The sequence below is a fragment of the Panulirus ornatus genome, chromosome 21 (assembly GCF_036320965.1).
Source record: "Panulirus ornatus isolate Po-2019 chromosome 21, ASM3632096v1, whole genome shotgun sequence".
Lineage (NCBI taxonomy): Eukaryota > Metazoa > Arthropoda > Malacostraca > Decapoda > Palinuridae > Panulirus > Panulirus ornatus.
The window spans coordinates 30,629,256-30,765,070 of record NC_092244.1 but is presented as its reverse complement, the minus strand read 5'-3'; the positions used below and the strand labels follow the sequence as shown (position 1 = coordinate 30,765,070).

At 40.2% G+C, this 135,815-nt stretch overlaps 2 protein-coding genes across 11 annotated transcripts in view; one reads left to right on the top strand and one right to left on the bottom strand.

Annotated features, from left to right (window-relative positions):
* The first annotated feature begins 19,778 nt into the window (after window positions 1–19,778).
* On the top strand, window positions 19,779–78,043 carry LOC139756439 (uncharacterized). 4 transcript variants are annotated; one of them, XR_011714340.1, is made up of 16 exons: window positions 19,779–19,842; window positions 23,763–23,916; window positions 24,110–24,182; window positions 25,058–25,179; window positions 25,434–25,566; window positions 26,316–26,447; window positions 27,720–27,784; window positions 32,547–32,616; window positions 36,239–36,414; window positions 43,088–45,285; window positions 52,071–53,051; window positions 64,289–64,422; window positions 67,074–67,200; window positions 67,320–67,484; window positions 70,797–71,008; window positions 76,704–76,840. XR_011714340.1 is itself a non-coding variant. In XM_071675881.1 (15 exons), exons 1-15 carry the CDS (start codon window positions 19,833–19,835, stop codon window positions 76,877–76,879), a joined length of 4,716 nt encoding a protein of 1,571 aa, XP_071531982.1. In that variant the 5' UTR covers window positions 19,779–19,832; the 3' UTR covers window positions 76,880–78,043. The 4 variants fall into 4 exon arrangements, 1 of the variants encoding a protein (XP_071531982.1); XR_011714342.1 differs by lacking the exon at window positions 67,074–67,200; XM_071675881.1 differs by lacking the exon at window positions 70,797–71,008 and having other exon boundaries at window positions 76,704–78,043.
* A 37,355-nt stretch (window positions 78,044–115,398) lies between these two features.
* The window catches only part of LOC139756440 (neuron navigator 2-like), a 368,656-nt gene continuing 348,239 nt past the window's right edge, over window positions 115,399–135,815 (bottom strand). For all 7 annotated transcript variants that reach the window (XM_071675884.1, XM_071675886.1, XM_071675885.1 and 4 more), the window contains 3 exons: window positions 135,205–135,627; window positions 127,192–127,291; window positions 115,399–121,057 (listed from right to left, as the gene is read on the bottom strand). In XM_071675884.1, coding sequence (XP_071531985.1) covers window positions 120,206–121,057; window positions 127,192–127,291; window positions 135,205–135,627 — 1,375 coding nt within the window. In that variant the 3' untranslated portion in view covers window positions 115,399–120,205. The remainder of the gene's footprint in view (window positions 121,058–127,191; window positions 127,292–135,204; window positions 135,628–135,815) is intronic.

The window sequence follows — 135,815 nt, the reverse complement described above, 5'->3', positions numbered from 1 at the left end:
GGGTGTTGCCAGGGGGGAGAGACGGATCCATCTGTCCTCACTACCCCAGCAGGAGACCCTCACCACAGACGGGAGTCGAGGGTCACGTGTGCTGTTCATGACGTGGTGTACAGCTCTCTCTCTCTCTCTCTCTCTCTCTCTCTCTCTCTCTCTCTCTCTCTCTCTCTCTCTCTCTCTCTCTCTCTCTCTCTCTCTCATCCTAGGACTATTGATCAGCTCTAGTCTCCTCCTAGGGCCTTGCACACCTCCTCCCACCACCTGTCAACTCCACACCCAACCCTATGTACAAAACCCGACCTGTCCACAGCTGTCCTTGATGAAGTCATATCCAGACAACAGCAGCAGACGTGCACGAGAAGAAAGGAAGTCTGGAACATAGTGGAACAGAGGGAAACAGGCATCACCAGGGAATGTCTCAATAGCCAGCACATGGGAAGGACAGATAATTGGAGACCTGATGGTCCATGACCAGGTGATCTGCTGGAGGACAGTACATGGGAAGGACAGATAACAGGAGACCTGATGGTCCATGACCAGGTTATCTGCTGGAGGACAGTACATGGAAAGGACAGATTACAGGAGACCTGATGGTCCATGACCAGGTTATCTGCTGGAGGACAGTACATGGGAAGGACAGATAACAGGAGACCTGATGGTCCATGACCAGGTTATCTGCTGGAGGGCAGTACATGGGAAGGACAGATAACAGGAGACCTGATGGTCCATGGTCAGGTTATCTGCTGGAGGCCAGTACATGGGAAGGACAGATAACAGGAGACCTGATGGTCCATGACCAGGTTATCTGCTGGAGGACAGTACATGGGAAGGACAGATAACAGGAGTCCTGATGGTCCATGACCAGGTTATTTGCTGGAGGACAGGACATGGGAAGACACCCTCACCAAAGCTGACTCCTCACCCGCGGTATAACCTCAAGCAGGTGGAGTCCGGTAACACCTATACATATAGTAGTTGACAGATCTCTAGATTAGACACCAAGGATTAGACGATATATAAACAGCAGAAACCCGAGAGAAACACAAGTCGAACTTCGTCATGAAAAGACATCGAAGTGGAGCAAACCCACTTCCAGCAGATCCAGGCGTGAGCCTCGGTCTAACCATGCTGGGTAGAGACACAATACGATCACTGAGAGAACCTGTCCATGGCGGGAATGCATGTGGCGTACGTCTGGCTACAGACAACTGAGAGTTGGTTATGATGTCGTGGCTGGAGCAAAGGCTGGCACACACCATCCCAGACAACAGGAAGCGGATCTCTGTATTGGTTTTGGTGTTCGTTCGCTCGACAGTGGTGAAGGAACATATGAGCAGGTGGGTCATGGCTGGAGCATCTCCTGTGAAGGCCATACACGCCATGAACTCATGAAGAAAGAGTTACTGATCCACTGTCATGAACATGACATTTGGACGGGACGCTGGTGAGGGCGCCCCCATCTCCCAGGGTGATGGACGTCCGTAAAATGAGAAAATAATTTCGGATTGACGAGGGAGTCGAACTTGTCTAATGTCGCCAACTCTGACACATTTCTTCATGGCATTTTGGCCTTTATGCATATCATTATTCTCAGCTTCTACCAGGAAGTTTGGTTCACTATGGTCCTCAGGCCCGAGTGCACATCATCTGGCTTTCCTGACCTCATCATAGCTTCCCCTTCCTCTCGTGCCCTACCAGCACATTTCCTGTGTCGCTTCGATCTGTAATGTCTCATTTCCGTCGGGTCAGATGACCCGGAATTATGATGCTCTCATTCCGGCTCACAGTTTTTGCACGTACGGCGTCTCACACCCCATTCTCATCACCCCCACATGCTCCCCAACACCTTACATGCTCCCCAAGCCCCTCCCATCACCCCACATGCTCCCCAAACTACCCCCAACACCTTATATGCTCCCCAAGACCCTCCCATCACCCCACATGCTCCCCAAGCTACCCCAACACCTTATATGCTCCCCAAGTGCCTCCCATCACCCCACATGCTCCCCAAGCCACCCCAACACCTTATATGCTCCCCAAGGGCCTCCCATCACCCCCACATGCTCCCCAAGCCACCCCAACACCTTATATGCTCCCCAAGGGCCTCCCATCACCCCACATGCTCCCCAAGCCACCCCAACACCCCACATGCTCCCCAAGCCCTTCCTATCACTCCCACATGCTCCGTAAGCCCCTCCCATCACCCCACTGCCTCCTGAGACCTATCCATTGCTGAGCTTCCCATCCAAACACTCCCATCAATCGACCTGTCTCCCATCACCATCCTCCCCATCACCCCATTTCCCTCCACCAACCCTCACCACGGTGGAGCATTTTCCCTCTAGAACATGGCGCTCCCATTTTCGTTCGGATCGTTCACTTTAAATGACTTCCTCTAACTTGGAAACCTTCCTTTATCTTGTATATATATATATATATATATATATATATATATATATATATATATATATATATATATATATATATATATTCCTATGAGTCCACGGGGAAAATGAAACACGAAAAGTTCCCAAGTGCACTTTCGCGTAATAATCACATCATCAGGGGAGACACAAGAGAGAAATATAACAGTCAGTTGTTGTCTTTTCCTAGCGCTACCTCACACACATGAGGGGGGAGGGGGATGTTATTCCATGTGTGGCGAGGTGGCGATGGGAATAAATAAAGGCAGTGTGAATTGTGTGCATGGGTATATATGTATGTGTCTGTGTGTGTATATATATGTGTACATTGAGATGTATGGGTATGTATATTTGCGTGTGTGGACGTGTATGTATGTACATTGTGTATGGGGGTGGGTTGGGCCATTTCTTTCGTCTGTTTCCTTGCGCTACCTCGCAAACGCGGGAGACAGCGACAAAAAAAAAAAGAAAAAAAAAATATATATATACATATATATATATATATATATATATATATATATATATATATATATATATATATATATATATATATATCCTGATATATTTATCTGGTTATAGTGTAGATATCAATTCATCGTTATATTTATGATAATTCGTTTATGTGTTTGACATCGAGAATCACCGCTGGCAATCAACATTCCGCCATCATTCACCCTGCCCCAGCCTCTCGTTGCCCCGGTACCCCACAGCCTTCCTCCACCCCCGGGACGTGGGTGGGGGGGGAGGGAGGAGCCGCTGTGTCTAGGCCGGACAAGTTGTTAATTAACACGGGAGCTGAAGACGGGTCTAAGGCGATTGTGGCAATTACTGAGACACGGCAGTCCTTTCCCTGGTCTTACCGGCTCATATGGGGGAGGAGGGGGTTGCTGCTGCTGAGAGAGAGAGAGAGAGAGAGAGAGAGAGAGAGAGAGAGAGAGAGAGAGAGAGAGAGAGAGAGAGAGCCTCACCCCTGTATACCTTCACATAATTAAACTGTTTTTTCTAACACCAAACAAAGCCATAGGGAAGATGAGGGGGTCGCTCCTCCCCTGCCCCACCTTATCTAAACTCATGACTCACTATTGACTCATCAAGCTTACATGACTCACTATTGACTCATCAAGCTTACATGACTCACTATTGACTCATCAAGCTTACATGACTCACTATTGACTCATCAAGCTTACATGACTCACTATTGACTCATCAAGCTTACATGACTCACTATTGACTCATCAAGCTTACACACAGACGACTGGTGACCCGCACACTGGTGAGGGTAGGTACAGTGTGTGTGTGTGTGTGTGTGTGTGTGTGTGTATTTTCCAATTTACATCTTGTTTTCCTCTGTCTTCATTTTCTTTTTACCCTCGTTTCCTTACCGTCTCACACGCGGCCACGACCCCGTCTCTCTCTCTCTCTCTCTCTCTCTCTCTCTCTCTCTCTCTCTCTCTCTCTCTCTCTCTCTCTCTCTCTCTCTCTCTCTCTCTCTCTCTCTCTCAAGATGATATACCCTGTAGTGGGCCCTCAAGATGATACCCTGTAGTGGGCCCTCAAGATGATACCCTGTAGTGGGCCCTCAAGATGATACCCTGTAGTGGGCCCTCAAGATGATACCCTGTAGTGGGCCCTCAAGATGATATACCCTGTTGTGGGCCCTCAAGATGATACCCTGTAGTGGGCCCTCAAGATGATACCCTGTAGTGGGCCCTCAAGATGATACCCTGTAGTGGGCCCTCAAGATGTAACCTTGGTGAGGCTCGAGAAGGAAGGAAGAGCCAGGCAGTGGAGGAAGTTGCGCCACAGAAACACTGACTTGTAATCTGGATAGATGGAGACAGGGTGGTAAAGCAGGTAGAGGGAAGATCTAGATAGATGGAGACAGGGTGGTAAAGCAGGTAGAGGGAAGATCTAGATAGATGGAGACAGGGAAGTAAAGCAGGTAGAGGGAAGATCTAGATAGATGGAGACAGGGTGGTAAAGCAGGTAGAGGGAAGATCTAGATAGATGGAGACAGGGTGGTAAAGCAGATAGAGGGAAGGTCTGTCACTGAAAAGTAGGAGGATGACCCCTGGCTGTGGAAGCCAGTCTTTCCCATCTTGCAAACATATAAACACCAACTTTCCCACTTGCCTTCAGTCCTTCCCCTTTGGAGGAATTACCCCAGTGGCCCCAGGGGGGCGGCACCAGACGCTCAGGTGGAAGGTGGGAAACGATGAACCCGACCCAAACAATGTTTGTGACCACAATCCTCCAATGTTGTGTTGTGTTGGCTAGACAGCTTCCCCGGTCGGTCCTGGTTGTAAAAATTGCTGTCGAGATGAAACTGTCCTCGATGTACAAGGAAGGAAGGAGACGCTGTGCAACACCACTGAGAGAGAGAGAGAGAGAGAGAGAGAGAGAGAGAGAGAGAGAGAGAGAGAGAGAGAGAGAGAGAGAGAGAATTCCTGCATCAAGTCATCTTTCTTCGTTATCTCCTGGTCATTACAGGAGCCAGATGGTTGGAGCCATCTGCAAGCACAGGTCGCCTCACTCACAGCTCACAACACATGCTCACAGGACATTACAGCCACCTCCTCACATCATGGGAACTGGGGGTAGTGATGAACGTAACTACATTCCTGACGAAGGAGTGACCTGTGGGTAGGTCATGGCAGAGGACCAGGTCTCCTCTGTGTGGGGGTAGGTCATAGGTCATGACCCCGAGGACGATGGTGTACGGGGATCCATCTGTCTGTTAGACCCGCCATGAACTCACACAACCATCCCTGATCAATGTCCCAGTTCAGTTTGGATTTTCACTTTTCTTCAGAAATACAAAATTTATTTGAAAATATATATTGACTTTGTATGAAATTGTTCATCTTTATGTGCTCAGTGATCCACTGTAACTGCTGTATCAGTATATATATATATATATATATATATATATATATATATATATGTGTGTGTGTGTGTGTATATATATCATACAAGCCTCCAACAGCCAGGATCGATCCCGGGAACCCTGTGCAAGAGGCAGGCATGCTAACCGCTAGGCTATGGGACTGTATAAATGGAAACAACTATTCGAAATACTAAGTACTCGAATACCCTTCGTCTCACAATGGTGAGCAACGGGGTCTATACCGGTTATTTCCGAACAGACGCACATAGCCAGCTGATAGCGTTTTACCGAAACTAACTGTACAACGTGGAGGTATATGCACTTTATTCGTATTCATATACCTCCGCGTTGTACAGTTAGTTTCGGTAAAACGCTATCATATATATATATATATATATATATATATATATATATATATATATATATATATATATATATATATATATAGGGAGAGAGGCAGGTAGGTAGATCAAAGACATACCAAACAGCAACTCGAAAGGAATTTGATTATTACCAAATGGAATGCATTGTGGGACCTGCCCCGCCAGCCCATGTGTCACCTGCACATTGTCTTCGTTGTAAACCATCAGCAGAGGTGAGGTCAGTGCCACCTGTACAGCACGGAGAGGGACCTGTGTATTGTACAGGCAGGGATGTTTGTACAGCTCGGGGAGGGACCTGTGTATTGTACAGGCAGGGGTGTTTGAACAGTACTGGGTGGGACCTGTGTATTGTACAGGCTGAGGTGTTTGTACAGCAAGGGGAGGGAGTTCTACACTCATGGGGTTTCATCTCTTGAACATTCTCTATCACACAGCTTTTTTAGCTTCTGTAAGCTGGCCACATACACTGTCACATACACTGTCACATACACTGTCACATAACTCATTTATTCCAGTTATCATCTGCTCTTGTATTTAATGTTTTTTTCACATCATTTCTCTTACGTTTTTCTTAGCGTTTTGTTATAGTTTCTAACGTTCTGTCTTCGCATCTTTCCAAGAATTGTTCACTAGCGACAACATCAAACTGGTCTGAAAACTTACAAGCTTGTTATCAGATCACTCATTACTTTTCTCTCTTCTGTGGTGGCTAAAGTCATAGACTTCAACCTGTCACTGTAATTTATCTGTCTTAATTGTACGACACATCATTGTTGCCTTCATCTGTTCCCTCTCTCTACTGGTTCTTCATCTGTTCCCTCTCTCTACTGGTTCTTCATCTGCTCCCACTCTACTGGTTCTTCATCTGTTCCCTCTCTCTACTGGTTCTTCATCTGCTCCCACTCTACTGGTTCTTCATCTGTTCCCTCTCTCTACTGGTTCTTCATCTGCTCCCTCTCTCTACTGGTTCTTCATCTGTTCCCTCTCTCTACTGGTTCTTCATCTGTTCCCTCTCTCTAATCTGTTCCCTCTCTCTACTGGTTCTTCATCTGCTCCCACTCTCTACTGGTTCTTCATGTTACGTATAGTGTTGTGATCACTGGTGAAGCGCATTCTAGTCTGGTCTTACGTAGGATGTGAACATCTTTAAATGCTTTCCTAATGTATGCCAGATGCGACTTTGTCTCGTTGCACAACTCCCGGTGTAGGACTGGCATGATACCGGATCCTAAAAGTCTCCCTCACACACAGAGATAACTGCAGCTTGGATCCTGCTAAACAGGGTTCGAACCCATGAACTAAGGCCCTCTGTAGCTGTCTCCCATCCACAGGACTCTATATTTCCTCGACTTCTGTTCATCAAGCATGTCACAGAGAGCAGCTATGGCGCTCGTCTGGTTATAGTTGCAAGTTATTACAACCTTCATAACCGTCTCGCTTCCCTCGAGACCTTACCGTCATCAGCAAACATATGAAGGGGTGGAGTTAGCCCATCTGGCAAGCCGTGACGTCATAGATCAAGAAGATCAGAGTGGTCGAGGGACGTAGCCGTGACGTCATAGATCAAGGGAGATCAGTGGTCGAGAGACGTAGCCGTGACGTCATAGATCAAGAAGATCAGTGGTCGAGAGACGTAGCCATGACGTCATAGATCAAGGTCAGTGGTCGTGGGACATGTGACCTGTGGTCCTCTCCACCCAGATCATTTTCTATTCCCCGAAATAGTCTCCCCTAAATACCCAATAGTCTCCCCTTTATTTCCAATAGTCTCCCCTAAATTCCCAATAGTCTCTCCTTTATTTCCAATAGTCTCCCCTTTATTCCCAATAATCTCCCCTTTATTCCCAATAATCTCCCCTTTATTCCCAATAATCTCCCCTTTATTCCCAATAGTCTCCCCTTTATTCCCGATAGTCTCCCCCTTTTATTCCCAATAGTCTCCCCTTTATTCCCGATAGTCTCCCCCCCTTTATTCCCAATAGCCTCCCCTTTATTCCCGCCTGGAGATCCATTTTCTTCTTACCAGCCTCTGACGTAGTGCAGCGTCTAGTGTTTACACAGCTCCCTTTCCACATCCAGGCCCCACAAAACTTTCCATGGTTTTACCACAGACGCTTCACATGCCCTGGTTCAATCTATTGACAGCACGTCGACCCCGGTATACCACATCTTTCCAATTCACTCTATTTCTTGCACGCCTTTCACTTCCTGTATGTTGAGGCCCCAACGGCTCAGAATCTTTTTCACTCCATCCTTCCACCTCCAATTTGGTCTCCCACTTCTCCTCGTTCCCTCCACCTCTAACGCATATATCCTCTTGGTCAATCTTTCCTCACTCATTCTCTCCATGTGACCAAACCATTTCAACACACCCTCTTCTGCTCTCTCAACCACACTCTTTTTATTACCACACATCTCTCTTACCCTTTCATTACTTACTCAATCAAACCACCTCACACCACATATTGTCCTCAAACATATAATTTCCACCACATCCACCCTCCTCCGCACAACCCTATCTATAGCCCACGCCTCGTAACCATATAACATTGTTGGAACCACTATTCCTTCAAACATTCCCATTTTTGCTCTGCGAGGTAACGTTCTCGCCTTCCACACATTTTTCAACGAAGAGACGTAGCTAGGACGCCATGTATGCCGGGATTGTAAGTCATCTTTAGCGAGGCTGTATCACCGACAACGGATAAAGGGAGTACAATGTCGTCGAACATATCATTCCAAAGGATTCCATCCTTTCCCTGCTACTGATACGCTGCGCAGCCCTGGGGATTGAGAAGGCCCGTAAAGAAGGTATTGGGGTTATGCTGCAGTTGATATGAAGTGTGTGTGTGTGTGAGTGTGTGTGTGTGTGTGTGTGTGTGTGTGTGTGTGTGTGTGTGTGTTATGAATATGCAAGGCTTTTCAATATACTGGAGCAATCTTTAGAATCTTTAGACACAAGACTTGAATTTCATGAACAGAACAAAACAGAATGGTTGATCATGTTCATATCATACTGGCAAGATATCAAGATACGTTCAAACTTATCATCTGAAACTGAAGGTAAAGCTTCAGCGAACCAAAGCTTCATATCTTCTTTCGTAAACCATTTTGCTGCGTACGCATTTTGAGAGATATCGTGTATTTTAGGCCTATAAAAGAAATAGATTATTTTTAGATATGAAATAATGATGAAATATGATTGCATATCTAGTATGAGCAACACCTTGAATAGTCTATTGTACTGGATAAAGCAACACACTTTCAGAATATACCTTCCCTCTGGGTGTGTTCGATCCCAAGCGAAAGGTTCAATCAGTGATTCGGACACCAACACTGAAGCCCATATACTTACTCCAGCCTTCGCGATGCTTCTCTCTGCCCTTCCCTCCGTCTGCCGTGGGTGACACACTTCAATGTTGTGTCCTGGGGACATTCCCTCGTGATATCGTAACGATAATTGGGACAGAGAAGTGAAAGCTTCGATATTTCATCCAGCCTGAACGGCGAAAACCTCTCACTACGTTCTATTTCGTCCACACTTCCCTCCTGTCCCACACGATCCCCCAGGCTCTTTCCTCTTCCATCGGCTGCAAGCATTTCCCGCCTCCTTCTCCCAAAAGACACCTCAGTCTCTTTCATTTCCCCCCGAAGCAATTTACAAAATGTACCGACGGTTCTTTTGACACCGCCGGCAACCGCTGCCCAAACCTCCCGACGCTCTACGAAAGTGGAGGACGAGTCGAGCTTGGAGGACAACCTCCCCGCGAAGAAGGTTCTGTCGGGGAGGTGCTTGCAGTAGACGAGTGCTATGGCTATGGCCAGTACTCCACCAGGCAACGACTCCCTCGTGTGTGTGTCTGTGTGTGTGTGTGAGCTCCTCTCTGTCCACCAGCGACCGTGTCCTTGGTGGACTTATCCACGACAGGAATGTGGGGTCACCAGTCCCTCTCCTCTCCTTATTTGACCGTCTTTCTCACCGCTGCCCATCAACAACGTAGGTGCATCTTGTGTGGACCAAATCCGTCCAGCATTCACGGTACATAAGCGTGGGGGTCAACATCTTGATTGATCATCATGTGATGGAAGAATGAAGGATTGATGTGGCGATGAAGGTTGTGATCAATTCTACACCGAAGTTTGAGAGAATATTGTCATCTGCACTGGGCCAGAGAAGGCTGTTCTTTCAATCGGGATGGAGATAGACGAGTTGAGTGATCTTCATCACAACAATTACTCGATAACTGAAATGGAAATTAGATGAAGAGGAATTTGAAGGTGTACATGAGAGAGATATTTGAAGACTGAATACGCTGGTATCATAAAGCTACAGAAGACAAAAGCAATCATAAAAAAAATGGACGAAAAATTACAGAAATAGAAAAGATGAAGTAATCTGAAAATTTTGAAATATAATCAAAGAAGACGATATGAAATCTGATGGTGTGAGAAAGAACACAACCATAGGTTAAGAGGACACATGTAGTGGATGTAGTCAGGTCAGGTCAACGGAGTGTTCACCTGGAGGCCTCACGATACGTTGGTCACAGGAAATGCTTAATAAAAACAGCTTACAGACTACTGAAGGACACGAATTGATCCTCGGGCCTGAGAAAGAGAGACAAAAGGATAATGGTGAATTTCCAGGAACTGAGAGATGGGGAGACTGAGTTTGAGAGACATAGCAATTTCTTAAGTGGAGCTGTAGAGATAGCAATATACAGGACTCTGTTTGAGAAAAGACATCCAGAGAAATGTATGGGGCGTTTGATGGCAAGCCTAGGCAGGTGCAATGTCCTCAAGGTCTCAGTATGAAGATGACAGATTGCAGGAGGTATCAGAACCGTGGACATGGATCCGTGGAAGATGATGTACGCTACATAGATGAACTGGCAACACCCAGCTTCTCCTGGGGGTAGAGAGTCACAGAGCCACTGGAAAAGCGTTGACGCTCTTAGAAACGACGAAGGATGGCAAATGAAAGGCTCGTGATCCATAAATGGCACATAGTCTTGATGGCGTCTGTACACAGTTGGCCAGGAAGTGTGTAGACTAACACGTGCCGCGCTGAAGATGGTCACCAAAACAATAGGTGGAAGCGAATGTAATCTCACGACAGCAGGGAAGGATGGAGAGGGTGGGAAATTCAGGAAGGACTTTGAGATACTGTGCTGCAAGACGTGCCAGTGGTTCTGGCGGGTCTGAAAAATGCTGGAAAAGATAATCAGAAAGAAAATGACACGTTACTAGCACGGGAAAAGCCACCTGAGTAAAAGACAACACGTATTCAGGGGAAAGAAATCATGTGTCATAAATCCTTTACACTTGTGTGAGAGTTCTGTTTCAAACAAATTGAGACAAATAAATGGATTCCATTTCTTGGACAGCTGTGAGCCATTTTTCCTCCGTCCCACATAGGAAACTGATGCTGATGGTGGACTCTCAGGGAGGATTAAGGGCAAGACTCTTTTGATGGATCGAAAACCTTACGAGTAGTAAGAATCCCAGGACGCAGGTCAGTGGAACCTTTGTACGAGGATTAGAATGACCAGATGCGTGCCACAGGGCTCGGACAGCTGGCTGTAACTTCTGCTATACTTGATCTGTGTGAATGATAGACCACAAGGACCGGACTCTCCCATGTGTCATGAGACAAGAAGTGGCGAGGACTGCATCTACTTACAATGAGAATATAGACGAGTGACGGAGGTTCTTAGATACATGGTTGATGAAGGCCAACCTCACCATGGGCAGAGTAATGAAGATGAGAGAGAGAGAGAGAGAGAGAGAGAGAGAGAGAGAGAGAGAGAGAGAGAGAGAGAGAGAGAGCAGAGGAAGGTCTCAACATGACTGTATTCTGGCGGGAAACAAGTTACTTGAAACTGTGTGTGTACTGACTCGTGGGTCGCCAGAACATCACATCCAGCGACTTGTTAAGGAGGTAAACTGTCTACAGCTTAGCATCAGGTTAGCTGAGCTTAGGAAAGAATCTGAAAGTAGAAAATTGGAAGTTGTTATGAATTAGATCAAGGGCTATTAAGTTTAGCAGTGGAGAAAGACAGGTTTGTTGGAGTGAGCGTTTGAGTGGAGAAAATCTGGAAGGAAATGGAGTGATACCTGGAAATGGACGTGACAGCAAAGGGAACCATGGAAGCTGAAGTGAGCCATGGGGTAGGCGATGGGGGTTAGGCTCATGGTTTTATGGAGGAGTGTGTGGAAAGAGATGCCTCTTTCTGTGAGGACAATGATGGGTATGTTTGATAATACGGGACTTTCATCGGTGTTGTATGGATGCGAGGCGTACAGAGGAGGGTAGATGTGGCGGACATGAAACGTTTGAGAACAATGTGTGGTATAGTGTGGGGAGGGTTGATCGAACAAGAAATGAATGGACAGTAGTAGAAGTAGTAGTAGTAGTAGTAGTAGTAGTAGTAGTACAGGAGTATGTATGAGACGGCTGAAGAAGGTGCGCCAAATGGTTTGGACATATGGAGAGGATGAGTGAAGAGAGGGTGACTAAGGGTGTATACATGTCAGAAGCGGTGAGAACAAAGAAAACGGAAACTAAGGGACAGATGCAAGGATGGAGTGAGCGATGCTTTGAAGGATCGAGACCTGAACTTGCAGAAGGGTGTGATGCGTGAATGGGTTAGAGGGAACTGGAGCGATGTGGTATACAGGGGGCGTAGTGGTGTCATTGCACTGAACTGTGCCATATTAGAAGGCCAGGAGACACCACAGTACGGTCTGTGGGGCCTGGTTGTGGTTTAGGTGCATCACACATGAATCTTACACTCATCTCAAACTTTCTGAGTGTGTGGAGAGAGTTTGCTATATGGCAGAGCAACGGGTAGTGCTCACCACAGGAAAATCTTCGAGGCAATAATAGATTGTGTGATATATGTGTTCGTCATTATGTTCTTCGTTGATATGAGTAAGATGAAGAGCGAGTGTGTTTGTGGACTAAGTACCAGCATCCCACGTGTACTTTTGGCGGAAAGAAAAGACAGCAACCTTGGCTACGATGGAGAACTTAAAAGCCACTGAAGTGTTAGGTCAGTATGTTTCCGTCGCTAACACTCCCAATACGGAGGAGAACAGTACCTGGTCGGTCCACCCACTACCTGTGTGTGTATGTGTACATATCTCCCTACTAGTGTGAGGGCATCCACCCACTACCTGTGTGTGTCTGTGTACATATCTCTCAATTCGTGTGAGGGAGAATCTCTCATACGATGGTCTGTCTCTCAGGGGATGTGTTGTGTGCTATTAGGAAACTCTCCCGTGGAGCCGATGAATTCAAGAGGCAAAAACGCCAGCAGCTCTGGCAGTATTAATGAGTAAAATGTTTCCCCTAACGAACACACAGCTCACTCCTCCCTCTCAGACTTCTTAAGCCTTTTCAAGGGAGACTTGAGATGATAGAGACCGAGGCAGCAGCAACGGCGCATCTCTCCTGAGGCAGAAAAAGTATCTTCAAGTGAGGGGCAACGCAGGAAAATGGTCCGTTTTCTTTAGAATTGCAATCAAAATATTGAACTTGGCAATGTTTAACTATACGAATATATATATATATATATATATATATATATATATATATATATATATATATATATATTTTTTTTTTTTTTTTTTTTTTCATACGATTCGCCATTTCCCGCATTTGCGAGGTAGCGTTAAGAACAGAGGACTGGGCCTTAGAGGGAAAATCCTCACCTGGCCCCCCTCTCTGTTCCTTCTTTTGGAAAATTAAAAAAAAAAAACGAGAGGGGAGGATTTCCAGCCACCCGCTCCCTCCCCTTTTAGTCGCCTTCTACGACACGCAGGGAATAAGTGGGAAGTATTCTTTCTCCCCTATCCCCAGGGATAATATATATATATATATATATATATATATATATATATATATATATATATATATATATATATATATATATATATATATACCTCAAACCACCTCACACCACATATTGTCCTCAAACATCTCATTTCTAACACATCCACCCTCCTCCGCACAACACTATCTGTAGCCCAAGTCTCGCACTATATAACATTGTTGGAACCACTATTCCTTCAAACATACCCAGTGATGATCTCAGAGATAATGTTCTCGACTTCCACACATTCTTCAACGCTCCCAGAACCTTCGCCCCCTCCCCCACCCTGTGACTCACTTCCGCTTCCATGGTTCCATCCGCTGCCAAATCCACTCCCAGATATTTAAAACACTTCACTTCCTCCAGTTTTTCTCCATTCAAACTTACCTCCCAATTAACTTGTCCCTCAACCCTACTGAACCTAATAACCTTGCTCTTATTCACATTTACTCTCAGCTTTCTTCTTTCACACACTTTACTAAACTCAGTCACCAACTTCTGCAGTTTCTCACCCGAATCAGCCACCAGCGCTGTATCATCAGCGAACAACTAACTTCCCAAGCCCTCTCATCCACAACAGACTGCATACTTTCCCCTTTCTCCAAAACTCTTGCATTCACCTCCCTAACAACCCCACCCATAAATAAATCAAGCAACCATGAATACATCACGCACCCCTGCCGCAAACCGACATTCAATGGGAACCAATCACTTTCCTCTCTTCCTACTCGTACACATGCCTTACATCCTCGATAAAAACTTTTCACTGCTTCTAGCAACTTACCTCCCACACCATATACTCTTAATACCTTCCACAGAGCATCTCCATCAACTCTATCATATGCCTTCTCCAGATTCATAAATGCTACATACAAATCCATTTGATTTTCTAAGTATTTCTCACATACATTCTTCAAAGCAAACACCTGATCCACACATCCTCTACCACTTCTGAATCCACACTGCTATTCCCAAATCTGATGCTCTGTACATGCTTTCACCCTCTCAATCAAAACCCTCCGATATAATTTCCCAGGGATACTCAACAAACTTATACCTCTGTAATTTGAACACTCGTCTTTATCCCCTTCGCCTTTGTACAGTTGCACTATGCATGCATTCCGCCAATCCTCAGGCACTTCACCATGAGTCATACATACATTAAATAACCTTACCAACCAGTCAACAATACAGTCACCCCCTTTTTTCATAAATTCCACTGCAATACCATACAAACCCGCCGCCTTGCCGGCTTTCATCTTCCGCAAAGCTTTCACTACCTCTTCTCTGTTTACCTAATCATCCCTGACCCTCTCACTTCGCACACCACCTCGACCAAAACACCCGATATGTGCCACTCTATCATCAAACACATTCAACAAACCTTCAAAATACTCACTCCATCTCCCTCTCACATCACTACGATGTGTTATTACCTCCCCATTTGCCCCCTTCACTGATGTTCCTATTTGCTCTCTTGTCCTACGTACTTTATGTACCTCCTTCCAAAACATCTTTTTATTCTCCCTAGAATTTAATGGTACTCTCTCAACCCAACTCTCATTTGCTCTCTTTTTCACTTCTTGCCCCTTTCTCTTGACCTCTTGCTTCTATCTTTTATACATCTCCGAGTCATTTGCACTATTTTCCTGCAAAAATCGTCCAAATGCCTCTCTCTTTTCTTTCACTAACAATCTTACTTCTTCATCCCACCACTCACCCTTTCTAATCTGCCCACCTCCCACTTTTCTCAAGCCACAGGCATCTTTTGCGCCAGCCATCACTGCTTCCCTAAATACATCCCATTCCTCCCCCACTCCCCTTGCGTCATTTGCTCTCACCTTTCTCCATTCTGCACTCAATATCTCCTGGTACTTCATCACTCAAGTCTCCTTTCCAAGCCCACTTACTCTCACCACTCTCTTCACCCCAACATTCTCTCTTCTTTTCTGAAAACCTCTACATACCTTCACCTTCACCTCAACAAGATAATGACCAGACATCCCTCCAGTTGCCCCTCTCAGCACATTAACATCCAAAAGTCTCTCTTTCATGCGCCTACCAATTAACACTTAATCCAAAAACGCTCTCTAGCCATCTCTCCTACTTACGTATACCTATGTATATCTCTCTTTTTAAACAAGGTATTCCCAATCACCAGTCCTTTTTCAGCACACGAATCTACAAGCTCTTCACCATTTCCATTTACAACACTGAACACCCCATGTACACCAATTATTCCCTCAACTGCCACATTACTCACATTTGCATTCAAATCATCCATCACTATAACCCGGTCTCGTGCATCAAAATTACTAACACACTCACTCAGCTGCTCCCAAAACACTTGCATCTCATGATCTTTCTTCTCATGCCCAGGTGCATAGGCACCAATAATCACCCATCTCTCTACATGCACTTTCAGTTTTACCCATATCAATCTAGAGTTTACTTTCTTACATCCTATCACATACCCCAACAACTCCTGCTTCAGGAGTAGTGCTACTCCTTCCTTTGCTCTTGTCCTCTCACCAATCCCTGACTTTACTCCCAAAACATTCCCAAACCACTCTTCCCCTTTACCCTTGAGCTTCATTTCACTTAGAGCAAAAACATCCAGGCTCCTTTCCTCAAACATACTACCTATCTCTCCTTTTTTCACATCTTGGTTACATCCACACACATTTAGACGCCCCAATCTGAGCCTTCGAGGAGGATGAGCACTCCCCGCGTGACTCCTTCTTCTGTTTCCCCTTTTAGAAAGTTAAAATACAAGGAGGGGAGGTTTTCTAGCCCCCCGCTCCCGTCCCCTTTAGTCGCCTTCTACGACACGTGAGGAATGCGTGGAGAGTATTCTTTCACCCCTATCCCCAGGGATAGAGGAGAGGTAGTGCAAGGAAACAGACGAAAGAATGGCCCAACCCACCCACATACACATGTATATACATACAAGCCCACACACGCACATGTACATACCTATACATTTCAACGTATACATATACATACACAGACATATACATATATACACATGTACATATTCATACTTGCTGCCTTCATTCATTCCCGTCGTCACCTCGTCACACATGATTGGGAGAATCATTGTTTCCTTTGTGAGAAGTCGAGTGTTTGTGGTTGTCAGACAGCCAGTCATTGTTCTGGGCGTAATATTTTGTGGGTTTTCAGCTCTTTTATATTTATCCTACTGACTGGAACATCCAACCTGAAAAACAAACGAAAAAAGATGCGGGTGAGGCGTATATTAGAGTGGAGCTGATGAATTGTTTGTACACGATATTAAGAGATTCTTTTTCTCTTCCATCTTCTTCTTCCTTACACACACACACTGTTACGATCCAGAAAAGAATACATCATGAAATTTTACGATCCATTTCTTTTCTTTTTTCATATCATATCATATACTATTTTTACCATGAACTTCCTGGTATGAAGCTGTACATTTGATTATTTACATCTTGAAAGTTAATCAACAATTCTTAGAATATCTTAAATTACCTTCATAAAGTTATGAGCACTTGTTTACGTGTTGTATGTTGAGAAATACCCAGATTTACGCCATTCTTAACTGGTACATTGCCACGCCAGCTTACTTCGAGCTAAGCTTTACCGTTAAGCTCCCACTCCCTTTACCCCACCGTGGCATTTGAGTTGTTTAGATAGAGACATTATTAATATTATTGTCATTCCCATAACAGATGTGTCAGGCTTTTGAAAACGGGGTCAGAATTATTGTCCAATGATCTATATGTTGATCTATGTAATGTTATCATTTTTTCCTTCGATGGTTTTGTAATTACTAACATATATTGAGTACTTTGTAGTAGTTGCATTGATCCTGCTGATGATTACCTTGTAATCTTATTGTTGTGGATGATTACATTCGTAATTTCAGCATAAATTGTCTCATTAAAACTAATCATATGTTATTCTATTTTGTCTTTAGGAAAGAAATGTTGTTTTTCTTTGGTGGTAGAATGTTCCATTTAGTGGCTCCTATATCCTAAAAAGTACTCTTATTAGTCATCTCTGTATATCTAGGAAGAAAAGAAGACACTTCACTTCATATTGCTCCGTAACTATGCATATTGTTCCTTAAGTGAAGTAATTTGACAAAGTAACAATTCCTTATAGAGTTTCTGTTGACATAGGATTACTATGGGCGACTTTACCTAGAAAGACTTTTGTTTTTGTACCATTGTCTCACCCCCAAGAAATATGAAGACTTTTCTTAGTTACTGCAGAGAATCAATTTTTTAATCTTCTTATTTCCTCGAGTTAGAAAAACTGGAGTACTCTACCTACGTATCCCACTAAAAAACTACAGAGACCATTTTCTTAAAAGATTTTACGAAAACGGGAGCAAACTTTAAATGGGGTACTAATTTCTTTCAGCTGCTGCTCCTCAAATGCATGAGCTCTTAAATTCGTGAGTCCTACAGCAACTCTTTGAAATATATACAGTGCGAGGCTCAAAAAAAAAAATCATGTCTTACAAAAACTGGCCAACGGCCTCCATAACAGTATCTTTATTGAACCTAATAACTTTCAGTATACATTTTTCTCATAATTTTTTTCCACTTGTCTTGAAGTGCAACTTAAAAACCTACTTACAGAGCCAGTTGTTCTTGTGAGAGTGCATTTGCTTTGCATATCCGAAGCCGAATATGGTCGACCAGTAATACCCCCACTTTCTCAGAATCTTTCCATCACTTATATATGATTTCTTCATTTAGATGTAGCCATATATGCACCTGAAGTAAATGCCACTGTAAAATAGTAAATTGCTTAGCTTAAGACACCACAGCTGACCTGCAACGTATTGCCTCCATTCGATACATCCTTCAATTTAGTAGTTTTAATGATTTCGTCAGGTTTATAACAATATTAGAGTAAGACACAGTTATTTTACTTCAACAGATATTAATCATTGTTGTTTTAAGTAATGTTATATCTCATGGCAGAATGTAGTACATAGATTGTATGATGCAATAACGAAGAAGACCACCAGAATACATATCTCCCTCATAACATTCTCATTTACTGAAATATTAAAGAAACTGAATCTTCTGCTTTATCATACAAAAGTAACATTGTGCAATGTTTAGCGTTCCTGACCATGACCCCGCCCAGGGTCGAGTGCATAGGTTCGAATCCTCGTTGCGGCTGTCCACAGTCAACGCAGCTGTTCATCCACGCCCAGGGATAGATCGATAAAATGGGTACCTGGCGCTACCTCGCTAAAGCAGGGAGGAGCGATGCTGTTGCCTGTGGGGCGGGGTAGCACCGCGAATGGATGAAGGCAAGGATGAATATGTATATATGTACTTGTCTGTGTATGTATATGTATGTGTATGGGCATATATATATATATATATATATATATATATATATATATATATATATATATATATATATATATATATATATATATTCTTCAAGGCCCATGAATGAGCCCTTTCGAAAGCCACCAGGGTAAGTCATGGAAGCATTTGGCAATTTTGTATGAATTTCGCGTTAATACTGGAACTGTAATCGTTACACTGAGATATTAAGCAGAGATGTGATTTGGACATTAAAGTAACTGATAAAAGAGATAATAAAACCACATAGCAAGACATAAGTCCAGTACATAGGATGTTTGCGCTAGCACTTATCTAACTTGTGATGCCTTCTTGTGGGAGGCCAGGTACATTATGATGGAGAAACCTCACCATATTATGGACAATGGCCACTGTCCTTTTAAGAATATAATTTTCTTGAACTTAACTAAACGGGAATCATGTTTGATCTTGTAGGATAGATGAAGGTGGTATAGAAAATGGCAAGTGGCTCCCATGGTGAAAATAAACCATACATTCCTGCACACCAATGTGACCTCCTACAACTGTAAATTCATATTTTACTCTAAATTGTAATATTCGTAGATTCATAAGAATTCATATTATAAGGATTTTTCACTCTATTTTTGTATATATATTTATTTATTGTAAGTAAAATATGTTGTTGTTCCGTGTCAACAACCACTTGTTAGTGAATGACATGGCAACTTGTTCACCTCCACACTCGGTAATAGAGATTTTGTGATTTTCTCTCATTGTTCTTATCTCATGTGGTAGATTAGTAGGGTCGATGATTAAATTATCAACAGCATCACTTTGTACTCACTTGTGAGATTAGATAAGACATTATTGCTCGAGAATGAACATTTAGTTAGTAGTAGAAGTGAGGAGGTGGTTGAGTACACGCCATGACAGGAGGTGGGTGTCTTTATGGGGTCCATATTACATCTTTATATTGTTGAGTTCCATTTTGTTTCATACATGACGATGGTACTATTTCTTTACCAATACCAACTTTTCCTCAGCTGACAAGGTCCATTTTATAGAAAATTGATGGTGCTCTCGTGTGTGAGCAGCTCCCTCATTGAGACAGTTGGCTGAGGTGGTGTTTGGTCAACTTCTATACATTTAGACATTATAGTTTGCTTCTAGAAACCCACATTTATTGTAAAACTTTAACCTATCACATGGGAGGATGTGTGAAGGGGAATTCTATACTTGCTTCACCATATTGTTCAATATATCGACTTGGGGAAAGTTTTATGTTAGGTGGGCACTGCAGTTAGCTTGAGCTAATGTAGTACTTCAGTAATACAGTAGCAGTTGTGGACATTTAATTCAAGTATTTGGTTCAGTCATTTTAAACATGGCGATTACAGTGAGGGTTATGTTAGTGTTTTTAAGTAACTTGTGAAAGAAATCATCAGAACTAATAGAAACCTCATGAGGTAGTGAGTCTCATGTATTAGTTTAGATAATTTCAGAAACATACCTTCATTTTACTCATATGCAGCTGGGAATCCCATAGCTGCTTTGTTGATGCATCAGAAGATTTTAGATAATTAATCTCACAGGTGCCTGCTGTGTTGTCTGTTTGTTGATATGGGGTGCCATTTACAGGACACTCATAATTTGACTAGGATATTGAACATTACAATGATTGTTGATCGACTACTTTGGAGGTTGATGTTTTCATAGGTTCTGGTGATTTTTTTTGTACGAATTTATAATCTACTTTAAGGAATGCCACATTTTACATATTGGTTTTACTGTTTCCTTATTTGAGATCTGTTATTGAAACAAAAACATGCAGTATCCAAAGCTGATAACAAAGCACATGAAAGACAGACCTTTACTTATCAACTTTTTCAATAGAAGATATATCTATCTGTATCTCTGATGCCTGTTCCCCTCTGGGAACTCCCATCAAGGGGGTGGCTACAGCAATAGTCTCCAGTTATCCGTGTCCTTACGTGCATCCATCACATTCTCCCTTGCATGCATTCTTCCACCATTTCTCATCTTCCAGTACTATTCCACTCTGTTTCCCCACGTCGCAGGAGGTCATCCTCGTCACAACAGTCCCTTTAGTCGTACTGTCATACATTATCCTTTTAAATTTCCCATCTTGCATTCTTTCCACATGCCCAAACCAACTCATTCTGCCATTCCATGATGTATTCCCTTTTCTTTCCGTGCCTTATGAAATTTCTCATGCACCCATTTATTTCTTTTTTCATTTCTTATAGTCATAATACATGCTCCTCTCAGATAGCTCATTTGTACAGCTTGGATTCTTGACCTCTGTGATGCATTTCCTTTCCATGTTTCAGCTGCAAAGGTCAGGGCTGGGAGGACTGTGCTGTCCCTCAATCCTTTCTTTACTAACTTAGAAGGGTTTTGTTATTCAGTTTCCTTGCTGCACATTATTATATTTGTAAGTAACTTCACAGGGCAAATGATATGATTCTAGACAAGAAATTTTGGAGGGGAGAATGATTTCCACATAGAATTAATGCATTAAACCTAACCCATTCTGTAGTTAATCGAACCCTACGAAGCATAGAGGGCTTTGAAGATCAGGAATATTGTTGGGTTTGATACGATATCTATAGCATAAAAGCATGACAACGAAACATAATATTATAGCCTATCCCATGTAGCCATGTTAAACCTAGATTAGGTTTAGGGTAAATTAAACAAAGATTACTTTAGGTGGATAGAGAGCTGCAGCATCATACAAGGACTTGTGAAATTATTATGTGGGGTGAGGAAGATTTCTGATTAATGACAGCACTTGTAAGCTCTGAAAATAATTAGATCGACCTCAGGTATATAGCATATTAGGTTTTACTGATTTTGCTGTGTCACCATGAGGTTTATGCAGTATGTTGCAGATTTTGAACATTCTGTTGAAGTTCACTTAATTTATATGAGCTGTAAGTGCCCAGAAAGGATCCTGCAAATTAGTTATAGGCATTAAGGAAAATGCTTCAGTAACGATTACCAGTAAAGAATTTTTCCAGCTGAAGGGAACAAGGCAAAAGCAAGCCACCACTTGTGTACACAACTTGTGCAAAGCAGCCAAAATTTCACTATCTCTTAAATTACTTTAAAATGAATGAACAAAATATCAAAATGAAAGTGGTATAGATATTTACTTCTTCACTGATCACAAAATTGATTCATGTACTATTGTTAAAACTCAAGAAGATCTGTGAAAGAATTTTCCTGTTGGATTCTGATTTACAGGCAGAGCATGAGTGGAACAGAACAAGAATGGAGAAAGTGCTGTTGGCAACTTGCACTAGACTTGGTTCCATCTTCTTTCTCCCCTTAAAAATTTGTTCATTTTTTGATAATTGCCATGGTATCCCTCTGCTGCTTCTCATGTCCAGGTTCAGTCCATTGACTTTTGCTGCCCCCAGTATACCACATCGATTCAGTTCAGTCTCTTCCATTCATGCTTTTTCCCCTTCTGCATGTTTAGGCCTAAGTCACTCATAATCTTTTTCATTCCATCCATCCCTTTCCAGTTTGGTCTCCCCCTTCTCCTTTTCCCTTCTACTTCTGACACATATATCCTCCTTATCAACCTCTCCTCACTCATTTTCTCTGGATGTCCAAACCATTTCAGCATACTCTTCAGCCCTCTCAGTCACCATGCTTTTAGCAACTTACCTCCCACACCATATACTCTTAAGACCTTCCACAAATCAGCTCTATTATATGCCTTCTCCAGATCCATGACTGCTACATACAAATCTATGTATATGGATGGGGTTGTTAAGGAGGTGAATGCAATAGTTTTGGAGAGTTGTTGTGGATGAGAGGGCTTGGGAAGTGAGTCAGTTGTTGTTCGCTGATGATACAGGGCTGGTGACTGATTTGGGTAAGAAACTGCAGAAGCTGGTGACTGAGTTTGGTAAAGTGTGTGAAAGAAGAAAGCTTAGAGTAAATGTGAATAAGAGCAAGGTTATTAGGTTCAGTAGGGTTGAGGGACAAGTCAATTGGGAGGTAAGTTTGAATGGAGAAAAACTGGAGGAAGTGAAGTGTTTTAGATGTCTGGGAATGGACTTAGCTGCAGATGGAACCATGGAAGCAGAAGTGAATCACAGGTTGGTGGAGGGGGTGAACATTGAAGAATGTGTGGAAGGCGAGAATGTTATCTCGGAGAGCAAAAATGGGTATGTTTGAAGGAATAGAGGTTCCAACAATTTTATATGGTTGTGAGGGATAGGCTATAGATAGGGTTGTGTGAAGGAGGGTGGATGTGCTGGAAATTATATGTTTGAGGACAATATGTGGTGTGAGGTGGTTTGATCGAGTGAGTAATGAAAGGGTAAGAGAGATGTGTGGTAATAAAATGAGTGTGGTTGAGAGAGCAGAAGAGGGTGTATTGAAATGGTTTGGATGCATGGAGAGAATGAGTGAGGAAAGATTGACAAAGAGGATATATGTGTCAGAGGTGGAGGGAACGAGAAGTGGGAGACCAAATTGGAGGTGTAAGGATGGAGTGAAAAAGATTTTGAGCCGTTGGGGCCTCAACATACAGGAAGGTGAAAGGCGTGCAAGGAATAGAGTGAATTGGAACGATGTGGTATACCGGGGTTTACGTGCTGTCAACGGACTGAACCAGGGCATGTGAAGCATTTGGTTAAACCATGGAGAGGTCTGTAGGGCCTGGATGTGGAAAGGGAGCTTTGGTTTTGCTTCATTACACATGACAGCTATATGTGTGTATATGAGTTGATGGGCCATTCTTCATTTGTTTCCTGGCACTACATTGCTGACACTGGAAACTGAGTGATTATAATGAAAAAATATTATATGAACAGGAAATATGGGATCAAATGCAATGCAAGACCACACACACAGAGAGGACGAGGACTTATCTGGTTGGGATCCCCGGCTGGAAGACTTCTTAGATCGGAAAAGTTCTACTATCTCCAGTTATGGACCCGGGGCTAATTTCTCTCGTTCTGTTAATCTGTGAGTTATGTGGTAGAATATGAGAGATTTTTCACTGAATATTTTTTTTAGCACCCTTCCATAGTTTGCACAATTTAGTCATGCTGTATCATACTTGGATATTTTAAGCTTCAGTAATTTAATGGAGCTATTCGAAATTTTTTTTTTTTTTACTAACTCAGTGATGTAATGGAGACTTTTGTTTTATCTTAAGGGCCCGAAGTAAAGAGATGGTTCGTGAGCCACGTGGGTTGTATGTGCGGAATGTCCCCTGCTCTGTGACAAATGTAAGTGTTGATTTGAAACAAATGGAGTACTGATAATGTTTCAAGAGTTAAGTATATACATGTTATGTTTTTACATAAAGTAATGGTTTATAATGGAACAGATAATGTAGAGCATTTGCTACATTTGGGGCCTGGCTTTGTTTCTGAAGACAAATAAGTGACATGGTAGTAATTTGTTGTGGTGTGAACAGAGTCATTATCTGCATTCATGACTCCTTTTTGCCTTAGGAGATACCATCCTATGACTGTCAGGGATTTTGTAAATGGTTAGTTTTATTAAGTTGATCATATATATAAGAACATATACATCTAAATGCTTTGTATGATACCAGTAGATATTAAAGATTACGATAAGACCATGTGAGGGATGCAAAAGCTTAGGAAATAGTTGTCAGACCTTTAAGGTATGTAAGAGATGGAAAATTTTAGGAAGTAGTCACTAGGGCTTTAAGCTACCTTAATAGATGTAATAATGATCATATATAGTGGTTATGGTTTTTACATGAATTTGGAAGAAAAGTTAAATGCATGTCTCACCAAGGAATCAGTTTTGTGGCCAATAAATCTTTATGAGGCATAAACAGAATGAAAGTCCAAGTTTATTGAACTTAACAAGTTAAGGATATCTATATATGGACCTAGTTTTCAGGATAGTTTAGCCACCAGTGTATGTTTTCTGTTATTTGTGTTATATTATTAAATGCATAATCCGCCTTATCACTTTATATAGAAGAAAAGGAAGTTGAGGCAGTATATTGGTAAAAGGTATTCAAATTTGGATTATGAAAACCTAGGAAACCAGGGTAATTGAGATGCAACTAATGATATTTTGTAACCTCATTAGTTTCATTCAGTTAGTCATATTATACTTACAGGATAGTCTTCACAGGATGTTCAGCGAGCATGGCAAAGTTTTAAGTGTGTACATTGGCCAGCCAAGGACAGGATACCTGTCTTCTCAAATCACTTGGGCCATTATCAAAGTGGAAAGCATGAAGTAAGTTACTTGTCACCTTGCTAAATTGTACCCATTTTGCTAGATTGTAGCTTGCTTTGATTTTGTGGATTCTAATGATGGGTAGAGTTTTAAGTCACAGGTATAGATTCAAAATTGCCTTTTTTGCTGTTATCAATACATAAGTCATGCTTTCTTATCTCTTGTAACAAATGTAAGGGTCAAACCCTTTGTCTTGAATATTTGTAAAAGACGAGCAGGTTTTCAGTTGACTAAGTCTCCGCATGATTTCTCAGGGATGCAATGGCCATGATTTCTGCACTGCACCAAAAGCCACCTATGAATCTCAAGGTTGAGTTGGCAATGACAGAAGAAGAGAAACAAAAACATAGGAGAGAGAAAGATCTAGAAAAAAAGCATCAAGAAGAAGTAAGTGAAATAAGAGTAAGTGTGATATAAGTGGAGAACATTGCTGTATATTGTACTTATAGGATGGCTGTATGTTGAAAAATGTTTTTTCTAGCCGGTGAATTAATATCTGATTTCCTTTTTTTTTTATACTAATTCACAGTTTCCTGTATAGCAGGGTAGCACAAGGAGCAGACAGAGGACAACCTTATTTGCTGTCATCCACTCTCTAGTTGTTATGTATATTACACCTGAACCAGTGCCACCTATCCATACCAAAAGCCCCACAGACCTTTCTGTGGTCATCCCTGACTACTCCATGTGATGTTGTTCAGCCCAATGAAAGCATATTTCTCTTCTATACCTTATATCTCCATTTTGCCCTCTTCCATGCACATCTTTCTACTTGAGTTCAAGCCCCAGTCACTCAAAGCATTTCTGTTCATCCATCCTTCTTCTCCATGGTTCCTTCTTTGCCTTGTGCCCTGTGCTTCAGACATGTGTATACTCATAGTTAGCCTGTTTTTGCTTATAGGTATGTTTAGAAGTAGGCTTCTTAAGTATTTTGCTTCAAATCTTTTTAGTCATATGAACAGTTTGCAGGTTTTTCTCTTTAGATTATCTTTAAATTAGCTGGGGGAAATCTGATATCTTCCATCATCACAAATGTCCTTGAAAGAACCCAATGGTCTGTTTACTGTTTGAATTCCTTTGAAAAGTCTCTGCAAAGAATAAGCCTTGGACATTTTTTTTTCTCATTATTTTAACAGATGGAAGGGATTACTTCAAATCGTTTAAATGCTAGAGATTGCAAACCATCACCTTCGCAATTCAGTTCGGCTTCAGGAAACCTAACAAATGAAGCAGGACGTGGTAAAATGTTATCATCATTGTCTGTACGAGTAAGTATACTGCTGATTTGAATTCGATTTTTTTTTCTTTTTAGTACTTCATTGCAAACTTTAGTTACATGTATGTTGCTTGTGATTTTGCCGTATTTCTCCATAATATTGAATCACTATACCATATACCAGTATTTCTTAATCTTCAAAAATTTTTTTTGTATATCTAAGTCTTTTAAGTAAACATTAAAACTAATTGGCAGATTATACAACAGGACCAGTGATTGCCGTAACCAACTACTGTTTTAGTAGAAAGTATGAAAGATAGTGCAAAATGTAATGGCTTGTAATTGTGTTGTAAAATATGGAGAGCAAAGTTTTGAAGGTTGTGATCAAGTCAACTCTCACTCTTCTCTCTTTGGTGGGTAAATGTAAAGCCTCCAGCCTTTCCTTTTAACTTAGTTCTTTTAATTCTAGCTTCAATTTTTATGCCCTCTGCTTGACCTTCTCTGTTAGCTTTGTGATTCTTTAGGTGCTGTAACCAAACTGTAGAAGGATATTTTAGTTTTGGCCTTATGAAGGATATGAATAGCTAACTAAATATTTCCTTATCAATATACTTGAAAGCAATTTTAAAATTTGCCACCATACACTTTGTCCCACAAACTACTCTCCTAATGTGGTGCTCTGGTGACAAGTTAGGGTCAATGTTGATTCACCCAAAACCTTCTCACACACAGAATCCTTAAGCTTATTAGAAGATAATCATATTAAAGCTGTCATTTGCTGCATCCCATGCTCATTACATTTCTATGGACAGAATTTCATCAATCATGTTTCAGGGTAACTTTGGAGTCAGTTTAGGTATCCTTGTATGCTGATGCAATCCTGCTCACTTTTCACATTCCTCTTGACCTTTGCATAATATGCAGACATATTCAGGTAGGATTCCATTCCTTCAGGCACGTTTTTTACATCGATCAAGAATGGTAATGGTTTCAGAACCAAACCCTGTGGCACTCCATTGGTCGCCTTATTGAGTAAGCAGAAGTCTGTAACCCTGACTGAATTAACTGATATTGCTTATTGTAGTGTATCATTAGTTTAGCATAGCTTGTTTTGAACATCTGAAGATTCATTAGAAGAGGACCATACATTCTGGTCTCTTAATGTTGAACCAGGCCAGAAGTGACAGATTAGCTGTAGCCTATATGTCTTTAGCTATTCTGTGTAGAAATAATGTAGGACTCTTATTTGTAAAATTATATATATGATTTGAATCAAAATTACAGATGAAAAATATGAGCGTTATTTTTGTTTCCTCATTGACAGCCTAAGGAGAGACAGTTCATGAATCAACAACAAAAGGAAGATGTAGCATCTCCCATTAAATCCAGGTACAGGTTCAGGATTTTTATCCAACCTTCATCTCTCAGTTTTTAGTGGATACTATCTTGAATTATGTGGGACAGAAGATGATGTATCATTCTTAGTTTGTCCAATAAATTTTAAAAGGTGAATGATATATGTTTTGGATACAGACTGAAAAATCTTAATTTTTTTTGTTATAAGGGGTGCAATTGCTGAATAACTCATGTATTATTGTTAGGATGTGAAGAATTTTGAGAAGGGTATGTGGTGTGTACAGATCAGTGGAAAATGCATAGAAGAAAATTTAAGATGACGTATTCATGTAAGATGCATAGCTGATGATATTTATGGCAATCTAATGGAAGATGCAGGGGGAAGAGATGAATTACAGAAGAGTTTGATATAGCAGTGAGTGAATTGATTCAGCTTGAGATAATTCAGATTAGGGTATGAGAAGATTGATTTTTTATTAATGCAATGGGATCATTTTGTGTGAAGTAATTGTTTATCTTTTGTTGTTATGTATTTGTACCTGCAGGAAGTGAGCAAATAATCATATTCTACTGCCTTCAGGCACATGTAATGTTAGGGCCTTTTTTAGAAATTAAAAGAAAATTTTTACACAATCTTCATTTTTACTTAATAAAGTCCAACAGTCAGTTATTCTATTACGAAAAAGTATATCTTCTTGCTCAACCCATCCCCACTGTGCTTTGAGGATACATTCCTGTAAGAATACTTTTACTGTGACTTTGTTAATAGTAAACATAATTGTATATGGGACAAATAGAAATGCATTCCACCACCTCCCAAAATCCCCATTTATCAATCCTGCCATTAAAAGGAGAAAAGCTATCTGGTGTACTTAAGATTTTCAAAGTATAGTACACTCCCTCTCTTAGAATGTATATACACTAAGGAAAATATGTATTTTTTTGTAATTACACTTTGTCGCTGTCTCCTGCGTTAGTGAGGTAGTGCAAGGAAACAGACAAAAGAATGGCCCAACCCACCCACATACACATGTAGATACATATGGTTCCATAAATAACATGATGTCCTGATTGTGTGAAAGAGAGGTCAGTGTTAGTGAAGGTAAAGATGGGTATTTTTAATGTTATTTCCAGTATTATTGAATGGATTCCAGCCATGGGTTATAGATAAGAAAGTTTGGATGAGGGTGAATATATTGGAAATTATTCATATGAGGACAGTTTTTGATGTGAGGAGGGTTGATTGAATAAGAAATGATTTACAAGAAAGCTTTGGTTTTTAGAAAAGTATGTATGAGAGAGCTGAAGAAGGTGTGATAAAATGGTATGGACGTTTGAAGTTGACGGGTAGAAGGGGGAACCAAGGTGGATGGGCTGTGTGAAAGATGCTTTAAGAGATCAGGGTCTGAACATGCAGAGAGTGTGAGGTATGTGTGGGTTGGAGAGTTTGAAGTATATGTGGGATAGAGAAATGTGGATTGATGTATACAGGGGGCAACATGCTGTCAGTGGGCTGAATTAGAGCATAGGAGGCATTGGGGTGAAACCATAGAACTGTCTTTTGGTTTCATTGCATTATATATCTTAGCTAGGTAGTGGATGTGAGCAAGTGAGGCCATTCTTTGTCTGTTCCTGGTGCTATAGCATTATGTGGCATGAGTGAAAGAATATTAAAAGAAAAATCATACTTTGTCATCTTTTCCCATAGACAAAGGCTAGCCTTATATCATCACATCCGCTGCCTATCTGGTGTCTGTTCCAATTGGACTCTTTACATGTAATGTATAATGCACTGAAACCAGAGCCCCTTTTCTACAACTAATCCAACAGACCTTTCCATGGTTTACTCTTGTCCATATCACATAACCTGGCTCATCCCATTGACAGTACATCATTCCTTGTATACTACAGCACAGTGCAATTCATAGCTAACACAGTTAAAAAATCTTTTCACAAAATGTTAAACATACACTTTGTACAGGGACCTCTCAATTTATGCAAATTACATTCTTGAAAGTAGTTGTGTGAATCAAATACTGTAAGTAATGGAGATTATAAGACTTCTTTATTAATGAGAGTACCAGATAATAAACCAGTGTAAAAATACAATAAGATATATACTTTACAATGAATTGTATTAATGAAATAGAAAATAACAAACTTGATTCCAGCACTTAACTGCCGTTCCTAAATTGCCTGCTGCTGCTGATGGGGAAGGCTGAGGTGAGTGGAAGAGTGTTACAATGAATTGTTTTAATGAAATAGAGAATAACAAACTTGATTCCAGCACTTAACTGCCATTCCTAAATTACCTGCTGGTGCTGATGGGGAAGGCTGAGGTGAGTGGAAGAGTGGAGAGGGAGGAGGTGAGTAGAGGAGTTACTGGGGAAAGGGGTCATCTGGTTCAGATAACTTTGTTGTGGAAGATGGTGGTGAGTCTAGTGAGTTCAGCTAGTACATTGCAATGTTGCTGGCTGGTCCTCCTTACAAGTGTCTTTTTTCTTCTTAATGAAATATAATGGTGTCTGTTTGACCTTCATTTTCTTTTGGTGGATTCCTTTTTAACACTTAATGTCAACTAGCACGTTTCAGGTTACCTTTGAATTTATTCTGTTTGGGTCATGCTCTTCAAGTATAGTGAGTGTGCTTTGCACATAGCATTGGCAATGCCACACCACTACGCTGCTTGCCCAATGATGATGGCATTATTCAAGACTTAAGTCCATTTAGAATATAAAGTGGGTTAAGTGGACTGTGTGCATCATTCTATAAATGGCATAAATCAAATAAATGTAATTTGAGAGGTCCCTGTACTGTAAAACAGTAGGATCTTAATCACAGTACAGTGCAGCAAAAGTTTGTGTAGAATGCTGACCATAAATCATTGAAAAGAAACAATGCAAGTGAAAGGGTCCAAACACAGGGAAATGCAAATTTGAACTGAAGAGATACTGCAGCACCACTTGGGTAGGCAGCAGCTCCAGCCTGTCGTATATGAGGCCAATGTTAGTTACCAATCAACTATACTGATGCAGATTCCATGTGTCAAACATAACCTGTTTTCAAATATTCCCCTTCTGATTAATGAGAGTTCTTGTTACTACAGAGTAGATGGTGTCATTATTTAGAGGGGTTTTATAGTTGAGGGTATTGCTATTAAGAGGTTGCATTTTATCACTGCAAAATGCCATAAGTGTTGTTTGGAATCATTGTTCATTGGCTTTAGATTAAACCCATCTGAACCACCTTTGGATATGGTTTTTTTAATTTTGTTTGGAGAAAGCCTATTGGTCCCTCCATTGCAGCCTAATTAGGAGTTGGCAGAGGTCCTGGATTTACTACATAGTACTGCATAGTACCTCATTTGCTATGTTTGATAACGCCTTCGGATGAGGGAAGGGTTAACACCAAACTATGTCCAGATAATAGAACCTTTTCATTATTAGTGTTAACACTAATGCAAACGCTAAGTAAAGAAAGATTATGAAATTACTAGGTTTCACACTACCTGTCTATATGTAAATTGACTGCCTTGCAGAATACCATACCTTTCTAACAGTTAACTCTGAGAGTTCATTGAGATCAACCAGAGACTGTCAAAATGGGCATCTTTTTTGTACATCCAGGAAGCCTGAAAATCCTCTCAGCCAGGAGTATTTTTTTTTTGCAAGACTGATTTTGTTAGCTGAATTTGGTATTCAGTGCTCTTCATGTTGGGATGATTGCTTCCATTCTGATCTTTTTGAGGAGCCTTTCCATGAAGGAGATTGATAAGAGGTCTTTCACATACCTCAATGCATTTTGTTAAATCATAAAGTACCTCAGATATTAAAGATCAACCTTGAATGATACTGAGTTTGTCTTCTTCAAAACAGAAGTTGCCAGCATCTTATAAATTAAATTTATGATAACTTTTTGTCATAGTTTTTGGATGGTTAAAAAGCATTTTTATAACTGTCCTCTACCATGATGGTACACATTCCCAGGTCATGGAACAGACCAACCCTGGAGAGAATGATGAGTTTTGAATCATGAAAAACTGTGTGTGTGGATGGTGTCCTGTGAGCAGTTTTCCAAATTGCTTCTCCCTGTCTCTTTTGGAAACCTTTTCTCTTAACCAGTGGTAAACATCAACAGGGTTACGTATGAGTTCTGAGAACTCTGAAACAGTCAGTGTGAGCAGCAATTCATTTGGCAGGATGATGACATCATCAGTGAGTGGAGGTTGCTGGTGAACAGGGGTGGATCCAGACTTACCTGAAGGTCACAACTACCAAAAGGTGGCAAGAGGTGTAAGCCACCCCAGAAGGTGGGGTTTTGATGTTTTTACCCCACAGGGATCCTAGATAATCCTTCATAGCTTGATGGACTTCTCAGTTCTTCAAGTGTCCTCATTTAAGCCATTTTACATTATGGCATTAACTCAGACTTGATAACTATTCACCCAGCCACACACACCTGACGTAAGCACACCTAACTGACCCATACCTAATGTACCTGCAGCATAGTTTCACCAAACTTTATTGGGCATAATCCATTTCCACCAAACCATCTAACCAAGCATAATCCACTTCCACCAAATCATCTAACCAAGTTATTTGGCATCCCAATCACATTGAAGCGTAATGCACCCAATCCAAAAGGCTGAGCTCACACACTTAATCTAGTCAAATCCAACCCATCAGAGTTTTAGTAAACCATATTTTGTCATTGTTGTTTCAGTCATCACTTAATGTATTAGTTAACACATTTTGGTTAATGCCAACATTGTTTGATTTGTTTTATTATTTTTCAGAAACGGATCCTTGACACCACCTGGTAATAGCCCTATTCCAAATTCATCAGAATGTCACCCAAAAAGTCAGGTAAACTTTCCATTTAATGTGTAGCTCCAAGATATTAGTAACTGTTATATTATTGATTTTTATACTATTCGCCATTTTTCGCATTAGCGCGGTAGCGTTAAGAACAGAGGACTGAGCCTTTGAGGGAATATCCTCTCTTAACCCCCTTCTCTGTTCCTTCTTTTGGAAAATTAAAAATGAGAGGGGAGGATTTCCAACCCGCCGCTCCCTCCCCTTTTAGTTGCCTTCTACAACACACAGGGAATACATGGGAAGTATTCTTTCTCCCCTATCCCCAGGGATTAGTATTATTTATATTATTTGGTTTGGTTCCCAGTGAATGTTGGTTTGCGGCAGGGATGTATGATGTCTCCATGGTTGTTTGATTTGTTTATGGATAGGGAGGTGAATGCAAGAGTTTTGGAGAGAGGGGCAAGTATGCAGTGATTTGTTTATGGATAGGGTGGTTAGGGAGGTGAATGCAAAAATTTTGGAGAGAGGGGCAAGTATGTAGTCTATTGTGGATGTGCGGGCTTGGGAAGTAAGTCAGTTGTTGTTCGCTGATGATACAGTGCAGGTAGCTAATTCATGTTTGAAACTGCTGAAGCTGGTGACTGAGTTTGGTAAAGTGTTTGAAAGAAGAAAGCTGAGAGTAAATGTGAATAAGAACAAGGTTATTAGGTACAGTAGGGTTGAGGGACAAGTCAATTGGGAGGTAAGTTTGAATGGAGAAAAACTAGAAGAAGTGAAGTGTTTTAGATATCTGGGAGTGGATTTAGCAGTGGATGGAACCATGGAAGCGGAAGTGAGTCACAGGGTGTAAGAGGGGGCAAAGGTTCTGAGAGCATTGAAGAATGCGTGGAAGGTGAGAACATTATCTCAGAAAGCAAAAATGGGTATATTTGAAGGAATAGTGTTTCCAACAATGTTATATGGTTGTGAGGCATGGGCTATAGATAGGGTTGTGCAGAAGAGAGTGGATGTATTGGAAATGAGATGTTTGAGGACAATATGTGATGTGAGGAGGTTTGATCAAGTAAGTAATGAAAGGGTAAGAGAGATGTGTGGAAATAAAAAGAGTGTGGTTGAGAGAGCAGAGTGTATTGAAATGGTTTGGTCACATGGAAAGAATGAGTGAGGAAAGATTGACAAAAAGGATATATGTATCAGAGGTGGAGGGAACGAGATATGGGAGACCACATTGGAGGTGGAAGGATGGAGTGAAAAAAACTTTGAGCGATCAGGGCTTGAACATGCAGGTGGGTGAAAGGTATGCAAGGAATAGAGTGAATTGGAACGATGTGGTATACTGGGGTCGATGTGCTGTCAATGGATTGAACCATTGCATATGAAGCGTCTGGGGTAAACCATGGAAAGGTTTGTGGGGCCTTGATGTGAAAAAGGGAGCTGTGTTTTCGGTGCATTACATATGAAGGCTAGAGACTGAGTGTGAACGAATGTGGCCTTTGTTGTCATTTCCTTGTGCTACCTTGCACGGGCGTGGGGAGAGGACGGGGTGCCATTTCATGTGTGGCTAGATGGCGGCGGGAATGAATAAAGGCAGCATGTATGAATTATGTACTTGTGCATATATGTATATGTTTGTGGATGTATATATATGTATACGTTGAAATGTATAGGCATGTATATGTGCGTGTGTGGACGTGTATGCATGTACATTTGTATGTGGGTGGGTTGGGCCAATCTTTTGTTTGTTTCCTTGCGTTACCTCACTAACATGGTAGACAGCGACAAAGTATAATGATAATAGTAATGTGTATGTGTTTGTATGTGTATGTATATGTATGTTTATGTGTATATGTTGGAGGACAATATGTGGCGAGGTGATTTGATCGAGTAAGTAATGAAAGGGTAAGAGAGATGTGTGATAATAAAAAGAGTGTGGCTGAGAGGGCAGAAGAGGGTGTATTGAAATGGTTTGGTTGCATGGAGAGAATGAGCGAGGAAAGATTGACAAAGGATATATGTGTCAGAGGTGGGGGGAACGAGAAGCAGTGGGAGACCTCATTGGAGGTGGAAGGATGGAATCAAAGAGATTTTGAGCAACCGGGGCCTGAACATGCAGGAGGGTGAAAGTGGTGCAAGGAATAGAGTGAATTGGAACGATGTGGTATTGCAAGGTTATCCTTTATTGACAAACAAGTATCGTAAACTATTTTGAAAACAAAGATTTCATTTTAGCAGAAGTTGCAGCTGGTAACTGGTAGTATTTCAAACAATTTACTATTGCTTTTTATCAATAACATTAAATGGAAAGAAGTGACACTAAGATGAACTCTGTTAGCAGTGAGAAGATTTCCAACATTGCTGAAAACTGTCTTTGATAGAGCAGATGTAGCAGTACACCCAATCACCTCTCTTCCAAAGTTCTTTAGTGGATGCAAAGTTTGAGACAGTTCTTTCCAGTATAGCATTGGATCTTTTGAAAATAATAGAGTTCCTTCCTCTGCATATTGCTTCAACAAAAGACTTACACTGTGCTTCCCTCTGATCCCCATTGATTTTGGAATTTTGTTGAACATTTTGGTATGGAGGAGAAAAGTGTGGGTCTTTTTGATTCAGGTAATCCTTCTGCTAGATCATCCTTGTTTCTTTCTTTATCCATTGTTAATGTTGACCCTTCTCGAACTACCTCCAATTCTTCAAGCATTTTCTTGACATATACCAGCACTTCATCCTTCTACTCTTGTAATGGAAGCCAGTCCAGTTTGAACCTAGGATCCAAAAAAGCTACTACTTGAACATCTCTCATTTCCTTGTATGGATCCTACCTTTTCTTCGTGGAGTTAAATAGGACTTCAGCCTATTGTTCACAGTACTGTGATTGGGTGTTATGATTATGAATAAGATTCTCCAGTGAGTGTTTAAGTGCCAAAATCACTGACCCAGTAGCAAATATGGTCACTTTCTTCCCCTCCACAACTTCTGTGGCTCGTGAAAAGGTTCATGGACAATCACAAGCTCTTTCAAGGCAGAAAAATCCACTGGCATGATTTTCTTACTCCTCTGCTATCCTTGGGACAGAAGATCAATCGCATTATTTACCTCTGCAAGGTTCTTGAGTTCCTATAATGTTTTGTTTTTGTTATCAGAATATTTTTTTTTTTTGGGTGGGGTCAGGGGATCAATAGCATGGACTCACATAGTTGACAATAAAAAAGCACTGCTAGCAAGTACTGCTAACCCTACCAGCTTTACTTTTCATAAGTTATACTGCTACCCCTATTATTTTTTGGATCAGTATCACTACCACTACTGCCAGTTATTTAGAATTACTGCTTTCCCACCTTTGCATTTACAAGGTTACCAGTACCACTTTCCTTCTTTTACAATTGCAGTAATTACATTTAATTTTACTTTTCAATTACAATTACAATATTTCTGTAATTACATTTCAATTGAATAACAATTATGATTATTTCACATCTGGTGCTGAATGGGCATGAGGGAAGAAATGAAGAGGGTTGGAGAAAGAACTGCTCCCTAAGGGCTTTATTGTGAAGCTTCAGGATTTAGGAAGTGAATGTAAAGGTGGATATGAAATAGGTAAGTATAATGATTTATGTTTTATATTTTGTATGTAACCAATATGTTCCCTGAATATTGTATTACCTGAACTTAGGCTGTTGTGGAGATGGGTAATGGCACTGTCGCGGTTGGATGGAGGCAGCCACGTCCATGTGTATGTTGTGGTGCACAGGGACAGTTAAGGTGCTCAGTATGCAAGGCTTGGTACTGTGGGAAGCTATGTCAGGTGGATGATTGGTACTACCACAGGGAGAAATGCACTCCTCCACCGTGAGTTACACATGTTTTAGATGTATATCATTTGTTATTTTGTATTTTTGATTATTCATAATTGTTCATGTTTAGCTTCCAGTTGAAATATGAATTTACTCATCACGGGAATGAGAACTAGGTAAGTAAGTTTAGCAGTTGATAGAGAGGTTAGTTGAGGTGTGAGTTTGAATGGGGAAAACTTGGAGGAATGAAGTGATTTAGATACCTGGGAGTGGGCATGGCAATGATTGGAACCATGGAAGCTGAAATTAGGCATAGAGTGGGTGAGATGGGCAAAGGTCCTGGACATTGAGGAATGTATGGAAAAGACAGGTTATTTTCTGGGAGGACAAAGATGGGCATGTTTGAAGATATAGTATTCTCACTGGTGTTGTGTGGATGCAAGGCTTGGACTGTAGGTGAGAAAGTATAGAAGAGGGTGAATGTGCAAGAATTGAAATGTTTAAGGACAGTATTTGGTGCGAAATAAAATATTTGAGGACAGCATGTGGTGTGAGGTGATTTGATCGACTAAGAAGCAGTAGAATAAAGGAGAGGCTTGGTATTAATAGGGATGGCAAGGGTTTTTGCTGGAATGATTTGGATAGATGGAGAGAATGACGAGAAAGGTTAACAATTAGTGTATATGTGTCTGAAGTAAAGACAGTTAAATGTTGAAACCAAAGTTGAGATGGAAGAATGGAGTGGAAAAGCTTTTGAATGCTCAGGGCCTGAACATGCATTTGTAAAGCATGCATGGGATAAAGTGAATTGTAGCAATGTGTGTACATGTGGTGATGTGCTAACAGTAGACAGAACATGGCATATGAAGCATTCAGAGAAAACCATGGAAAGGTCTGCGGGGCCAGGTTGGGGATATGTTTTTGGTTCATTACACATGATGACTACAGAATAGATTTGAGCAAATGAGGCCATATCTTCATCTAACACAGGAAATGACAAACAAGTGAACAAATTTTGAAATGTAATTTTCTTTTCTCTTTTAAACTATCCGCCATTTCCCGCATTAGCGAGGTAGCGTTAAGAACAGAGGACTGGGCCTTTGTGGAATATCCTCACCTGGCCCCCCTCTGTTTCTTCTTTTGGAAAATTAAAAAAAGAAAAAAAAAAAATGAGAGGGGAGGATTTCCAGCCTCCCGCTCCCTCCCCTTTTAGTCGCCTTCTACGACAGGCAGGGAATATGTGGGAAGTATTCTTCATCCCCTATCCCCAAGGATATGTGGTAATTTGAAATCATGAGATTCCTATGCAAAAGTTTTAAGTGGTTATGTTAGCTCTGTGTAGTACCTAACTTTGTGAAGATTGTCAGCAAGGAACAGCAAGGGATGGTTTTGCATGCATTAATTTCTTGTTTGCAGAGTGGTGAATTTTATAAGAATATGTGTACATTCATCATTACATCTTTATACATTTTATAATTTTTTTTTATTCCCTGCGTGTCGTAGAAGGCGACTAAAAGGGGAGGGAGCGGGGGGCTGGAAATCCTCCCCTCTCTATTTTTTTTTTATTTTTCCAAAAGAAGGAACAGAGAAGGGGGCCAGGTGAGGATATTCCCCCAAAGGCCCAGTCCTCTGTTCTTAACGCTACCTCGCTAATGCGGGAAATGGCGAACAGTTTGAAAAAAAAAAAAAAAAAAAATTTGATTATTGTTGTGGTAGAACTTTCCCCTTTTTCACTTTAATTTGTGAATGATGACAGACAAATGGCTTAGTTCACAATTCATGTGCAAGATTAACCAGTTCATTATCCAGCCTTTAAGATTCAACTATGTACCAGATATGAAATTCCACCAGTGGATATACATCATATGTTCTTTATTTTCCCAACCACACCTAAGAAACTAACTTATTCCCTTACCTGGTACAGGCATGCCAAATGTCAATTTTAACTGGATTAATCCTGCAGAAAAATTACAAAGCCTCAATTACCTAAAGACCATAATGAATGGTTAAAGGATGTCGCACCATCCCACAGGGATCTTACCCTGTTGCTATGCAGTGTAAAGAGATGAGCTTCTGTAGGAGTCAGGTAGTGATGACAGCCAGATATCATATTTAAACATCCCTGGAGACTGCGAAGGCTGATCTTGAATATAATTTTACAGGAGGACTCAGTCAGAAAGCACAGCAAAGTGAGAGGTGAAATCCCCTCTGGGATTATTAGGTATGCTTTAGGATTTAATGGTGGTGACAGGAGATTTGAGAACCATAGCATTGCACCAAAGACCTTATGTCTGTGGATTTGAATGGCTACAGTTGTTTATATGGCTCATTATACTTATTTCTACTGTTCACACTTAAGCTGTGGTGTGAGTTTGAATAGAGAGAATTTGGAGGAAGTGGAGTGTTTTAGATACCCGGGTGTGGATTGGGCATTGATTGAAACCATGGGAGCTGAAGTGAGCCATTCTGGTGAGTGAAAGAGGGCAGAGATTTTGGGTTAGGGCAAAAATGGGTATGTTTGATGGTATATTACTGTATGGGTGTGAGGCATGGCTCTTTAGACAAAAATGTATAGAATGATGTGAATGTATTAGAAATGGAATCTCTAAGGACAGTATGTGGTTTGAGGAGAGTTGATCAATTAAGAAATGATAGGGTTTGAGAGAGATGTGGCAGTAAGAGGGATATGTATGAGAGAGCTGAAGAGGGTGTAGGGTTAGAGAGAGATATGGTAGAAAGAGGTATATGTATGAGAGAGCTGAAAAGGGTGTGCTGAAAGAGTTTGGTTATAGGGGTAGGATAAGTGAGGAAGGGATTTCTAAGAGGGCATATGTGTCAGAAGTGTAGTGAACAAGGATAAGGGGGAACCAAGGAAGAGGTGGAAGGATGGACTGAAAGTTGCCTTGAAGGGTTTGGGCGTGAATGTGCAGGAGGGTGAGTCGTGAAAGGGAGTGCACAAATTAGAGTGATGTGTTATGCAGAGGACAACATGCTGTCACTAGGCTAAACCATGGCATATGAACTGAACAGGGGAAACCACAGAAATGTCTGCATGGCTTGGTTGTGGACAGGGGACCTCTGTTACATTACAGCAAGATAGTGGATGTGAGCAAATGAGGCCATTTCTTCACTTCTTGGCACTACCTTGCTAACACAGGAAATAGCAAACCAGTATGAAAGAAATATTCCAAGTTATAATAATTACATCCCATAAAGGGATGATTCTTGATTTACAATATGCATTTCCTATTAAGGTTAAAGAATTATAAGATACTGGGAAACCCATATTGGTTTAGCACTGCATAGCTTCAAAATGTTGATTAAGCTCATTACAGATGTTTACTCTCACAATCCATCGAAAGACAAGGGCCCATGTTAAGCATAGACCTGGCGGATGTAACATCTACATACTGGTCTCTCAAAATCATAAAAAAGATGAGAAAGTGGTCACTTATCTGTGAATTTAACTGCTAATATTCAGGAATGATTTTGCAAATTCTTTGATTTAGCTTATAATTTTATTGTAGTACATAGCAAGTCCTAACATTCATGGTACTCCACACATATACAGCAATAGTACATGTGCATTTAGGTGGAAAGAGGCATGGTAATGTAAGTGAGCATGGATACAAGGCTTGTGTGTGAAGATACCAAGAGAGATTGGGTGAAGAATGGCATAAGGTGAGAGTAGAGGAAACTAGGATAGTGGATGAAGCATAACAGGGCACACATAATGCAAGGATTGTTGGGCACCTGCGGCACTGCCCACTGGTCATTTGTCACAGTCACTAACTCCCTAATATGCCGCGAACACAACTTACAGCACAGCTCGTGCCCATGACACCATGCTGACACCGGTCTGATGGGGGGTTGTTGGCAGCTGGCCTGACAGTGTAGGGCTCAAGAGAAGATGCTCAGGGGCCAGAACACTGTGGCACTTTCCCACTCCTTGCCTTACTACTACTGCCAGGCAGTTGCTGCAGAGTGCAGGCCTGTGCAGATGCCCTCTCAGCAACAGTGGATAGCATCATTCTGGCCTATGTGGCTTAAGGCACCTGGGGGAGAACAGCACCACTTCCTAAAGGCTTAAAAGCATACTTGATGGATAGCATAGAAAATCAAGGAAATCGGGCCCTAGGAGTGTAGAGCTTTCTCTCAAGTTTGTACAGATAGGAAATTACACACACTCTTCATCATACATGTAACAGTTGGCAATATGTGACTTTCATTTTCTTTCTTCTTTCATACCTTCTTTCAAACTTGTTTTCTGTTCCCTCTTTTAGAGCCATCTGTTAGGGCCAGAAATAATTAAAGAAAAGGCCTCACTCACTCACATCCATTCTTTGTCATGTGTAGTGCATTGAAACTACAACACTCTAACTCCAACCAGGCCCCTCAGGCCTTTCCTTGGTTTCACCTAGCTGTTTCATATACTCCAGTTAAATCCAATGACAGCACTTCACTCCTTGAAGACCATTTCACTCCCATTCACTATATTCTATTCATGCCATTCACCTTCCTACATGATCAGGCCCCTAGTGCTCAAAATCTTAATCCTTAGTCTTAGAATTTACTACAGTGAGTGTTATAGCAAAATCTCATCATAGGTAATGAAATTTCATTGTTCCTCATAAGATGCATTGTCAGAGTAACTAGAGGCCATGACAAGAAGTGTGTTTTAGAAAGGATGTAAGGAAGTTTTGTTTAGTGTCAGGGCAGTGAGTCGCTGGAATAATGTAATGGACAAGAACAGAGGTGCTCAAGAAGCCTTGTTGAATTTAAAGTTGTGCAGTGTGAAGACAGTTCTCTTGATTGGGTATTTCTTTTGACTTCTGTATACGGAGGTGAGGCTTTGATTTTACAAGGTAGGAATCACTAACAGAGGAGACCAATAAGGATGGATAACGTGTATAGTATAGTAAGAAGTAAAAGACCATGGAGAGTAAAGATTGAAGATTGTAACAAAAATATATACTCTGAAGTCACTGAAGAGGCACGGAGGTAAGCTTGTTATGGTCATTTCATTTTGTTTAAGTTCATCATTAGTAGATTTGAAACCCTTTTCCTTTTTTGCTCATAAAAGTTTTTCTTATTGCATTTAAAGAGCATTGTTGAGAGAGCAGAAGAGGGTGTTTTGAAATGGTTTGGGCACATGGAGAGAATGAGTGAGGAAAGATTGACCAAGAGGATATATGTGTCGGAGGTGGAGGGAACGAGGAGAAGTGGGAGACCAAAGTGGAGGTGGAAAGATGGAGTGAAAAAGATTTTGAGTGATCGGGGCCTGAACATGCAGGAGGGTGAAAGGCAGGCAAGGAATAGAGTGAATTGGATCGATGTGGTATACCGGGGTTGACGTGCTGTCAGTGGATTGAATCATGGCATGTGAAACGTCTGGGGTAAACCATGGAAAGTTGTGTGGGGCCTGGATGTGGAAAGGGAACTGTGGTTTCGGGCATTATTGCATGACAGCTAGAGACTGAGTGTTAACAAATGGGGCCTATGTTGTCTTTTCCTAGCGCTACCTCGCACACATGAGGGGGGAGGGGGATGGTATTCCATGTGTGGCGAGGTGGCGATGGGAATGAATAAAGGCAGACAGTGTGAATTGTGTGCATGGGTATATATGTATGTGTCTGTGTGTGTGTATATATATGTGTACATTGAGATGTATCGGTATGTATATTTGCATGTGTGGACGTGTATGTATATACATGTGTATGTGGGTGGGTTGGGCCATTTCTTTCGTCTGTTTCCTTGCACTACCTCGCAAACGCGGGAGACAGCGACAAAGCAAAATAAAATAAAATAAATTTAATTTGATTAAGGTACAGTAGGGTTGAGGGTCAAGTCAATTGGGAGGTAAGTTTGAATGGAGAAAAACTGGAGGAAGTAAAGTGTTTTAGATATCTGGGAGTGGATCTGGCAGCGGATGGAACCATGGAAGCGGAAGTGGATCATAGGGTGGGGGAGGGGACGAAAATCCTGGGAGCCTTGAAGAATGTGTGGAAGTCGAGAACATTATCTCGGAAAGCAAAAATGGGTATGTTTGAAGGAATAGTGGTTCCAACAATGTTGTATGGTTGCGAGGCGTGGGCTATGGATAGAGTTGTGCACAGGAGGGTGGATGTGCTGGAAATGAGATGTTTGAGGACAATGTGTGGTGTGAGGTGGTTTGATCGAGTAAGTAACGTAAGGGTAAGAGAGATGTGTGGAAATAAATAGAGCGTGGTTGAGAGAGCAGAAGAGGGTGTTTTGAAGTGGTTTAGGCACATGGAGAGAATGAGTGAGGAAAGATTGACCAAGAGGATATATGTGTCGGAGGTGGAGGGAACAAGGAGAAGTGGGAGACCAAATTGGAGGTGGAAAGATGGAGTGAAAAAGATTTTGTGTGATTGGGGCCTGAACATGCAGGAGGGTGAAAGGAGGGCAAGGAATAGAGTGAATTGGATCGATGTGGTATACTGGGGTTGACGTGCTGTCAGTGGATTGAATCAGGGCATGTGAAGCGTCGGGTAAACCATGGAAAGCTGTGTAGGTATGTATATTTGCGTGTGTGGACGTATATGTATATACATGTGTATGGGGGTGGATTGGGCCATTTCTTTCGTCTGTTTCCTTGCGCTACCTCACAAACGCGGGAGACAGCGGCAAAAAAAAAAAAAAAATTAATTTCTGTTTGATGAAGCTTGCTACAGTATAAAAGGCATTCTGACTTTTTCTTTCCACAGATCTTTGGAAGATGCTGATTGTGAATATGAAAGTGGCAGAAATATTTCCTACATTATCAGACAAGCTGAGAGCAAAGACAGTCTTTTGCTGGCACCACAAATACAAAAACCTAAAGCATCCATATCTGAATCCAGTGATTGCATGCCACAAGCTTTGCAGCCATCAGAGAAGGAGGAAAATGTTAGCAAAGGAAATGAACAGCAGCATATGCAAGTAGATGAAAATAAAGAACAAGAGGTCCTTATTGAAAAATTGAGGAATCAAAATGGTTTTTATTCACACACAAACATTAAGAACCACTTGCAGTCATCCCCAGAGCAAAGTACCAGGTTATTTGGGAAAGAGAATACTAAGGAAAATGAGATCAAGGTATTTAATGCTCAGATGACACTCACAAGTAAGGAGATCCCTGACAGGTTTTTTGAAAAAAAGAATTTACAAGAAACAAAGAGTAAGGTACAAAATGCTCCAGTGATAGTCAGTAAAGAGAATGCTAATAGTGCACAGGACCATGGCATAAGACGTGTCAGTTGCAAAGCTATCAGAAATCGAACCTTTATTCCATCTGCAGGGAAACTTCGACGACCACACTGTGCAGAGCTTAGTGCATTTGGGGATGATGATAAGAATAAATTAAGTAAAGAGTTGTGTGTAAGCTCTGAGATTTTCACTGAACAAGAAAATTCTCAGAATACCAATAATAAATGTAACAAACGTGATGAAAGCACTCAGACAGTGCCACATACCGTTGCAGCCGGTGAAGAAGGGACTTGCATGGCGAAAGCTTCAGCATCATATACAAACATCTCACAGGAAAGCTTAACTACTTCCTCTCCAAACAGTATTCCTCACTTGACTCACGCTTCACCTGTAAAAAAGGATGAAAGTATCATGTCCACTGCAATGAAAACATCTGTACCAGTTTTATCATCTTTTTCAGAGAAATTGCTTTTAGATACAGTTTATGAAGGAATCATCACTTCAGTTGACAGTTACAAGCAGTTCACTGTTGTTGTCAAGGCTGATCAAGCTGAATCCATTTTTGGTGAAGCTCAAGAGGTTTTGAGCAATGTGCCTTATGATCCAAACTTTAAGCCAGACATTGGGTGTATAGTTGCTGCACTTTCTTCTTCAGACAATTCTTGGTATCGTGCTTATGTACACAAACTGATAGCTGGAAAATACAGTGTATACTATATAGACTTTGGTAATATGGAGATGGTAGAAAAGACTAAACCTCTTCCTCCGGGATTATTTACAGAATTACCTGGTCTTGTTATGATAGCAAAACTTCATGCTGAAGTGGATATTAAAGTTCAGAAGCAGTTACAAAGTATTGTCATGATAAACAAACCAATAACTTTTAAAGTTCGTGGCAAGAAGTCAAAATCTCTTAAAGTTTCACTTTTGGGTTATGACCCAGATGATAGAGTGACAGACTATATATTAAGACCATGGTACTCTTCCCTCCCTCAGGAAAATTGTAAGAATTTATGTACATCTATGCCTAATCCTCCTATAGGACTTGCAGAAGAATACAGAACACTAGGAGCCTTCATCCAAGACAAGAAAGATATTAACTCGGTGGAGGTGCATCGGAGGCAGAAATCTCTCACTTCTCAGGGAAAGATAAAATCCACAGAATTTGTATCCCCTTCTGGTGAGAAAGCCTCAGGAATGAACAGTGTTTGTCAAGTTAAGTTTTCTAATGATGTGCATAATGCACAGAACTACCTTGAGGGTTCAAAAAACTTTTTGAGAAGTTCAGGTATTGAAAAAGTTTGCTTAAATGCTGCAACAGGTCTAGAGTCTTCAAATAGAGGAAGTGAAATCACAAAAAAAGCATATCCAGGACTTGCTAAGACACCCTTTGATGGTCATTTTTTGTTTGATTCTAGAACTATGAATGACACTCTTGAAGTCTCAAAGAAAGAGGGAAGTATGAAGTGCCAGAGATTATCAGAAATAAAAGGAATAAGTTCATGTTCAAAATTACGAAGCACAAAGCCTCATCAAAGCTCAGAGAAGTTTTGGGCTAAAGATCTAAGTAGGATAGAGGTGAAACAAGGGAAAGAATATACAGTATTACCAGTGTGGGTCAGTGATGAAAATGAACTTTGTGTGCACCTTGTCACTGAGGCCTCTGCTGTAGAGGTCCAGAAGATGACAAGAATCATGACTCAATATTGTGAAGCAGGTAGGCTTTTATTCATTTGTATGAGATATTCTAATCTCTCACTTTCTCAAGCCCTTAGAATCCCATTCCCTTCTTTCAGATTGCCAACATGGATTTTGCAGTGCTAGGTATATTGGTAATCTTTCATATGTGACTCACCTCTGATCCTCTTTTCTCACAGATTTTGGTGAAATTGTCATTGTAGACCTTGAGATCTCCAGAGCATTTGACAAGATGTGGCATAAGTCTTTCCTTTCTAAACACCATTCCTTTGGTTTTACAGCTTCTTCTTGTTCTGTAATGCATAGTTTCCTCTCAGGTCATTCCATCATAATAGTCATTTTTAGAATGCCTTCTCCCTTTTACCCTATACGTAGTGGTGTTCCTTGGGTTTGTGGCTCATCACCTACCCTTTCTTTTCTCAGTAAATTATGTATTTTTCTCAGTGAATTGTCTATTTCTAACCTTATACACTCTTTTTCTGATGATTCCACTTATATTTTTCTGATGATTCCACTTATATACTTCAACTCGATTTCCTCCACCCATCCTTCTAATACTCATTCTCTTTCCTGTACTGATCATAGTGTCTCTCATTTCAGATCTGGGCAGCATTTTGGAGTATGGAAACAGTAACTACATGAAATTTGATAGTGTTGAAATGCAATTTTTCTGTGTCTCTTTATAAGAATCATTTATTTCCCTCTGATTAATTTCAGAATACCACAATTTATCACTCTAATGATATACACATGATGGGCATAACCATATCTTCCACTTTGTCCTGAAAACTCCCTTTAATCAACATCTCAAAGTTTGTTTCCCAAAATTCATATAGATGCTAAAATTTTTTCATTGTGAACTGCTGTTTCATATATACAAGTTTGTTTGTTTTTTAGAGAGAATAAGTGAGGAAAGATTGACAAAAAGGATGTATGTGTCAGAGGTGGAGGGAACGAGGAGAAGTGGAAGATCAAATTGGAGGTGGAAGGATGGAGTGAAAAAGATTTTGAGCCAGTGGGGCCTGAACATGCAGGAGGGTGAAAGGCGTGCAAGGAATAGAGTGAATTGTAACGATGTGGTATACCGGGGTTGACATGCTGTCAGTGGATTGAACCAGGGCTTGTGAAGTGTGTGGGGTAAACCATGGAAAGTTTTGTGGGGCATGGATGTGGAAAGGGAGCTGTGGTTTCGGTGCATTATACATGACAGCTAGAGATTGACTGTGAACGAATGTGGCCTCTGTTGTCTTTTCCTAGCGCTACCTCTCACACGTGTGGGGGGAGGGGGGTGTCATTTCATGTGTGGCAGGGTGGCAACAGGAATGAATGAAGGCAGCAGGTATGAATTATGTACATGTGTATATATGTATATGTCCCTGTATGTATATATATCTATACATTGAAATGTATAGGTATGTATATGTGTGTGTGTAGACGTGTATGTACATACATGTGTATGTGGGTGGGTTGGGTCATTCTTTTGTCCGTTTTCTTGCGCTACCTCGCTAATGCAGGAGACAGCGACAAAGTATAGTAAATGAATAAATATAGTAGAGATAAATGTGTGGAAGTCGAGAACATTATCTCTGAAAGCAAAAATGGGTATGTTTGAAGGAATAGTGGTTCCAACAATGTTGTATGGTTGCGAGGCGTGGGCTATGGATAGAGTTGTGCGCAGGAGGATGGATGTGCTGGAAATGAGATGTTTGAGGACAATGTGTGGTGTGAGGTGGTTTGATCGAGTGAGTAACGTAAGGGTAAGAGAGATGTGTGGAAATAAAAAGAGCGTGGTTGAGAGAGCAGAAGAGGGTGTTTTGAAGTGGTTTGGGCACATGGAGAGGATGAGTGAGGAAAGATTGACCAAGAGGATATATGTGTCGGAGGTGGAGGGAACAAGGAGAAGAGGGAGACCAAATTGGAGGTGGAAAGATGGAGTGAAAAAGATTTTGTGTGATCGGGGCCTGAACATGCAGGAGGGTGAAAGGAGGGCAAGGAATAGAGTGAATTGGAGCGATGTGGTATACCGGGGTTGACGTGCTGTCAGTGGATTGAATCAAGGCATGTGAAGCGTCTGGGGTAAGCTATGGAAAGCTGTGTAGGTATGTATATTTGCGTGTGTGGACGTATGTATATACATGTGTATGGGGGGGGGTTGGGCCATTTCTTTCGTCTGTTTCCTTGCGCTACCTCGCAAACGCGGGAGACAGCGACAAAGTATAATAAAATATAAAATAAATAAATATGGAATACTGCTAACACATCTGGGGTGGCGCTCATCTTCCTCCTCTCATTTGACTGGTACGGAATCAAAATGCATCACCTTTCTTCGGGCTTCCCTTTCCATATGTCATGATGTACATAATTGCTTCCTCTATATTTCATAGATATTATTTTGGTCATTTTTCTTGTGACTTGTGTAATTGTCTGCATGTGTTCCAGTCCCTGTGTTTGGACCCAGTATGTGTTTGGGTGCCACTTCTAGCAGGTTCTGTGTGAAAACTGGCCACTCGAGGATTGGCTGTTAATATTGCCTTCTTCCCTGGAACAACTAAGCTGTGGAATTTGCTTCCCTGTTTTGTCTTTCCCTTTTTGTGCAACCTTTCTTCCCTTAAGACTCAGGTCTATAAACTCTTGCAGAGCCCTGATTAATTTTTTTTTTCATCTGAGATGACCTTGATTGGGGCTTGTTTTGCCCTTGCCATATAGGTAAATAAAAAAAACTAACATGCCAAAGCCTCTAGCATCCCACTGCAGAGGATATGCAGTTTGGTATACTTTATTGAACCACCACCCAATGTTTTCACTTGTTCATCTGACTAGTTTGGATGGTGTCTTCCTGGTTCCTGCCCTTGTCAGCATTTGATTAGTATCCTATTCAGTTATTTTTGGTTACAAATCTCTGTAAATCTTCACTCTTTAAAAGTGATATTCTGCCAGGAGACATTGCTAGCATCAGCTGTCCACATTGGCATCACCAGCCACGATATGGTAGTTATAAGTATCTCTCTCTCTCTCTCTCTCTCTCTCTCTCTCTCTCTCTCTCTCTCTCTCTCTCTGTCTCAACCAGAATGTGTTTTGTGTGTCTTATGCACTTTTAGAAGCATTGCTGGAATTCCATCTGGCCCTGGTGCTGAATTCTTTTTTAAGTTGATCAGTTACTTCAGCAATTTCTTGATATAGTTATATCTTTAAATGCATGCTCATCATATTCTCTAGATATATCATTTTCAGTTCCATCATTCTGTCTTGTTCTAAATATTGATTTATGTTGGTAAAGCAACATTTGGCAGATTCTTTTTGTCATTTATATAACTATGGCCTTCTTTGAAGGGCGTACTCTTGAATTTTTTTTTTGTTCTTTTCTTTGTTCATTTATGCAGATAGAATATTTGAATTTGAATCCATGCTTTGGATCATTTATCTATCTTTCTTTGATGTATGTGATTTCATTATTTTCATTTCAGCATTCATATTTTTTCATCCAGTTATTCTATTCTGTTTCTGCATGTTGTATTATTTTTTCTAACATTTTCTTCCTTTCATGTCCATTGTTTTTTGTCCCTCTGATCTTTCTGTTTATTATTATATTTTTCATTATGTGTTACTAATTTTGTATTCATTTGAATAATATATTGGTTGGAGATTGCTGTGGTTTTTTTTATAAGGGGAATTACTACTGTTGAAAATTTCCTTCCATATTGTGTTATCCATTTGATGATTTACATTTTTCATTTTATTTAACTTGTTAGGGTAGAAATTGAATTTGTTTGTAATGCTCTCCTTACGTCTTCATTGACTTCACTCTCAGTGTCCTTGTCTGTATCTGCTGTATAGTTATCTTGCTCTTCTCATGGTATAATCAGAGGATATGTGGACCAGTTGTTTGCATGTACAGAATTTGTTTGAAAAATGTTTAGAGGCATTTGTACATATTTAAGGACTTAGAATGGTCTTGTGGAGGTTTTTACAAATAGATGTGGAGGAGAGCTATTAAGTGCAGTAATGGGAGGTTAGTAAAATTATGAAATGGAAAAGATAAGACAAGGGAAAGTATTTACAAATTTTTGAGAAAGTGAAAAATTTGTCTTTTGAAATGAGCCAGGTCATAGTTATTGGGAAAGACATGAAAAGGTAGAGGGTTCCAAAGCTTTAATGTGTAGGGAAAGTAGCAGGTATCAGAACAACCTACCCTTGAGTTGCCGATGGCCACACAATAATCATGTGATGCAGCTTGCTGAGTATTGCATGGTCTAGCTGGTGATGGGGGCACACAAGCAGCCAGCTCTTGGGTGTAAAAACCAAATTGATACATACAGAAGAGGGAAAGTGTACAAACATTGCAGTGTAGGGTAAGGGGGTCAAGATTGGAATTAGCCTAGGACAGTTTATAAGTTGGACTGCTTTCAACTCAACTGTGTCAAGTAAGGATACAGAGCTAGGACCAGCCCTAAATGTGAGAGCAGTACTCCACACAAGGACGAATCAGTCCCATGTATGAATGGAGCAGTTGTTCAGAAGAGAAGTTTCAACATCTGAAGAGAACACCCAGTTTCTTAGAAGCAGACAGGAATGGTTGACCCATGGATTGGATGAAGTAGTATACTTGGAGGAAAAGGTGATAAATACTTCCAGTTCCACAAGAATAACTTCTATGTGTTTGGTGGAGACAGAAGTGTCACCTCATAAGAGACAGTAATTTACCCAAGGAAAGTCAGAAAAGAAGTTTCATAAGCTATTCCAGTCAGCTTTGTTCAGGTGCCAATATTTGCACTTAAGAAGGGGCTGCTGGAGGGGCAGGTGCCATTAGAATAGATACATATATGAGAGTGTGATCAGATGAGCCAATTGGAGGTGAGATTGTTTATTTACAGCGAGATGGACTAGTGGTGAAAAACAAATCCAAAATATTAGGAGAGTGGTCAAAACAGGTAGGTGTATGAGTAGCCTGGGAGATAATTTGCTCTAAATCATTGAAAAAGGAAAACATGAGAGTTTTGATCCCTCCATCATCCGTATAGGAGGAATTCAACCACTCCCTGTGGTGAATGTTGAAATCCCTGAGGTAGAGGATCTCGGCTTGTGAGTGAGAGGATGTCACAGTCTCATGGCAGGAGTTTAGATAATCAAAGAAGAATATAGAATATGTAGAATTAGGGGAGCAATAGGGAAAAACAGTGGACAAGTGTGGTAGTAAGGAGTCAGACTTTGAGCCACACAACATAGTTTGGAGACTCAGGGTCCTTGAGGCATGCAACAGGTGTGTTTATGTTGCTGATGATACAGCAATGGGAACAGCTTTGGGTGAAAACTACAAAAGTTGGTGCATGAGTTTGTGAGAATGCATGAAAGGAGTAAGTTGATGGTAAATGTGAGTAAAAGCAAGGTTATGAAGTTAAGCAGAGCAGAGGGACATGGTAGTTGGAGTGTGGGTTTGAATGGAGAAATTGTCAAGGAAGTGAAGTACTTTGAATACCTAGGAGCAGATGTGGCAATGAATATAATCATAGAATGAGTCATAGGCAGGATGAGAGCAAAGGATTGGAAAGCATTAAAGAATGTGTGGAAAGAGATTTTGTTATCTGGGAGGGCAAAAAATGGATATGTTTGATGTAGTCCCAACAATGTTGTATGGTTTAAGACGTGGGCTATTGAAAAGAGTGTGTAGAGGAGGATGGATATGTTGGAAATGAAATGTTTGAGGTCAGTATATGGTAGGTGGTTTGATTGAATAAGTAATAAAAGGCTAAGGTGAGAGTTGTAGTAATAAGAAAAGTGTGGTTGAGAGAGCTGAAGAGATGTGCTGAAATGGCTTGGATATGTAGAGAGAAAAGGTTGACAAACAGAATATAAGTGTCAGAAGTGGAGGGAACAAGAACATGAGAAGACTGTACTGGAGATGGAAGGATGAAGTGAAGAATATTTTGATCAGTTGGGACCTGAACATACAGAAGGGTGAAAAGCATGCACAGGATAGATTGAATTAGATGGATGTGGCATACATGGAGTGACATGCAGTCATTGGACTGAACCAGGGCATATGAAACAGCTAGAAGAAACTGTGGAAAGGTCTGTGGGGCCTGGTTATGAATAGGGGGCTGTGGTTTTGGTGCATTACTTGACAGCTAGGAAATGGATTTGTGGTGGTTTAAGTGAATTAAAGCAATCAGAAAAGCGAAGTGGAACAAGAAGTAAGATTCACATAAGATAGTATTGTACCATATGTGGCATGGCTCTTAAAATAGGTAATGATATGTAGTGTATTGTAAAAGTGAGGAGAGGGAAGGATGCTGGTAATACTCTGGAGTCAAGCCCTGGTTAGTGCATTGCCAAAATCTGTACAGGTAACAGAAGTCAGATGTTACCAGACTCCTCCTGCTCAAGGTCACACTGCTAATGAAAAGTCATCTTTGGTGCGGCTGTATCACTGGGAGTCTAGTTTAGTCTGAGAACTTTTTCCTCCAAAGGAGTCTATATTTCCCTGCTGCTGGAAGTAGCACATCCTTGAGCTACAATAGCTCATAGAGAGGATCTGGGTAGCACTAGTGCTCTTTCCTAGAAACTGGTTGTTGAGTAATCATATATGAAATTATGGAAGGCAACAATGAAAGCATGTTCTGGACCAGAGTCCTGATAGTACCAACAAAACATCCTCACCATAGGTGCATTTAAATTTGGGTAGGTGGTAAACCTACAGCTACCCACAGTAAGTCTTAGTCCACATGAATCACTCCATGTAGATTATAAGAAGTTAATGATAAAAAGATATCATGACTATCTTGTAATTGATTAAATTTTATTTTCCAGGAAGTATGCCATGTGATATACAAGTTGGGGAGCTTGTGTGTGTATTTTTGTTTGGAGATGGACTTTGGTATCGTGCTGAGATAATTAATGTTCACTCAGATTATGTCACTGTGGACTTAGTTGATTTTGGGAATTCAGAGACCATCCTTAAAAAGAATATTAGAGGATTCACCTCTGACTTCATGGAGTTACCAAGTATCTGCATCAGAGTCAAATTAACAGGAATATCAAAGGAAAATGTAGAAGCTAGGAGGAATATGCAGGCATTAGTCAAATCTCAGTTGACATTAAACATGTATTCTCGAAGAGAAACTCATATGGAGTTTGATCTTTTTGACCCACAAAGAAAGGTGTTTCTCAATGATGAACTGTGCTGTTTTAGTGGAAGAAAAACTGCAGATCTTGAGAAAGTACAGAAAGGAGAAACAGGAGTGGCTTCCCCCTGTACATCTGATCTAGTACAAGAAAGCAAGGATCCATCCAGTATATCTTCACCCGTTATAGATGCCATTATATCACCATCCTCCAAAGAGCCATACAAGGATCCTTCCAGCATATCTTCACCATCTGTAGAAAACGTAAAATCACCACCCCTAAAGAAGCCACATCCCACTCTTGGATCTTCTACCACATTGCATGTATCCTCTCCATTGCTGTTATCTACTGCAGGACAGTCATCTACAACAGTGGATTCAACAAACAAAGTGGAGTCAGTCATGCCTGTGGAAATGCTGACATCTGATCAGTCAACCACTGCAGAACAGCGGGTGTCAACAAAACCCCCATTTGTGGATGAAAAACAAATTTCTTCAGTATCTTCAATTACCTCAGCATCTCCAGTGCCATTGGCAAGCCCAAACCAAGATTGTGCCTGTGACCTTATTTCAGATGATAGTAAGACTTCCATTATTACACAAGATACAACCACAGCACTAATCTCGCCGACTACTGAATGTTCAGTAACATCTCAGAAATGTACAGGTTAGTGCTTTTTCATGTGTCATAATATTTGGTTAATGGTTTTATTTGACTCAGGCAATTGTAAGAATACCTATCCTGTAATTGTTTTTGATTAGAATGTCTTGCAGATTCTCATACTATATGAACTTAATTAACATTTTCCATTCCACTGTCTTCTGGCTCCCAAACCAAACTTCTCATTCTCATTCTTTGTGATCACCCTTGTTAAGTTGTACATACAGGTTTCTAAAAGAAACAGGAGAGAAGGTCCAACTTTTATGTTATTTTTTATTTTTTTTTATTATACTTTGTCGCTGTCTCCCGCGTTTGCGAGGTAGCGCAAGGAAACAGACGAAAGAAATGGCCCAACCCCCCCCCCCATACACATGTATATACATACGTCCACACACGCAAATATACATACCTACACAGCTTTCCATGGTTTACCCCAGACGCTTCACATGCCTTGATTCAATCCACTGACAGCACGTCAACCCCGATATACCACATCGCTCCAATTCACTCTATTCCTTGCCCTCCTTTCACCCTCCTGCATGTTCAGGCCCCGATCACACAAAATCTTTTTCACTCCATCTTTCCACCTCCAATTTGGTCTCCCTCTTCTCCTCGTTCCCTCCACCTCTGACACATATATCCTCTTGGTCAATCTTTCCTCACTCATTCTCTCCATGTGCCCAAACCACTTCAAAACACCCTCTTCTGCTCTCTCAACCACGCTCTTTTTATTTCCACACATCTCTCTTACCCTTACGTTACTCACTCGATCAAACCACCTCACACCACACATTGTCCTCAAACATCTCATTTCCAGCACATCCATCCTCCTGCGCACAACTCTATCCATAGCCCACGCCTCGCAACCATACAACATTGTTGGAACCACTATTCCTTCAAACATACCCATTTTTGCTTTCCGAGATAATGTTCTCGACTTCCACACATTCTTCAAGGCCCCCAGAATTTTCGCCCCCTCCCCCACCCTATGATCCACTTCCGCTTCCATGGTTCCATCCGCTGCCAGATCCACTCCCAGATATCTAAAACACTTCACTTCCTCCAGTTTTTCTCCATTCAAACTCACCTCCCATTTGACTTAACCCTCAACCCTACTGTACCTAATAACCTTGCTCTTATTCACATTTACTCTTAACTTTCTTCTTCCACACACTTTACCAAACTCAGTCACCAGCTTCTGCAGTTTCTCACATAAATCAGCCACCAGCGCTGTATCATCAGCGAACAACAACTGACTCACTTCCCAAGCTCTCTCATCCCCAACAGACTTCATACTTGCCCCTCTTTCCAAAACTCTTGCATTTACCTCCCTAACAACCCCATCCATAAACAAATTAAACAACCATGGAGACATCACACACCCCTGCCGCAAACCTACATTCACTGAGAACCAATCACTTTCCTCTCTTCCTACACGTACACATGCCTTACATCCTCGATAAAAACTTTTCACTGCTTCTAACAACTTGCCTCCCACACCATATATTCTTAATACCTTCCACAGAGCATCTCTATCAACTCTATCATATGCCTTCTCCAGATCCATAAATGCTACATACAAATCCATTTGCTTTTCTAAGTATTTCTCACATACATTCTTCAAAGCAAACACCTGATCCACACATCCTCTACCACTTCTGAAACCACACTGCTCTTCCCCAATCTGATGCTCTGTACATGCCTTCACCCTCTCAATCAATACCCTCCCATATAATTTACCAGGAATACTCAACAAACTTATACCTCTGTAATTTGAGCACTCACTCTTATCCCCTTTTATGTGTTACCATTAAATTAGTTCTCATTTGCACCAGGCGGATTTAATGTATGCGTACATCTTTTGCAGGAATGAATTTTGATAAACTCAGATTCCCTAGCCTAAGTCCCACAGGCTGGTAGAAGGGCAGGGATGCTGTTTTGTTGTTAATGGAAACATTTTAGACTTCATTTAAGAGAAATTATTGAGTAAGCAGCACACTATCTTCTAAGAGCCTAGTGATACTGCTTATGAAGAATCCCTTTCATGTTTCCCATCCTTGGCTTTTACTCATTATATTGTTAATACTGTTATCACCCTCAAACTTTATCAGCCTTTCTTTCCTGCCTTTTTCACTTCTCTTTACCTCACTCATATACTTTTTCACCTTTCTTTCCACATGTCCATTCCATCTGTATGTCCCATTTTAGATTTTGTAAACCACTTTCACACTGTATTCCATGTAATCCTCAAAAAAAGTAATTTTTTTTTTTTTTTTCTTAAAGTAAATCTCAGAAATCTGTCTGAACTACTGAGATTCCTGTCACTCTTCTTGTATAAACATTTCATATATTGGATGAGATTAAATGTTTCCTTATAGTAGACTACTACACTTCAGACTTGCCTTCTTCCCTTGCATATTTTTTAGTTCTCCAGGCACTTTCTACCTTTCATTATTGTTCTGTACCTCAGTATCACTTCCTCCATCTCCATTCAGCATGCACCCTATACTGTGAACCATGTTCATTCTCCAATCATCTTACACCATTTCCAACTTGTTTCTTGCCTTTTTTATCAATGATTTTATGTCAATAAGTTTATTCCATTCTTTGCTCCAAATTCAGATCTGCATTTTTTCTTCCTTCCTCATTTGCTCAACTTTAACTACAAAATCATCAATAGATATACATAGACAGTATGCCATAGTAGGAAAGGTGAAGTCAGTTTAATAACCTCTAAAACCCATTTATTTCTGATTTTTATCTGTCTATACCTTTGACACCTCTTCCCTTTGGGAAAATTCTCAAGGGGGTAGCCACGGCAAAAGAATCTCCATAACTGATAAACTACATTTTTTTTTATTCTGAGGTTCATTTAGTTGTGTGATTTCCCACATTGATTCTATTTACGTGTTTACCTTACAAATATAACAGTGACAAAACACATGATCCAATTTGTACTAAACCACCAACTTCCCAACTCACTCTTAAACTTAAACCCTCTATACATGCAACCCTCAGAAACCACACCCCTAGACAATCACTGCAACACTACAAACACTGTTTCAACATATCCCAAGACTCTTTATGTTTGTGGTGGAGCTGCCATAAAGAAGACACTGATCACTTAGATGCACTCACATCACATTTATGACTCATTGTCCCAACTGGTGTACATGGCCAGCTTTCTGAATGGTACAGGAGCCATATAAGGATAGAGGGGTCTCCTGGGGCAAGAAGTAAGCAGTAAGTAGAACACCTTGGTATTGAGGGACTTGAATAGGTAACACTTTCATGTTTCATTACTTCCTTTGCTCTCACCTTTTTCCACTCTGCACTCAGTCTCTCCTGGTACTTCCTCACTCAAGTCTCCTTCCCAAGCTCACTTACTTTCACCAATCTCTTCACCCCAACATTCTCTCTTCTTTTCTGAAAACCTCTACAAATCCTCACCTTCGCCTCCACAAGATAATGATCAGACATCCCTCCAGTGGCACCTCTCAGCACATTAACATCCAAAAGTCTCTCTTTCAAGCACCTATCAATTAACACATAATCCAATAACGCTCTCTGGCCGTCTCTCCTACTTACATATGTATACTTATGTATATCTCTTTTTTTAAAACAGGTATTCCCAATCACCAGTCCTTTTTCAGCACACAAATCTACAAGCTCTTCACCATTCCCTTTTACAACACTGAACACCCCATGTACACCAATTATTCCCTCAACTGCCACATTACTCACCTTTGCATTCAAATCACCCATCACTATAACCTGGTCTCGTGCATCAAAACTGCTAACACACTCTCAGCTGTTCCCAAAACACTAGCCTTTCATGATCTTTCTTCTCATGCCCAGGTGCACAGGCACCAATAATCACCCATCTCTCTCCATCCACTTTCAGTTTTACCCATATCAATCTAGAGTTTACTTTCTTACACACTATCACATACTCCCACAACTCCTGCTTCAGGAGTAGTGCTACTCCTTCCCTTACTCTTGTCTTCTCACCAACTCCTGACTTTACTTCCAAAACATTCCCAAACCACTCTTCCCCTTTACCCTTGAGCTTCATTCTACTCAGAGCCAAAACATCCAGGTTCCTTTCCTCAAACATACTACCTATCTCTCCTTTTTTCTCATCTTGGTTACATCCACACACATTTAGACACCCCAATCTGAGCCTTCGAGGAGGATGAGTACTCCCCGCATGACTTCTTCTCCTGTTTCCCCGTTTTGAAAGTTAAGATACAAGGAGGGGAGGGTTTCTAGCCCCCCACTCCCATCCCCTTTAGTCGCCTTCTACGACATGTGGGGAATGCATGGGAAGTATTCTTTCTCCCCTATCCCCAGGGATAATATATATATGTGTATATATATATATATATATATATATATATATATATATATATATATATATATATATATAATTTTTTATCCCTGGGATAGGGGAGAACGAAAACTTCCCACAGATTCCCTGCATGTTGAAGAAGGTGACTAAAGGGGGCAGGGGCTGGGGATTGGAAACCCTCCCCTTCTTACATCTCAATTTCTAAAAGAGGAAACAGAAGGAGGAGTCAAGAAGGGAATGCTCATCCTCCTCGAAGGCTCAGACTGGGGTGTCTGAATGTGTTTGGATGTAACCAAAATGAAAAGAAAGGAGAGATAGGTAGTATGTTTGAGGAAAGAAACCTGGATGTTCTCAATCTGAGTGAAACAAATTTCAAGGATAGAGGGGAAGAATGGTTTGGAAATGTCTTGTGAGTAAAGTCAAGGGTTGGTGAGAGGACAAGAGCTAAGGAATGAGTAACACTGCTGAAGCAGTTGTGGGAGTGTGTGGTAGAGTGTAAGAAAATAAATTCTGGATTGATGTGGTTAAAACTGGAAATTGATTGCGAGAGATTGGTGATTATTGATGCTTTTGCACCTGGTCTTGAGAAGAAAGATCATAAGATTCAAGTGTTTTGGGGGCAGCTAAGTTAGTGAGTCAGCAGTTTTGGTGCTCGATACTGGGTATTAGCGATGGATGATTTGAATGTGAAGGTGTGTATTGTGGCAGTTGAGGGTATGTCTGGTGTGCATAGGTAATTCAGTGGTGTGAATAGAAATGGTGAAGAGCTTGTGGATTTGTGTGTTGAAAAAAGACTGGTGATTGGAAATACTTGGTTTAAAAAGAGATATACACAAGTATACGTATGCAATTATAGAGATGGTCTGTTGGCATTATTGGATTACATATTAATTGATAGGCATGTAAAAGAGAAACTTTTAGATGTAAATATTCAGAGAAGGGCATTTGATGGGATGTCTGATCACTCTCTTGTGGAGGTGAGGATGAAAATACTTTGTATCTGTATATTATTATTATTATTATTCCCTCCACCACACATCCCTATCTATAGGCCATGCCTCGCAACCATATAACATTGTTGGAACCACTATTACTTTAAACATAGCCATTTTTACTCTCTGATATAACGTTCTTGCCTTCCACACATTCTTCAATGCTCCCAAAACCTTATCCCCCTCCCCAACCCTGTGACTCGCTTCCACTTTCATGGTTCCATCCGCTGCCAAATCCACTCCCAGATATCTAAAACACTTCTTCCTCCAGTTTTTCTCCATTCAAACTTACCCTCTAATTAACTTGTCCCTCAACCCTCTTAAACCTAATGACCTTGCTCTTATTCACATTTACTCTCAGCTTTCTTCTTTCACACATTTTACCAAACTCAGTCACCACCTTCTGCAGTTTCTCTCCCAGATTAGCCACCAGTGCTGTATCATCAGCAAACACCAACTGACTCACTTCCCAAGCCCTCTCATTCACAGTAGACTGCATACTTGCCCCCTCTCTCCAAAACTCTTGCATTCACCTCCCTAACAACCCCATCCATAAACAAATTAAACAACCATGGAGACATCACGCAACCCTGTCGCAAACCGACATTCACTGGGAACCAATCACTATCCTCTCTTCCTACTCGTACACATGCCTTACATCCTTGATAAAAACTTTTCACTGCTTTTAGCAACTTACCTCCTGCACCATATACTCTTAATACCTTCCACAAAGCATCTCTATCAACTCTATCATATTCCTTCTCCATATCCATAAATGCTACATACAAATCCCTTTGTTTTTCTAAGTATTTCTCACATACATTATTCAAAGCTAACACCTGATCCACACATCCTCTACCACTTCTGAAACCACACTGCTCTTCCCTAGTCTGATGCTCTGTACATGCTTTTGCCCTCTGAATCAATACCCTCCCATATAATTTCCCAGGAATGCTCTACAAACTTATACCTCTGTAATTTGAACACTCACCTTTATCCCCTTTGCCTTTGTACAATGGCATTATGCATGCATTCTGCCAATCCTCAGGCACTTCACCATGAACCATACATACATTGAATATCCTCACCAACCAGTCAACAACACAGTCACCCTTTTTTTTGATAAATTCCACTGCAGGACCACCCAAACCTGCCATCTTGCCGGCTTTTATCTTCCATAAAGCTTTCACTAACTCTTCTCTGTTTACCAAACCATTCTCCCTGACCCTTCTCACTTTGCACACCACCTTGACCAAAGCACCTTTTGTCTGCCTCTCTGTCAACAAATTTATTGAGCAAACCTTCAAAATATATAGTTAAACACCCATAACACCCATACACACACATACACATGCATATACATTTCAACATGTACATACACAGACATATACATTTTTTATTTATTTTTTTATTTTGCTTTGTCGCTGTCTCCCGCGTTAGCGAGGTAGCGCAAGGAAACAGATGAAAGAATGGCCCAACCCACCCACATACACATGTATATACATACACGTCCACACACGCAAATATACATAACTACACATCTCAACATATACGTATATATACACACACAGACATATACGTATATATACACACACAGACATATACGTATATACACATGTACATAATTCATACCGTCTGCCTTTATTCATCCCCATCGCCACCCCACTACACATGAAATAACAACCCCTTCCCCCTCATGTGCGCGAGGTAGCGCTAGGAAAAGACAACAAAGGCCACACTCGTTCACACTCAGTCTCTAGCTGTCTTGTATAATGCACTGAAACCACAGCTCCCTTTCCACATCCAAGCCCCACAGAACTTTCCATGGTTTACCCCAGACGCCTCACATGCCCTGGTTCAATCCATTGATAGCACATCGACCCTGGTATACCACATCGTTCCAGTTCACTCTATTCCTTGCACACCTTTCACCCTCCTGCATGTTCAGGCCCCAATCACTCAAAATCTTTTTCACTCCATCTTTCCACCTCCAATTTGGTCTCCCACTTTTCCTCGTTCCCTCCACCTCTAACACATATATCCTCTTTGTCAATCTTTCCTCACTCATTCTCTCCATGAGACCAAACCATTTCAAAACACCCCCTTCTGCTCTTTCAACCACACTCTTTTTATTACCACACATCTCTCTTACCCTGTTATTACTTACTTGATCAGACCATCTCACACCACATATTGTCCTTAAACATCTCATTTCCAGCATATCCACCCTCCTCCACACAACTCTATCTATAGCCCATGCCTCACAACCATATAACATTGTTGGAACCACTATTCCTTCAAATATACCCATTTTTGCTTTCCGAGATAATGTTCTCGACTTCTTCAACGCTCCCGGAACTTTTGCCCCCTCCCCCACCCTATGATTCACTTCTGCTTCCATGATTCCATCCATTGCCAAATCCACTCCCAGATATCTAAAACACTTCACTTCCTCCAGTTTTTCTCCATTCAAGCTTACCTCCCAATTGACGTCCTTCAACCCTACTGCACCTAATAACCTTGCTCTTATTCACATTTACTCTCAGCTTTCCTCTTTCACACACTTTACCAAACTCAGTCACAGGAATCAGCCACCAGCACTGTATCATCAGCGAACAACTGACTCACTTCCCAAGCTCTCTCATCCACAACAGACTGCATACTTGCCCCTCTTTCTAAAACTCTTGCATTCACCTCCCTAACAACCCTATCCATAAACAAATTAAACAACCATGGAGACATCACACACCCCTGCTGCAAACCAACATTCACTGAGAACCAATCACTTTCCTCTCTTCCTAAATGTACACATGCCTTACATCCTTGATAAAAACTTTTCACTGCTTCTAACAACTTTCCCCCTACACCATGCTTCTCATGCCACAAGCATCTTTTGCGCAAGCCATCACTGCTTCCCTAAATACATCCCATTCCTCCCCCTCTCCCCTTACGTCCTGTGTTCTCACCTTTTTCCATTCTGTACTCAGTCTCTCCTGGTGCTTCCTTACACAAGTCTCCTTCCCAAGCTCACTTATTCTCATCACTCTCTTCACCCCAACTTTCTCTCTTTTCTGAAAACCTCTACAAATCTTCACCTTCGCCTCTACAAGATAATGATCAGACATTTCTCCAGTTGCACATATATACACATATATTCATACTTGCTTGCCTTCACCCATTTCCCTCACCATCCCGCCACACAGGATATAACAAATACACTCCTTCCACCTCCTCCAGCGAGGTAGCACCAGAAAAAGACAAAAAGGCCATATTCGTTCACACTCAGTCTCTAACTGTCATGTGTAAAGCACTGATACCACAGCTCCCTTTCCATATTCAGGTGCCACAGACCTTTCCATGGTTTAACCCAAACACTTCACATGCCCTGGTTCAATCCATTGACAGCGTGTTGACCCTGGTATACCACATCATTCCAATTCACTGTATTCCTTGCACTCCTTTCACCCTCCTGTATGTTCAAGCCACGATCGCTCAAAATCTTTTTCACTCCATCCTTCCACCTCCCATTTGGTCTCCCACTTCTCCTTCTTTCCTCCACCTGTGACACATATATTCTCTTTGTCAATCTTTCCTCGCTCATCCTCTCCTTGTGTCCAAACCATTTCAACACACCCTCCTCTGCCTTCTCAACCACCCTTTTTTATACCACACAGCTCTCTTACCCTGACATTGCTTACTCGATCAAACCACCTCACACCACATATTGTCCTGAAATATTTCATTTCCCACACATGTACCCTCTTCCACACAACCTTCTCTCTATAGCCCATGCCTCGCAACTATATAACATTGTTGGAACCACTATTCCTTCAAACATGCCCATTTTTGCTCTCCAAGAAACGTTCTTGCCTTCCACACATTCTTCAACACTCCCAGAACCTTCTCCCCCTCCCCCACCTTGTGACTCACTTCTGCCTCCAGGTTTCCATCCACTGCTAAGTCCACTCCCAGATATCTAAAAGACTTCACTTCCTTCAATTTTTTTCCTTTCAAACTTACCTCCCATTCAGCTTGTTCCTCAACCCTATTGAAGCTGATAATCTTGCTCTTATTCACATTTACTCTCAACTTTCTCCTTCTCACCTGAATCAGCCACCAGTGTTGTATCATCAGTGAACAACAACTGACTCACTTCCCAAGCCCTCTCATCCACAATAGGCTGCATACTTGCCCCTCTCCAAAACTCATGCATTCTTCTCCCTAACCACCCCATCCATAAACAAATTAAACAGCCATGGAGACATCACACACCCCTGCTGCAATCTGACATTCACTGGGAACCAATCACTCTCGTTTCTTCCTACTCATACACATACCTTACATCCTTGGTAAAAACTTACCTCCCACACCATATACTTTTAATACCTTCCACAAAGCATATCTATCAACCCTATCATATGCCTTCTCCAGATCCATAAATGCTATATACAAATCCATTTGTATTTCTAAGTATTTCCCACATACATTCTTCAAAGCAAACACCTGATCCACACATTCTTTACCACCTCTGAAACCACATTGCTCTTCCCCAATCTGATGCTCTGTAAATGCCTTTACCCTTTCAATCGATACCCTCCCGTATAATTTCCCAGGAATACTCAACAAACTGATGTGTCTGTAATTTGAACACTCACCTTTTTCCCCTTTGCCTTTGTACAGTGGCACTATGCATGCATTCTGCCAATCCTCAGGCACTTCACCATGATCCATACAAACATTGAATATCCTTACCAACCAATGAACAACACAGTCACCCCCTTTTTTAATAGATTCCACTGCAATACCATCCAAACCCGCCACCTTGCTGGCTTTCATCTTCCGCAAATCTTTCACTACCTCTTCTCTATTTACCAAACCATTTTCCCTGACCCTCTCACTTTGCATACCATGTATGGACATGTATATATTTGTGTATGTGAGTGGATGTGTCTTTGTACACCTGTTTCCTGGCACTACCTCGCTGACATGGGATTATGAAACTTTTTTTTTTTTTAGTTAAACCCAGGGTTTTGTGCAAGATCTCATGATATTAGGATTTTGGCCCATACCTTAACTATCCTCAAAACCTTTACTTGGAGAAATCAACAAAATGGGACCTCTGGCATGAATTCATCTACCTCTTTGTCAGACAGTGCCTTAGTTTAGATGTTTTGGATCAACTTTTTGTGGTTCTGAGGATTCGTGCTGGAGACAGAGAAATTCTAACATGTCCTAGATTCATCATTGAAAGGGATGTAGGATTTATACTTGGATAAACTTCTCTCCTGAAGGTAGTGTACTATGAAATTTTTTTTCTGGTCTCTCTGCCCTACCGTGCCCTGTGATTGATTTTAGGTTGAACCCATGATATGCAAATTCTGAGCTGTATGTAGCCCAAGAGTGATTGGGTCAATGATGTCATCTCCTTGGCAATCATTGATTGGCTGAAGGCAAGCCGGAAATGGATTGCAGCAGGTGGGGAAAGCCATTGACACCAGAAAGACATTATCTGAAGGTCCTCGTCTTGATATTTTTAGGAAATATATTAGGGAATATATGTTCATGGAACAACACCTCAAAGGTAGAATATTTTTCATATTTCATAACATACATTTTGGGGGGCCTATTTGATTTAACTTGTGGTGGAACATTAGGCAGTGCCTGTGCTTCTTCTGTTTACAGATGGTAATTTTATGTTTGAATTAAGAGTTAGGTATTTATTGTGTCCCTGTGTTTCCTTCTACAGTTTCCACAGTGGATCTTTCTACCTTTTCATTTTTTATCTTCACCTGTTCTTCCTTTAAGACATAAGGCTATCATCATATGAAAAATTATCATTCATCATCATCGTCATCCTGAATAATATGGTTTTGTAATTTGCATATTTTTTTTTGTTACAGATCCTGTGCAAGATGTTACAAGTAAAGTACCAATGTATGATGAATGCAAGACCACAACACTTTCCATTGCAGACAATGTAACTGTTATTGTTTTGGAAGCTCTCAACCCTCATACCATATTTGTTGTTCCTATGGTAGGTTGCTTTGCAAATATAAGTGTTTTAAGTTTTTTAGAATAGATGGTTCGTGCATGATTACATTTTAAATTTTGTTGTATTTATCTGTTTATTAATGGAAGAAGGATTTAACATTAACTAATTTTGTGATTGTTATATGTAAGACTGAAAAGAGACAATGAGGATAGTTTATTGAGATCTCATATTCTGGTACTATATATCTTGCTATGGGTTATGATTCACTTTTGTTAAATACTTTGCAGAATATGGAATGCTGTAGGTGGGGAAGGTTCTGTGAACATTGAAGAATTTGTATAATGAAAGGTTTTTATCTGGGAGGGAAATGGGTATGTTTGAAGGAAAAGTAGTTCCAAGAGGGTTATATGGATATGGGACATGGGCTGTTGATGAGGATGTGTGGAGTAGGGCAGATATTTGAAAATGAAATGTCTTAGGACAACATGTGGTGAGAAGTTATTTGATCAGATAGGTAATGAAAGGGTAAGGGAGAGGTATGGTAATAAAAAAAGTGTGGTTGAGAGAGCTGAAGGCGGTTTCCTGAAATGGTTTGGACACATGGAGAGACTGATGAGGAGAGGTTCAGAGAAAGGATACTTGTGTCAGAATTGGAGGGAAGGAAAGGAAGGGGGAAACCAGTTTGGATTTGGAAGGATGGAGTGAAAAAATTTTGATTGATCAGGGCCAGATCATGCAGGAGGGTGAAAGGTGTGCATGGGAAAAAGTGAATTAGAACGATGTGGTATACAAGGGTCAGCATGCTATCAGTGGACTGAACCAGGGTATGGGAAGCAGCCAAGGTAAGTCATGGAAAGTTTCAGGGAGCTGTGGTTTTGGTGCATTACACATGATACCTAGAAGGTGAATGTGAGCAAATTTGGTTTTGCTTCATCTGTTCCTGGATAAATTTCATACATATTCACCATTTCCCACGTTAGCAAAGTAGTGTGAAGAACTTGTCCCCGTCTGTGTTCCTTTTTTTGGAAAAGTAAAAACTGAAGGGGAGGATTTCCAGCCCCCCACTCCCACCCCATTTAGTCGCCTTCTATGATACACAGGGATTATGTGGGAAGTTTTTTTTTTTCCCCATCCCCAGGAAGTGAAGTGTTTTGGATATCTGGGAGTGGACTTAGCAGTGATTGGAACCATGGAATCGGAAGTGAGTGACAGGGTGGGGGAGGGGGTGAAGGTTCTGGGAGTGATGAAGAATGTGCAGAAGGAGAGAACGTTTTCTCGGAGAGCAGAAATAGGTATGTTTGAAGGAGTAGTACTTCAACAGTATTATATGGTTGTGAGACATGGGCTATATCTGTCATGGGTAATGCATCAAAACCAGAACTCCTTATCTACATCCAGACATCACAAACCTTTCCATGGTTTACCCCAGACTTTTCACATGCCCTAGTTCAGTCCATGACAGCACGTCAACTTCAGTATACCGCATCGTTCCAATTCACTCCATTCCTTGCATGCCTCTCACTCTTCAGCATGTTCAGGCCCAATCACTCAAAATCTTTTTTGCTCCATCCTTCCACCTCCAATCTGGTCTCCTGCTTCTCCTTGTTCCCTCCACCTCTGACACATATATCCTCTTTGTCAATCTTTCCTCACTCATTCGCTCCATATGTCCAGATCACTTCAACATGCCCTCTCCTGCTATCTCAACCACACTTTATCTTTCCACACATCTCTCTTCCCCTTTCGTTACTTACTTCATCAAACCACCTCACACCACATATTGTCCTCAAACATTTCATTTCCAACACATCCACCCTCCTCCAAACAATCCTATCTATAGCCCATGCCTCGTAACCATCTTGTATTGTTGGAACTACTATTCCTTCAAACATGCTTATTTCAGCACTCCAAGATAACGTTCTCTATTTCTGCTCATTCTTCATTGCTCCCAGAACCTTCACCCTTGTCCCCCACCCTATGACTCACTTCCATGGTTCCATTTGCTCTAAGTCCACACTTCCATGGTTCCATTTGCTGCTAAGTCCACTCCCAGATATCTAAAATGCTTCATTTCCTCCAATTTTTCTCCATTCAATTCACATCCCAACAAACTTGTCCCTCATCCCTGCTGAACCTAATAACCTTGCTCCTATTCACATTTACTCCCAACTTTCTTCTTTCACACAATTTTCCAAACTCAGTCACTTACCTCTAAGTGCACTTGAATCAGCCAACTGACTCACTTCCCAGGCCTTCTCATCCCCAACATACTGAATACTCACCTCTCTCTCCAGAACTCTTGCATTTTACCTCCCTAACCGCCCCATCATGTCAGTCATGAAAGTACCTTTTGTGGATCAAAGCAAATATTCTCTGAGCTTTTAGATTCATTCGTTACATCAGATCCTCTTGGTCTGAAGTCTTTTTTTTCAATTATGTTTTCTTCCCCCTCTGTAAATTGATGGTAGCCAGCTGAGAAGAGCCAAGATTTGATAATTAGAACTGTGTAATGATTGTCTGTAGTTGAGTGTGTGAGTTGAGTGTAATATCAAACCCCCACTTTTTTTTAATAACCTTTTGCTCTTTCAAGCTCCTGTGTAAGACCCCTAACTTTGTGTTCTGTTTGTGGCTTCATAGAGGTTTTATTGTTAAATGATTCTTGAGACTAATCAAAAAAACCTCTTCTTTTACAGGAATCATTACATCTTTATGATAAACTGGAAGATATGATGGCTGCCATGAATGAATATTGTAATAGTTACCAAGGGTGCTTGTATCGACCAAGACAGGGAGAAGTTTGCCTTGCAAAGTTTAGTCAAGGTGTGAACATTTTATGACCAGATTCGCATAGTTTAATGTCATCAAATCTGAGGTGGAAAATTATGCTTAGCATCATTCCCATACCCTTGTCTCTCATTAACCTTACATATGTCACACAGATGGCAAGTGGTACAGAGCAGCATGTATTAATCCAAGACAAGAGAGTGCACTGGTAATCTTCGTAGATTTTGCTAACACAGAGATGGTGCTACACAGCAATATACTGCAAATGCCTGAGCAATTTCTTGAATTGCCATGCTTGGCTCTTCACTGCATTCTTAGTGGTAAGGTTAAAGAATATCAATCCACCATATATTAAGTGTGAAAACCATTTAAATGCTCTTATTTTTCACACTGATGTGAACATGAATACATGGCAGAATTACCTGTTTGCATTTGTGCCATCTGTGATGCCACCTACACTAGCATTTGTTCATGAAATGCAGGTCTGGAAGAGAGGTAGGTAGTCAGGTGTAGATAAAGATATGCTTTTTCATCAAAAAATAGAGTCCCAAGAGCACTTGTTCATTGCAGGTTAAAAAATCCATTTTATCTTGAAAGGGAGACATATCCATGAGGATTCATCCCCTTCGACCCTCATGAACATCCATTCAACAGCCTTCCAAGGCCTTTGATGTCACAGCATGGAAGTGAGATGGCATTAAGAAACCTCTCCCTCACCCACATTGAATTATACTTATTCACTGGTGCTGTTTGGATCTGTTAACCATTGCATATCACTTGTGTCTTCACTTTCATTTCTGGCCTTCAGGGATATTGGAGGGTTATCATTGTTTCTTATTCATCAGGTTTCTTATCATGAAATCCAACGACAGTATCGGACAATATCAGTTGCCAAAATGTGCTGCGATGATCAGCCTAATCCCTTATTTTTTACTTTTTTTCTGAATGCTTCTGTATCTTGCATTTTGAAGTATCATGTATAACATAAGTTCAAATGAATGGAATGGAAGTGTTCACAATATCATTCAAAGAAATATGTGAACTTCAAGTTTGGATTTACTGGCATATGCTGATTCACCATCACTAACCTGATCTCTAAAAGACAAACTGAAAACTGGTCCTCCTTCCTCAATACTCTGAATTACAAGACCCACAGCAACTAACTCATGCATGCATTGAAGAAAATCCTCTCTTATCACACCAGTTCCCTCCCAGCTCATAAAGAACTCCTGTCTCATTCCTTTGAAATCTTATCTTCCAGAGAAGACAGACATACTCCTTAAACCTTACTCAAAAAGCAGCCACAAACCATCTTCACTTCCACACAGGAAAGTCATGAAAAACGTACACAAAATCGATCCAGAAACAGCTCCTACTGATACAAGCAATATATTTAAAACTTTAAAGGACTAAAATGCTCTAGGCCTTGAAAAGACTTTGAGCTTTCGCAAGAAACACTTTGCGAATCAAACGCTTACAAATATTGTCAGTTACTCCAGGCTACACAACAAAATCCCTAATATCTGAAAACATGAACATAATACAGATATCTTCAGCTACTCCTGGCTGCATATCAAAATCCCTGACATTTGGAAACTTACTAACATAGTACCAATCCTAAAACCCTCAAAACCACCTAACTCCCCCTTCTCCCATCTCCTTGTACCATTTCTATCTCCAGTACTAAAACTCTGTGAAAGAATGATACACAACAGAATCAAACAAACCATCCCACTCATAACTCACACAGCATGGCTTCAGACCCAAACACCACCACACTACATGCTGAGCTCACACAACATACCCTTGAAGGATTACTAACAACACACCCCTTTCCCACACACAACTGGTGGCAAGAGAGTGAGAATGTGTTGTGGAACACTGTCCCACAGCATATCCTCACACAGAAAGTACTGGACAACATCCTCCACAACAGTGACAGAAGGTGGTTTCCCAGTTTCAATGCTAGCCATTATGCCAGTCATGGCTTCACCTCTAAAGCACTTAAACTCTGTCATGGAATTCCCCTAGGTCCATTTCTCTCTTTGACTCTTGTCAGTCTCATTCCACAAGACCTCCAATTTCCTCAGGCAAACCTCAACATGAATGTCATATGTAGATGACATCACAGTTATATCAAACATCCTGACACCACAGTAGTAACACCAAACTTGTAGTACTACATTACACATTTGGAATAGTGGTTCCCCTAAACAGAATGTTTGTATCTCCACAGAAATATTCCATCACTCTTTAACCCCAGACAGATGTAAATCCAGCTCATTCTCTCTAGTTGCCTTGAATGGACAGTCTTTCCAACTGAGCAGAACTCCAACCATTCTAGGCATCACATACTACACACATATGACATTCAGCCCCACACAACACACAAACTGAATGCCCTCAGAGTGCTAACTGGCACCAGGTGTTAATGAGAAAAAGAATCCTCGACACCCTATACAGATAATTCATCCACTCCACTTCAAAGCTGTCTCTTAACTTGTTGTTCCACCCTCTCAAAAGCAAATATAACAGCCACAAACCACAGAAGATAATATACTCAGAACAATTACTGGTAGCTTAGCAACAGCAACATACCACACAAAATAATATACTCAGAACAGTCACTGGTTCATGGCAACCACAAACACTCAGTACGTTCACAATGAAACAATGATTCCCCAGATACAGTCCCACCTTAACATGCTTTGCACTAAGTTTTGTGCATCAGAGCCCTTACACCCAAATCTCTTCACAACGAACCACCAAGCCTTAAATAGAAATTAAATTTACCCCTGCCTCATGCTTCAGCAACCTCTCCTCACAGATCCCCCCACCTCCATCAGGTGTAACACTAGCAGAATACAAACCCATTAAAGTAACACAGCAAGTGCTAAATACCTAACCTCTGACCTCCCAACTTAGTCTTGATATCCAACCCACTAGACACACGTTGATCGGAAGCAACACTTCTCAGACAGGCATGAGTCACACTCTTCCACTTATGCTCTAGACATCACCCATCACTACTTGTATACCATTTCACCATATCCCGAGACCCTTTCTACCCATGATGCAGTCACCATATAGAAGTTGCTGATTACTTACTATTCAATTGCCATGCTTTCTCTGCACAAAAATACACACACAACATTAAAACACCTTATGATCTATAGTCCAGACTGGCAGACATAACCAGGTTCTTGAGTGCTGTAGGGGCCTCATAAGGATAGATGGGACTGACTCCTAGGGATAGAAAAAGTAAATAAGAATATTGATTCATCTTGGAATAGGGAAGTTCTGACAATTCAGCCCCAGGCAAGAAAATTGTACATTTCAGAATGTTGCCTTTAAGGCTAATTATAGTGCCAGATTCAAACTAGGTTAATTTTAGCCCTCTTGACCGTAACATCTCTATACTGGTAGTGCTAGCTAATCTCCAAGATTTTCTTGATTTAAATAAATCTATAGGATGTGGCAGGTAGTCACTTAACCTTTAGACTGCTCCCATCGTAATCTGTTGATCCTGTAGTGGAGGGGTTCCATTGGCATATGGTGATGTAATTTTTTGCACTTCTGTTTAGATATTAAGCCTTATCCATTATACCTGTAGAGGTCTCTTTCTTCACCAGGAAATTGTAAGAAAAATTTTATCAGTACCCATACAGCCACCTTGTGCAACCTTGAGGATTTGTGTACATAGTGACCTTGTGGAAGATATGTAGATTGTTGGATGGTCTCTTGTTGAGGAAAGTAAGGAAAAATATCATGATAGATGAGAAGAAATAAGTGACTTCAACTGTGATTCTAGCAAGATCACGTAAGAAGCAGGAAGGCTACCAAGGTAGGCGACCCTCACCATTGTTGGCTTGATCTTGCTTCACATGGAAAAACTTGTAACAATGATGCCTGATTATTTTTTTTATCATGATATAATCCTCTGGAAATGGAATACCTTGGTAATAGAAGATTAATAAGGAGCTAGAATATTTTCAGAGAAAAAGCACCTCCATTGTCCTCCCTACATTTACCTGTCACTATGTCACACATATTTTCAGTGTAAACAATATGATATTTTTAGATACACTCATGTTATTCATGACAAGGGATGTGCCTCAGTATGAAGTTGAGTGAAACCAAGGTCAAAAAATAAAACTTTCAGTATCCTACCCATATGTACCAGCCAGGTGCTATCAAAATTGGAATACTCAAAACCCTTAAGATAGGCAGTATGTGTTGTTGTACTACAAGGAGCATAAGCACACCCATTGAATGAAAATGGTGTAAAGATCATACCAATAGATAAAGATTTGAAGGTAAAAAGGTGCTGCTTCTTGGGACACAGGTTACTGAGATGAGAAGATCAGGTAAGGAGGTTGACTGATAATGTTTACCAGAGTGGAGGTGGGACTGAAACTGAATTTTGCATAAATGGAATGAGGTGTTAGGTCTAGAAAATAATGATTGAAGGTGAAGTTGGTGCTTTATGCCTAATTATTGTCAACAGGAACCATTCAGCCCCTCTCAGCTGTTAGGTCCATTTCAGTTCAGCACCACATACATCAGTTTGGTTTGCTGCTGCTTTTGTGTAAATGCAGGTAGGAAAATTTTGGGATGAGGAAAAGATATTGAATTGGATGTTGTGAAATGACATGTTTAATCACTGTTTTGTATTGCAGATATCTATAAGGACCTAGGTTTTGATGGTCATATATGAGGTAGGGAATGACACCAAACTGTTGTAAGGGAATGCTATAATTCAGCATAACAAAAGTTTACTTTTCACCGGGACAGTCTACCGAAAGGGTCCCATTCCCCAGTTAGTGTTCCGGTGATTCTTTAGTGGAATCAAGCCATCCTTGCAATACCTGATAGAATTTGAATACTTTCAGCACATGGGATTCTAGTTGTTGTTGGTGTGATGATCGTCTCATGCCTATGCAAGTTATGAGGGTGAAGGCAGACCCTGAACCCTAAGGTCCTAATGTCTCAGTTAGTATACTGATGATACACAATGGGAACAGAGGCAAAGGATGTCTTCACAAATGGGAGTCCTTGTGATATACCTCATTGGATTATTCCCTAATGGAAATGCATCATGGCTTTGTCTTTAGTACACAGAACCCTTAATGTTCCTGGTGTTATGTGTAGCTTTTAATTAAGCCCAGATAATCTGTTAACCATTTGTCAGGAGGGGGAATGATAACACACCTTGTGAGCCAAGGTTCCCAAACCCCATGATGTGCCACACAAAAATGTGATTCTCATGCTGATTGGTTTCTAAGGTTTAGTTAATTTAGTAGCCCCAAAGTGGGCAAAACAATCCTGGTGCAAAAGGCTACAGTGGATATGCCAGTTCCCTGGTAAGGTTCCATAGACTTGTATTGATTCATCCCTTACTAGTGAAGAGTAATAACTATAAGTTTTGAGTTTTCAGATCTTCATCTCAGTGATATTTCAAACAGACATTTAGAAGAAAGTATGGAAAAGCATATAGTTATTTTTTTACTTCAGGTTTTCTTTCCACTGCGTTACCAGTTAGTTAGGCAACCCTTACAGCCCTTTCTATGAAATTTGTTTGAATCTAACAGAATCAAGATATTGAGTTTTATGTAAGTCTTCTTTTCATGACAAGAATGATACCAGTAACACTGTTGTCTTATATGAATGGCTTGCAGGAGCTTTTGACTTTTGTCCCTCATGCTGATATTTTCAGTTTTATGTGGAATAGATAATTAAGATGCATTTTCTTAGGCAACCAGTAATTTCCATTTTTTCATTCCAAACTGGAACTGCCAAATTTCCTGCATCTCTTATTGTCTGAAGTATTGCAGTTAGTATTGGTGGTTCCAACTCCAGGGCAGTCAACTCAGCCAACACAGTTGTGTCTTCATCCTCCAAGGTTGTTTGATGAATAGATACCTGACATAGGCTGGGGTAAATATGTATACTGTATATAAGGGATTAGATCTGAGGTGGCCATCATTAGGCTGTATAGTACCTTTGTCAAGTCAGGAGAAAAAGTTATGAAAACGTTGTGAAAATTCTGATCACTCTTTGGGATCAGGAAGAAGAGGGAGTGTAGTTCATTTTTACTTTTGAGATAATTGCTTACTGAAGTATGATCTGTTTCATGTTTAGTCAAGACTCAAGGATTTTTTTTTCTTTTTCACAGAGAAAATTGTGTAGATTGCCAATTTGTTATTCCAGGCTCCTTTAAGTTCCTATCAACAAGGTACTTTTCTAGTTGAATTATGAAGTTTGTTCTCCTTTCACAGCCAGAGATGCCTGATAGAGCCCATGGTGGAAAAATAGTGGCTTCTACAATAACTTTAAGGAGCAAATCTTTGATTTAGATTAGCAGAATTTGGTCTTTGGCATTTGACAAATAAGTATTTTTGATGATAGGGGAGAAAGAATACTTCCCACGTATTCCCTGCGTGTCGTAGAAGGCGACTAAAAGGGGAGGGAGCGGGTGGCTGGAAATCCTCCCCTCTCGTCTTTTTTTTTAATTTCCCAAAAGAAGGAACAGAGAAGGGGGCCAGGTGAGGATTTTCCCTCTAAGGCCCAGTCCTCTGTTCTTAACGCTACCTCGCAAATGCGGGAAAAGGCGAATCGTATGAAAAAAAAAAAAAAAAAACCTTTGTTTGGATCTGGTTAACCTTCCTTATGTGTGTTTGAGTATGTTGCTGTCAGAAAATAGTTGAGACTGACAGTCTGCTATCATTAAGGTTGCATCCTTTCTTTGGATTTTTAAGTCCATTCTTCATGTGGGTATGTTCTCCGTTGCTCATAGGAGTGTGTGTGTGGTGAGAAAAGTAGGTTTTGAAGGACGAATACCATTTCATTGCTTTTGGCTCTGCTTTCTGAGCATGTTTTTTTTTTTTCTTCCAGTCCTTCCTGTCTTTCCTATTCAGAAAACTCTTTTGTGGGCCTGGACAGTAATAGACATGAGGTACAGACAGTAGCAAGCAGTCAGTGAGTGAATATAGTTTCCAATCATAAGTCAGTGAATTGATATATGAGATGGGTTTCTTAGTACTACATCATGTCCGTGTCATGACATTACAGGCATACACAGGTTTTTTAGGGTCACTGACTTTTGTGAACATAAACCTTCAGACCTGATAAGTTTTATAACGGTTGAAAGAATGAATCCTTATTGATGCACCTCGTTTTGGGGTATTAAAATGGAGTTTTAATTCCACCAAGCAAGCACTATTTCAGATACTCTGCATTGAAGATATTGTTTTTCATTCTTCAAAACCTGCAATGTTATTAAGAGAGGAATTTGACATTAGAATGTTGAGAAAAAGAATTATTAATTTTGGTAATGAAGTGACCTTATGAAAGTTAGTTAATAGAGTAAAAGATGATATGCCAGAGTGGTGTAGACATGTAGAAAGAAAGAATTGAAAGGTTATCAGGCCTATAAGAGTGAAACATAAAGAGTAATCAGGGAAAAAGTGGAAGGATGATTTAGGATTCTGGAGAGGAGCAGAAGTATGGAAAATGAAAGATGTATTATGACCATGGTGTTTGTGCGATTCTGTACAGACAAACCAGCTGTTTAATGGAAAGCAGCATCTTGTGTATAGAGGCATTGATTCATTCTCATGTAAATAACAAGATGATTATTCATATGAGGAGGTCTTAGATATGGATAGGAATATTTGCAAGTATGAAATATATCGTGTCATTCAGTTTAAGCTTTTTATGTTATGTTTTTGAAAGTAGTACAGGTACACCACCGATTTTCCGGTACTCTTGGTTCCAAAGCCTTGTCAGATTAATTATTTTGCCATACCAACCATGGTCACATAATGATAATTCATCACCACACTTCTAACCCACTTATTATACATCTCCCATGTGTTTAAAGTATACCATGGACTGCTAGATATTTAAACAAATATTTAATGTTTAAGCACCCTAAGATGGTAAGTCTGTCCTTAGACTGTTTGGATTCAGTGGCATATCTAGGGTATGGCAAGTAGGGCAGGTGCCCTGGGTGCCACTTGAAGGGTGACGTTAGTGGCTTTATGGCGTCCTGGATCCAGACAATGATTCGGATCTTAAAGGTTTAGATTTCTTGACCATGAAAACATATCTTTGGCATTTGGAATCACAGTGATATCATTATTAGTTCAATAGTTATTCACAAAAACTGATATTTCCGTAATGGCGTCCTGGATCCAGACAATGATTGGTATCACTCCCAAAATCTAATCAAATGGTCTTTGTGTCATTTCTGACTTTCCCTAAAAATTTCATCAAAGTTTGTTAATAACTTTTGTTGAAAGTTGCTACATGACAAGTCCACTCCATCACTCCAACGCTGTTGAAACAATTCCCTCATCATTTGATTGTGCTCAGTACTCTCACCATCTTTTATAGTTTTTCTAATTGTCATTTGCTTCTTGGAGTCACTGTCTGCATAGAATTTCAGTCTTTCTCCCTTTGCTTCTTTATATCATAAACAGTTGATGAACCAATACTGTAAATGTCACACAGCTTATGCACCGAAACACCACAGTTCATTTTTTTTTAACAGTTCTACATTATCTTGGATCAATATGGACTGGTGTTTACGTTTGACACCACAACTGACACTCTCAAATGCCTTAAGCCATAGCTAGGGTTAGATTTAAGCAAAATTAGAAGCCATAGCTAGGGTTAGATTTAAGCAAAACTAGAAGCCATAACTAGGGTTAGATTTAAGCAAAATAAGCTAAGAATCTCACAGAATTGCGGTATCGCCACCAACGAGTGAAGTGTAAAGAATGTAAATAAGCGCACTCAACACAACACCATCTGTGGCTGCCCAGTAAATTAGTTTGGTGGCTGTGGTAATTTCAAGTTCCGTCACATAATTTTGTCCGTACTAAAGGAGGTGCCGAACCTTCAGTTGCCGGAAAATCAGTGGTGTACCTGTAGTTCATAGGCAGCCTAATAGGGAGATTTATTACCTGTGTATCTGGAGGGTTATTGCTGGTTTTGTAGTGAACCAGCACTTCAGTGGTAATCTAGTTGCACTCCTCTGACCCAGCTTTTCTTTCTGTCTCATCCACATGTGGACTGCTGGCATTCTGTCCACAGACATACAGTATCCTCTTGTCACACATAGCACTTGACAACACTGAAACATACAATCCCCTTGTCACTTATAACACTTGACAATACTTAACACACACAACTCATTCTTAACTGTAGATTTTCCTGTGGTGAGTGCTGTGCACTTGTCCTGCATTTTGGCAAAATGGTTTGAGTAGTAGATAGATAGAAGTGGTTGGTAGGAATATCAGGCAGGAGCATTAGGTAGAAGTAGGTGGTAGAAACATTTAATGGAAGTAGTTGATAGGAACATAGGAAGGAGCATTAGGTAGTAGTAGTAGTTTAGAACAGTAGGCACGAATATTAGGGAGACACAGTTGGTAGAACTAGTAGGCAGGAGTTTCTGGAACAAGCACCGTGGAAATAGATAGATTGTGAAATGCCAGTGATGTCATATTCCATTAAAAGATTTTCTTTCTTTGCAGGTGTGTCTGTAAATGATATGAAAGAAGAGGCTTCAGTAAGAGTTCGTGAACTTTTGCCACCATATTCACCAACAGAGGTGGATGTTTTAAAGCATAATGAAGATGGAACATATACCATTGCAAAACCTACAGTTACTAATAGTCTGTTATCAGAAGGTCTTGTGAAACCAGAATAGTAGATGCACTGGAAATATGATGATGGTGAAAGAACTCACATATAATTCTAGATGCTAGGAAATAGAGTGTGTCATTCAGTGTGTGATCAGTGGTTTCACTCAGTACCGTTTTCAGGAATATCTTTGGAGTTTTTCATGCATAATAATCATAGTTACAATGATTAGTCCATTTTGGTCAACAGTTATGGGTTTTGAAGTCCATTCATGTATTTAATTTCTTTGATGTGTATTATTACAAAGAATAATTTGAGTTATATAATGATATTAAGTAGGTCTCATCTTATTTCCTCCATTCATTTTTTTAAGTAAATTACAATTTAGTATATCATTTGGTAACACTTTTGCAATAAATTGTTATTTAGTATATCATTTGGTAACACTTTTGCAATAAATTGTTATTTAGTTAGTGGTTTTTGTGGTTGTAGTGATGTAAGCGAATGATATTGTAGTATGCATTCTAAAATTCTGCATTATTTATATGAGCTTACTGATTCTCAACCTGAAGACACTCTAAAAGCATGAGAGAGAGATTAGTTGCTTTGAAACATTTTTGCCCCAAAAATATGGTGTGTCTGTTGGGATATTACTCTTTGGCTGACCATACTGTGTGTGAAACTGTTGCATACCTGTTTATGGAGACCTAATAACCATACAGCAACCTGTCAGGATCTGATGTTTTGAGGTGGTACCAACCAGCCACCTACTCACACTTCCACTGTGCAGACTTGTTCTCTGGTGTTTCCCTCCTCTGGACCTCCACATATTGACATCCAGGATTTCAAGATCTGTATCCTTTTCTTGTTTGTGAATCATTGCATGAACGTTAAGTACTTTTTTCTCTACTTAGAGTTACATATTATGTGACAGAGCCCTAGCTCCTTTTGTTTAACCAGGGGATCATAAGTTTATTGTACTGCTACAGCAGTCTTTACTTCTTCACTTGAGTTTTCAATTTGCTTTTTTGCTTGTTTTTAAAGGTGAGGATGCAGTGTAGTGAATTAGTTTTGCATTTAAATTTTGGGACTTTCGATTAGGTATGTACTCTGTTTATCCCTCAGAATGGCTGTAAACATAGACCTTTGTTGTGGTAGCTGGGTAAGCCTATCCTGTTCATTTTTTGTAAGCTGTATTTTTTTTTGTAAGTAATGTATTATTTTAAAGTATTATATTTGTTTCTATGGTAGCACTTAAGGCATGTCCTGACTGTTATGCTTCCAAGAAAAAAGTACATAAGTGCATCAGATGTTGGGTCACTTGTTGGGATGTCCCACCAGATGGCACCATCCACTCATTTTCATGTCTCACCTCTGTTGTCTTGTGTAACCATTTATCATAAGTTGCTGTCTGGATCATGTTATGACCCTGTTCGTCAGCTGGTGAAGTTCTCTTGCTTTGACTCATGTACCAGTGATACTCTTTGGGAACTGACCGGGGTGGATCTACCCAGGCAAAATTTGTGTGATCCCTCTTGGGATTTTGCCTTAAGGAAACTTATGAGGCTTAGTTGATGTTTTGTTTTGTTTGTGTTTAACTTATGCTTAAGTCAAGATCATCTCATAACTATTTGGCATCGGTTGGTGAGGCAAAAGCAGGCTCAGAGGCCTAAGGCTCTCTTGCCCCAATTATGCTGTGGATGTAGTAGGGAAACCAGGTAAAACAGTGTCTACCCAGAGATTCTTTACACTTCCTTATGGGACTGTTTCTGTTGGAACCTCCGTAGAGCATTGGTTGTAATCAGTACAGGAGCCCTTGCTCATATTGTTCACTAGGTTTAACAGATACTTGGATAGATAAGTTGTCTTTTGATATTTTTCAACAGAACTTTGGTATCTTACAGTATGAAGAGCCCTAGCTTGTGTGATAATCTAAGTGTTTCAAATGCTTGGAAAAGTTGCCCTGGAATGGATATTCAGTTGAGCTTTGTGTGTGTGTTTATATATATGTATATTTTTATATACGCTATTTCCTGCATTAGTGAGATAGCATTAAGAACAGAGGACTGAGCCTAAAAGGTAATATCCTCACTTGGCCCCCTTCTTTGTTCCTTCTTTGGGAAAAATAAAAACAGAAGGGAAGGATTTCCAACTCCCCACTCCCTTTTATAACACACAGGGAATATGTAGGAAGTATTCTGTCTCCCCTATCCCAAGGTGGGCAGATTAGAAAGGGTAGTGAGTGGTGGGATGAAGAAGTAAGATTATTAGTGAAAGAGATGAGAGAGGCATTTGGATGATTTTTGCAGGGAAATAATGCAAATGAGTGGGAGATGTATAAAAGAAAGCGGCAGGAGGTCAAGAGAAAGGTGCAAGAGGTGAAAAAGAGGGCAAATGAGAGTTGGAGTGAGAGAGTATCATTAAATTTTAGGGAGAATAAAAAGATGTTTTGGAAGGAGGTAAATAAAGTGCGTAAGACAAGTGAAGGGAACATCAGTGAAGGGGGCTAATGGGGAGGCGATAACAAGTAGTGATGATGTGAGAAGGAGATGGAGTGAGTGTTTTGAAGGTTTGTTGAATGTGTTTGATGACAAGTAGTGGCAGATATAGGGAGTTTTGGTCGAGGTGGTGTGCAAAGTGAGAGGATTAGGGAGAATGATTTGGTAAACAGAGAAGAGGTAGTAAAAGCTTTGCAGACGATGAAAGCCGGCAAGGCAGCGGGCTTGGATGTTATTGCAGTGAAATTTATTAAAAAAGGGAGTGACTGTATTGTTGACTGGTTGGTAAGGTTATTTAATGTATGTATGACTCATGGTGAGCTGCCTGAGGATTGACAAAATGCTTGCATAGTGCCATTGTACAAAGGCAAAAGGGATAAAGGTAATTGTTCTAATTATAGTGGTATAAGTTTGAGTATTCCTGGGAAATTATATGAGAGGGTATTGATTGAGAGGGTGAAGGCATGTACAGAGCACCAGATTGGAGAGGAGCAATGTGATTTCAGAAGTGGTAGAGGATGTGTGGATCAGGTGTCTACTTTGAAGAATGTATGTGAGAAATACTGTGAAAAGGAGATGGATTTGTATGTAGCATTTATGGATCTATAGGAGGCATATGATAAGAGATGATAGAGATGCTCTGTGGAAGGTATTAAGAGTATATGGAGTGGGAGGTAAGTTGCTAGAAGCAGTGAAAAGTCTTCATTGAGGATGTTAGGCATATGTACGAGTAGGAAGAGAGGAAAGTGATTGGTTCCCAGTGAATGTCAGTTTGTGGCAGGGGTGTGTGATGCCTCAATGGTTTTTTAGTTTGTTTATGGATGGGGTTGTTAGGAAGGTGAATGCAAGAGTTTTGGAGAGAGGGGCAAGTATACAGTCTGTTGTGGATGAGAGGGCTTGGGAAGTGAGTCTGTTGTTGTTCGCTGATGGTACAGTGCTGGTGGCTGATTTGGATGAGAAACTGCAAAAGTTGGTGACTGAGTTTGGTAAAGTGTGTGAAAAAAGAAAGCTGAGAGTAAATGTGAATAAGAGCAAGGTCATTAGGTTCAGTAAGGTTGAAGGACAAGTAAATTGGGAGGTAAGGGATAGGGGAGAAAGAATACTTCCCATGTATTCCCTGCGTGTCGTAGAAGGCGACTAAAAGGGAAGGGAGCGGGGGGCTGGAAATCCTCCCCTCTCGTTTTTTTTTGTTTTTTTTTTTCCCAGAAAGAAGGAACAGAGAAGGGGGGCCAGGTGAGGATATTCCCTCTAAGGCCCAGTCCTCTGTTCTTAACGCTACCTCGCTAACACGGGAAATGGCGAATAGTATGAAAAAAAAAAAGTTTGAAAGGAGAAAAACTGGAAGAAGTGCAGTGTTTTAGATATCTGGGAGTGGCTTTGGCAGAAGATGGAACCATGGAAGTGGAAGTGAGTCAGGGTGAGGGAGGGGGCAAAGGCTCTGGGAGTGTTGAAGAATGTGTAGAAGGCGAGAACGTTATCTCGGAGAGCAAAAATGGGTATGTTCGAAGGAATAGTGGTTCCAACAATGTTATATGGCTGAGGCATGGGCGATAGATAGGGTTGTGCGGAGGAGGGTGGATGTGTTGGAAATGAGATGTTTGAGGACAATATGTGGTGTGAGGGTGGTTTGATCGTGTGATTAATGAAAGGTTAAGAGAGATGTATGGTAATAAAAAGAGTGTGGTTGAGAGAGCAGAAGAGGATGTATTGAAATGGTTTGGTCACTTAGAATGAGTGAGGAAAGATTGACAAAGAGGATATATGTGTCAGAGGTGGAAGGAACGAGGAGAAGTGGGAGACCAAATTGTAGGTGGAAGGATGGAGTGAAAAAGATTTTGGGCTTGAACATGCTGGAGGGTGAATGGCATGCAAGGAATAGAGTGAACTGGAATGATGTGGTATACCAGGGTTGACGTGCTGTCAATGGATTGAACCTGGGCATGTGAAGCGTCGGGGGTAAACCATGGAAAGTTTTGTGGGGCCTGGATTTGGAAAGGGAGCTGTGGTTTTGGTGCCTTACACATGACAGCTAGAGACTGAGTGTGAACGAATGTAGCCTTTATTGTCATTTCCTGGCACTACCTCACTCATATGAGGGGGGAGGGGTTTGTCATTTCATGTGTGGCGGGGTGGCAGCAGGAATGGATGAAAATAGCATGTATGAATATGTACATGTGTATATATGTATATGTCTGTGTATGTATATGTATACATTGAAATGTATAGGTATGTATATGTGTGTGTGTGGGTGTTGATTTATGTACATGTGTATATGAGTGGGTTGGGCCTTTCTTTCGTCTGTTTCCTTGCACTACCTTGCTAATGCGGGAGACAGCGTCAAATTATAATAAAAGAAAAAAAAAAAGCCATGTGATAGAGTTGATAGAGATGCTCTGTGGAAGGTATTAAGAGCATATGGTGTGTCAGGCAAGTTGCTAGAAGCAGTGAAAAGTTTTTATTGTGGATGTAAGGCATGTGTTCGAGTAGGAAGAAAGGAAAGTGATTGGTTCTCAGTGACTGTCGGTTTGCGGCAGGTGTGCATGATGTCTCAATGATTGTTTAATTTGTTTATGGATAGGGTTGTTAGGGAGGTGAATGCAAGAATTTTGGAGAGAGGGGCTAGTATGCAGTTTGTTGTGGATGAGAGGGCTTGGGAAGTCAGTTGTTGTTTGCCAATGATACAGCACTGGTGAGTGATTTCGGTGAGAAGCTGCAGAAGTTGGTGACTGAGTTTGGTAAATTGTGTGATAGAACAAGTGATTGTCTTGGACAATCACTTGTTTACCAAATGGCATCTTAGCTATGTCTCTTCGATGTATATTAACTAACTTGTATTTCTTGTATCTTCCCTGATAATGTGATTATTACACAAAAGTGATCTTGGGAACTTATTGTGTTTCATCTTCCTCATGGACTCATAGGACATACACATGTACTTGTTCATACTTGCTTGCCTTCATCCGTTCCTGTCGCTACCCCACCACACAGGAAATAGCCTTACGCCCTTGATAAGACCTCCTCACTGCTTCTAGCTGCTTACCTCCCTTACCTTATATTCTTAAGACCTTCCACAAAGCATCTCTTTCACCCCAATTATATGTCTTCTCCAGATCCATAAATGCTACATATAAATCCACCTTTTTTTCTAAGTATTTCTCAAATACATTCTTCAGATTAAACACCTGATCCACACATCCTCTACCACTTCTGAAACCACACTGCTCCTTCTCAATCTGATTCTCTGTACATTCCTTCATTCTCTCAATCAGCACCCTCCCATACAGTTTTCCAGGGATACTCAACAAGCATATGCCTCTGTAGTTTAAACATTCACCTTTATCCCTTTTGCCTTTCTACAATGGCACTAAATATGCTTTCCACCAGTCCTCTGGCACTTCACCATGATCCATACATACATTGAATATCCTTACCTACCAATCCACAATACAGTCACTCTCTTTCTTAATAAATTCAGCTGCAATGTGTTTGATGAAAGAGTGGCAGATGTAGGGTGTTATGGTCAGGGTGTATGCAAAGTAAGAGACTCAAGGAGAGTGGTTTGGTGATGGGAGAGGTGGTGAAAGCCTTGCGGAAGATGAAATATGACAGGGCAGCAGGATTGGATGGCATTGCAGTTGAATTTCATAAGGGGGTGACTGTATTATTGATTGGTAGGTAAGGATATTCAGTATATGTATGAATCACATTCGGAATGTATGTATAATGCCATTGTATAAAGGTAAATGGGATAAAGATGAGTGTTGAAACTACAGAGGCATAAGTTTGTTTTGTATACCTGGTAAATTGTATGGAAGGGTATTGATTGAGCAGGTGAAGGCATGTATAGAGCATCAGATTGAGGAGGAGCAGTATGGTTTCAGAAGTGATAAAGGATGAGTGGATCAGGTAATTGTTTTGAAGAATGTGTTTGTTAAGATTTATTGGATCTGGAGAAGGCTTATGATAGGGTTGATAGAGATGCTTTGTGGAAGGTCTTAAGTAGATATGGAATGGTAGTAATGCTGCTTGAAACAAAAAGAAGTTTTTATCAAGGGTGTAAGGAGTGTATATGAGTAGGAAGAGAGAAGAGAGGTTGGTTCCCATTGAAGGTTGGTGTGCCACAGGAGTGTGTGATGTTACTATGGTTGTTTTTTTTTTTTTTTTTTTTTTTTTTTTATACTTTGTCGCTGTCTCCCGCGTTTGCGAGGTAGCGCAAGGAAACAGACGAAAGAAATGGCCCAACCCCCCCCCCCCCCCCATACACATGTACATACACACGTCCACACACGCAAATATACATACCTACACAGCTTTCCATGGTTTACCCCAGACGCTTCACATGCCTTGATTCAATCCACTGACAGCACGTCAACCCCTGTATACCACATGACTCCAATTCACTCTATTCCTTGCCCTCCTTTCACCCTCCTGCATGTTCAGGCCCCGATCACACAAGATCTTTTTCACTCCATCTTTCCACCTCCAATTTGGTCTCCCTCTTCTCCTCGTTCCCTCCACCTCCGACACATATATCCTCTTGGTCATCCTCTCCTCACTCATTCTCTCCATGTGCCCAAACCATTTCAAAACACCCTCTTCTGCTCTCTCAACCACGCTCTTTTTATTTCCACACATCTCTCTTACCCTTACGTTACTTACTCGATCAAACCACCTCACACCACACATTGTCCTCAAACATCTCATTTCCAGCACATCCATCCTCCTGCGCACATCTCTATCCATAGCCCACGCCTCGCAACCATACAACATTGTTGGAACCACTATTCCCTCAAACATACCCATTTTCGCTTTCCGAGATAATGTTCTCGACTTCCACACATTTTTCAAGGCTCCCAAAATTTTCGCCCCCTCCCCCACCCTATGATCCACTTCCGCTTCCATGGTTCCATCCGCTGACAGATCCACTCCCAGATATCTAAAACACTTCACTTCCTCCAGTTTTTCTCCATTCAAACTCACCTCCCAATTGACTTGACCCATGGTTGTATAATTTATTTATGGATGGGTGGGGTGGTGAGGGAGATAAATACAAGAATTTTGGAGAGAGGGGCAAGTATACAGTCTGTTGAGGATGAGAAGGCTTGGAAAGAGAGTTGATTGTTGTTTGCTGATGATACAGCACTGGTAGTTGATTCAAGTGAGAAACTGCAGAAGTTGGTGACTGAGTTTGGAAAAGTGTATGAAAGGAGAAAGTTGAGAGTAAATGTAAATAAGAGCAAGGTTATTAAGTTCAACAGGGTTGAGGGACAAGTTAGTTGGGATGTAAGTTTGAATGGAGAAAAAGTGGAGGAAGTGAAGTCTTTTCAATATCTGGGAGTGGACTTGACAGCAAATGGAACCATGGAAGCAGAAGTGAGTCATAGGGTGGGGAAGCAGGTGAAGGTTCTGGGGGTGCTGAAGAATGTGTGGAAAGAAAGTTATCTCAGAGAGCAAAAATGGTTATGTCTGAAGGAATAGTAGTTCTAACAATATAATATGGGTGCAAAGCATGAGATATAGATAAGTTTGTACGAAGAAGGGTGGATGTGTTTGAAATTTAATGTTTGAGCACAGTATGTGGTGTGAAGTGGTTTGATCGAGTAAGTAATAATAGGGTAAGAGAGATGTGTGGTAATGAAAGAGTGTGACTGAGAGATCAGAAGAGGGTATGTTGAAATGATTTGGACGTATAGACAGAAAGAGTAAGGATATATTTGTCAGAGGTGGAGGAAACAAGGAGAAGTGAGAAACCAAATGGTAGGTGGAAGGATGGAGTGAAAAAGATTTTGAGTGATTGGGGCCAAAACATGCAGGAGGGTGAAAGGCATGCATGGAATGGAGGGAATTGGAACGATGTTGTATACTGGCATCAACGTGTTGTCAATGGACTGAATCAGGTCAGAGACAATATGGTGGTTATTGTGGTGAATACTCCCTTTTTGGGGATAAAATGGTATTTAAACCCCCTTCAAGGAAGCATTCTTACTGATACCCTAGGGCTTTGCCCCTGATAGAAACATTATTCCATTTCTCAGTACCTATATTTTCTCTTTCCATCTTTGTTATTACTCCTGCTTTTTGTTTCATACATTTTACCTGCATCAACTTTCCCTTTTGTGTAAACATAGCAAGCTTATCTGTATTCATTTCATACATTTTTGTCTTGTTGGAAAGCAGTTTGTGCCTTCCTCTCAAATTTTACCGCTAACTCAAAATATATACTTTTGTTAGAAAATATGTCAAGCATTCATATTGGGCTTTTGTCCCTTAGAGATGAGTTTAGAAATCTTTAGTGGCTACTGTTTGAAGAAAACTTGAGTGCACAATTCCATTCTTAGTACAGGTAAATGCGTGCCAGATGCATTGTCTGAAAACATCCAGAATTTAACTTGCTTGGGTCAGGAAATTCATACCAAAATAATGCATAAGTTTCCAGCTGTTGCCAGCCAGTCATGAGAGTTGTACAGTAGCCATTGCCACCACATTGTCATTTTTTCCAAGTTTGAATTTGAAATGGTACTGCTTTTAGGTTTCCTCAGTTTTGTTGTTTTTTGTGGCTTTTGCCCATATAATAGTACCTAAAATATGTCCAAGTGATAGTGCCGAGTAAAGTAATGTATAGGAGCATGTTGTGTTATGAAATCAGTATTGACATTCTTTAAATAAAGGGGTTTTATCATTCAACTGGAAGTAATGAGTTTCTACCATATCTAAAAGAAATTACAGAGGAATCAAAAATTCATAAAGTCAAGTGTGTGCTAGAAGTTCCGGCTTACTAACATATGGCTCTCTACCCTCTTCGTTGGTCAAATCATCCATAAGTAGGAAATTGTAGTAAATTTTGATTTACTTAAATGAATACCTATACATGCCTGTAAATATATGTTTAAATATTGTGTTATGAAATTAATATCTTTGACAAATATCTTCTTAAGCAGCTTTTAATGAAAAAATGCACAATAAGTAGTTCTGATTGTAAATATGAGTGATAGTTTGTATATAGTTTGTCAGGCAACCTGCTGGGCTTTACAGCTATACATCATTCCTCACTCTACGTTAAGATGAAATTGACCGCAATGGACCAGGAGCTTCCTGTTGGGAAATGATCACACTAAGGAAACTGCAGGAAAATGAAGAGAGGACAAGGCGTAAACAGACAGTGGCCCCCGAGATACCGAAGCTAGGCAGACCTAAAACAAGAAGTGATATACAGTGCTGGATGTGGGCCATCTGGAGGCATGAGATGGCGCCGGGTTAAGGCCTGGGAGAAAGATTTTAAATGACGCTATCATGCCTTCTGAACTAAACGGTCATGATGTTGGAATTCGTTACGTTTTCGACACATATCCAGGATCAAACTGGTGTATGTATATATATATATATATATATATATATATATATATATATATATATATATATATATATATATATTTTTTTTTTTTTTAAAGGGGAAGTAAATGTTTATAGTTGTGTTACTGGAGTGATAGTTTTCATACATGGTGTTTTGACAAGAAAATAGTGAAATTGGAGAAAAAAATGTAGCTTAGACATTGAAGCTTATTGATACAGTGGTTAAATTGATGAGAACTACTATTGACGTTTGTGTAAATAAATTATACATTTCCTTTTTCCATAGCCAGAGGTTGAACCATTATGTGACATTTATTTTTTCATTCATTTCAAGCTAGAAGTTTCAGTTTTCTAAATTGTTTCTTACATTTTTCATATGTATATATATGTATGTGTGTGTGTGTGTGTGTATATGTGCGTGTGTATGTGTATGTGTGTGTATGTGTATATGTATATATATATGTATATTATCCCTGGGGATAGGGGTGAAAGAATGCTTCCCACGTGTTCCTCGCGTGTCGTAGAAAGCGACTAGAGGGGACGGGAGCGGGGGGCCAGAAATCCTCCCCTCCTTGTATTAACTTTCTAAAATGGGAAACAGAAGAAGGAGTCATGCGGGGAGTGCTCATCCTCCTCGAAGGCTCAGAGTGGGGTGCCTAAATGTGTGTGGATGTAACCAAGATGTGAAAAAAGGAGAGATAGGTAGTATGTTTGAGGAAAGGAACCTGGATGTTTTGGCTCTGAGTGAAACGAAGCTCAAGGGTAAAGGGGAAGAGTGGTTTGGGAATGTCTGGGGAGTAAAGTCAGGGGTTAGTGAGAGGACAAGAGCAAGGGAAGGAGTAGCAATACTCCTGAAACAGGAGTTGTGGGAGTATGTGATAGAATGTAAGAAAGTAAATTCTCGATTAATATGGGTAAAACTGAAAGTTGATGGAGAGAGGTGGGTGATTATTGGTGCATATGCACCTGGGCATGAGAAGAAAGATCATGAGAGGCAAGTGTTTTGGGAGCAGCTGAGTGAGTGTGTTAGTGGTTTTGATGCACGAGACCAGGTTATAGTGATGGGTGATTTGAATGCAAAGGTGAGTAATGTGGCAGTTGAGGGAATAATTGGTATACATGGGGTGTTCAGTGTTGTAAATGGAAATGGTGAAGAGCTTGTAGATTTATGTGCTGAAAAAGGACTGATGATTGGGAATACCTGGTTTAAAAAGCGAGATATACATAAGTATACTTATGTAAGTAGGAGAGATGGCCAGAGAGCGTTATTGGATTACGTGTTAATTGACAGGCGTGCGAAAGAGAGACTTTTGGATGTTAATGTGCTGAGAGGTGCAACTGGAGGGATGTCTGATCATTATCTTGTGGAGGCAAAGGTGAAGATTTGTATGGGTTTTCAGAAAAGAAGAGTGAATGTTGGGGTGAAGAGGGTGGTGAGAGTAAGTGAGCTTGGGAAGGAGACTTGTGTGAGGAAGTACCAGGAGAGACTGAGTACAGAATGGAAAAAGGTGAGAACAATGGAAGTAAGGGGAGTGGGGGAGGAATTGGATGTATTTAGGGAATCAGTGATGGATTGCGCAAAAGATGCTTGTGGCATGAGAAGAGTGGGAGGTGGGTTGATTAGAAAGGGTAGTGAGTGGTGGGATGAAGAAGTAAGAGCATTAGTGAAAGAGAAGAGAGAGGCATTTGGACGATTTTTGCAGGGAAAAAATGCAATTGAGTGGGAGATGTATAAAAGAAAGAGACAGGAGGTCAAGAGAAAGGTGCAAGAGGTGAAAAAAAGGGCAAATGAGAGTTGGGGTGAGAGAGTATCATTAAATTTTAGGGAGAATAAAAAGATGTTCTGGAAGGAGGTAAATAAAGTGCGTAAGACAAGGGAGCAAATGGGAACTTCAGTGAAGGGCGCAAATGGGGAGGTGATAACAAGTAGTGGTGATGTGAGAAGGAGATGGAGTGAGTATTTTGAAGGTTTGTTGAATGTGTTTGATGATAGAGTGGCAGATATAGGGTGTTTTGGTCGAGGTGGTGTGCAAAGTGAGAGGGTTAGGGAAAATGATTTGGTAAACAGAGAAGAGGTAGTGAAAGCTTTGCGGAAGATGAAAGCCGGCAAGGCAGCAGGTTTGGATGGTATTGCAGTGGAATTTATTAAAAAAGTGGGTGACTGTATTGTTGACTGGTTGGTAAGGTTATTTAATGTATGTATGACTCATGGTGAGGTGCCTGAGGAGTAGCGGAATGTGTGCATAGTGCCATTGTACAAAGGCAAAGGGGATAAGAGTGAGTGCTCAAATTACAGAGGTATAAGTTTGTTGAGTATTCCTGGTAAATTATATGGGAGGGTATTGATTGAGAGGGTGAAGGCATGTACAGAGCATCAGATTGGGGAAGAGCAGTGTGGTTTCAGAAGTGGTAGAGGATGTGTGGATCAGGTGTTTGCTTTGAAGAATGTATGTGAGAAATACTTAGAAAAGCAAATGGATTTGTATGTAGCATTTATGGATCTGGAGAAGGCATATGATAGAGTTGATAGAGATGCTCTGTGGAAGGTATTAAGAATATATGGTGTGGGAGGAAAGTTGTTAGAAGCAGTGAAAAGTTTTTATCGAGGATGTAAGGCATGTGTACGTGTAGGAAGAGAGGAAAGTGATTGGTTCTCAGTGAATGTAGGTTTGCAGCAGGGGTGTGTGATGTCTCCATGGTTGTTTAATTTGTTTATGGATGGGGTTGTTAGGGAGGTGAATGCAAGAGTTTTGGAAAGAGGGGCAAGTATGAAGTCTGTTGGGGATGAGAGAGCTTGGGAAGTGAGTCAGTTGTTGTTCGCTGATGATACAGCGCTGGTGGCTGATTCATGTGAGAAACTGCAGAAGCTGGTGACTGAGTTTGATAAAGTGTGTGGAAGAAGAACGTTAAGAGTAAATGTGAATAAGAGCAAGGTTGTTAGGTACAGTAGGGTTGAGGGTCAAGTCAATTGGGAGGTGAGTTTGAATGGAGAAAAACTGGAGGAAGTGAAGTGTTTTAGATATCTGGGAGTGGATCTGGCAGCGGATGGAACCATGGAAGCGGAAGTGGATCATAGGGTGGGGGAGGGGGCGAAAATTCTGGGGGCCTTGAAGAATGTGTGGAAGTCGAGACCATTATCTCGGAAAGCAAAAATGGGTATGTTTGAAGGAATAGTGGTTCCAACAATGTTGTATGGTTGCGAGGCGTGGGTTATGGATAGAGTTGTGCGCAGGAGGATGGATGTGCTGGAAATGAGATGTTTGAGGACAATGTGTGGTGTGAGGTGGTTTGATCGAGTGAGTAACGTAAGGGTAAGAGAGATGTGTGGAAATAAAAAGAGCGTGGTTGAGAGAGCAGAAGAGGGTGTTTTGAAGTGGTTTGGGCACATTGAGAGAATGAGTGAGGAAAGATTGACCAAGAGGATATATGTGTCGGAGGTGGAGGGAACGAGGAGAAGAGGGAGACCAAATTGGAGGTGGAAAGATGAAGTGAAAAAGATTTTGTGTGATCGGGGCCTGAACATGCAGGAGGGTGAAAGGAGGGCAAGGAATAGAGTGAATTGGAGCGATGTGGTATACCGGGGTTGACGTGCTGTCAGTGGATTGAATCAGGGCATGTGAAGCGTCGGGGGTAAACCATGGAAAGTTTTGTGGGGCCTGGATTTGGAAAGGGAGCTGTGGTTTTGGTGCCTTACACATGACAGCTAGAGACTGAGTGTGAACGAATGTAGCCTTTATTGTCATTTCCTGGCACTACCTCACTCAATATGAGGGGGGAGGGGTTTGTCATTTCATGTGTGGCGGGGTGGCAGCAGGAATGGATGAAAATAGCATGTATGAATATGTACATGTGTATATATGTATATGTCTGTGTATGTATATGTATACATTGAAATGTATAGGTATGTATATGTGTGTGTGTGGGTGTTGATTTATGTACATGTGTATATGAGTGGGTTGGCCTTTCTTTCGTCTGTTTCCTTGCACTACCTTGCTAATGCGGGAGACAGCGTCAAATTATAATAAAAGAAAAAAAAAAAAAAAAAAAAAAGCCATGTGATAGAGTTGATAGAGATGCTCTGTGGAAGGTATTAAGAGCATATGGTGTGTCAGGCAAGTTGCTAGAAGCAGTGAAAAGTTTTTATTGTGGATGTAAGGCATGTGTTCGAGTAGGAAGAAAGGAAAGTGATTGGTTCTCAGTGACTGTCGTTTGCGGCAGGTGTGCATGATGTCTCAATGATTGTTTAATTTGTTTATGGATAGGGTTGTTAGGAGGTGAATGCAAGAATTTTGGAGAGAGGGGCAAGTATACAGTCTGTTGTGGATGAGAGGGCTTGGGAAGTCAGTTGTTGTTTGCCAATGATACAGCACTGGTGAGTGATTTCGGTGAGAAGCTGCAGAAGTTGGTGACTGAGTTTGGTAAATTGGTGTGATAGAACAAGTGATTGTCTTGGACAATCACTTGTTTACCAAATGGCATCTTAGCTATGTCTCTTCGATGTATATTAACTAACTTGTATTTCTTGTATCTTCCCTGATAATGTGATTATTACACAAAAGTGATCTTGGAACTTATTGTGTTTCATCTTCCTCATGGACTCATAGGACATACACATGTACTTGTTCATACTTGCTTGCCTTCATCCGTTCCTGTCGCTACCCCACCACACAGGAAATAGCCTTACGCCCTTGATAAGACCTCCTCACTGCTTCTAGCTGCTTACCTCCCTTACCTTATATTCTTAAGACCTTCCACAAAGCATCTCTTTCACCCAATTATATGTCTTCTCCAGATCCATAAATGCTACATATAAATCCACCTTTTTTTCTAAGTATTTCTCAAATACATTCTTCAGATTAAACACCTGATCCACACATCCTCTACCACTTCTGAAACCACACTGCTCCTTCTCAATCTGATTCTCTGTACATTCCTTCATTCTCTCAATCAGCACCCTCCCATACAGTTTTCCAGGGATACTCAACAAGCATATGCCTCTGTAGTTTAAACATTCACCTTTATCCCTTTTGCCTTTCTACAATGGCACTAAATATGCTTTCCCACCAGTCCTCTGGCACTTCACCATGATCCATACATACATTGAATATCCTTACCTACCAATCCACAATACAGTCACTCTCTTTCTTAATAAATTCAGCTGCAATGTGTTTGATGAAAGAGTGGCAGATGTAGGGTGTTATGGTCAGGGTGTATGCAAAGTAAGAGACTCAAGGAGAGTGGTTTGGTGATGGGAGAGGTGGTGAAAGCCTTGCGGAAGATGAAATATGACAGGGCAGCAGGATTGGATGGCATTGCAGTTGAATTTCATAAGGGGGTGACTGTATTATTGATTGGTAGGTAAGGATATTCAGTATATGTATGAATCACATTCAGAATGTATGTATAATGCCATTGTATAAAGGTAAATGGGATAAAGATGAGTGTTGAAACTACAGAGGCATAATTTGTTTTGTATACCTGGTAAATTGTATGGAAGGGTATTGATTGAGCAGGTGAAGGCATGTATAGAGCATCAGATTGAGGAGGAGCAGTATGTTTCAGAAGTGATAAAGGATGAGTGGATCAGGTAATTGTTTTGAAGAATGTGTTTGTTAAGATTTATTGGATCTGGAGAAGGCTTATGATAGGGTTGATAGAGATGCTTTGTGGAAGGTCTTAAGTAGATATGGAATGGTAGTAATGCTGCTTGAAACAAAAAGAAGTTTTTATCAAGGGTGTAAGGAGTGTATATGAGTAGGAAGAGAGAAGAGAGGTTGGTTCCCATTGAAGGTTGGTGTGCCACAGGAGTGTGTGATGTTACTATGGTTGTTTTTTTTTTTTTTTTTTTTTTTTTTTTTATACTTTGTCGCTGTCTCCCGCGTTTGCGAGGTAGCGCAAGGAAACAGACGAAAGAAATGGCCCAACCCCCCCCCCCCCCCCCATACACATGTACATACACACGTCCACACAAGTTAATTGAAAAAAAAAAAAAAGAATGGTAAATCAATCACGAATAACGCAAATATACATCCCTAACCAACAGCTTTCCATGGTTACCCAGACGCTTCACAAGCCTTGATTCAATCCACTGACAGCACGTCAACCCCTGTATACCACATGACTCCAATTCACTCTATTCGTGCCCTCCTTTCACCTCCTGCATGTTCAGGCCCCGATCACACAAGATCTTTTTCACTCCATCTTTCCACCTCCAATTTGGTCTCCCTCTTCTCCTCGTTCCCTCCACCTCCGACACATATATCCTCTTGGTCATCCTCTCCTCACTCATTCTCTCCATGTGCCCAAACCATTTCAAAACACCCCTCCTGCCTCTCTCAACCACGCTCTTTTTATTTCCACACATCTCTCTTACCCTTACGTTAGCATACTCGATCAAACAACCTCACACCACACATTGTCCTCAAACATCTCATTTCCAGCACATCCATCCTCCTGCGCACATCTCAATCCATAGCCCACGCCTCGCAACCATACAACATTGTTGGAACCACTATTCCCTCAAACATACCCATTTTCGCTTTCCGAGATAATTTTCTCCGCTACCACACATTTTTCAAGGCTCCCAAAATTTTCGCACCCCTCCCCCACCCTATGATCCACTTCCGCTTCCATGGTTCCATCCGCTGACAGATCCCACTCCCAGATATCTAAAACACTTCACTTCCTCCAGTTTTTCCTCCATTCAAACTCACCTCCCAATTGACTTGACCCATGGTTGTATAATTTATTTATGGATGGGTGGGGTGGTGAGGGAGATAAATACAAGAATTTTGGAGAGAGGGGCAAGTATACAGTCTGTTGAGGATGAGAAGGCTTGGAAAGAGAGTTGATTGTTGTTGCTGATGATACAGCACTGGTAGTTGATTCAAGTGAGAAACTGCAGAAGTTGGTGACTGAGTTTGGAAAAGTGTATGAAAGAGAAAGTTGAGAGTAAATGTAAATAAGAGCAAGGTTATTAAGTTCAACAGGGTTGAGGGACAAGTTAGTTGGGATGTAAGTTTGAATGGAGAAAAAGTGGAGGAAGTGAAGTCTTTTCAATATCTGGGAGTGGATTGACAGCAAATGGAACCATGGAAGCAGAAGTGAGTCATAGGGTGGGGAAGCAGGTGAAGGTTCTGGGGGTGCTGAAGAATGTGTGGAAAGAAAGTTATCTCAGAGAGCAAAAATGGTTATGTCTGAAGGAATAGTAGTTCTAACAATATAATATGGGTGCAAAGCATGAGATATAGATAAGTTTGTACGAAGAAGGGTGGATGTGTTTGAAATTTAATGTTTGAGCACAGTATGTGGTGTGAAGTGGTTTGATCGAGTAAGTAATGAAAGGGTAAGAGAGATGTGTGGTAATGAAAGAGTGTGACTGAGAGATCAGAAGAGGGTATGTTGAAATGATTTGGACGTATAGACAGAAAGAGTAAGGATATATTTGTCAGAGGTGGAGGAAACAAGGAGAAGTGAGAAACCAAATGGTAGGTGGAAGGATGGAGTGAAAAAGATTTTGAGTGATTGGGGCCAAAACATGCAGGAGGGTGAAGGCATGCATGGAATGGAGGGAATTGGAACGATGTTGTATACTGGCATCAACGTGTTGTCAATGGACTGAATCAGGTCAGAGACAATATGGTGGTTATTGTGGTGAATACTCCCTTTTTGGGATAAAATGGTATTTAAACCCCCTTCAAGGAAGCATTCTTACTGATACCCTAGGGCTTTGCCCCTGATAGAAACATTATTCCATTTCTCAGTACCTATATTTTCTCTTTCCATCTTTGTTATTACTCCTGCTTTTGTTTCATACATTTTACCTGCATCAACTTTCCCTTTTGTGTAAACATAGCAAGCTTATCTGTATTCATTTCATACATTTTTGTCTTGTTGGAAAGCAGTTTGTGCCTTCCTCTCAAATTTACCGCTAACTCAAAATATAAACTTTTGTTAGAAAATATGTCAAGCATTCATATTGGGCTTTTGTCCCTTAGAGATGAGTTTAGAAATCTTTAGTGGCTACTGTTTGAAGAAAACTTGAGTGCACAATTCCATTCTTAGTACAGGTAAATGCGTGCCAGATGCATTGTCTGAAAACATCCAGAATTTAACTTGCTTGGGTCAGGAAATTCATACCAAAATAATGCATAAGTTTCCAGCTGTTGCCAGCCAGTCATGAGAGTTGTACAGTAGCCATTGCCACCACATTGTCATTTTTTCCAAGTTTGAATTTGAAATGGTACTGCTTTTAGGTTTCCTCAGTTTTGTTGTTTTTTGTGGCTTTTGCCCATATAATAGTACCTAAAATATGTCCAAGTGATAGTGCCGAGTAAAGTAATGTATAGGAGCATGTTGTGTTATGAAATCAGTATTGACATTCTTTAAATAAAGGGGTTTTATCATTCAACTGGAAGTAATGAGTTTCTACCATATCTAAAAGAAATTACAGAGGAATCAAAAATTCATAAAGTCAAGTGTGTGCTAGAAGTTCCGGCTTACTAACATATGGCTCTCTACCCTCTTCGTTGGTCAAATCATCCATAAGTAGGAAATTGTAGTAAATTTTGATTTACTTAAATGAATACCTATACATGCCTGTAAATATATGTTTAAATATTGTGTTATGAAATTAATATCTTTGACAAATATCTTCTTAAGCAGCTTTTAATGAAAAAATGCACAATAAGTAGTTCTGATTGTAAATATGAGTGATAGTTTGTATATAGTTTGTCAGGCAACCTGCTGGGCTTTACAGCTATACATCATTCCTCACTCTACGTTAAGATGAAATTGACCGCAAGGACCAGGAGCTTCCTGTTGGGAAATGATCACACTAAGGAAACTGCAGGAAAATGAAGAGAGGACAAGGCGTAAACAGACAGTGGCCCCCGAGATACCGAAGCTAGGCAGACCTAAAACAAGAAGTGATATACAGTGCTGGATGTGGGCCATCTGGAGGCATGAGATGGCGCCGGGTTAAGGCCTGGAGAAAGATTTTAAATGACGCTATCATGCCTTCTGAACTAAACGGTCATGATGCTGGAATTCGTTACGTTTTCGACACATATCCAGATCAAACTGTTGTATGATATATTATATATATATATATATATATATATATATATATATATATATATATATTATATATATATATATATATATATATATTTTTTTTTTTTTTTAAAGGGGAAGTAAATGTTTATAGTTGTGTTACTGGAGTGATAGTTTTCATACATGGTGTTTTGACAAGAAAATAGTAAAATTGTAGAAAAAAATGTAGCTTAGACATTGAAGCTTATTGATACAGTGGTTAAATTGATGAGAACTACTATTGACGTTTGTGTAAATAAATTATACATTTCCTTTTTCCATAGCCAGAGGTTGAACCATTATGTGACATTTATTTTTTCATTCATTTCAAGCTAGAAGTTTCAGTTTTCTAAATTGTTTCTTACATTTTTCATATGTATATATATGTATGTGTGTGTGTGTGTGTGTGTATATGTGCGTGTGTATGTGTATGTGTGTGTATGTGTATATGTATATATATATGTATATTATCCCTGGGGATAGGGGTGAAAGAATGCCTACCACGTGTTCCTCGCGTGTCGTAGAAAGCGACTAGAGGGGAACGGGAGCGGGGGGCCAGAAATCCTCCCCTCCTTGTATTAACTTTCTAAAATGGGAAACAGAAGAAGGAGTCATGCGGGGAGTGCTCATCCTCCTCGAAGGCTCAGAGTGGGTGCCTAAATGTGTGTGGATGTAACCAAGATGTGAAAAAAGGAGAGATAGGTAGTATGTTTGAGGAAAGGAACCTGGATGTTTTGGCTCTGAGTGAAACGAAGCTCAAGGTAAAGGGGAAGAGTGGTTTGGGAATGTCTGGGGAGTAAAGTCAGGGGTTAGTGAGAGGACAAGAGCAAGGGAAGGAGTAGCAATACTCCTGAAACAGGAGTTGTGGGAGTATGTGATAGAATGTAAGAAAGTAAATTCTCGATTAATATGGGTAAAACTGAAAGTTGATGGAGAGAGGTGGGTGATTATTGGTGCATATGCACCTGGGCATGAGAAGAAAGATCATGAGAGGCAGTGTTTTGGGAGCAGCTGAGTGAGTGTGTTAGTGGTTTTTGATGCACGAGACCAGGTTATAGTGATGGGTGATTTGAATGCAAAGGTGAGTAATGTGGCAGTTGAGGGAATAATTGGTATACATGGGGTGTTCAGTGTTGTAAATGGAAATGGTGAAGAGCTTGTAGATTTATGTGCTGAAAAAGGACTGATGATTGGGAATACCTGGTTTAAAAAGCGAGATATACATAAGTATACTTATGTAAGTAAGAGAGAAGGCCAGAGAGCGTTATTGAGATTACGTGTTACTTGACAGGCGTGCGAAAGAGATACTTTTGGATGTTAATGTGCTGAGAGGTGCAACTGGAGGGATGTCTGATCATTATCTTGTGGAGGCAAAGGTGAAGATTTGTATGGGTTTTCAGAAAAGAAGAGTGAATGTTGGGTGAAGAGGGTGGTGAGAGTAAGTGAGCTTGGGAAGGAGACTGTGTGTGGAGGAAGTACCAGGAGAGACTGAGTACAGAATGGAAAAAGGTGAGAACAATGGAAGTAAGGGAGTGGGAGGAATTGGATGTATTTAGGGAATCAGTGATGGATTGCGCAAAAGATGCTTGTGGCATGAGAAGAGTGGGAGGTGGTTGATTAGAAAGGGTAGTGAGTGGTGGGATGAAGAAGTAAGAGCATTAGTGAAAGAGAAGAGAGAGGCATTTGGACGATTTTTGCAGGGAAAAAATGCAATTGAGTGGGAGATGTATAAAAGAAAGAGACAGGAGGTCAAGAGAAAGGTGCAAGAGGTGAAAAAAAGGGCAAATGAGAGTTGGGGTGAGAGAGTATCATTAAATTTTAGGGAGAATAAAAAGATGTTCTGGAAGGAGGTAAATAAAGTGCGTAAGACAAGTGAAGGGAACATCAGTGAAGGGGGCTAATGGGAGGCGATAACAAGTAGTGATGATGTGAGAAGGAGATGGAGTGAGTGTTTTGAAGGTTTGTTGAATGTGTTTGATGACAAGTAGTGGCAGATATAGGGAGTTTTGGTCGAGGTGGTGTGCAAAGTGAGAGGATTAGGGAGAATGATTTGGTAAACAGAGAAGAGGTAGTAAAAGCTTTGCAGACGATGAAAGCCGGCAAGGCAGCGGGCTTGGATGTTATTGCAGTGAAATTTATTAAAAAAGGGAGTGACTGTATTGTTGACTGGTTGGTAAGGTTATTTAATGTATGTATGACTCATGGTGAGCTGCCTGAGGATTGACAAAATGCTTGCATAGTGCCATTGTACAAAGGCAAAAGGGATAAAGGTAATTGTTCTAATTATAGTGGTATAAGTTTGAGTATTCCTGGGAAATTATATGAGAGGGTATTGATTGAGAGGGTGAAGGCATGTACAGAGCACCAGATTGGAGAGGAGCAATGTGATTTCAGAAGTGGTAGAGGATGTGTGGATCAGGTGTCTACTTTGAAGAATGTATGTGAGAAATACTGTGAAAAGGAGATGGATTTGTATGTAGCATTTATGGATCTATAGGAGGCATATGATAAGAGATGATAGAGATGCTCTGTGGAAGGTATTAAGAGTATATGGAGTGGGAGGTAAGTTGCTAGAAGCAGTGAAAAGTCTTCATTGAGGATGTTAGGCATATGTACGAGTAGGAAGAGAGGAAAGTGATTGGTTCCCAGTGAATGTCAGTTTGTGGCAGGGGTGTGTGATGCCTCAATGGTTTTTTAGTTTGTTTATGGATGGGGTTGTTAGGAAGGTGAATGCAAGAGTTTTGGAGAGAGGGGCAAGTATACAGTCTGTTGTGGATGAGAGGGCTTGGGAAGTGAGTCTGTTGTTGTTCGCTGATGGTACAGTGCTGGTGGCTGATTTGGATGAGAAACTGCAAAAGTTGGTGACTGAGTTTGGTAAAGTGTGTGAAAAAAGAAAGCTGAGAGTAAATGTGAATAAGAGCAAGGTCATTAGGTTCAGTAAGGTTGAAGGACAAGTAAATTGGGAGGTAAGGGATAGGGGAGAAAGAATACTTCCCATGTATTCCCTGCGTGTCGTAGAAGGCGACTAAAAGGGAAGGGAGCGGGGGGCTGGAAATCCTCCCCTCTCGTTTTTTTTTGTTTTTTTTTTTCCCAGAAAGAAGGAACAGAGAAGGGGGGCCAGGTGAGGATATTCCCTCTAAGGCCCAGTCCTCTGTTCTTAACGCTACCTCGCTAACACGGGAAATGGCGAATAGTATGAAAAAAAAAAAGTTTGAAAGGAGAAAAACTGGAAGAAGTGCAGTGTTTTAGATATCTGGGAGTGGCTTTGGCAGAAGATGGAACCATGGAAGTGGAAGTGAGTCAGGGTGAGGGAGGGGGCAAAGGCTCTGGGAGTGTTGAAGAATGTGTAGAAGGCGAGAACGTTATCTCGGAGAGCAAAAATGGGTATGTTCGAAGGAATAGTGGTTCCAACAATGTTATATGGCTGAGGCATGGGCGATAGATAGGGTTGTGCGGAGGAGGGTGGATGTGTTGGAAATGAGATGTTTGAGGACAATATGTGGTGTGAGGGTGGTTTGATCGTGTGATTAATGAAAGGTTAAGAGAGATGTATGGTAATAAAAAGAGTGTGGTTGAGAGAGCAGAAGAGGATGTATTGAAATGGTTTGGTCACTTAGAATGAGTGAGGAAAGATTGACAAAGAGGATATATGTGTCAGAGGTGGAAGGAACGAGGAGAAGTGGGAGACCAAATTGTAGGTGGAAGGATGGAGTGAAAAAGATTTTGGGCTTGAACATGCTGGAGGGTGAATGGCATGCAAGGAATAGAGTGAACTGGAATGATGTGGTATACCAGGGTTGACGTGCTGTCAATGGATTGAACCTGGGCATGTGAAGCGTCGGGGGTAAACCATGGAAAGTTTTGTGGGGCCTGGATTTGGAAAGGGAGCTGTGGTTTTGGTGCCTTACACATGACAGCTAGAGACTGAGTGTGAACGAATGTAGCCTTTATTGTCATTTCCTGGCACTACCTCACTCATATGAGGGGGGAGGGGTTTGTCATTTCATGTGTGGCGGGGTGGCAGCAGGAATGGATGAAAATAGCATGTATGAATATGTACATGTGTATATATGTATATGTCTGTGTATGTATATGTATACATTGAAATGTATAGGTATGTATATGTGTGTGTGTGGGTGTTGATTTATGTACATGTGTATATGAGTGGGTTGGGCCTTTCTTTCGTCTGTTTCCTTGCACTACCTTGCTAATGCGGGAAACAGCGTCAAATTATAATAAAAAAAAAAAAAAAGCCATGTGATAGAGTTGATAGAGATGCTCTGTGGAAGGTATTAAGAGCATATGGTGTGTCAGGCAAGTTGCTAGAAGCAGTGAAAAGTTTTTATTGTGGATGTAAGGCATGTGTTCGAGTAGGAAGAAAGGAAAGTGATTGGTTCTCAGTGACTGTCGGTTTGCGGCAGGTGTGCATGATGTCTCAATGATTGTTTAATTTGTTTATGGATAGGGTTGTTAGGGAGGTGAATGCAAGAATTTTGGAGAGAGGGGCTAGTATGCAGTTTGTTGTGGATGAGAGGGCTTGGGAAGTCAGTTGTTGTTTGCCAATGATACAGCACTGGTGAGTGATTTCGGTGAGAAGCTGCAGAAGTTGGTGACTGAGTTTGGTAAATTGTGTGATAGAACAAGTGATTGTCTTGGACAATCACTTGTTTACCAAATGGCATCTTAGCTATGTCTCTTCGATGTATATTAACTAACTTGTATTTCTTGTATCTTCCCTGATAATGTGATTATTACACAAAAGTGATCTTGGGAACTTATTGTGTTTCATCTTCCTCATGGACTCATAGGACATACACATGTACTTGTTCATACTTGCTTGCCTTCATCCGTTCCTGTCGCTACCCCACCACACAGGAAATAGCCTTACGCCCTTGATAAGACCTCCTCACTGCTTCTAGCTGCTTACCTCCCTTACCTTATATTCTTAAGACCTTCCACAAAGCATCTCTTTCACCCCAATTATATGTCTTCTCCAGATCCATAAATGCTACATATAAATCCACCTTTTTTTCTAAGTATTTCTCAAATACATTCTTCAAATTAAACACCTGATCCACACATCCTCTACCACTTCTGAAACCACACTGCTCCTTCTCAATCTGATTCTCTGTACATTCCTTCACCCTCTCAATCAGCACCCTCCCATACAGTTTTCCAGGGATACTCAACAAGCATATGCCTCTGTAGTTTAAACATTCACCTTTATCCCTTTTGCCTTTCTACAGTGGCACTAAATATGCTTTCCACCAGTCCTCTGGCACTTCACCATGATCCATACATACATTGAATATCCTTACCTACCAATCCACAATACAGTCACTCTCTTTCTTAATAAATTCAGCTGCAATGTGTTTGATGAAAGAGTGGCAGATGTAGGGTGTTATGGTCAGGGTGTATGCAAAGTAAGAGACTCATGGAGAGTGGTTTGGTGATGGGAGAGGTGGTGAAAGCCTTGCGGAAGATGAAATATGACAGGGCAGCAGGATTGGATGGCATTGCAGTTGAATTTCATAAGGGGGTGACTGTATTATTGATTGGTAGGTAAGGATATTCAGTATATGTATGAATCACATTCAGAATGTATGTATAATGCCATTGTATAAAGGTAAATGGGATAAAGATGAGTGTTGAAAGTACAGAGGCATAAGTTTGTTTTGTATACCTGGTAAATTGTATGGAAGGGTATTGATTGAGCAGGTGAAGGCATGTATAGAGCATCAGATTGAGGAGGAGCAGTATGGTTTCAGAAGTGATAAAGGATGAGTGGATCAGGTAATTGTTTTGAAGAATGTGTTTGTTAAGATTTATTGGATCTGGAGAAGGCTTATGATAGGGTTGATAGAGATGCTTTGTGGAAGGTCTTAAGTAGATATGGAATGGTAGTAATGCTGCTTGAAACAAAAAGAAGTTTTTATCAAGGGTGTAAGGAGTGTATATGAGTAGGAAGAGAGAAGAGAGGTTGGTTCCCATTGAAGGTTGGTGTGCCACAGGAGTGTGTGATGTTACCATGGTTGTATAATTTATTTATGGATGGGTGGGGTGGTGAGGGAGATAAATACAAGAATTTTGGAGAGAGGGGCAAGTATACAGTCTGTTGAGGATGAGAAGGCTTGGAAAGAGAGTTGATTGTTGTTTGCTGATGATACAGCACTGGTAGTTGATTCAAGTGAGAAACTGCAGAAGTTGGTGACTGAGTTTGGAAAAGTGTATGAAAGGAGAAAGTTGAGAGTAAATGTAAATAAGAGCAAGGTTATTAAGTTCAACAGGGTTGAGGGACAAGTTAGTTTGGATGTAAGTTTGAATGGAGAAAAAGTGGAGGAAGTGAAGTCTTTTCAATATCTGGGAGTGGACTTGACAGCAAATGGAACCATGGAAGCAGAAGTGAGTCATAGGGTGGGGAAGCAGGTGAAGGTTCTGGGGGTGCTGAAGAATGTGTGGAAAGAAAGTTATCTCAGAGAGCAAAAATGGTTATGTCTGAAGGAATAGTAGTTCTAACAATATAATATGGGTGCAAAGCATGAGATATAGATAAGTTTGTATGAAGAAGGGTGGATGTGTTTGAAATTTAATGTTTGAGCACAGTATGTGGTGTGAAGTGGTTTGATCGAGTAAGTAATAATAGGGTAAGAGAGATGTGTGGTAATGAAAGAGTGTGACTGAGAGATCAGAAGAGGGTATGTTGAAATGATTTGGACGTATAGACAGAAAGAGTAAGGATATATTTGTCAGAGGTGGAGGAAACAAGGAGAAGTGAGAAACCAAATGGTAGGTGGAAGGATGGAGTGAAAAAGATTTTGAGTGATTGGGGCCAAAACATGCAGGAGGGTGAAAGGCATGCATGGAATGGAGGGAATTGGAACGATGTTGTATACTGGCATCAACGTGTTGTCAATGGACTGAATCAGGTCAGAGACAATATGGTGGTTATTGTGGTGAATACTCCCTTTTTGGGGATAAAATGGTATTTAAACCCCCTTCAAGGAAGCATTCTTACTGATACCCTAGGGCTTTGCCCCTGATAGAAACATTATTCCATTTCTCAGTACCTATATTTTCTCTTTCCATCTTTGTTATTACTCCTGCTTTTTGTTTCATACATTTTACCTGCATCAACTTTCCCTTTTGTGTAAACATAGCAAGCTTATCTGTATTCATTTCATACATTTTTGTCTTGTTGGAAAGCAGTTTGTGCCTTCCTCTCAAATTTTACCGCTAACTCAAAATATATACTTTTGTTAGAAAATATGTCAAGCATTCATATTGGGCTTTTGTCCCTTAGAGATGAGTTTAGAAATCTTTAGTGGCTACTGTTTGAAGAAAACTTGAGTGCACAATTCCATTCTTAGTACAGGTAAATGCGTGCCAGATGCATTGTCTGAAAACATCCAGAATTTAACTTGCTTGGGTCAGGAAATTCATACCAAAATAATGCATAAGTTTCCAGCTGTTGCCAGCCAGTCATGAGAGTTGTACAGTAGCCATTGCCACCACATTGTCATTTTTTCCAAGTTTGAATTTGAAATGGTACTGCTTTTAGGTTTCCTCAGTTTTGTTGTTTTTTGTGGCTTTTGCCCATATAATAGTACCTAAAATATGTCCAAGTGATAGTGCCGAGTAAAGTAATGTATAGGAGCATGTTGTGTTATGAAATCAGTATTGACATTCTTTAAATAAAGGGGTTTTATCATTCAACTGGAAGTAATGAGTTTCTACCATATCTAAAAGAAATTACAGAGGAATCAAAAATTCATAAAGTCAAGTGTGTGCTAGAAGTTCCGGCTTACTAACATATGGCTCTCTACCCTCTTCGTTGGTCAAATCATCCATAAGTAGGAAATTGTAGTAAATTTTGATTTACTTAAATGAATACCTATACATGCCTGTAAATATATGTTTAAATATTGTGTTATGAAATTAATATCTTTGACAAATATCTTCTTAAGCAGCTTTTAATGAAAAAATGCACAATAAGTAGTTCTGATTGTAAATATGAGTGATAGTTTGTATATAGTTTGTCAGGCAACCTGCTGGGCTTTACAGCTATACATCATTCCTCACTCTACGTTAAGATGAAATTGACCGCAATGGACCAGGAGCTTCCTGTTGGGAAATGATCACACTAAGGAAACTGCAGGAAAATGAAGAGAGGACAAGGCGTAAACAGACAGTGGCCCCCGAGATACCGAAGCTAGGCAGACCTAAAACAAGAAGTGATATACAGTGCTGGATGTGGGCCATCTGGAGGCATGAGATGGCGCCGGGTTAAGGCCTGGGAGAAAGATTTTAAATGACGCTATCATGCCTTCTGAACTAAACGGTCATGTATGTATATTTGCGTGTGTGGACGTGTGTATGTACATGTGTATGGGGGGGTTGGGCCATTTCTTTCGTCTGTTTCCTTGCGCTACCTCGCAACCGCGGGAGACAGCGACGAGGTATAAAAAAAAAAAAAAAAAAAATATATATATATATATATATATATATTTTTTTTTAAAGGGGAAGTAAATGTTTATAGTTGTGTTACTGGAGTGATAGTTTTCATACATGGTGTTTTGACAAGAAAATAGTGAAATTGGAGAAAAAAATGTAGCTTAGACATTGAAGCTTATTGATACAGTGGTTAAATTGATGAGAACTACTATTGACGTTTGTGTAAATAAATTATACATTTCCTTTTTCCATAGCCAGAGGTTGAACCATTATGTGACATTTATTTTTTCATTCATTTCAAGCTAGAAGTTTCAGTTTTCTAAATTGTTTCTTACATTTTTCATATGTATATATATGTATGTGTGTGTGTGTGTGTATATGTGCGTGTGTATGTGTATGTGTGTGTATGTGTATATGTATATATATATGTATATTATCCCTGGGGATAGGGGTGAAAGAATGCTTCCCACGTGTTCCTCGCGTGTCGTAGAAAGCGACTAGAGGGGACGGGAGCGGGGGGCCAGAAATCCTCCCCTCCTTGTATTAACTTTCTAAAATGGGAAACAGAAGAAGGAGTCATGCGGGGAGTGCTCATCCTCCTCGAAGGCTCAGAGTGGGGTGCCTAAATGTGTGTGGATGTAACCAAGATGTGAAAAAAGGAGAGATAGGTAGTATGTTTGAGGAAAGGAACCTGGATGTTTTGGCTCTGAGTGAAACGAAGCTCAAAGGTAAAGGGGAAGAGTGGTTTGGGAATGTCTGGGGAGTAAAGTCAGGGGTTAGTGAGAGGACAAGAGCAAGGGAAGGAGTAGCAATACTCCTGAAACAGGAGTTGTGGGAGTATGTGATAGAATGTAAGAAAGTAAATTCTCGATTAATATGGGTAAAACTGAAAGTTGATGGAGAGAGGTGGGTGATTATTGGTGCATATGCACCTGGGCATGAGAAGAAAGATCATGAGAGGCAAGTGTTTTGGGAGCAGCTGAGTGAGTGTGTTAGTGGTTTTGATGCACGAGACCAGGTTATAGTGATGGGTGATTTGAATGCAAAGGTGAGTAATGTGGCAGTTGAGGGAATAATTGGTATACATGGGGTGTTCAGTGTTGTAAATGGAAATGGTGAAGAGCTTGTAGATTTATGTGCTGAAAAAGGACTGATGATTGGGAATACCTGGTTTAAAAAGCGAGATATACATAAGTATACTTATGTAAGTAGAGAGATGGCCAGAGAGCGTTATTGGATTATGTGTTAATTGACAGGCGTGCGAAAGAGAGACTTTTGGATGTTAATGTGCTGAGAGGTGCAACTGGAGGGATGTCTGATCATTATCTTGTGGAGGCGAAGGTGAAGATTTGTATGGGTTTTCAGAAAAGAAGAGTGAATGTTGGGGTGAAGAGGGTGGTGAGAGTAAGTGAGCTTGGGAAGGAGACTTGTGTGAGGAAGTACCAGGAGAGACTGAGTACAGAATGGAAAAAGGTGAGAACAATGGAAGTAAGGGGAGTGGGGGAGGAATTGGATGTATTTAGGGAATCAGTGATGGATTGCGCAAAAGATGCTTGTGGCATGAGAAGAGTGGGAGGTGGGTTGATTAGAAAGGGTAGTGAGTGGTGGGATGAAGAAGTAAGAGCATTAGTGAAAGAGAAGAGAGAGGCATTTGGACGATTTTTGCAGGGAAAAAATGCAATTGAGTGGGAGATGTATAAAAGAAAGAGACAGGAGGTCAAGAGAAAGGTGCAAGAGGTGAAAAAAAGGGCAAATGAGAGTTGGGGTGAGAGAGTATCATTAAATTTTAGGGAGAATAAAAAGATGTTCTGGAAGGAGGTAAATAAAGTGCGTAAGACAAGGGAGCAAATGGGAACTTCAGTGAAGGGCGCAAATGGGGAGGTGATAACAAGTAGTGGTGATGTGAGAAGGAGATGGAGTGAGTATTTTGAAGGTTTGTTGAATGTGTTTGATGATAGAGTGGCAGATATAGGGTGTTTTGGTCGAGGTGGTGTGCAAAGTGAGAGGGTTAGGGAAAATGATTTGGTAAACAGAGAAGAGGTAGTGAAAGCTTTGCGGAAGATGAAAGCCGGCAAGGCAGCAGGTTTGGATGGTATTGCAGTGGAATTTATTAAAAAAGTGGGTGACTGTATTGTTGACTGGTTGGTAAGGTTATTTAATGTATGTATGACTCATGGTGAGGTGCCTGAGGAGTAGCGGAATGTGTGCATAGTGCCATTGTACAAAGGCAAAGGGGATAAGAGTGAGTGCTCAAATTACAGAGGTATAAGTTTGTTGAGTATTCCTGGTAAATTATATGGGAGGGTATTGATTGAGAGGGTGAAGGCATGTACAGAGCATCAGATTGGGGAAGAGCAGTGTGGTTTCAGAAGTGGTAGAGGATGTGTGGATCAGGTGTTTGCTTTGAAGAATGTATGTGAGAAATACTTAGAAAAGCAAATGGATTTGTATGTAGCATTTATGGATCTGGAGAAGGCATATGATAGAGTTGATAGAGATGCTCTGTGGAAGGTATTAAGAATATATGGTGTGGGAGGAAAGTTGTTAGAAGCAGTGAAAAGTTTTTATCGAGGATGTAAGGCATGTGTACGTGTAGGAAGAGAGGAAAGTGATTGGTTCTCAGTGAATGTAGGTTTGCAGGCAGGGGTGTGTGATGTCTCCATGGTTGTTTAATTTGTTTATGGATGGGGTTGTTAGGGAGGTGAATGCAAGAGTTTTGGAAAGAGGGGCAAGTATGAAGTCTGTTGGGGATGAGAGAGCTTGGGAAGTGAGTCAGTTGTTGTTCGCTGATGATACAGCGCTGGTGGCTGATTCATGTGAGAAACTGCAGAAGCTGGTGACTGAGTTTGATAAAGTGTGTGGAAGAAGAACGTTAAGAGTAAATGTGAATAAGAGCAAGGTTGTTAGGTACAGTAGGGTTGAGGGTCAAGTCAATTGGGAGGTGAGTTTGAATGGAGAAAAACTGGAGGAAGTGAAGTGTTTTAGATATCTGGGAGTGGATCTGGCAGCGGATGGAACCATGGAAGCGGAAGTGGATCATAGGGTGGGGGAGGGGGCGAAAATTCTGGGGGCCTTGAAGAATGTGTGGAAGTCGAGACCATTATCTCGGAAAGCAAAAATGGGTATGTTTGAAGGAATAGTGGTTCCAACAATGTTGTATGGTTGCGAGGCGTGGGTTATGGATAGAGTTGTGCGCAGGAGGATGGATGTGCTGGAAATGAGATGTTTGAGGACAATGTGTGGTGTGAGGTGGTTTGATCGAGTGAGTAACGTAAGGGTAAGAGAGATGTGTGGAAATAAAAAGAGCGTGGTTGAGAGAGCAGAAGAGGGTGTTTTGAAGTGGTTTGGGCACATTGAGAGAATGAGTGAGGAAAGATTGACCAAGAGGATATATGTGTCGGAGGTGGAGGGAACGAGGAGAAGAGGGAGACCAAATTGGAGGTGGAAAGATGAAGTGAAAAAGATTTTGTGTGATCGGGGCCTGAACATGCAGGAGGGTGAAAGGAGGGCAAGGAATAGAGTGAATTGGAGCGATGTGGTATACCGGGGTTGACGTGCTGTCAGTGGATTGAATCAAGGCATGTGAAGCGTCTGGGGTAAACCATGGAAAGCTGTGTAGGTGTGTATATTTGCGTGTGTGGACGTATGTATATACATGTGTATGGGGGTGGGTTGGGCCATTTCTTTCGTCTGTTTCCTTGCGCTACCTTGCAAACGCGGGAGACAGCGACAAAGTATAATATAAAAAAAAAAATATAGTTTGTATATTGAACTATGAATTAAGTAGCTCTTTTTTAGCTTCCTTGAATACAGGTTTTCATAGGTCAGACATGTATAAGTCAGGACCTTCCAGTATTCAAGCAATGTTTAAGAGGGCTTCAAAGCATTGAACATGTCAAGGGATTGCTGTTTCACCCCATCACCAAGTCCATTACCTGTATGTGGCCAAGCCAGAGCTACACTTCTGTGAAATCTCCATGCATATCAGCACCAGCTCATATAATGTATGAAATTGTAGTAATGCCTCCTACTTCATTTGTTGTTTCAGCTTCAGGTATGTCCCCTGCTACACCCAGCACGGCATATTCTGCAGTCATCAGACTTTACCTTAAGTCTGAATTACACTTGGAAGTGAAGGAAAGGAAGAGTTTTGGCAAGTACTATACACATATCTGTATTTTTGATGTCTTATTTGATATATATGTTCATATATATATCAGGGGACGAAAGTTGTGGAAGGTTAGAACATTATCTCCGAAAGCAAAAATGGGTATGTTTGAAGGAATAGTGGTTCCAACAATGTTATATGGTTGCAAGGTGTGGGCTATAGAAAGAGTTGTGCGGAGGAGGGTGGATGTGTTGGAAATGAGATGTTTGAGGACAATATGTGGTGTGAGGTGGTTTGATCGAGTAAGTAATGAAAGGGTAAGAGAGACATGTGGTAATAAAAAGTGTGGTTGAGAGAGCAGATGAGGGTGTTTTGAAATGGTTTGGTCACATGGGGAGAATGAGTAAGGAAAGATTGACAAAGAGGATATATGCATCAGAGATGGAGGGAACAAGAAGTGGGAGACCAAATTGGGGTGGAAAGATGGAGTGAAAAAGATTTTGAGCGATCAGGGCCTGAACATGTAGGAGGGTGAAAGGCGTGCAAGGAATAGAGTGAATTGGAACAATGTGGTATACCAGGGTCGATGTGCTGTCAATGGATTGAACCAGGGCATATGAAGCATCTGGGGTAAACCATGGAAAGTTTTGTGGGGCCTGGATGTAGAAAGGGAGCTGTGGTTTCGGTGCATTATACATGACAGATAGAGAGTAAGTGTGAACGAATGTGGCCTTTGATGTCTTTTCCTAGCGCTACCTTGCGCGCATGCAGGGGGAGGGGGTTGTCATTTCATGTGTGGCGGGGTGGCGACGGGAATGATAAAGGCAGCAAGTACGAAATATGTACATGTGTATATATGTATATGTTTGTGTATTTATATAAATGTATACGTTGAAATGTATAGGTATGTATATGTGTGTGTGTGGATGTGTATGTATATACATGTGTATGTTGGTGGGCTGGGTCATTCTTTCGTCTGTTTCCTTGTGCTACCTTGCTAACGTGGGAGACAGCAACAAAGTATAATAAATAAATGAAATGAAAATATATAAAATGAAAGTATGTTGTATACCTAAATCCGTGGCATGCAAGTTAGGGCAGCTGCTTCTGTGTGGAGACCCACTACACAAGGAATGACCATTAGGATGCCATTTTCTTTCCTCATACAGAGAAGCTTTAGCATTCTCCCATATCATTTCTGTAGTTAAAGAATGTATGAGTAGCTTATCAGGTTAAGGGATTCAGAAGGAAGTGTTGTTGAGAATGATACAAGGATATTCAAGGAACTGAATGAAAAATCAGGAAGGAACTGAATGAAAATGTCATTAGTAGGAGAGACTATAGCCCTAACACCAGTGAGATGGAGTGGGAAGAATGTCATAGAATGCATTGAAATATCTAGAAAAGTAATAAATAGAATATGAAAGGGTTTTGACTCATAAAGAGATTATAGTCCTGATTAAATTTTTCTGCTGCTTAGATTGTGTGCAGTTACATTTGACAGACCACTTGATATCTGGAGAAAAGCAGAGTGCCAAGGTAATGGAACAGTGCAAACATCATACCTATGTTTAAGGAATGAGACCAGGAGGACTCTTGACTTGTAGATTGGTCTCCCTGATGAGTATAGTCTGTGAAGTAATGGAAAAGATAATCAGAAAACAAGTGGATGACTTCTAGTAGAGGAGAAACTACCTAAATGAGAGACAATAAGGATTTTGGGAAAAGAGGTCAAGTGTGATGAGCTTCTTCAATTTCTGTGAGTGACTTTCATTTTAGACAAGCAAAGGTTGGGAGATTTTCTGCATCTAGACTGCCTTAAGGCATTCGACACTGTACCACATATGAGGCTGGTAAAGAAAGGGCAGCCTCCTTTAGTGGACAGATTATCATAGTGGATGGAAACAGTGGACACATGTTAGGGGAGCCTTTGTGGAATGGTTGAACAGCAGTAGCATTGTGCAGGGTTTTACATAAGGATCATTGCTCTTCTTTATCTATGTAAATGGCTTGCCAAATGGTTTAGAGTTCTACCAGAATATGTTTATGGATGATGCCAAGGTCATGAGGGAAGTGAAAGGCAAGGAGGACTGCATCATCTTAAAGGGGACCTAGACCAACTCTGAAGTTGGTTTGATACATGGTAGATGAAATTCATCCACAATAAATGTAAAATAAAGGAGATTAAACACAGTGACAGAAAGCCTTGATGTAGATATTAGCTAGCATGAAATAAGTTGCAGGTACAGTACTTGTGTGAGGGACAGTATACCTATCCCACCATAGGAGATTTGTAAAGGAGACAAACTGTTCACTGGCAAGTAGTAGTGTTGACACTGTACCTTATAGAGTTTGGTAAAGAAGCTGGGTCATATCTCAGGATTACTGGGCAAACTCCTTCACAAGACGAAGGATAATCACGGTGGTAGGAAAGAAAGGAGCAGTATCGAAGTGGATGAGGGGTCACAAGTGAAGTGACACAGAGCTCAGACCTAGAACCACTGCTCTTCTTGATATATTAAAGTGGACTCATTCTTCAGCATCTTTATGGAGGATAGAAAGGTCACAAGAGAAGTAAAGAATTGTGAGGAGTAATCAGTTTACAAAGGATCGTAGACAAATCCCAAAGCTGTTACAATTAGTGGTGCTGAAATTTAGTTTGGGTAAATGCAAAGCAATGAAGACTGGACACAGTGAAAGAAGGCCTAGGTATGATTACTAACTAGCAAGAAATGAGGTTAAAGAACGTATATGGAAGCCTTCGGGGTCAGCATTGTGTTAGATCTGTCAACAGAGCTCCACATCAGAAGAATTATGAAGGAGTTTAATGTTTATTGTTAAATGATTAGCATATCTTTTTTTTATCATTGTTACATAAACCACACAACCCCTTATCCAGCAGTTCCTGCTGTTTCATGGCTGTGCTGCAAGCAGTAACATGGAAATGATGGCCTCTTTAGGAGCAAATTCTTAGACTGTATTGTACCCTGATGATACTTCACAATGTGACTTTTTAACTATAGTGCCATGCAAGCAGTTGGAGTAATAGATAAGGAAATGTTTGGCAGGCTATTCACACTTGTAACAAAACTAGGATATGGTCTTCAGATTTTATCTCCACACTTGTTTTAAAGCAGCACAAAGAGGGGCCAGAGGAGAGTAATAAAGGTGGTACTAGAATTACGGGACCTGATCCACAGAGAGTCTGGAGACCACCGAGTTGTCCACCATTGAGAAGAGAATATTATGGAAAGACCTGATCTCAATCTTCAGATTTCTAGATCAGTTTGATCTGAATCAGTGATCCCTTCCTTTTGATGTAGAATAATTGAATTACTAGAGAAGCTACAAAGGAAACCTTTTGGAAACCATGTAAGGAAGGGTTGCTTCAGGAGCAGGATAATGGATGAGTGAAGTTAGCAAAATGATGAATGCTGATGGCTTATAGAAATGAAAAAAGTTGAATGATGGTAGAGAAAGTGTGGGAGATGAGGTCTCACAGTTGTAAAATGCCTTCCTTGTGTAGGACAAATAGGTATTCACACACACACACACAAAAAAAAAAAAAAAAAAAAGGAGACTGGGTCATGTGGCAGGAATAAGGGGGAAACTCCTACAGTGGATAGATTATCGTCTCAGTGGGAGGGAACAAAGGATGCTTGTTAGAAGAGCTTTTTCCAAATTGGTTAAGGTGGCCAACTGAGGGCCAGTGCATTCAGTTGTGGGACCACTGCTCTTCTTGATCTGTATTAAGATAAAGGTATGGAATCCTACCAATATGTTTCTAAATGATGCAAAGGTCATGAGGGAAGTGAAGAGCAAGATGGATTGCATCAGCTTTCAAGGGGGCCTAAACAGACTCCAAAGGTTGTCTGAAATGCAGGTGATGAAATTCAACCCAAGCAAGTGTAATGAGTATGATACAGAAGTGGACAGCCTTAGTATGATTATTACTTAGCAGGAACTAAGCTTCAGGATTCTGTGTGTGAGGGGGACACACATTTGTTGCCAGATTTCTATATTAGGAGGACAGTTAGGGAGACAAGCTGTCAGCTGGCAAATATCAAAATAGTATAGGTAAAGGTACACCACCGAATTTCCAGCAATTGATGGTTTGGCACCTCCACCTCCTTTAGTCTGGACAAAATTACGTGAGGGAACTTGAAATTACCATGGCCACCAGACTAGTTTACTGGGCGGCCACAGATGGTGTTGTGTGTAGGGCACGCTTATTTACATTCTTGTTGGTGGTGCTACTGCAATTCTGTGGGATTCTTAGCTTATTTTGCTTAAATTTAACCCTAGCTATGGCTTCTAAGGCATATGAGTGTCAGTCGTGGTGTCAAATGTAAACACCAGTCCATGTCGATCCTAGTAGAACTGTTGAAAAAAATGGACCATGGTGTTTCAGTGTTGAAAAAATGGACCATGGTGTTTCTGTGCGTAAGCTGTGTGGCATCTACAGTATTGATTCATCAACTGTTTATGATATAAAGAAGCAAAGGGAGAAAATATTGAAATTCTATGCAGACATCGATTCCAAGAAGGAAGTGACGATTAGAGAAACTATGAAAGACAGTAAGAGTACTGAGCACAATCGAGTGATGATGGAATGGTTTCGACAGCGTCGGAGTGATGGAGTGGACTTGTCAGGTGGCATGATAATGGACCAGGCTAAGTTGTTCCATAAGTGTGACTATAGTAAAGGATGGCTTCAAAGGTTCAAGAAGCATCTTGGAATTTCCATGAATAATGTGTGTGGAGAAAAAGCGATATGCAAGCCTCGGAGCTACTGAGTATGTGGACAAATTTGCAAAACTCGTAGCTGACGAGCGCCTCAGTCCTGAGCAGGTGTATAAGTACCTGTATTTCATTTATTTCTTTAATTTACATTTAATATTTGTTTAATTTGAATTTCTAGCAGTCTTTGGTATACTTTAGACACATGGGAGATGTATAATTATTGGATTAGAGGTGTGTTGATGAATTATTATTAGGTAACCATGGTTGGTCTGGCAAAATGGTTAATCCGGGAAGGCTTTGGAACCAAGAGTACCAGAAAATTGGTGTACCTGTGTATGGATAAGTAATTATTTAGCGAGCTATTCATATCCTACTGAAAGCCAAAACTAGAATGTGCTTCTCACACTTGGTCACTGCACCTAAAGAAGCACAAAGAACTCAGAGAGAAGGTCTGGAGGAGGGCAACAGAGAGCTAAATTACGGGAAAACATGAGGCTTCAAATTTACTCATCATGGAAAGAGAGAAGAGTGAGATTTGACCTAATCACCTTTTTTTCTTTTTTACAGTGATCAGCATTGTAAACAGTCCTTTGAGAGATGTAGGGATAGAGTGATCAGAGGACATGACATGAAATTAAGGAACTTTTTAATAATAATGATGTAAAGTAGTACTTTTAATAGAATGAGAGGTGGATGATTGGAACTGAATGACTGAGGACAAGGTTGACTCAGACATCATACAAAAATTTAAGAGGTTTATGATAGTACATAACCTTCAGGAGATGCCCCCTACCCTGTATAAAACTTGCTTCATGAACAGTACAGATAGGTAAATACACACACTCAAATTCTCTCTTTCTTCACTACCTTTTCCTGTTTCTGTTGTTTGAGAAGTGGTAGACTGGGTGAAATGTAAAGATGTAATACTCTGAGGTGGTTTTGGCATGTGGAGAGAAAGTGCAAGATGGGTTTACAAGGAGAACATATGATAGAACCGTTAAAGGGATTAGTGTGAGAGGAAGAGTACCTCTGACATGGGGAAATAGAGTGAAGAGCATTGGAGGGAAAGAAATGGTAGAAGAATGCATGGAATAGTATTTATGAGGGAGGCATGTAAGGACAGGGATAATTGTAGACTCTTTTGCCATGGCCACCCTTGATAGGAGTCTCCAGAGGAAACAGGCATCATTGATACAGATAGGTAGATGGAGGAACTTTATTTTTCTTCTCCCATTGAATTGTGTCAGTCTCCAAAGATTAGTTTTACTCAGAATGGTTTCATGTAGGCTTCCAAGTTTAGGGGACTCGATAATGTTTGTTTACTCTTATGTTTAACTAAGTCTGATTGTTGAGTTCAACCATACTCATCTTAAACCTTTATAACTTCTGTTAGAATGTCCTTGCATGTAAATAAGAGGCCTTTCATTCCATTGACATTGATACATTTCAGTATTTGGCTACTGCAAATGCAATTGTACAATATTTAGAATGGAATCTTTAATTATTGCATAATTTCAGATGCATTTCAAAGATTCATCCCTTATAGAGAAGTAAAAATTTACTTCCTCCCTCCAGTTCCCCTCTTTGTATATGGCATCCCCATATGCAAGAAGGGTTGGCTTAATTTTATTTTTTTGTCGATGAGTGTCCAATATAAACAACAGACTACACCTATCATCAATCCCTGGCAATGCTTGTTAAGCTTGTGTCTCATGGGGGTGCTAGTGCAAATCAGTTTAATTAACAAAGCTACATATTACAAGGATGCACTTCTCGTTTCTGCAATATGGATGAATTAGTTACTCTTTATAATTTGTGTTAATGACTCTTCTTCACTATATTTTTTTGTGTTTAATAGTAATATGTGTATGGACATGTGGTTTAAGGTTTCATTAATTCAAGCAAGGTATTTATGAATGGTGGAAGTCTTTTTTTATTATTTTTTAATATATCTATTGAAAAAGTTCATCATCAGTCTCAGCTATTACTTTCTATATATTTTGTACTCAGATATTACTTTCTTTACATTATTACAAATTTTTCAAGGTTAGTATGTGTATTCAGTAATTAAAGATGTTCATACATTTACTGTCAGAAAATAACTTGTTTATAGTGTTTCATGTTTGTTTAATACACTTGAAAATTAAAAAATTGAATGTTTGATGCTTACTTTAACGTATTTTAAGTTGAAGATGAATGAATAAGGGATTTTTTATTTTTCATACATATTCGCCATTTCCTGCATTATCGAGGTAGCACTAAGAACAGAGGACCAAGCCCCAGAGGGAACATCTTCACTTGGCCCCCCCTCCATTCCCTCCCCTGGAAAAGCAAAAAGGGATATGCTTTCTTATTTTTTTATTATAAAATATTCTTTGGATATGTTTATTGACACAGTGTTTAAATAATATAATTTTAGTTATTATACTGTATTAATTTCAGTAAAGCACTAGACAGTCTTTTAGTTTGAAATAATCTTTTTTTAATATATTAATTAACCTGAGAATATTAGTATTATTTCTCATATGAAACATCAACATGAATAATCTGTAATATCTTTTCTGAAATTAACTACCTATGCAGTTCTTTCTACTAACACTGTTGTAAGAAAATATAGTATGGAACAGAAGTTAAGACTGGAATTTGCAGGTCCAGATCTTTGGTGTGTAACATGAGAGAAATTAAATGACTTCATACTTTTGTCTCACTTGATTTATATATTACTGTTAGTAAAGGTATATAAATATCTTATTACTTTTGTCAATGTTAACTGTACAACTGTATGAAAGGTAAGAAAAAAAAAAAAACATTCCAAAAAGTTGAAGATCCTGTCACCAGTTAAATCCTTGCCACTCACTTTATGAAGGTATATATATTTCCCACTGTTGGGAAAAGTTTTTTTTCCTTAGGCTTTACATTTTGACTTTATGAATCCAAAATTGTACTTCTGTTTTCTGCTCGATTGTTGATTTGCTTAGGAACTTTAAAACATCCACATAAATCCCAAGACTTCATGAATAAAACATTGAGCACCACAACTTTCACTGAATCCTTGTGAAAGGTTAATTTTATACTGTATATCAATGTATGGCAATTGTACCAGTACAGGAAATGGAAAGGAAAACATGTTGCTATAGTCAATATTCAGTGCCTTCTGCAATACATTTTTAGATTTAAAACAAAATGATGACTGTTCCAAGAGAAATATAATGCCTCTAATTGGATATGGGACTTTAAAATGTGTACAATTTTCCAATGCATTGTAAGAGACCTTGTCTCCTAAGTTATGGCTTGTAGCACATTCTCAAGCTCATCACTTATTTTAGTAATATAAATGGAAAGGAAGGACATATAAGCTAGGGAAATAATAATGCAGGTCCTCCCACTTTCCACAGGGCAGGGCTTGCATCCTAAAAAGTTTCTGCATTTGTGGAGCTTTACATTGTATAGTGATCATCTGTGCAAATTAGTGAGTAATGCCCATCAAACCTGGCAGCTCACAATTTCAGATTCGTATCTTATGGGCTTTGAGTAAAGTGTAACCATTGTATTATAGAAAAAAATAGGTAAAACATTACTGGTTCCAACAGACACTCAAGAATTGACACATGAAGTAAACGAGTATCTCGGAAGTATTTTTAACTCCATTATCGAAGATGTTCAATATATTCTTATTGAACTTTATTTACTATGAGAAGCATTGCTTACTTGAAGCATTATTTCGCCAAAAAACCCTTGATTTTACAAAAGAACCTCAAACCTGATATATACCATCAAACCAGATATATACAGGTGACCTAAAAGTGCCACCCTGCACGAGACATAATCTAAAGCTATTTGTGGTAAAGGAGATACATTACATGCCTCAAGTACCAGTCATCCTCGGAACTGCTCTTAATTCTGGAAAATTTCATGCTTTATGAAGTCAGTTTAAAGGAGTATAAGAATGTAAAGGCACTAAGTTATTATCCTATTACTCTAAAATTAACTTTGATCTTCCACAGGTGTGAAATATACTTTAATGGCAGAGCTGAGCCATTGTGGTGTATAATTCACAAATTCTGTTTATGAATACATACAGAATGGCACATTCATTAGTTAAAACTTTGAACAAGCTTTACTCAACAAAATTAATCACATTAGGGGGTGTCTACAGCACACACAGGAAAGAGGATTGTAGTTTCTGATGAGTATGAGTCTGGCTGGGGGTATTCAAGACCGGGTCGGAAGGAAAGTTGTTAAGTGCTTGTTGGGGAAGAGTGATCTGTGAGTACAGGTATATGATGTGATTAGTTTTTAGTAGGGATTAGTTTTCAATTTCTACTTTGGTGCTGGTGGATAGTTATGAAGTGGTTTGGTTAGGAAGGATGCAATGCTGTTGAGGTGGAATTGTATTGGGAGAATCCTTGTTTCACCAAGTGGTGAGTGCTTGTGGTTGCTAAGCAAGCGGTGAACGTTCCAAGTGCTCATTTTTTTTTCTTTGTGGTTTGCAGCTTAGCTGTATTTGTTTTTCACATCATGAATGGCCAGACAGGTAAGGCACAGTAGAGTGGATGAATTGCTTGTAGAATAGACTAAAGGATTCTTTTTCTTGTCCAAATATGATATGCCTGAACTGAAAGGATGTGATATACAGGATTTGGCAGACAAGCTCTCAAAGGGTTGAACCAGGGTATGTGAAACAGAGGAAACCACTGAATGTTTTGTGGGGTTTGATGGGTATACTAGTCTCTGGTTTTGATGCATTCTACATGACAGCTAAATAGAGGATATGAGCAAACAGGGCCTTTGTTTAGTCAGCTCCTGCCATAGTCTTATGGAATAGTAGACTCTGCCTGCCTGTGGATATGCCATGAAAGAAAAGTCATCAAGTTTGTATCTGAGTTTGTGGAAGAACAAGCTTCTCAATCCAAGGAAGTCTGTCACTTCCTTGCTTCTGACATGAGTGCAGCATGGATTTGTCTAATTAAATCATATTCCTCAAATATATCTCCTCAAATGTTCCTTCCAACTCTAAATTACTGTATTTAGAAGAGGATATAAATCTCACCTTGAAAGATCCAATGGAGACTGTAGGAGAAAGAAATTTAGAAATGTGCTGAGAAAACTTACGAGTTTGTGCACATTTAGGTTTGAACTCGTTATCTTCGAGTGGAACCAGTGCTCTGCACCATATGTAAAGGACAATGTTCTAAGAGTACGAGATGGTGTTGCACAGTTCCCAGGGAGAAATAAGGGCTTTGTCCTCTCCTTTGCTCATTGGCGAAATGCATTTACGAAGAACTTGTCATAGCTGTATATGGTTAAGACTTCAAATTTAGCTATCTTGAGATGAATTCTTACATCAATACCCTTTAAGGATTCACCTTATACGGGATCACTAATATATTAAGCAAAGTTTTTCTTAAATCATCAAACTCATCAAGGGGTAGTATGTTCTTGGAATTCACCATCATGAGATAAAATATGTTGATTTTCTGTCACTGTTAGCCCAATATAATAATTCAATCCTTGAAGTGAGATAGATATTCCTTTCCTGAGACATCCTATCCAGTTCCTCAAAACATCTTTCAATAAATAAAAAAAATACTCCTATCCATTGCATAAATGTTATCACAAAAAAGGCTTTGTATAAAATCTAAGGACACTTAAGGATGGTTGGTTGCTTGGGCTTCAGGCCAATCAACCGCTAGGGAAATGAGGCCAGCAAGTTCACGTTTTAACCACCACCTGAAAATGGTTCACATTTTCAACTGTTAAAAAGTAATTCTCATCACACACACACCCTTACTGGACTTAAGTCAGTGAATACCCAATGGATACACAGTTTTGTGAAAATCTTAGATTATGAAATCTTATGTTCATTACTCTTCCATGTGATATAGCAGCATCAGTTAAGGCAATATTGTCTGGCTTTTTTTCACATATGAGTATTTTCAGGTTTTGTTTCACAAATGGTGGAACACAGTAGCAGCAATCACAGAAACCTAACAATGCATTTAACATATGAATAATGTCAGAGAATGCACGTGGAATTCCTTCTAGGGAGAACAATACTTGTTCTTACAAACATAGTATCATAAGTCTTGTTACACTATAGGGTATGCTGTGATTTTTGTAGTATTATATACAACATGTACAAAAAAATGGAAAATATACTGTACATAAAATTTGATCCCTGACAAAATCAAAACTACACTATAATACAGAATGTGATTTAGGATTATTTAAGTATCTATGAATGAGACTCGAACATTATCAACCACAAAATGATAAAAAGCAAATGTTTTCAAAATGCTGATATCGATGGTAGCCAAAATGGTCGCAAGTTACTATTTTGATTGTGCCTGTATCCCATGTCAAATTGTGAAGACAGATCTAATGATTACATTAAGCCTGAAGAAGTTTTGAAATAACTGGTTTGTAACATATGTCCTACATTATACTGGCATAACCATAAGAAGCTTGCACATCCAGTGATAGGGAATTTTTTCTTCACTAAACTTTCATCTATAAGAATTATAAACCAAAAAATCAACTCATGTTTGGTACCATCTTCAACAATGAGTGATCTGAGTAACAACAATAAAGCTACAAATTTCTTAAGCAAGGCTCTTCATAATTTCATAAGAAAATTATGAAAAAGAGGGCCAATTTCTGAAGGTCTTCTAAGTTGCCTTCCACTCAGTAAGAATAACCTCAACTTGTAATTAATAACATCATTTTCAACTGTAAACCCACAGACCTCTACTGTTATGATTATTTATATTTTTCCTTTTATAACAAAAACCATATTACTGAGTACTTAGGAAGGCGAGTGGTTTACATACAAATGATTTAGTAACTAGCTGTAAACATTACATTGCAACAAAATGACTAAACTGTTGATGATCACTAGCATATAGAAACAAAACTCTTGACATGGCAATTAACCGTAAGTCATGAAAGAGTAATTATGTAGGATACTGGACATGTTATAAAACATTAGCACCTTCCTTATACATAAAAAATATAATGATGGTTTACAAACAAATAACTGTTTTCTCAGTCTGGGGTCTACAGTAAAATATCTAATTCATGACTCACAATTCTGTATGCAACACTTAAAAAACGTCAATTCTTCTACAAAAAGATGCACCTTCTTCCTTGCTTACATAGCTGATTCGACTGGCTTGAACGTTGTTGTTAACTCCTGTGCGATGCCCTTTAGATCTATTTTTGGTCCTACAGTATGTATGATTTTGACACATTCTGGTGCTAAACCATTGGCATTTATGGCATTTTTAGCCAGAATATCTAGGCTTTGAGACTTTATGTCAAAAAGTTGGGGCTTACATTCTGTTTCCATAGCAACATCTTTATTACCTGCATTAACAGTGTAGTGGATAGGGTCATCTGGCTTATTACTGACCGTTGTATCAATAAATCTATTTTGATTTTGTACACTATATTCTTGAAATTTTTCATCCAACCTAGTCATAATGCTATCACTCTCCATTAGCTCATTTTCATCATTAGTAACCTGTAACTCATCTTCATTTATGTATTTAGTATTGTTCCGTATCTCTGCTGATGTTACTGGTTTGCTGTCATGTTTCTGGAAGGTCAAGTGATTTCCGTCATTGTTGATCCTCCCACCCAAGAATGTTGAAGCTCTCTGGTTTTTGTCTTTATTGGCCGTAATCACTGTCTGATTTCCACTTGTACTGTTCATATTTATGCTCACTGGTGCTTTGATCAAGCTGCTACTGGCATTACTATCACTTCTTTCTCTTACAACAGCTGCCATTGCACGACTTTCACTGCTAAGGTTACTGTAGATGACTTGCATATCATTTGCTGCGTTTTCACTATTGGTATTATAAGATGTCTCTATCTGATTACTCAAGCATGTTTTGTTACTTCTTTCAGCAGTCAAGACACTCTGGCCTGTTCCTCTTGTAAGAATTGGTATTTGAGGCAACAGCTGAGGTACAGCATAGACAGACTCGGATTTATGAACCTGTAAAGAGACAGCATGTATGAGAGATGCAAACATAAATGGAACTTCGGTATAGATGAACTGGATAGAGAGATACACACTGAACACTGACCTGAAAAGGTAATTTGATATTCAATCACAGTTATTGATGGGGAGGATAAAAATAGAGGGTAGAGTAAAATTTTCAGTTAAAAAATATGCTGGTGTATGGGCAGACGTTTTTACTGATATCTAAAATGTGAGTATGGTAATTGATTTACCAAGAAAAAAAGGATTCTCAGTTTTTCTCCCAAGTTATTTTTTGTCATTCTTGTCCCCATTTCTTGCTATAATAATATCAGTTATAATTTCAAAGTAAATAAAAGTATCTAACTTTACCTTAAGTGTCTCCTTTCCCTTTGGACACACTTCTCAACAGGGTAGGTATGGCAGAAAAGTCTCTAAGCTCTTCCATTTCAATGCATACTTCCATCAACCTCATGTCTTCCTCACTCCTCTCCCAAATTCCTACCTTCTTCACTTTCCCCCCACATGATGTTGGCAGTCATTCCTTCATTCATTTCCGTATACCTTACTCCTATATTTTTTCTTTACTAATGTATCAATAAGAAACCTTTCCACATGCCCAAACCACATCTCTTCCTGTCCCCTAAAATCCCAGAACTGTCATCTTTATTCCATATCAATGTTTTATACCAGTAGACAGGAATGTGCTGCCACTCAGTCTTTTTTCTTTTTTTCTGATCACATATTTCACCCTTATTATTCCTTTCCTTCCTTAGACAGCTCATTATTTTTTCCAACAAAGCTGTTGATGCAGACGATAGCTTTAAACCATTCAGTACTGCTGGCACACTTCTGCAACCAATAGTGTCAGTACCTTAAGAAGTACACTTTGCCTTTTCCTGAAGTCATCAAAATTGGAAGAGGCAATATATATATTGAGAGATACCTGGTGTTAGAGGAGATGAACAGTGAAATGTAAACAAACCAGAGATCAGCAGAGCAAGCCCTCGGCCCAACTGATGTATATACCAAGTTTAGCTTCTGCAGTAACAAATAAGGTTAGTTTAAATGATTTTTTTTTCCTTTAACCTTTTTTTGATCTGTATTCCTTATTACCTGATAAGACAGAGATTTCTGAAATTTCCAATAAACTTCAATCCTAAATTTCCATACTATGTCCTAAGATTCTGTGTTAAAAAGCTGGTCTTTATTTCTCCTTCCACTACATGTTTGCATGATAATGAACTGAAGTACTTTATACTCAACCCTTTTCAACACTTCACCATCCATCCTAACCTTACAATTCAGCTCATTATATTTATTTTGTATTGCACTGCAAAGAGGATATAATCATGGAAACTACACAAACCTCAATAAGTTCTGGGGTATTGTACATTGGGAAATGGAGTGCAGCAGCCAAGAAACAAGGCTTTATGGTGAAGGTTCTGAGCAATTTACAATGGAGGAGTAGAAACATGGGTACCTCAACCCATAAATACAGAGGGAATGGTAAGAAAGAGGAAAGCATGGTTTAATAAAAGATGGCAAAAGCAAATAGCTTCAAGTGGCAGAGATATACACTGTATTTCAGGCAGCAAGCAAAGCATTCACAAGGAATAAGAACATACCATGTGTATGGAAGGAGGAACAACAAAACTTTTGAAAAGAATACTGCAGACAAGGCAGGTGAAAATCAAAAACTTTTCCATAAATTTATCGGGAGTCAGTTGATAGTGAAGGGAGCGGCTAATCAGGCTAAGGGATTCTTTAGGAAATATTGTAGAGGATGATATAAAGATATGTTAGGAACTGAATAACAAATTTAAAAGCAATTCCACAGTGGAAGACACTACAGCCCCAACACTAATGAGGTGGGATGGGATGGAGGCTTGGAAATCAATGACAAATCTAGAAAAGGTGATAACTGGAAACTATAAGGGCTTAACCCAAACATGCCTCATGGACCTCATGAAATTTCACCATATGTGCAAAAGATGTGTGCAGAATCATATTCAAATTGTCACTAGAGAGGCAAAGTGCCAAGGGAATGGGAAAGGAGAAATATACTTATATGTAAAAAAGACCAGGTACAGGTGCTGAACTACAGACCAGTCTCATTAATGAGAGTGGTGCATAGGGTTCTGGAAAAATTATTAGAGAGCAAGTTGATGATTTTCTACATAGAAGAAATTACCAAAGTACAAGAGAGCTTGGTTTTAGGGAAAAGAGATCGTGTGCAACCAACCTCATAGGGTTCTACATGAGACTGATTGAACTGTTTGTATCTGGACTGCTAGAAAGCATTCATCAGGACTGCACTGAGGGCACTGACTAAGAAACTGTATCACCAGGCGTGAATAAGGGGAAACCCCTTTGATGCATAGAAGATTAACTCGGTGGAAGGGTATCAGGAAGGTTAGTATTGGCTACATAGTGAGGCAGCACTTCAGTGGCTATCAAGCTTCACTCCTTTGACCCAGGTAGCTAGACCTTTACATTTAGCCTCACCCACATGTGGACTGCTGGCATTCTGTCCACAAACATACAATCTATTCTTGTAACACATAACACTTGACAGCACTTGACTCACACAATTCATTCTTCCTAACTCTAGATTTTCTGTGGTGTGTACTCTGTGCTAGCCCTACCTTTTGGCAAAATTGTAGGAGCAATACACAGTAATAGTATGTATGTAAGAACAAGCAATACACAGTAGTAATATGTATGTAAGGACATTAAACAGGAGCATGAGCCAAGTAAAAGGTAGATACATTAGCTGGGGAGCATTAGGTAGGAGCCTCTGAAAAACACTACACTAGGGGTTGCCATCTGCCACTAAAGGCTACGAAGCAGCAAAGAAGTTTACCGGTTATGTAGACTTTCAATGTGGCCAACCCCTCAGGGCATTCCCAAAGGGAACATGTCAGAGCTGTAGAAAGATATAAGTTATCTGAACCAAAAATACATGTGTGAGTACAGAGCTCAGAGAATGAGAATGATGGAAAACCTGTTCAGAAAAAAAAATAAGATGGAAATAAAGGCAAATAAACTATGGAACTGCATATCTGAATGTAAAAATCTTCCTAATTGAGAATTCAAAGATTTTAGCTTACATTTATAATGAATATACTAAAGATAAAAAGAATTCTGATTTAACCAGGGCATGTGAAGCATCTGGGGTAAACTGTGGAAAGTTTTGTGGGGCCTGGATGTGGAAAGGGAGCTGTGGTCTCGGTGTATTACACATGACAGCTAGAGACTGAGTGTGAACGGATGTGGCCTTTGTTGTCTTTTCCTAGCCTTACCTTGCGCGGGCACGGGGGGTAAGGGAGCTATTTCATATGTGACAGGAATGGATGAAGGCAGCAAGTATGAATATGTACTTGTGTATATATGTATATGTCTGTGTATGTATACACTGAAATGTATAGGTATATATAAGTCCGTGTGTGGGCGTTTATGTATATACATGTGTGTGGGTGGGTTGGGCCATTCTTTCATCTATATCCTTGCACTACCTCACTAACACAGGAGACAGTGACTAAGTAAAATAAATAAAAAAGAATTCTTATTTGTATGATAGAAACATGACTTAATGAACAATAATGAAAGGAAAACCTTGAAGCAATATGAAACTTATAGCTGGCAATAAACGTTAAACAAGGGGGAACAGAATATACATACAGCAAATCATAAGGAAAATAACTGAGGAAGATCAGCCATAAAAATGTGAACTAACATAAGTCAAAAGTAAGTAACCCAGCTCAAAACATAATAAAACATAGGGACATACAGACCATGCAAAGCTGAACTTGAAGAATTTAAATACAATACCTGATTAAAGTAAACCACATGCCAAGAAGACAAAATGCTGTTTCCTCCATTAACAAGGTAGCACCAGGAACAGACAAAGAAATGGCCTTATTCATTCAATGCACTTTCTAGCTGTCTTGAATGATGCACCAAAACCAAAGCCTTTATCCATAATCAGGTCCCACCAATCTGTCCTTGGTTTCCCCAGACTGCTTCATATACTTTGGTTCAGCCCATGGAAAGCACATTTCCACCCATAAATCACATAAATTCTCTCTATCCCTGGCAATATCTCATGCCCTACTGCATGTTCAGAACCTAAACACTCAAAGTGTCTTTCAATTAATTCTTCCACCTCCCCATCGCTTTCCCCCTTTCCTTGTTCCCTCCACTTCTAACATGTATATCCCCTTTGTTTAACTCTCTTCACTCATCATCTCTCCAAGTCCACACTATTTCAGGACACCCTCTTCATATCTCTCATACATACTCCTCTTACTACAAAACCTTTCTCGTACCCTACCATTTAGTATTCAATCATACTTCCTCACAACATATAATGCCCTCAAACATGTAATTTCCAAGACATCCTCCATACTCTGTACTTGTTTATCTAGGGCCAATGCCTCGCATACACACAAAACCACTGGGATTACTATACCATAAAACATGTCTATCTCTGGCCTACCAAACAATTACCTTTCTTTCCTCACATTCAATGAGCCCATGACTTTAGCCTCTCCAAGCCACCCATCCAATGGCTCACTTCAGCTTCCATATGGAGGTTCCATTCATTCCCATGTTCATTCCCAAGTATTCAAAACATACCACTTCTCCAGGTTCTTTCCATTCAAACCAATTATCCAGTCTCTTTCCCACTGCTAAACCTAATAGTCTTGCTTTGATGTACTTATTCTCTCAACTTCTTTCACGTATCTCGAAAACTCAACACCAGCTTCTGCAATTTTCACTTAGATCTGCCACTAATGCCATGTCATCAGCAAACAAATGACTCACCTCCCAGCCCCACAGTGACTGCAGACCTCTCTCCCAGGCCACTGCATTCATCTCCCTTCAGCTCCATCCATAAACAAATTAAACAACCAAAGTAATCTCACACACCCCAGCCACACCTTGCCTTCACCTGTTACCACTCACCCTCATCTCTTCTTACACACATGCCTTACTCTCATAATAAAAAAATCTATATTCATAACACCTTCCACCAAGCACCTCTTATCAAGGCTATCATATCCTTTCTCCAAATCCATAAATGTAACATAAAAATCCTGTTTCTCTTAGTATTTCTCACAAACTTCTTTAAAGGAAACACTGACCCAAGCTATTCAATGTTCAGCGTGTTGTAACTAAGTGCATAATGTATATATTGTATTATTTATTCAGTAAAGCTTCTTGTATATCTGCCAATTTGACTATGCAGATATACTTCACTCATATGTTTGTCTAAAGTGTGGAAATATCAAGCCCTACCTTAATCTTCAGCTCCTTTATTAGTTAATTAGTAACTATTGTGACCTCTCAGTTCAGTGATATCTAGCTGTGTATTTTCTGCTGAATGGTTGCCTAAATTCAATAAACTATTCATTATTTTTTTATTTTGTTTTCCTCCCCAATCTAAAGATCTGTAGATGGCACCACCTTCTCAATCACCACTCAACCATACAACTTACCAGTTGGACTCAAAAACATAACTCTGTAATTTGAACATTCACTTTTGTCCTCTTTGCCTTTTTTACAATGGCACTATATAAGCATTCTGCCAGGTTTATTCCTCTATAAACCATACAAGGAACTGAGTAAATTGGAAAATTATTTGGACACTCCTGCCTCTCTATATGACTAACATAGGAGACTTCTGAATGCTGATAAGAGTTTTATAATAGTAGTAGTGCATGCACTGAGAGTAAGTGGTGATATAAATGAGTGACCTGAAACGTGTGTGTGTGTTAAGGTTGTGTGATGTCATCATGGTTATCTAATTTTTCATGGATGGAGGCATTCCATGAACATGAGATTAGAGTGATGTGGAGTACTTGTAATAAAATATAAAACCATAAAGAAAGAGCAGCAGCCATTACTGCAGTGAAAGATAAATGGAACTATGTCAGGTAAAGATATTTTATCAAGCATGTCACAAAAATGGTGCTAATTTCAGCACTACTTGTTAAGCTATCAGTCTATATCTATGATGCCCATTTGCTTTGTGAATTCCCTCAAGGGGGTGGCCATAGCAAAAGAGTCTCCATAAATGATGAACCTCAGCAACGTTTCTTAGCGTAGGATTACATCGAATCAGCTTCATGCTACTTTACTACCTGCTGTCTGGCTGAAAGTGGAGCATTTGTGTGGCGTGTAGGCACTGTTCCGGTGACTGGTAGACTAGCATCCTGCTGACCGATATCAGAGGCTGGAATTCTGAGGAGTAAAAACTGGAGGTCACTGGCACTTTCAAGTTTTTTGAAAAGAGTTACCACATCTCCAAACTAGTAAATGACAAAACACTCACTGTGAGAACTACACATGCAGTAAGAGAGTCAACTGGAGCTTGAATTATTTTAGGACTGATTTGGGACTAGACATAATCAAAGCAACTGATGTATGGGGGTATGTTAATGAAGACTACAATCTATCCTAACCAATCAACTTAATGTGCATACAACAAAAAGGTATCAATACACTTGCTAGGCCTGTCATTTTGAAACAAAAAGTAAAGAGCATTGATATATTCTTAGGGAAATCATCATATACTGGCATGTCTGTTTTCCTTATCTGACAATGACCCTCCAAAATACAGGAAAACTATAGGGTACAATTTGAGTTGTGATGGAACTTTTATATTCATATCGTATGCTACCAGATATACTGAAAACATTCATTTTCTTTAGGAAAATGAACATGAATATTCTGTATTTAATATAACACAAGGAATGTACAATTAAAGTGAAATATGAAACAATGAAAATATATTTGGAAAATATGGCACAGTTCTAAAACTCACATATCAAAACAAAAACATTATAAAGTTATCCTTGAGCTTAATAATTGCAATCATTCACTTTTCATGTCAGGTCTATGTATTATCTATGTTTCATTCTCTATATTTTGAATCTAGATTTGTATCTTTTGGAAACTTATAGTCAGTCACTATCCAAAGGAGACTTTGTATGCACTGATTTGATAATTCCATCTTGAGCAAAATAATTAATGTGAAGTGTCTGGGGTAAACCATGGAAAGTTCTATGGGGCCTGGATGTGGAAAGGGAGCTGTGGTTTCGGTGCATTATTACATGACAGTTAGAGACTGAGTGTGAACGAATGGGGCCTTTGTTGTCTTTTCCTAGCGCTACCTCACACACATGAGGGGGGAGGGGGTTGTTATTTCATGTGTGGCGAGGTAGCAATGTGAATGAATAAAGGCAGACAGTATGAATTATGTACATGTGTATATATGTATATGTCTGTGTGTGTATATATATGTATACGTTGAGATGTATAGGTATGTATATTTGCGTGTGTGGACGTGTATGTATATACATGTGTATATGGGTGGGTTGGGCCATTCTTTCGTCTGTTTCCTTGCGCTACCTCGCTAACGCGGGAGACAGCGACAAAGCAAAATAAAATAAATAAATAAATACATTTTTGTCTACCTGTTCATATTTCCCTTAGCAAACCTATTAGACTTTTTGGCAATATTAGTCTACCCTTTCACTTTCTTATCATTTTCTTTCTATTCATCCCTTTAGTTTTTCAATTTTTCCTATTGTAAGTGTGGTTCAAACAGTGAATAACATTAGTTTGCCCCATTTCAATACAAAATTAATTATTTCAAAGTGGTTTGATGAGAGAAGAGGTGGTAAAAGCCCTATGTAAGATGAAATGTGGCAAGGCAGCTTGAGTAAATGGTACTGCAGTTGAATTTATTAAAAAACGGGGTGACTGTGTTGTTGAGTGGTTGGTACAGATTTTCACTTTGCATCAGGGTGAGGTGCCTGAGGGTTGCAAAATGCATGTATAGTAATACTGTATAAAAGCAGAAGAAGAAGGTGAGCGTTCAAACTATGGATGTATAAAACTGCTGAGTACACCTGGTAAGTTGTATGGAAGGGTATTGACTGAGAGGGTGAAAACATGTTCATAGCATCAGATTGGAAAGAGGCAGTATAGTTTCAGTAGTGGTACATAATGAGTGTCTGAGAAATACTTAGAGAAACAGATGGATTTGTATATAGCATTTATGGACTGGGAGAAAACATAGGGATGCCTCATCAAAGGTCTTAGAAATATATGGTGCGGGAGGAAAGATACTTTAAGCAGTGAGAAAATCTAATCAAAGGTGTAAGGCTTATGTACAAGCACAAGGACAAGAGCGTGAATGGTTTCATGTGAAGGTTGGTCTGTGGCAGTACTGTGTGATATTGCAATGGTTGTTCAGTTTGTTTATAGTTAGGATGGTGAGACGGGTAAATGCTTGTATGCAGACTGTGGGGATAAGAGGGCCTTGAATGCAAGTCAGTTGTTGTTTGCTGATGATACAGCACTGGTGGCAGATTCAAGTGAGAAGCTGCATAAGTTGACAACCTATTTTGGAAGAGTGCATGAAATGAGAATGTTGAGAGTACAGCACTGGTGGCAGATTCAAGTGAGAAACTGCATAAATTGGCAACTTATTTTGGAAGAGTGCATGAAATGAGGATGTTGAGAGTAAATGTGAATAAAAGAAAAGTTATTAGTCTTTGCAGTGATGAGCAACAGGTTAGCTGGGATATGAGTTTGAATGCAGAAAACTTGGAGGAAGTGAAGTGTTTTAGAAACCTGGGAGAGGCCATGGCAGGAAATGAATCCATGGAAAAGGAAGTGAGTCATACAGTGCATGAGGGGGCAAAGGTTCTGGAAAAGATAAAGAGAACATTATCTGGAAGGGCCAAAATGGATATGTTTCAAGGAATAGTAGTCCCAACAATATTATATAGATGCAAAGCAGTGAGCTATCAAAAAGGTTGTGCAGAGGAGGGTGGATGAGTTGGAAATTAAATGCTTGAGGACACTATGTGGTGTGAGGTGATTTGATTGATTAAATAATGAAAGGCTAAGAAATATGTGTGGTAATAAAAACAGCGGTTGAGAGAGTTAAAGAAGTTGGGCTGAAATGGACACATGGAGAGAATGAGTGGTGAAAGTTTGACATAGAGGATATATGTACCAGACGCAGGGGGAACAAGGAGAATAGGGAGATAAAACTGGAGATGGAAGGATGGAGTGAAAAAGATTTTCAGCAATCAGGGCCTGAACATGCAGGAGGGTAAAAGACAAGCATAGGATACAGTGAATTCAAATAATGTAGTATACTGAGATTGATGTGCTGTCACTGTACTGAACTAGGGCATGTGAAGTGTCTGGAAATTTCTGTGAGGCCTGATTGTGGATAGGGAGTTGTGGTGTCTGTTTATTACCATGACAGATGAAGGATGCGGCCTTTCTTCACATACTCCTGCACTACCTCACTAACATGGAAAACGGCAACCAAGATTGAAAAAAAAAAAATCAAATTCTAAGGAAAACAATATGGAGGATCGATGAATGGAGAGGAAAAAATGTTGCAAAGGAGAATATGAATCAGAAAGAATGGAAGAAGGGTAACAGAGAGTTTAGATGAAAGTGTAGTAAAGGTAGGGGTGCAATCATGTGCGAATAGTGTTTAAAATGTTTAGGGAAAGCTCCTAGGGGCAAAACCTACAGTGCAGCATAGGACAAGTGGGTCAAGTTTTGAAGTTAGCCTTGTAAAGTTAACAAGTTGGACTGCTTTTGACTCAACTCTGTTAAAAGAGGATATAGAGCAAGAACCACCCTAAATGTGAGAGCAGTTCAGATAAAATTTTAACATCTAAAGAGGACTCCCATTTTCTTAGCTACTTCTGTAATATGGGGTTTCTAAGAAATAGTGGATCTTACAGTAATATCAAGTATGTAAATTGAGTCAAGAGGTAGAATTAGAGAAATGTCAAAGACAAAAGGGAGGTTGTAATGATTTTTCATTAGAGATGGGTAGAAAAAGTCTTGTAGACATTAACCATATTTTGTCTACTCCAGTGAGATATCCTGCCAAGTCTGGTTTTTTGAGGAAGTTGTGACAAGATAAGATACAGGTCAAGTGAGAGAAGGAGGAGCAGAACTGAAAGACATCGGAGGATGCAATGTTAAGTTGTCAGCATGTGAGTGCACTTGGTTATTTGTGGAAGACAGACTGTTGATAAAAAAGAGAGTGTTATGGACAGGACAAAACCATGAAGGACACCACTGTAGATGCAGATAGTGGGGAACATGATCCATCAACAATGAGAGATAGATCAGTCAGAGAAGAGATAAGTGAGCAAAGTGAGGGAGGGAAGCCAAAATAGGGACCTTGCAGAGACAAGACCCCATTGCCACACCCTCTCAAAAGTTCTGGATATGTCAATGACAACTAAATAGAATTCCCAAAAATCTTTCAGGGATGATGACCAGACATTAGTAAGACAGGAAAGATCACCAGAAGATCCTGCCTGCCAGAAGCCATACTAATAAGAGAAAGGACTGTGAGATTCAGGATGTCTATGGATATGGGAGTTGAAAAAGGACTAAAAAGACTTCGGAAATAGTAAATGTCAAAGCAACAGGTCGATAATTTGAGGGGTTGGAACAGTCACCCTTCTTAGGGATGGAATGTACCAACACGTGTTTCCAAAAAGAAGGTAAGGTTCTGATTTTAAGCAAAATCACATCAGATGAGCAAGCATAGATGCAAGTTTAGGAGCACACTCCTTCAGTGAATGGGGATGGATGCCATCAAGACCATAAGTTTGCAGATGTTCAAAGAATGAAATACTTTTCTGACAATCCGAAAGGACATTACGGTGAGGAGCATACAATTAGTAAGAAGAGCATAAGGGGGTGAAGGAATGTCATCCAAAGTGGAGTTAGAGGAGAAAGGGGAACCAAAGAGAGTAGCTCTGTCTATAGTACTGACAGAATGGAAAGGTGGAGTTATAGAGGTTGTTAGCAATGTCCTTAGCCAAAGACCAGAAAGACCTGTCAGCAAATGATTAGAGGTTATCACACTTCCTTCATAGAAAGGAACAATATTCCTCAGATGACATACTTGCTATGATTACAGGCATAATAAATGCTGAACAGGAGTTAGGGGAAAGAAAGTTTTCCAAACCCAATAAGCCTGATCCTTGGCCTGAATGGCCTTAGAACAGGAATTGTTGAACCAGGGATTGGCAGAGAAGGTCATCTTGGAGGAAAAGAGGATAGGATAAATACTTCTATTCTCGCAACAATAACTTCTGCTAGGTGTTTGAAAGAGACAGAAGCATCACCACATAAGAAGCAGTAATTTATCCAAGGAAAGCCAGAAAAGAATTTTTTCTAAGTTATTCCACTCAGATTTGTTGAGGTGTCAATATCTGTACTTAGAAGGGGCTTCTGGATGGGAGGGGGATGTTAAAATTGATACATCTATGAGAGGGTGATCAGATGAACTAATTGGGGCCAGCAAGATGAAGTTACAAAATTATGGTTAGAGATGAAAAACAGATTCAGAATATCAGAAGAGTGGTCATGGCAGCCAGGAATATGGGTAGGGAGGGAGATAATTTGCTCTAGATCACTGAGAATGGAGAACGTGAGGGTTTCAATCTCCCAATCATCTATATGGGAGGAATTCAAACATTCCCTATGGTGAATGGTGAAATCTCCTAGGTAGAGGATCCCAGCTTGAAGGTGAGAGGATGCCACAGTCTTATGGCACGAGTTTAGATAATTATAATCGAAGAAAGATATAAAATTTGGAGAATTAGGATAGCAGTAGGTGATACAAAGGAAAAGTGAGGTAGTTGGGAGAGAGACCTTGAGCTACATAACAAAAAAGTTTTGGGTCTCAAGGTCCTCAAGGCTTGCAACAGGTGCAGTGATGTTTGAATAAGCACAGACATCACCTTTGAACCAGAAACGTCAGTGGAGATTATTGTTGGATATGAAAAAGGGCCTAGTGAAAATTTCATCACACAACTGGGTTTCAGAAAGAAGTAAGATATTATGAGAGATACTAGACAGATGGTGTTCAACCAAAGAGAGGTTACTAAAACGACCACAAATGTTGGTATTGAATTAAAAAACAAAACATGGCAGGTATCCACTTATTTTAAGACACAAGGACTGTATAGTCTGTAACCCTAGAACTGCCTAACATACATCCTACCACAAAAAAAGGTGCTAAAGGAGCTAATCGAGGATTTTTCTCAAAAGGCTTACTTACATGTTCCTAACACAATTCATTACAGTGGAAAGTGTGAGCCGGTATGTCACAGTAAGCCCAGGAATATATACCAATCTCTCTGTGATCAGAGGGCGAGAAACATATGAAGACGTTGGAAGACACATCATATCATCAATAACCAAAGTGCAATACACCCTAGAAATCAAGTGAACAAATGGCAGTGGCTAGTTTCTTGCTACCTCATCTCCACACTAGGATGTCACAGACAAGTTATCATATCCTCATTACATTTCTGTGAATAAGCATCAGTCAGCCTCATAATATTTATGAAAGTCAGAGTAGGCCCCATAGTGTAGTGATTGTGTCATCAACTATAAATCATCTGCAGAACCATCAGGGTTTGAATCCTGGACTGTGTAGTCAGCTCACATCCAACCCAGCTGTTCACTCTCCCCTTAGGGTTTGTTGATAAATGGGTACTTAGTTTAGGGTAAGTATATATGTACATACAAACTATTCATGATGACAAATGTGTGAATTGGGATGGTAAGTAAACACAGGAGAGCTTTTGAGTTTATTCTTCTAATGGTTCAGCTTGTGCAGAAGCCATCTTCAGAAAAACAGTAAGATGCAAAGATACTTGTTTATATATCCCTGCAAGAAGGGAGTTCCCGAAGGGAACACGCATCTGAGATAAAGATAGAATTGATAGCAAGATGCCACCCCTCTGCCATGTTCCCCTGCTTTGTGACTGCCATTTTTGTCCCTGGTCAAACTCAACATTTAAAGTTTACACAATTGTTCATGGCTTCATCTGCTCACATGAAGAATGCTTCCACAGCTTATTCTGAGCAAGCAAGAAAAGCAGTGGAAGCTGCCTACATTATGTACAGATGAAATAATAAACACTCATGAAGGCTTTATACACAGGACTGGACTAGTGGCAAAAATGGCAGACTAAAGCATGGAAAACATAGCAGACGAACATGCCATATGGCAGGCCAAGGACAAGGAATGCATAGTGGTGTCCACCAAGGTAACACTCTTTTAAGGGGCTATACAGACTTGTATCTTAGTTTCTCTGAAGAAGGCTAGAATTCTACTTAAGCTGAAATGTTAGAAGAACAAAACACAAAAGCTTTCCCCTGTATTTACTCATCATCCCAATTCACATATGCATATATACATGTATATATGTATTCCTCTGACCGAGGTAACTCTTTTCTTTCTGCCTTACAGACAAGTGGATTGCTGGCATTCTGTACATAAACATACAATCTCTCCATGTCACACATAACACTTGATAACACAACTCATTCTTTGTAACTCTAGATTTTCCTCCAGTTAGTGCTATGCACTAACCCTACATTTTGGCAAAATAGTAGAAGCAATAAATAGAAGCAGTGGGCAGGAACATTACACAGAAGCATTAAGTAATAGCAGAATGTAGAATATTAGTGGGAGCATTAAGTTGGTTGGAACATGAAGCAGGAACATTTAGTCAACATATTAGGCAGATAGGGACGTTAGACAAGTGACTGAAAACAAAGCACTAGAGCTGCCATCTGCCAGCAGCCTGTTAGAGGCATTATAAGCTAAGAAGCAGCACTAGAATTCACCAGATATGTAGAACCTTTTCCTGCGGCTAACCCCTTGAGAGACTTCCCAAAGGGAATGGGCATCTTACTTTAACTTCCTACCCTAAAATCACATTGCACTCACGAAGCCAGCCACATTCACTTAGCAGGACCTTAGGTTAAGAAGTGTGGCAATGCTGTGTCTGTGTCATTATGGAGTGAGCACAGGACAACTTGGGAGTAAGTGCTCAGTGTCTTCAGCGTGGAAGCTGCACCTGAGACATGTGAGGCCTTGTGATATGTTGAACTGGTGTTTATACTGATGGGAGAGATGGATGGCATTCAGAAAATAAATGAGAAATGGTAGCTTGTACATGCCTGAAAAGTGGAGCTTCTAATGGATGTAAGTTCAATGGAGTGGTGTATAAGACTGGGTAGAAAAGGCAGTTGTTTCTGTATGTTTATAAATGGTAAAAGTGCAAGATACTGACCTTTTAAGTTGATCTGACCCACAAGCAGCATTATTAGGCCAGGGATATGTTGCTAGAATCCAGTCTATAGGGTCAGTCCAAGTATCAAGCAAGCCAGGGTTTGCAGATGTAGATACCCTGAGAGTTTTTACAATGAATGGAACCAAGCGAGTATTCCAAACTTCTGTGAACCATGCTTGAGTCTCCTCTTGACCTAAAGGACAATCCATCAGTAAGCCTGGGCCAATCCCAACCTCATGAGACCCACAGTGACCAGACAACACAGTATTGAGGTGAAGCCACAGACGGGTCAACCATTCAGCTAGGTGGTGGGCATCTGGGAGTCTAGTATTTACAGCTACCTCGGCAGCTACAACTCTGCGGCGCAGTACTCTGCCCAGTAAACCTCTGACTGGTTCCTGCTGGGGACTTAATGCAGCCCATCTGCAAACAAAGAGAACTACTATACCAAACAGAACAACAAAATATATGACATAACAGGCAGAAATGTAGGCTGCATGCTACAGCAAAATATTGAGTTATCATTCCATGAAAATGTTTATGACATACAAAAATGCAGAAGCTAATTCTTTGTGACCTTTCTATATTCTAGAATAACCAGGTTGTTTGAT

Bases quoted from the DNA above. Each gene is read 5' to 3' on its own strand.
- LOC139756439 (XM_071675881.1), top strand. The intron at 25,567-26,315 runs GTAAGTGAAATA...TTATTTTAACAG, and splicing joins AAAAAAAGCATCAAGAAGAA to ATGGAAGGGATTACTTCAAA. The intron at 27,785-32,546 runs GTACAGGTTCAG...ATTATTTTTCAG, and splicing joins GCATCTCCCATTAAATCCAG to AAACGGATCCTTGACACCAC.